This window comes from Rhinoderma darwinii, chromosome 1 (assembly GCF_050947455.1).
Source record: "Rhinoderma darwinii isolate aRhiDar2 chromosome 1, aRhiDar2.hap1, whole genome shotgun sequence".
NCBI lineage: Eukaryota > Metazoa > Chordata > Amphibia > Anura > Rhinodermatidae > Rhinoderma > Rhinoderma darwinii.
Genome location: NC_134687.1, coordinates 286,356,644 through 286,500,822, shown reverse-complemented (window position 1 = coordinate 286,500,822; position 144,179 = coordinate 286,356,644). Strand labels below are relative to the sequence as shown.

Genomic DNA, 144,179 nt, shown 5'->3' with positions numbered 1-144,179 from the left:
TAGCCAGTCGAGGAGCAGAAGGTAGACCGGTCAGCCATCTTCGAGAACCGGTCCACCACCACCCGGACCGTATTGCATCCTGCAGAGGAAGGGAGGTCTGTGACAAAGTCCATTGCTATATGCTGCCAGGGAGCATTGGGCACAGGCAGAGGTTGGAGCAGGCCAGCAGGCTTAGAGTGAGCAACTTTGTTGGAAGCACACACAGTGCAGGACGAGACAAAGTCCACAATATCCACAATATCTTTGAGCAGCGTGGACCCCCAGAAATGATGGGCAATCAGATCTCGGGTTTTACGAGCACCAGCGTGCCCTGCAAGTTAGGAGCTGTGCCCCTAGCGAAGGATTCTCCCCCTGTCTGCCAAACGCACAAAAGTCCGCCCTGGAGGGTTGTCCCTCCCACAAATCCTAGGCATTGGAGTTTTTTTGGCTTCTGAGGACACAAACGCACAACATGCCTCCAAGGCCGCAATACAGACAAAGTCTGTGTTGTTTCTCCTGGGCTGACAATTTTAGCTGGTCCACCTGTATAGACTCTTCTGGTGGAACAACTGGTGAGGGCAACAGGGATTGCTGGAAACTACTAGCCAGCCTGGGGAATCTTCTCTCCCGATGAACCTCTTGGGATCGTCAATCCGGGTGGCAAAAAGAATGATGTCATCCAGAGTAGGTGGCAGATCACTAGCGGCAAGTTCGTCTTTAATCTCGTAAGACAGTCCCTGCCAGAATGTAGCCACCAAGGCCTCGTTGTTCCAGGATAGCTCTGCCGCCAGGATGCGAAACTGAATGGCGTACTCGCCCATGGAGATGTCTCCCTGGCGAAGGGTCAGCAGAGTTGCAGCTGCTGACGAGACTCGCCCAGGTTCCTCAAATACCATGGCCTTGCCAGTAAGGAGAGATAATGAAAGCGATCCTTGCGCCATCAGACGGAAATGCTCTGGCATGTAGACTGAAGTGGATCTAGCACTGATTCAGAAATCCCCTGCAGGTACTCGCGTCTCCGTCGAAGCGAGGAGGTAGTGGCAGCGAGAATCGGGAGTCAGCACCGGTACAGACAAGAGGTGTAGTAAGAGGAACAGCTGGAGCAACAGGAACAGGTCCCTTGATGGCTGCAGCTTGTGCATCCAGTCGCTGTGCAATGGATTTCACTGCCAGGAGGAGTTGGTCTTGTCGTGACCGAAGGTCTCGCAGATCTGCCTGCATGGCTTGTGACGTCATCATGGTCTTGGGTTAGCCAGCGTGGTCTATGGCATGAGAGTACTGTAACAATCCGTGGGTATGTGGACCCACTAGGCCGCACCGCCGTAGCGGAGTGGCAGCCGGCCAAACAACAGTCCTAGTACAAGAGTACCTTCAATAGTCCAGACAGTAATGGAGGCTCAGCACAGATGAACTTACAGACACCAGACATGGTGTATATCAGCTGGCGTGAGAGGTGGCATAACACTACTCCAACCCTCTAAGGCACAGGAACAAATATAGCACAGGATACAGGATAAAGGCAGCCGGGCACGAGAACAATGCGAACAGGATAACAATAAGGGACCATTTGCTAAGACTAACATGGGTAAACACAACAACGCTCAGGCAGTAAGTGAAAGGGCAGAGCCCCTTTTATAGTCCAGGGTGATTATGGGCTAATTAGAGATTATTTTCATGTGCACGCACTGGCCCTATAAGGTCGGGCGCGAGAGAGCGCGCGTGCACCCTACGGGACCCAGTGAAGCAAGGCGAAAGTGAGTGCTGGCGTCTCCTAGGAAGGAGATGCCGGCCAGCAGACACAGAGTCATGGCCGCGGCGACCCAGGGGTGAGTAGGAACAACGGTCCGCGGTCATGGCCGTTACAGTCAGTACCACGGGCCGTGGACCACTCATGGCAAAGTCGGACATTGAATCCGCTTTTCGCCTGCTACCGGTTCACCTGGAATGCTATCATTTGCTGGGTTTCATGAGTGATGGCTCTTTCTATTATGACACCTGCCTGCCTATGGGATGTTCCATATCGTGCCATTTTTTCCAGCTTTTTCCTAGAGTGGTGGTGCGATATTAGACTGTTTGCCGTTCTATCATCCAGTACTTGGATGATTTTCTATTGGTGGCACCTGGTGGCAGCGATAAATGTGGATTCCTGATGGACACATGCTTCTTCATGGAGTGGTTCAAAGTTCTGTTATCGGCCAAGAAGACAGTGGGTCCAGTGACGGTTTTAGCATTCCTCGTATTAGAGCTGGACTCTATGTTTATGTTTTTTAGACTCCCTCAGGACAAATTAGATAAACTACTTGAGTTGATAGAAGGTTTTTGCTTGGTTTCCAAAATCACGTTCAAGCAAATGCAGGATTTGCTTGGGCACCTGGTGTTTGCGTGTAATGCCGATGGATCAGGTTTTCTCCCGGCAACTGTCATTGGCGACATGGGGGATACAACATCCAAAAAATCGCATTCGCCTGACTAGATCGCTTAAGGCTGATCTGGCCGTGTGGAGAGATTTTATTTGGGCTTATAATAGTCAGACCTGCTACCAGTCGGCTGAGCTGTCTAATCAGGATGGTTTTATTTTCACTGATGTGTCCGGATATGTGGATTTTACGGCGCTCCTGAAATGTTGTCACTAAGACCGAGGAAGGGGCTGTAACGAGGCCGGCAGAAGCGGTTTGCACCAAGGGATTTGTCTTGGGGCTACTCTAGGAAGCGAAGTCTAAGAAAACCCCCGGGGTTCACTCCCAGAGTAGTCTTCTTTGGTGACAGCTGATGTAAATAGAAGCGGTGGTTTGGAGGGCTAAAGGCCAGGGCAGGCTGCAAAGGTTCGTAGTCATTAATGTAGCTATAGGTCAGGGCATGCGGCAGAAATTTGTTATGGAAAATTTAGCTATAGGACAGGGCAGGCGGCAGGTTGGTACACAGGAATTCAATTACTAGACAGCAGAGATAAACTTGGAACACACAGGAACACAAGGGAACCAAATTGCTCTTGCAATGTGTACCAGTGAGGTAAGGCTTTTTAAAGCTAAGGGATTATTGGGAGAATGATTTTGGAGAGCGCCAGCCCTTTAAGAAAGCAAGAGTAAGTGCACATGCACTGGGACCCAATGCAGAGCGCTAGCGGCTAGAACGGCTGCCAGATGCTGAGGTAGGAGAGGACCGGCATGGGACAAAGACAGGAGGACACCAACCAGAGGTAAGTGAATGCCAGGAGCAGGAGATGCCACAGGTGTGAGTGGTGTGCGGAGAGATGGCCAGCCTCCTGGCATTCTGAAGTACTTTCCTGGAGCCTCACGTTGCTAGAATTATTCCCCAACATAGTGGCGTTGGAGCTATGGGGCAATTTTCTTCGGAACAAGCAGGTGTGTGTCTGGACTGATAATCTGGTCCACTGCATTAATAACCTTTCTTCCTCTTCCCTCCCAGTTCTTTCTCGATTACGTCATTTAGTTCTGCGCTGTTTAGAATTTAACATTTGGTTCCATGCGTGCCATGTTCCTGGTATTGACATTGTGGTTGCTGATTCCCTCGCACCTGTACCAGCTGGTGTAGGGAGTTTGATGCCTTTGGTTTGTGTGTTAGTCACTCTAGCTACTTGGAATCATCATGTAATTTGTGAAGGGAGTGGTGTGAGTTTTCTGGAGAGCCGGGAGTGAGGGCAAGTGATTCGATGTGTTAGAGGTCACCGTTTCTTCTTTGTCACACTTGAGGAAGTTGGGGGTTTCTGCTGTTGGCCCCTTTATGCTGTTACATGATTTCCCCCACCCCTTCCTTCTTACTATGAAACGTTTGGTCTGGCCCTGCTGGGCTAGTAGTGTAGCTCCTCCACCCCCTGCTAATTTAGACTATGGATAATGGTCTCTTCCCCTTTGATAAAAGAAACAGCTTACATTTGTTCAGCCTCTGTCTGGCTGCCTCCACAGGAGTTTCCCGCCCTTTACTGTATGCGATTTCTGAATTGTTTTATATGCTCTAACATTTCTTTCTTTTGTTGTAGTTCTTCTTTGATAATCCTTACAACAAGTCACAGCTGGTGGTTGTTGGTTTAGAATATTTGGGGATAGTTGAAGGCGGACTTGCCCTCTGGGAGTCCAGGGGCTGGTATACCATTTTAAGCCCGGTGACGGTTTAAAAGATTTTATATGCAAACATTAAATGGAGAATTTTAATAAAGCTGTGACATTACCCTGTCCGACAAAAAAAAATCTTAAATTGGTGTGCTGTCTCTTTATTGGCGCAATTGTGTAAGCAGGAGGGTCTTAAGGTAAGGGATATTATGATCTTTGCAGTCAGTAGCACCCTTGCGCATGAGCAAAGTCTGACATTGCAGCTAAGCCTCACGTAAAGGCTATGTCCATCTTTGCAATCAATTTCTTTTATTGTTTCAATGTATCTAGAATAAATATGAAGCAACTTTGCACATAGTCTTGTTTAAACATTTTCTGCCATTTATTTTTTTGCTTTTTAGAGTTTCTATACAGTACTGTGGATACAGAGTGGTTAGAGGAGTGGTAAGGGAATAAAAACAACCTTTGTTTAGTCTCATTTTACAGGCATACTTTGCTAAATTTGTCCCCTACTTCTTGTTAACCTACCTGTAGTAAGATGGAAGGTAGTATGACTTCAGGATCAAGCTACACAGGTTTTGTTTGCAATCTGTTACCTTGGAGACACATAGGTGTACATAGAAGCTGAATGGGAAATACATCCGTGTGAAGAAATCGACACACTCAGGGTCTCTATTCTAGAATCAAAAGCAGGTTTTTTTTCGGTAGACCTATTGGCCTTGGCTAACAGTAATTACCGGTTTGTGATTGTGGACATCCGGTCCTATGGTAGCACTGTTAATGCTGGGATCTTCAAGGCTGGGACAGCAGCTTCTTAAATACCAGCTGGGTCTCCCAGAATCATGCCTATTGGCCGGATATTTTGGGCCACGGCCCCACTTGTCATAATGGCAGCTAAGGCTTTTGGACTCAATGCATGTGAGCTATCGGCTCACCAGGGTTCGTCAGTTTGTTGAGTGTGCCTTTGGTATTCAGCCAATAAATGAAGGGTCTTCATGTCCACTATCCAGATGGATCCGCACAATGTTAACCATATTTTAAAGTCTGTGTGATTCTTCACAACGTTATACGATATAATGATTCAGCATTTGATGGTGACATGGAGCAACACATGGTAACTGGATCATTGAGGATTGATGAGACACCGCAAGGAAGAACAGGAACATCTGGACTCAATCCTGCAGATTACATTGTGAGCAGGGGCGTAACTAGGAAAGACTGGGCACCCCCCTCCCCCACAAAACAAACACCCCACCCCACATCATCTTCCACCCCACCCCCCGGCAATGAATATTTATCAGTTTTGTGTGCAATGTAAAAATACAGCTAGGCCACTAGTGTACTCTTATTAACCTTTAGTTACAGGGTTAAAAAAATTGTAACAAACAGTTTAGCACTGATATTATAACATCTGTTATCACATAATCATGTTCTTTCATAGTCATAATAACTGAGAAAAAACCTGACCCGAAACTTAAAGCACCGGGACACACCCCTGTAGATAGTGCCACACAGCCCCTATGTAGTGCCGCATAGCCCAAGGAGCACCCACTTGTAGATAGTGCCACCCCAAACAAATAAAAAAAACGTATGCTCAGCCCTGTTCCCGCGACAAATGTTCAGCTCCTCAGCAGCCTGAGACGGGACCCTTGCATAGCTTAATGATCACGTCACCACGCTGGCCTGCGCAGGGATCCTGTCCCTGCGCCTTATAGGCTGTGGGCCTAACATGGTCTGTAGCCTAGTAAACGGCAGAGCAGGGAGCTAGCTCCCTGCTCTGCAATAATGTTCATTTGTATCCTCGTCCTAAGGACGCAGATACAATTTAACGTGGCAGTCACCAGGGGTCCTTGGCTGCCCAGTGCTAGTGACGCCACCAGGAACGAGGGGGCCCGTGCCACGCAGCCCAGCACATAATGTTATGTGTCGGGCCAGGTGGCACAGGCCCCCTCATGCTGCAAGCCCCGTAGCAGCCGCTATGGCTGCTACTGCAGTAGTTAAGCCACTGGGTACCTCCAATGTTGCTGGTGTTCTCGTCCCCCACCAGAAGCTTATACCTGACAACGGAAGATTCAGCTGGCAGATCGGGCAGTACTGTTGACAAGGCAACCGTATGACGCACTAAAGCTTATCTACAATATTGACCAGCATATGGTTGCAGAAATACTGCCGGAATAGCCCAAAAAAAAAAAATTTCAAGAATGCCATGCAACATTAGAGGTACCCTTTAATCTTTTCTGGGCAGGGGCGTCTATATACAATAACTTAAAAAATAAAATACATTAATATATATATACATTTCTCGTTACAATTGCAGTATCATACATATATAAATAACACATATACACACTCATATATTCACACACACACACACACACACACACACACACACACACACACACACACACACACACACACATGTATATACACATACACATAAAATAAATATATATATATATGTATATATATATATGTATATATATATATACACTACCTGTAAAGGATCTGCCAGGCACAACTTCTGTGTATACGCCCATAGGTAATCAGTCTGCACCTGAGTCTATGTCTCTGAGACTGACTCCTTCTTCCACCACTCAGGATGGCAGGCTTAGGAGTGGGAGAGCCTATCGCAGCGTGGCCAGACGGAGCTAGCTCCCGCCCTCTGTCTATTTATACCTGCCTTTCCTGTTCCTCCTTTGCTTGTGATTCTTCCCGTGTGGTTTCCTGGCCCTTCTACAGCTTCTGACTATTTGATCCTGCTCCATACTGACCCTGGCTTACTGACTATTCACCTGCTCTGCGTTTGGTACCTCGTACTCTCCTGCTTTGACTCGGCTCGTTCACCACTCTTGTTGCTCACGGTGTTGCCGTGGGCAACTGCCCCATTCCCCTTAGCTTTGTGTACCCTTGTCTGTTTGTCTCGTGCACTTACTGAGCGTAGGGACCGTCGCCCAGTTGTACCCCGTCGCCTAGGGCGGGTCGTTGCAAGTAGGCAGGGACAGAGTGGCGGGTAGATTAGGGCTCACTTGTCCGTTTCCCTACCCCCATCATTACATAATCACAAGCCCATATACCTAGTCTACCCTGGTCCCTGACACTACTATGGACCCCCTTGAGACCCTGGCTCAGCAAATGCAGGGTCTCTCCCTACAGGTCCAGGCCCTGGCTCAGAGGGTCAACCAGCCTGACGCTACCATGGTAGTGCCCCTCACCTCACCTCTTGAACCCCACCTCAAGTTGCCTGACCGGTTCTCAGGGGACCGGAAGACTTTTCTCTCCTTTCGGGAGAGTTGTAGGCTCTACTTTCGCTTAAAGCCTCACTCCTCAGGTTCTGAGAGCCAGCGGGTGGGTATAATTATGTCCCGGCTCCAGGAAGGGCCAAAAGAGTGGGCCTTCTCCTTGGCTCCTGACGCCCCTGAACTTTCCTCCGTTGATCTGTTCTTTTCTGCTCTCGGACTCATTTATGACGAGACTGACAGGACTGCCTTTGCCGAGAGTCAGCTGGTGACCTTACGTCAGGGTAAGAGACCTGTTGAGGAGTATTGTTCTGACTTTAGGAAGTGGTGCGTAGCTTCTCGGTGGAATGACCCTGCCTTAAGGTGCCAGTTTAGGTTGGGTCTGTCGAACGCCCTGAAAGACCTGCTAGTTAGCTATCCCTCTTCTGACTCCCTAGACCAGGTTATGGCTTTAGCGGTACGACTTGACCAACGTCTCAGGGAACGACAACTTGAAAGTTTTTGTGTTTTCCCCTCTGACTCCCCCATGATGCCTCCCGAGGTCCCGTTGCTTCGCTCTTCCACGGAAGACTCGGAGGTACCTATGCAACTCGGGGCCTCCGTGTCCCCCCGACAACGTAAAGAGTTCCGCAGGAAGAATGGTCTCTGCTTCTATTGTGGGTATGACAAGCATCAAGTGAACACCTGTCCTAGGCGTAAGAATAAGCAGCCGGAAAACTTCCGCGCCTAAGTGATCATCGGGGAGGTCACTTGGGCGCACAGGTATTTCCCGTAAATATGAAACGTAATAAAATCTTGCTTCCCTTCCAGGTCTCTTTTGGTGGTAGGTCTGCCACCAGCAGTGCCTTCGTGGATTCAGGGTCTTCTGCTAATATCATGTCTGTGGAATTTGCTATGTCTCTAGCTATGCCTTTGATTGATTTGCCTAAACCTGTCCCGGTAGTGGGTATCGACTCCACTCCTCTTGCTAATGGTTATTTTACACAGCATAACCCTGTTTTTGAACTCCTTGTTGGCTCCATGTATTTGGAGCAGTGCTCTGTACTGTTGATGCAGGGCTTATCATCCGATTTGGTTTTAGGCCTTCCCTGGTTGCAGTTGCATAATCCCACGTTTGACTGGAATTCTGGGGAGCTTACCAAATGGGGTAATGAATGCTTGACGTCATGTTTTTCTGTTAATTCTATTTCTCCCCCTGAGGAGGTGAACACGCTACCTGAGTTTGTTCAGGACTTCGCTTATGTTTTCTCTAAGGAGGCCTCGGAAGTGTTACCTCCTCATAGAGAATACGATTGCGCTATCGAATTGGTACCAGGAGCTAAGCTCCCTAAGGGTAGGATATTTAATCTTTCTTGTCCCGAACGTGAAGCCATGAGAGAGTATATCCAGGAATGCCTGGCCAAGGGTTACATTCGCCCCTCTACTTCTCCGGTAGGTGCTGGCTACTTCTTCGTAGGGAAGAAGGATGGTGGTCTTAGGCCATGCATTGACTACCGTAACTTGAATAAGGTCACTGTAAGGAACCAGTATCCCCTTCCTTTGATTCCTGATCTCTTTAATCAGGTTCAGGGGGCCCAATGGTTCTCTAAGTTTGATCTTCGGGGGGCGTATAACCTTATCCGCATCAAAGAGGGGGATGAGTGGAAGACTGCGTTCAACACGCCCGAAGGTAATTTCGAATACCTCGTCATGCCCTTTGGGTTGTGTAATGCTCCCGCGGTTTTCCAGAATTTCATAAATGAGATTTTAAGAGATTACCTGGGGGTATTTCTTGTAGTGTACCTTGATGACATACTGGTGTTTTCTAAGGACCTGTCCTCCCACATTGAGCATGTCAGGAAGGTGCTCCAGGTCCTTCAGGAAAACAAACTGTTTGCGAAAACCGAAAAATGTGTGTTTGGGGTCCAGGAGATACCATTTTTGGGTCAAATCCTCACTCCTCATGAATTCCGCATGGACCCCGCCAAGGTCCAGGCTGTGGCGGAATGGGTCCAACCTGCCTCCCTGAAGGCATTACAGTGTTTCTTGGGGTTCGCTAATTATTACAGGAGATTTATTGCTAACTTCTCGGTCATCGCTAAGCCACTTACGGACCTCACTCGCAAAGGTGCTGATCTCCTCCACTGGCCTCCTGAGGCTGTCCAGGCTTTTGAGGTCCTTAAGAAGTGCTTTATCTCGGCCCCGGTGCTGGTTCAGCCCAACCAAATGGAGCCATTTATCGTGGAGGTTGACGCATCAGAGGTGGGAGTGGGGGCTGGGTACCAGGTCCCAGGGTACCAGGGTACCAGGGTACCAGGTCCCTCACCCATCTCCGTCCCTGTGCCTACTTCTCCAGGAAGTTTTCGCCCACTGAGAGTAACTATGATATTGGCAACCGTGAACTCTTAGCCATTAAATGGGCATTTGAAGAGTGGCGCCACTTCCTGGAGGGGGCTAGGCACCAGGTAACGGTCCTTACCGACCACAAGAATCTGGTTTTCCTAGAATCTGCCCGGAGGCTAAACCCGAGACAAGCTCGATTGGCGCTATTTTTTACCAGATTCAACTTTTTGGTTACCTATAGGGCTGGGTCTAAAAATATTAAGGCCGATGCACTGTCGCGTAGCTTCATGGCCAGCCCTCCTTCGGAGGAAGATCCTGCTTGTATTTTGCCTCCTGGTATAATCATTTCTTCTATTGATTCTGATTTAGTCTCTGAAATTGCGGCTCATCAAGGTTCAGCTCCCGGGAACCTTCCTGAGGACAAGCTGTTTGTTCCCCTGCAATTCCGGCTAAGGGTACTTAGGGAAAATCATGACTCCGCACTATCTGGTCATCCAGGCGTCCTGGGTACCAAACACCTCATTGCCAGAAACTATTGGTGGCCTGGGTTGCCTAAAGACGTTAAGGCCTACGTCGCCGCTTGTGTGGTTTGTGCTAGGTCCAAGACTCCCAGGTCCCGACCAGCGGGCTTACTACGTTCTTTGCCCATTCCCCAGAGACCTTGGACCCATATCTAAATGGATTTTATCACCGATTTGCCTCCATCTCAAGGCAAGTCGGTGGTGTGGGTTGTAGTAGACCGCTTCAGTAAGATGTGCCACTTTGTGCCCCTTTAAGAAACTACCCAATGCCAAGACGTTAGCTACCTTATTTGTCAAACACATCCTGCGTCTCCATGGGGTCCCTGTCAATATTGTTTCGGACAGAGGGGTACAATTTGTTTCATTGTTTTGGAGAGCCTTTTGTAAAAAGTTGGAGATTGATCTGTCCTTCTCCTCTGCCTTCCATCCTGAAACTAATGGCCAAACTGAGAGGACTAATCAATCTCTAGAACAATATTTAAGGTGTTTTATCTCTGACTGTCAATATGATTGGGTCTCATTCATTCCCCTCGCCGAATTTTCCCTTAATAACCGGGTCAGTAACTCGTCTCCCCCTTTTTCTGTAATTTTGGGTTTAATCCACGGTTCTCCTCCGTTTCACCTGGTAGTTCCAACAATCCCGAGGTAGAGGTCGTTCATCGGGAACTGTGCACAGTCTGGGCCCAGGTTCAGAAGAACCTAGAGGCGTCCCAGAGCGTACAAAAAACTCAGGCTGATAGAAGACGTTCTGCTAACCCCTTGTTTATGGTCGGGGATCTGGTGTGGTTATCGTCTAGGAACTTGCGCCTTAAGGTCCCGTCCAAGAAGTTTGCTCCCCGGTTTATTGGGCCATATAAGGTAATTGAAGTCCTCAATCCTGTCTCCTTCCGACTGGAGTTGCCCCCATCTTTTCGAATACACAACGTGTTTCATGCCTCCCTCCTTAAACGCTGCTCCCCGTCCTTGGCTCCCTCGAGGAAACCTCCTGTTCCCGTTCTCACCCCTGAGGGGGTGGAATTCGAGGTGGCCAAGATTGTGGACAGCAAGATGGTCCAAGGCTCCCTCCAGTACCTGGTCCATTGGAGAGGATACGGGCCTGAGGAGAGGACTTGGGTACCCGCCCGGGATGTTCACGCTGGGGTATTGGTCAGGAAGTTCCACCTTCGTTTCCCCAATAAACCAGGTCCACTTAGAAAGGGTCCGGTGGCCCCTCATAAAAGGGGGGGTACTGTAAAGGATCTGCCAGGCACAACTTCGGTGTATACGCCCATAGGTAATCAGTCTGCACCTGAATCTATGTCTCTGAGACTGACTCCATCTTCCTCCACTTAGGATGGCAGGCTTAGGAGTGGGAGAGCCTATCGCAGCCTGGCCAGACGGAGCAAGCTCCCGCCCTCTGTCTATTTATACCTGCCTTTCCTGTTCCTCCTTTGCTTGTGATTCTTCTCGTGTGGTTTCCTGGCCCAGCTACAGCTTCTAACTATTTGATCCTGCTCCATACTGACCCTGGCTTACTGACTACTCTCCTGCTCTGAGTTTGGTACCTCGTGCACTCCTGGTTTGACTCGGCTCGTTCACCACTCTTGTTGCTCACGGTGTTGCCGTGGGCAACTGCCCCATTTCCCTTAGCTTTGTGTACCCTTGTCTGTTTGTCTCGTGCACTTACTGAGCGTAGGGACCGCCGCCCAGTTGTACCCCGTCGCCTAGGGCGGGTCGTTGCAAGTAGGCAGGGACAGAGTGGCGGGTAGATTAGGGCTCACTTGTCCGTTTCCCTACCCCCATCATTACAACAACAGTACAGAAGGTAGAGCAAACAAACCATCCCAGGACGTGCCGCTTCAAAACAGCGCTAAGCGCGATCCGTCCGTCACTGGCTTGAATGTAATTGCAGAGAGTGACGCCGCAAATTAAACTGGCTGCCGAAGAAAGATATGGGGCTGTGCATTGTAGACTGTACTATTTGCACTGCACTGATTGGTAGTAAGAAGAATTCTTTAAATCTTTTCTATACTTCAAACATCACTTTAACAAATAAACATCAAATGTTTTCCTATTTTAAAAATGTATATATTGCGTGTTTGATGTGTAAAGCTAGTAATGAGAAAACTACGACAGCTTTGGGGGGGGGGGCGCCTTTTTATAGTTCGACTCAGGCAGCAGAGGGGCTATGTTCACCCCTGCATACTTCTTACCAAAGGTCTCTCCTGATAGTAACATCAATCAGGAAATTCAGTTATCCACCTTTTTTCCAGATCCACAAAGTGAAGAGCAGGAAAGATTACATCTTTTAGACGTAAAGAGAGCTGTTACTACTTACCTAGAGAGAACACAGGAATTCAGGGATTCCAATGTGTTATTTATTCAATTCCAAGGCAAAAATAGAGACAAAAAGGCCAGTAAATCCTCGCTGGCTAGATGGATTAAGTACACTATGTCCCAATGATATTCCTCTGAAGGTCGCCTGCTTCCAGCAAACATCAGTGCTCACCCTACTCGTTCTACTGCTACCTCATGGGCAGAAAGGAATTATGTATGTTTTGACCAGATTTGCAGAGCTGCAATATGGGCATCTTCATCAACATTTTCAAACCACTATAGACTGGACATCCCTGCCTCTAGAGATGCAGCCTTTGGCAGACATGTGCTTGAAGCAGTTGTTTCATCCCCCCCCCCCCCTTAATATTGCTTCTCAAATTCCATTTGTATTGTGCTGCCGAAGATGTTAAGGAAAGCTTAAATTGTCATACCCGTAATTTTCCTTTCCTTGAATCCGAAGGTAGCACAACTTTCCCATTTATTGGTACATATTTACACAAGTGGTTAGTGGCTCAGTCCTTCCTATATACCCTAGCTATGCTGGTTAAGTGTAATGATTAATTAATTAATTAACCACTCATGTGTTTTTTTCGTCTGTCCTAGTAGCCAGGAGGCATGACTAACCCATTTGTATTGTGCTGCCTTCGGATTCAAGGATAGGTAAATTACGGGTAAGACAATTTTAGCTGTTGTCCCTGACATTCGGCCCGTTTAAAGACTGAATCACCAATGGCGGCACCATCCATACGGCGAGATGAGTTTCTCGCCTCAGGCGGCGGCCTGCTACCTCTCCAACGGGGCGGCGGCTCCACTGAAACCAGCCGCCGCTACCCCCTCCTGCACAATAATTGTATCTGCATTTATAGGATGCAGATACAATTCCATGCATAAGGGTGCCCTGCTATTCAGCACCTTTTAACAATGCAAGTGGTGCGATGGCGTCATCGTGCCACTTGCATAGTTGAATGGTGCAGGGCAAGGCACCATGCCAATCAGCGCCGTTCAACGACACAGGCAACACGATGTCATCGTGCCGCTTGTGTCATTGAAAGGTGCTGGTTGGCAGGGCAGATTGACTTTCCCTGCCACTGAGGACCTTTCAACGGCTTCAAGTGGTGCTATGAAATCATCGCACTGCTTGCGTCGTTCACCCCCAGCACACCTGCTCAGAAGAGAGCAAGCCTGCATTGCAAGAGGACATTTTTTTCTCTTATAAGTGTGAGTGGCATTATCTACTGGGGGGCTATCTACAGGGGGTATATGTGGGGCACAATCTACAGGGGGGACTATATGTGGGGCATTATCTACAGGGGGCCTTATGTGGGGCATTATCTACAGGGGGCTATACACCGTATTCCAAATTATTATGCACATTGGATTTAAGTGTCATAAACATTTAATTATTAGTTTTTCAATTAAACTCATGGATGGTATTGTGTCTTAGGGCTCTTTGGATCAGTGTAATCAATCTCAGACACCTGTGATAATTAGTTTGCCAGGTGTGCCCAATCAAAGGAAAACTACTTAAGAAGGATGTTCCACATTATTAAGCAGGCCACAGGTTTCAAGCAATATGGAAAAGAAAAAGGATCTCTCTGCTGCCGAAAAGCGTGAACTAGTGCAATACCTTGGACAAGGTATGAAAACATTGGATATTTCAAGAAAACTTAGGCGTGATCATCGTACTGTGAAAAGATTTGTGGCTGATTCAGAGCACAGACGGGTTCGTTCAGATAAAGGCATAATGAGGAAGGTTTCTGCCAGACAAATTAATAGGATTAGGAGAGCAGCTGCTAAAATGCCATTGCAAAGCAGCAAACAGGTATTTGAAGCCGCTGGTGCCTCTGGAGTCCCGCGAACCTCAAGGTGTAGGATCCTCCAGAGGTTTGCAAGTGTGCATAAAGCTATTATTCAGCCACCCCTAAACAATGCTCATAAGCAGAAACGGTTGCAGTGGGCTCAGAAATACATGAAGACTAATTTTCAAACCGTGTTGTTTACTGATGAGTGACGTGCAACCCTGGATGGTCCAGATGGATGGAGTAGTGGATGGTTGGTGAATGGCCACCATGTCCCAACAAGGCTGCGACGTCAGCAAGGAAGTGGCAGAGTCATGTATTGGGCTGGAATCATGGGGAGAGAGCTGGTAGGCCCCTTTAGGGTCCCTGACGGTGTGAAAATGACCTCTGCAAAGTACGTAGAGTTTATGACTGACCACTTTCTTCCGTGGTACAAAAAGAAGAACCGTGCCTTCCGTAGCAAAATTATCTTCATGCATGACAATGCACCATCTCATGCTGCAAAGAATACCTCTGTGTCATTGGCTGCTACGGGCATAAAAGGAGAGAAACTCATGGTGTGGCCCCCATGTTCCCCTGACCTCAACCCTAATGAGAACCTTTGGAGCATCCTCAAGCAAAATATCTATGAGGGTGGGAGGCAGTTCACATCAAAACAGAAGCTCTGGGAGGCTATTCTGACATCCTGCAAAGATATTCAAGCAGAAACTGTCCAAATACTCACAAATTCAATGGATGCAAGAATTGTGAAGGTGATATCAAAGAAGGGGTCCTATGTTAACATGTACTGTTGATTGTTACATGACTGTTACGTTTTTTTTGATTGAAACATCTTTTGATTTTTGTAAATATGACCTCCTGATGCTGCAAATTCAACAAATTACCATTTTAGTTCTCTTTACAACCTTTAAAATGTTGTGATCTCTGTTGTGCATAATAATGTGAAACAGTGCATTTTGAGTTTTTTTACGTCTAAAAAAAAATCTGTTATCATTAGGAGATTTGTTCAATAAAATTTGCATTATACTCCAACGGTTGATGGCTTGAAGATTATACTGACTGTCATTTGCATCGACTATTTAGGAAAATCAGCGAAAAATAACATTTGCGTAATAATTTGGAACGCGGTGTATGTAGGGAACTATCTACAGGGGGCAATATGTGGGGCACTATCTAGAAGGGGGATAAATATGAAGCACTATCTACAGGGGCTACTATCTACAGGGGGACCTATGGGGGCCACTATCTACAAGGGGCTCAATGGGGGGGGCACTATCCACATGGAGCTCTATGGAGGCAGTATCTACAGGAGGCTCTATAGGGTGCACTGTATATGTGGGGCACTGTCTACAGAGGGTTCTATGTGGGGCACTTTCTACAGGGGGCTCTGTCTACAGGGGGCCCTATGTGGGGCACTGTCTACAAGGGGCTCTATATGGGGGGCTTTATGGGGGGACACTGTCTACAGGGGCCTCTATCTACAGGGGGCACTGTGTGTGGGGGGGACAGTGTATGGTGCTATTATAATCAGGGACACAGTGTATGGCGCTACGAGAAATAGAGGTGCAGAGTATGGCACTATTATTTTTTGTGTGTGGCACCATGAGAATTTGATCTTCGTTTATAGGTGCAGAAATGTTGACAAGTGAGAAGCTGAAGAAATCTGAGCGTCAAACTGCAGAGATGGGCTGTGGCTGGGAGAATCATAGAGGTCTGGACCGGATGGAGAAGAAAAGAGAAAAATAACAACTAGAATCTAAGACAACGTCACCTGTGAGTCACTTAATGTAAATGTTTATTCTGCCTCAAATCAGTACTGTAGTCACTGTATGATCTGCAGAGAAATGATGGGTGGTATATTTTTTTTAAACAGCGACTCACAGCATATCCTTAACATTGTTTGGGCCATGCTGGGAGCTGAAGTTTTCCGCCGTACAAACCTATACGGCAGGAGTTGCACTAAATTTAGCTGTATTTGTGCTTGTGCTGTATTTATGTAAAGAGCTTTGTTATGGTGATGTATACAGTGAAGGAAATAAGTATTTGATCCCTTGCTGATTTTGTAAGTTTGCCCACTGTCAAAGACATGAACAGTCTAGAATTTTTAGGCTAGGTTAATTTTACCAGTGAGAGATAGATTATATAAAAAAAAAAAACAGAAGATCACATTGTCAAAATTATATATATTTATTTGCATTGTGCACAGAGAAATAAGTATTCGATCCCCTACCAACCATTAACCCCTTAAGGACGCAGCCTAGTTTTGGCCTTAAGGCTCAGAGCCCATTTTTCAAATCTGACATATTTCACTTTATGTGGTAATAACGTCGGAATGCTTAAACCTACCCAAGCGATTCTGAGATTGTTTTCTCGTGACACATTGGGCTCCATGTTCGTGGTAAAATTTGGTCGATATATTCAGTGTTTATTGGTGAAAAATTGCAAAATGTAGAGAAAATTTTGAAAAAATTGCATTTTTCAGAATTTAAATGCATCTGCTTGTAAAACAGACGGTTATACCACCCAAAATAGTTACTAGTTCACATTTCCCATATGTCTACTTTAGATTGGCATCGTTTTTTGAACATTCTTTTATTTTTCTTGGACGTTACAAGGCTTAGAACATAAACAGCAATTTCTCATATTTTTAAGTAGTACAGTAAAAAATTGTGTAGTACCGTGTTAGCCAGAGACAATATGAAATGTTAAATACTTTTGTGTCAAAAAAGACAAAAGTATAATAGGTATGATACCTTTATTGGCTAACCATAAAAGTTCTATATGCAAGCTTTCAGAGCACAGAGGCCCCTTCTTCAGGCTGTTTACAAATGAATGACTTAGAAAAAAGCACAACATTTAGATGTTACACAAAGACAATTAGTACATGAGGTGATACATCATTAAGATAAGCCGGGGCAATAAAACTGAGGTTATAGGGGTGATGACTTAGGAGTTAAGGCATCTGGAGTCAGTCTGATGGGGGACGTGACGTGTGTCCATGTAGTGGCTCATAAATCCTGGTGTTAGATTGAGGCCTTGTGTCAATGACTGGAATTTTATCATCATCTTGAATTCCCAAATTTTTCTTTCTCTGTTGTTTTTAAAATGACCCTTCAGAATGAGTACCTTTAAATCTGCCAAACTGTGGTCTGGTCCAGAGAAGTGTTTTCCCACGGGTGTATCCACCTCCTGTTTTATTGTATGTCTGTGAAGATTCATCCTGGTTTGTAGTTTTTGTATTGTTTCTCCAATGTAGATTCCTTTATTGATGCACCTTGTACACAGGATCATGTACACTACATTGGAGGATGTACAGGAGAACGTGCCAGTGATTTTATAGTCCTGCTGCGTGTTTGGTATCTGGATGGTGTTTGATGACCAGATGTTGGTACAGGTCTTGCATTTTCTACTGTTGCAAGGAAAAGTGCCAGTCTCTGTTGGTGGTGAGAGGGCACTTCTGACCAGGAGATTCCTTAGGTTTGGTGGCTGTTTGTAGGCAAGGAAATATTCCCAGATTTACCAAAGTGGAGGTGAAATTTGCAAATTTAATTTTTCTTGCTGAATTTCAATTTTATTCATTTTTTTTTCTGTAACACAGAAGGTTTTACCAGAGAAATACTACTAAATATGTATTGTCCAGATTCTGCAGTTTTTAGAAATGTCCCACATGTGGCTCTACTGCGCTCGTGGACTAAAACACAAGCCCTAGAAGCAAAGAAGCACCTAGTGCATTTTGAGTCCTCTTTTTTATTAGAATATATTTTAGGCAGCATGCCAGGTTTGAAGAGGTGTTGAGGTGTCAAAACAGTAGGAATCCCCCAATAGTGACCCCATTTTGGAAACTACACCCCACAAGGAATTCATTTAGGGTTGTTGTTACCATTTTGACCGCACAGTTTTTTCACAGCACGTATTTGAATTGGGCTCTGAAATGAAAAAAATGTCATTTTTTCCAATAAAATGTCATTTGTGATCAAAATTTCTTATTTTCACAGGGAACAAAATACCCCATTTTGTTGCCCAATTTGTCCTGAGTGCGGCAATACCCCATTTGTGGTGATAAATTGCCGTTTGGGCCCATGGGAGGGCTCAGAAGGAAAGGAGCGCTATATGTTTGTTGGAGTCCAGATTTTGTTGGATTGGTTTTCGGGTGCCATGTCGCATTTGCAGAGCCTCAGAGGTATCAAAGCAATGGAAACGCACCAAAAGTGACCCCATTTTGGAAACTACACCCCTCAAGGAACTCATTTATGGTTGTTGTTAGCATTTTGACCACACAGTTTTTTCACAGCACCTATTTCAATTGGGCTGTGACATTAAAAAAATGACATTTTTTCCAATAAGATGTAATTTTTTACCAAAATTTCTTATTTTCACAGGGAACAAAATACTCAATTTTGTTGCCCAATTTCTCCTGAGTGCATCAATACCCCATTTGTGGCAATAAACTGCCGTTTGGGCCCATGGGAGGCCTCAGAAGGGAAGGAGCGCTGTGTGTTCTTTGGAGTACAGATTTTGCTGGTTTGGTTTTCGGGTGCCATGTCGCATTTGCAGAGCCCCAGAGGTATCAAAGCAATGGAAACCCACCAGAAGTGACCCCATTTTGGAAACTACACCCCTCAAGGAATTCATTTATGGGTAATGTGACCATTTAGACTCCATAGTTTCTTCACAGAACTTATTTGAATTGGGCTGGGAATTAAAAAAAAATATATTTTTTCCAATAATATGTCATTTTAGCTCAAAAATTCTTATTTTCACAAGAAATAAAATACTCCATTTTGTTGCCCAATTTGTCCTGAGTGCGGCAATACCCCATTTGTGGTGATAAACTGCCGTTTGGGCCCATGGGGGGGCTCAGAAGGAAAGGAGCGCTGTGTGTTCTTTGGAGTACAGATTTTGCTGGATTGGTTTTCGGGTGCCATGTCGCATTTGCAGAGCCCCAGAGGTATCAAAGCAATAGAAACCCACCACAAATGACCCCATTTTGGAAACTACACCCCTCAAGGAATTCATTTATGGGTGTTGTGACCATTTTGACCCCATAGTTTTTTCACAGAACTTATTTGAATTGGGCTGGGAATGAAAACAAAATTATTTTTTTCAAATAATATGTAGTTTTGGCTGAAAATTTCTTATTTTCACAAGAAACAAAATACCCCATTATGTTGCGCAATTTGTTCTGAGTGCCGCAATACCCCATTTGTTGTGATAAACTGCCGTTTGGGCCCATGGGAGGGCTCAGAAGGAAAGGACCACCATTTGGCCTACTGGGGATTTTCTAGTGCGAAGTCATGTATGCAGAAGCCCCTGAGGTACCAGTACAGTTGAAACCCGCAAGAAGTGACCCCGTTTTAAAAACTACACCCTTAAGGCATTCATCTAGAGGTGTAGTGAGCATTTTGACCGGAGACATACACCCCATAAACTGTAATGTGGGTTCTCCCGGGTATGGCAATACCCTACATGTGGCTGTTATCAGCTGCCTGGACACACAGCAGGGCCCAGAGGGGAAAGACGAGGGTGGATAAGCTGTGTGGAGTACATCAGGGTAAGTAAAATTGGGGTAAATTATAAACCAAGGGATGTATGATAAATTTTAAAACACTTTCATACAGAGCTCTGGTTATTCGGGACACGTGTCACATTGATATATTGTGTCATCCATTATCGCCCTCTTATAGCAGACTTTGCACCTCTTTTGACTTTTTCCCTTCTTGCCAGTTTGGGGAACTTCTCCTGGAAAGTGTTGCCCTGGTACGATGCGTGTGGCCCCGCTTCCAGAAGTACTGGGTGCCCCCCCTTCTTGGTCCCTAAAGATTAGGTTCTTGATAATCACCTCTTGAAATTCCAGGAAAGTTCCCGTCTGGCCTGCACATCGACGTAGCACGTACACATTGTACAATGCCATCTGTATGATGTGCCCGGCCAGCTTCTTATACCACACCGCATGGCACTGTAGGGCTTCAGGGCTTGATCTTACAAGTCCATCCCTCCCATGTACCTATTGTAGTCCAGGATGCAGTCTGGTTTGGGGGTGGCCTTTCCTTCATATATCCTAAACCTGTAGGTATACCCTGATGCACTCTCACAGCTTATACATCTTCACGCCATACCTTGCCCTCTTACCCGGCAGGTACTCGCGGAATTGAACCCTCCCTTTAAAATGTACCAGGGACTCATCAATAGAAATACACTTCTCGGGGGTGTATGCTTGGGAAAACCGGGCACTGGAACGGTCTAATAGGGGTCTCCGTTTATACAAACGGTCAAAACTGGGGTCATCTCGGGGTGGGCACGGCTCATTATCAGTATAATGTAAGAAGCGAAGTATTGCCTCATTTATTTATTTTTTTAGGTTCCAGTTCAGTTCTGAAGTTGCTTTGAGGGGCCCATATATTAGAAACCCCTATCAAATACCCCATTTTAGAAACTAGACCCCTCAAAGTATGCACAACAGCATTTAGAAAGTTTATGAACCCTTTAGGTGTTTCACAAAAATTTAGAGCAAAGTAGAGGTGAAATTTACATTTTTTTTTTGTCAGAAAATCCTCTTTATACCATTTTTTTTATAATACAAAAGGATTTATCAGAGAAACGCAACTCAATACTTATTGCCCAGATTCTGCAGTTTAGAGAAATATCCCACATGTGGCCCTAGTGTGATAATGGACTGAAGCACCGGCCTCCGAAGCAAAGGAGGACCTAGTGGATTTTGAGCCCTCCTTTTTATTAGGCACCATGTCCGGTTTGAAGAGGTCTTGTGGTGCCAAAACATTGGGAACCCCCCAAAAGTGACCCCAATTTGGAAACTAGACCCCTTGAGGAATCCATTGTAGTTTTCTTGGGGTGCATGCGGCTTTTTGATCAGTTTGTATTCTATTTTTAGGTGGCGTGGTGACTAAAAAACAGCAATTGTACGATTGTTTTTTTTTCCGTTTTTTTTACAGCGTTCACCGTGCGCTATAAATGACATATTCACTTTATTCTGCGGGGCGATACGATTACGGCGATACCAGATGTTTATAGTTTTTTTTTATGTCTTATGGCGTTTGCACAATAAAATACGTTTTGTAAACAATCATTCACTTTTTGTGTTACCTTATTCTAAGAGCCAGAACGTTTTTATTTTTCAATCAATAAAGCCGTGCGAGGACTTATTTTTTGCGTAACGAACTGTAGTTTCGATCAGTACCATTTTTAGGTACATGCGACTTTTTGATCTCTTTTTATTCCATTTTTTGGGAGGTGAAGTGACCAAACAATTGTGATTGTGGTACGGTTTATTATTATTTTCTTTTACGGCGTTCACCGTGCGGGATAAATAACGAAATAATTTTGTAGTTCAGGCCGTTACGGATGCGGCGATACCAATTATGTATAGTTTATTTGTTTGTTTATATATTTTTATTAATAATAAAGGACTGATAAGGGAAAAGGGGGGATTTTTACTTTTAATACTTTTAAATCTTTTATTTTCTTATTTTTACACATCTTTTTTTAACTTTTTTTTTACTTTATTACTTTGTCCCACTAGGGGACTTGAGGGCAGGAGGCCCTGATCGCTATTCTAATACACTGCACTACATGCGTAGTGCAGTGTATTAGAACTGTCAGCTACTAACTGACAGCAAGCATAGTGGGTCCTGACGTTGTCAGGACCCACTAGGCTTCCGTCTATGGCATAGCCGGACGCCATTGTTTGGTGTCCGGTTGCCATAGTCACCATCGCCGGCCGCTATCGCGTAGCAGGCCGGCGATGGCAGCTTAACCCCTAAAAAGCCGCGATCTCTATAGAACGCGGCTTTTAAGGGGTTAATCAGCGGGGACACAGCGATCGGTCCCCGCTGTAGGAGCTGTGACAGCTGCTGAACAAGACAGCAGCGTCACAGCTCCTGTATGTGTCGGGAGGACGGCCGAAACGGCCGTTACTCCCGAGACGTACTATTACGGCATGGAGCGCGAACGATACAGCTGCCATGACGTAATAGTACGTCAAGGAGCGGGAAGGGGTTAAGAGTTCAGCCTCCTCCAGACCAGTTACACGCTCCAAATCAACTTGGTGCCTGCATTAAAGACAGCTGTCTTACATGGTCACCTGTATAAAAGACTCCTGTCCACAGACTCAATTAATCAGTCTGACTCTAACCTCTACAACATGGGCAAGACCAAAGAGCTTTCTAAGGATGTCAGGGACAAGATCATAGACCTGCACAAGGCTGGAATGGGCTACAAAACCATAAGTAAGACGCTGGGTGAGAAGGAGACAACTGTTGGTGCAATAGTAAGAAAATGGAAGACATACAAAATGACTGTCAATCGACATCGATCTGGGGCTCCATGCAAAATCTCACCTCGTAGGGTATCCTTGATCCTGAGGAAGGTGAGAGCTCAGCCGAAAACTACACGGGGGGAACTTGTTAATGATCTCAAGGCAGCTGGGACCACAGTCACCAAGAAAACCATTGGTAACACATTACGCCGTAATGGATTAAAATCCTGCAGTGCCCGCAAGGTCCCCCTGCTCAAGAAGGCACATGTACAGGCCCGTCTGAAGTTTGCAAATGAACATCTGGATGATACCGAGAGTGATTGGGAGAAGGTGCTGTGGTCAGATGAGACTAAAATTGAGCTCTTTGGCATTAACTCAACTCGCCGTGTTTGGAGGAAGAGAAATGCTGCCTATGACCCAAAGAACACCGTCCCCACTGTCTAGCATGGAGGTGGAAACATTATGTTTTGGGGGTGTTTCTCTGCTAAGGGCACAGGACTACTTCACCGCATCAATGGGAGAATGGATGGAGCCATGTACCGTCAAATCCTGAGTGACAACCTCCTTCCCTCCACCAGGACATTAAAAATGGCTCGTGGCTGGGTCTTCCAGCACGACAATGACCCGAAACATACAGCCAAGGCAACAAAAGAGTGGCTCAAAAAGAAGCACATTAAGGTCATGGAGTGGCCTAGCCAGTCTCCAGACCTTAATCCCATCGAAAACTTATGGAGGGAGCTGAAGATCCGAGTTGCCAAGTGACAGCCTCGAAATCTTAATGATTTACAGATGATCTGCAAAGAGGAGTGGGCCAAAATTCCATCTAACATGTGTGCAAACCTCATCATCAACTACAAAAAACGTCTGACTGCTGTGCTTGCCAACAAGGGTTTTGCCACCAAGTATTAAGTCTTGTTTGCCAAAGGGATCAAATACTTATTTCTCTGTGCACAATTCAAATAAATATATATAATTTTGACAATGTGATTTTCTGATTTTTTATATAATCTATCTCTCACTGGTAAAATTAACCTAGCCTAAAAATTCTAGACTGTTCATGTCTTTGACAGTGGGCAAACTTACAAAATCAGCAAGGGATCAAATACTTATTTCCTTCACTGTATATGTAATGAGCTTGGTTCTGGTGCTGTAAAGGGACGTTTCCCAATTTATATATATGTATGTATATATATATATATATATATATATATATATATATATATATATATATATATATATATATATGTGTATGTATATATATATATATAATACATATAATGTCTCATGAGCCAGGGCTGTAGAAACACAGCCCTGGTCATGAATACAGTTGTAAACAAAGCAGGACAATTAGCATTGCCTTGCTTTGTTTGGAAACCATGGAGACAGGTGATAGTTTTAAATCTCCCGTGCGCACGGATGGTCTCGCGCGGGATTACGCGCAGGCACTCATGAGTCGGCTGGTGTTACAATATCACCATGCCGCCATTCGTCCCCCGCTGCGAGCGTACCGGCAGGGTTAAATAACCCTGCGTCGGTATGCTCAGCAGCTGAAGACTACCTCACCACTCCACCAACGAGGAGCAGCTGGGACCTGCCTGCCTCCCACACCACCGTCAGCTTACCTGTCCTGCGGTCTCCTTTCCTACGGACCTGCTCCGGCTCCTGCCTCTGCTCCCCTGTACCACCAAACGCTGAGTATCATAGTGTAGCCACGGCTACACTTGAAACTCTCCCTGTCTGTCCATGTTAACCCTTGCTGCCCTGAGTAGCCCTTGGTGCCCCTGAGTTCCTGTTGACCCTTGCTGCCCTGTGTTAACCCTTGCTGTCCCAGAGTAACATTTACGGTCCCTGAGTAACCCTTGCTGTCCCTGAAGTCGACCCTTGCAGTCCCTGAGTTAACCCCTTGCTGACCAGCACATCCCGTCGTATCCCTGGTTAGCCCTTGAAACATTTAACCCGTCCCACTGTTGACCCTTTTACCTGATTATTAACACTTAGTGTACAGGGACAGTTATATTAGGAGGGAGTGGGACAGAGATGGTGAGCGTGTGAGAATTACAAGTAACTTATGTGTATTGTGTTGTAACGTAACTTCTATGTATGTTTAGGTAAGTGGATGGCGGTATAATTAGGATTGTGATACTGTGTTTATACTGTACTGTGATTGGTTACTGTATTTTATATATGAGAGTGATTACTGTATGTTAATAAATATTAACTTTATTTACTATACGGCCTTATTCCCTTAAAGAGGCTCTGTCACCACATTATAAGTGGCCTATATTGTACATAATGTGATCGGCTCTGTAATGTAGATTACAGCAGTGTTTTTTATTTAGAAAAACGATCATTTTTGACGGAGTTAGGGCCTATATTCGCTTTATGCTAATGACTTTCTTAACAACTGGGCGTGTTTTACTTTTTGGCCAAGCGGGCGTTGTACAGAGGATGCTGACCCATCAGTGACCAATTAGCGTCATACACTTCTCTCCATTCATGTAATCAGCACATAGCGATATAGCTATATCGCTATGTGCAGAAACATAAACACACTATAACCTTACTGCAGTGTACTGACAATGAATATACATTACCTCCAGCCAGGACGTGATGTGTATTCAGAATCCTGTCACTTCTGTAGTGCCTGTGTGATATTGACAGCAAGTCTCGCAAGATTATGATGTTACCTGCCATTTCAAAAGAGATTACGCTTGCCTTGCTGTAAATATCACACAGAGGCTACAGAAGTGACAGGATTCTGAATACACATCACGTCCTGGCTGGAGGTAATGTATATTCATTGTCAGGACACTGCAGTAACGTTATAGTGTGTTTATGTGGCTGCACATAGTGATATAGCTATATTGCTATGTGCTGTGTAAATGAATGGAGAGAAGTGTATGACGCTGATTGGTCACTGATTGGTCAGCGTCATACACTCCTCTGTACAACGCCCACTTGGCCCAAAAGTAAAACACGCCCAGTTGTTCATTAAGAAAGTAATTAGCATAAAGCTAATATAGGTCATAACTCCGTCAAAAATGATTGTTTTTCGAAATAAAAAAACACTGCTGTAATCTACATTACAGCGGCAATCACATCATGTACAATATAGGCCACTTATAATGTGGTGACAGACCCTCTTTAAGTAGCAGCAAAAGCAATTAGATCGACGTTAGTATAAGGAAAAGGTAGGGGAACTAGGCATAACCCTAGTGACCCTGATTATAAAGGAGGTAGTAGTGGTGGGCGACACGCGTGAGTGAATCCCACCATTATACCAGCCCTTTTACAAGTGCTGTATATATGTACTGAGCTTATATACAAATCCAGAGGAAAAGAATCCTAGGAAAAAGGCAGCACTCCAAAATGATATAAAAAAAATGGTGTTTATTCACCCAGTGCGTAGGCAACGTTTCACCTTCCCATTGAAAATGCCTTCAATCCTCTGGATTTGTATATTGGTTTAATTTATGGGGATTTGGTCAAGAGCCCTTGAGGCTTAGCACCTGCTATACTTTCCATTACTGTGCAGCTCCTACATCTCGTTTGGACTATGCACTGAGCCTTGTTCTGGTGATGTATATATGTACTGAGCTTTGTTCTGGTGTTGTATTTATGTACTGAGCTTGGTTCTGGTGTTGTATTTATGTACTGAGCTTGGTTCTGTTGTATTTATCTACTAAGCTTGGTTATGGTGCTGTAAATATGTACTGAGCTTTGTTCTGGGGATGTATTTATATATTGAGCTTGTTCTGGTGCTGTATATATGTACTGAGCTTGGTGCTGTATATATGTACTGAGCATTGTTCTGGGGATGTATTTATGTATTGAGCTTTGTTCTGGTGCTGTATATATGTACTGAGCTTTGTTCTGGTGCTGTATATATGTACTGAGCTTTGGTCTGATGTTGCATTTATGCAATGAGCTTAGTTCTGGTGTATTTATGTACTGAGCTTGGTTATGGTTCTGTATATATGAATTGAGCTTGGTTCTTGTACTGTATATATGTCAGAGCCTGGTTTTGGAGCTGTAATTATATAGGATATATTTATAATAACAAAATTGCAGGGCAAATGGAATTGTTTTCAATTCATTTTATATTTAACCCCTTAGTGACCAGCCCATTTTAGGCCCTAATGACCAAGCTATTTTATTTGTTTTTCTATAGTCGCATTCAAAGAGCTATAACTTTTTTATTTTTTCGTCTACATAGCTGTATGAGGACTTGTTTTTTGCAGGATTAGTTGTACTTTTTAATAGCACCATTTTAGGGTACATATAATTTTTTTTATTAACTTTTATTAACTTTTATTGGGGGGATTATAAAAAAAACGCTGAAATTTCACCATTGTTCTATGCGTTTTTAAATCGACGCCGTTCACTGTGCGGCATAAATAACATGTTACCTTTATTCTATGGGTGGGTACGATTAAGACGATACCACATATGTAGAGGTTTTTTATGTTTTACGACTTTTGCACAATAAAAACACTTTTGAACTAAAATTATTTGCTTTTGCCTCGTCGCTTTCCAAGAGCCGTAACTTTTTTATTTTTCCATCAATGTAGTGATTTTTTGGGCTTGTTTTCTGCGGGACGAGATGTAGTTTTCATTGGTACTGTTTTGGGGTGCATGGGACTTATTGATTCCTTTTTATTATGACTTTTTTGGGAGGCAATGGAAAAAAATTGCAATTTCGCCATTGTTTTTTGCGTTTTTTTTTTACGGTGTTCACCTTGCAGTTTAAATTACATATCAACTTTATTAATGGAGTCATTACGGTCGCGGCGATACCATATATGTGTACTTTTATTTATTTTTTTACACTTTTACTAAATAAAACCACTTATTATGGAAAAAAATGGTTTTATTTATTTTTTTACTGTACTTTTTATTAATAATCTTTATTTCACATTGATGACTTCTTTTATTAGTCCCACTAGGGGACTTTACTATGTGATCTTCAGATCGCTGCTATAATGCTCTGGTATACTTCGTATACCAGAGCATTATTGCCTGTCAGTGTAAATCTGACAGGCAATCTGTTAGGACGTGCCTCTGGCGCGTCCTAACAGGCATATGTCCAGGGCAGACCTGGGGGCTTTTATGAAGCCCCCGGCTGCCATGACACCCCATCAGAGACCCGCGATTGCATTCGCGGGCCGCAGATGGGTGAGAGAGGGAGCTCACTCCCTCTGTAAACAAAGTTAAATGCCGCGGTCGCTATTGACGGCGGCATTTAACGGGTTAAACGGCCACGATCGAAGTAAACTTCGATCGCGGGTGTTGGAGACGGAGCTCAGCTGTCATTAGACAACAGAGCCCCGGCTCCAGCCTGCACGGGAGACCCGTGAAAAGGCGTCAGCCTAGCCTAAGGCCCTTTAGTGACGAACGTGAAAAGGCGTATTGTTGGTCACTAAGGGTTTAATGACAACCTATTAGGTACTTTTAACCCCTTGAACAGCCACCATGCAGTAATACATGATCTGACAATATTTGTGGCACTGGGAACTGAAGAGGCCTGTGGAGCGGTGAGTGATGTTGGTAGTTAATTCATACATAACATCTTCACATAAAAATTCTTTATTCCATATCCCCTGAAGAAGAAATAACATGAAACGCGTGTTGGAGCACTACTCTGCGTGGTTAGAGGACCAAGGATATGGGTCCTGTAATTGATTTGTGCATCTGACCTACAGTAGTGTTCAAAGAAATAGCAGTTCAACAGCATTAACTTGATAAATCAATGTTTTTGGTAGAAGTGATATTTCTACATAGAAAATAATTAACTTATAAGTGTAGTAGAAAAAAACCGAGCCAACAATTAGAACATTCTAAATAATTGAATCACTAATTGAAAGGGACTTGTTCAAAATAATAGCAATAAGGAGTTAAATTGATGGTCATTCATTCTGTGGAATAACAGCTGTCAATTTTGGCCCTTATTTAAGGTAGGAGGATGGCAAATGTTGCACATGTTGGTTATAGTGCGTTTCCTTCTCAAATACTGTGGAAAATAGGTAGCTCCAGACATTGTTCTGATGAAAAACGTATTTTGATTAAAAAGTTGATTGGAGATGAAAAAACATATAGAGAAATGCAGCAAATTATAGGCCGCTCAGCCAAAATGTTCTCAAATGCCTTGAAGTGGCAACCAAATCCTGAAAGACACGGAGGGAAGTGGAGAACTACTGTTCGAATGGATCGGAGAATAGCCAAAATGGCAAAGGCTCAGCCAATGATCACCTCCAGAAAGATCAAAGAAGATCTGAAGTTACCAGTGAGTACTGCTACAATCAGAAGACGATTAAGTGAAACCAAGTTACCAGCAAGGACTCCCCGCAAAGTCACGTTGTGGAAAAAAAGACATGTCCTGAACAGGTTAAAATTTGCCAAGGGACACATTAACTGGCCCGAAGAGAAATGGCGCAACATTTTGTGGACTGATGAAAGCAAAATTGTTCTTTTTGGGTCTATTGGCCGCAGACAGTATGTCAGACAACCCCGAGCACTGAATTCAAGCCACAGTACACTGTGAAGACTGTAAGGGTATGTTCACATGCTTAGAAAAAGATGTCTAAAAATATGGCGCTGTTTTCAAGGGAAAACAGCTCCTGATTTTCAGAAGTTTTTTAAGCCACTCGCGATTTTCGCTGCGTTTTTTACGGCGGTTTTTGGAGCTGTTTTCTATAGAGTCTATGAAAAATTGCTCCAAAAACATCTCAGGAAGTGACCTGCACTTTTTTTTCACGGACGTTTTTTTACGCGGCCTTTTTTCAAAACGGCCGCGTACAAAAACGGCCCGTTGGAACAGAACAACGTTTTTACCATTGCAATCAATGGGCAGATGTTTGGAGGCGTTCTGCTTCCGATTTTCGGCCCGAAAAAAGGCCGAAAATAGCCAGTGTGAACATACCCTAAAGCATGGTGCAGCAAAAATCATGATATGGGGATGTTTCTCATACCCTGGTGTTGGGCCTATTCATCGCATACAAGGGATCATGGATCAGTTTGAATATGAAAATACTTGAGGAGATCATGTTGCCCCATACCAAAGAAGAAATGCCCTTGTAATGGGTGTTTCAACACGACAATGACCCAAAACACAGCAGTAAGCGAACAACATCTTGGTTACAGACAAACAGGATTGAGGTAATGGAGTGGCCGGCCCAATCCCCTGACCTCAATCCCATAGAGAACTTGTGGGGTGACATAAAAAATTCAGTTTATGAGGCGAAACCCAAAAATGCAGAAGAACTGTGGAATGTCGCCCAATCCTCCTGGACTGGAATACCTGTTCAGAGGTGCCAGAAGTTGGTGGACTGCATGCAACACAGATGTCGATCAGTTTTCAGAAATAATGGTTATGCCACTAAATATTAGATCAGTAAAGTGAAATCTGAAACATTTTTTAAGTTTATGCAAAAAAATTTTTCGTTTTTAACCCCTTCCCTCTTTAGCCACTTTTGACCTTCCTGACCGAGCCTCATTTTTCAAATCTGACATGTGTCACTTTATGTGGTAATAACTCCGGAATGCTTTCACCTATCCAAGCGATTCTGAGATTGTTTTCTCGTGACACATTGGACTTTAAGTTACTGGCAAAATTTGCTCGATATGTTCAGTATTTAATTGTGAAAAACACCAAAATTTTGCGAAAAATTGCAAAAATTAGCATTTTTCTCAATTTAAATGTATCTGCTTGTAAGACAGGCAGTTATACCACACAAAATTGTTGCTAATTAACATCCCCCATATGTCTACTTTAGATTGGCATCGTTTTTTGAACATCCTTTTATTTTTCTATGACGTTACAAGGCTTAGAACTTTAGCAGCAATTTCTCACATTTTCAAGAAAATTTCAAAAGGCCATTTTTACAGGGGCCAGTTCAGTTGTGAAGTGGCTTTGAGGGCCTTATATATTAGAAACCCCCAAAAAGTCACCCCATTTTAAAAACTTCACCCCTCAAAGTATTCAAAACAGCATTTAGAAAATGTCTTAACCCTTTACACATGTCACAGGAATTAAAGCAAAGTAGAGGTGAAATTTACAAATTTCATATTTTTTTGCAGAAATAAATTTTTAGTACAATTTTTTTTATAACACAGAAGGTTTTACCAGAGAAATGCAACTCAATATTTGTTGCCCAGTTTCTGCAGTTTTAGGAAATATCCCACATGTGGCCGTAGCGTGCTACTGGACTGAAGCACCGGCCTCAGAAGCAAAGGAACACCTAGTGGATTTTGGGGCCTTATTTTTGTTAGAATAAATTTTAGGCACCATGTCAGGTTTGAAGGGCTCTTGCGGTGCCAAAACAGTCAAAATCCCCCAAAAGTGACCCCATCTGGGAAACTACACACCTCAAGGAAATTATCTAGGGGTACAGTGAGCATTTTGACCGCACAGGTTTTTTACAGAAATTATCGGAAGTAGGCCGTGAAAATTAAAATCAACATTTCTTCAAAGAAAATGTAGGTTTAGCAATTTTTTTTCTCATTTCCACAAGGACTAAAGGAGAAAAAACACCATAAAATTTGTAAAGCAATTTCTCCCGAGTAAAACAATACCCCACATGTGGTAATAAACGGTTGTTTGGAGACACGGCAGGGCTGAGAAGGGAAAGAGCGCTATTTGGCTTTTGGAGCTCAAGTTTAGAAGGAATGGTTTGCGGAGGCCATGTCACATTTACGAAGTCCCTGAGGAGACAAAACAGTGGAAACCCCCCACAAGTGACCCCATTTTGGAGACTACACCCATTGAGGAAATTATCTAGGGGTATAGTGAGCGATTTGACCCCACAGGTTTTTTGCAGAAATTATTGGAAGTAGGCCCTGAAAATAAAAATCAACATTTTTTCAAAGAAAATGTAGGTTTAGCGATTTTTTTACTCATTTCCACAAGGACTGAAGGAGAAAAAGCACCACAAAATTTGTAAAGAAATTTCTCCCGAGTAAAACAATGCCCCACATGTGGTAATAAACGGCTGTTTGGAGACACGGCTTGGCTTAGAAGGGAAAGAGCGCTATTTGGCTTTAGGAGATCACATTGAGCAGGAATGGTTTGCGGCGGCCATGTCACATTTGCAAAGCCCCTGAGGGGGAAAAACAATGAAAACGCCCAAAAAGTTACACCATTTAGGAAACTACACCTCTTCAGGAATTCATCTAGGGGCGTAGTGAGCATTTTGACACCACAGATGTTTCATAGAATTTATTAGAATTGGGCAGTGAAAATAAAAACAATCCTTTTTCTTCAATAAGACGTAGCTTTAGCGCAAATTTTTTCATTTTCGCAACAAATAAAGGAAAAAAAAAAGAACACAACATTTGTAAAGCAATTTCTACCGAGTACGGCAATACCCCATATGTGGTCATAAACTGCTGTTTGGGCACACGGCAGGGCTCAGAAGGGAAGGACCGCCATTTGGAGTGCAGATGTTGCTGGATTGGTTTCTGGGCACCTGTGGGCCCAAAACAGTGGAAACCCCCCAGAAGTGACCCAATTTTGGAAACTACACCCCTCAATGCATTTACCTAGGGGTGTAGTGAGCATGTTAACCCTGCAGGTGTTTTGTAGAAATTAGTGTGAACTCGATGTTGCAGAGTGAAAATGGGATTTTTTCCACAGATATGTGGACAATATGTGGTGCCCAGCTTGTGCCACCATAACAAGACAGCTCTCTAATTATTATGCTGGGTTTCCTGGTTTTAGAAACACCCTACATGTGGCCCTAATCTCTTGCTTGGACAGTCGACCAGGCTGAGTGACAGCGTACCATGTAAAATTGAGGCCTAATTTGGCGATTTACAAAGTATTGGTTCACAACTGCAGAGGCTCAGATGTGAAATAATAAAAATAAACCCCTGGGAAGTGACCCCATTATGGAAACTGCACCCCTCAAGGCATTTATTAAGGGGTGTAGTGAGCATTTTCACCCCACAGGTCTTTTCCATAAATGAATGCGCTGTGGATGGTGCAAATTAAAAATTTATATTTTTCCCTAGATATGCCATTCAGTGGCAAATATGTCGTGCCCAGCTTATGCCACTGGAGACACACACCCCAAAAATTGCTAAAAGGGTTCTCCCAGGTATGACGGTGCCATATATGTGGAAGGAAACTGCTGTTTGGGCACGCTGTAGGGTTGAGATGGGAGGAAATGCCATTTGGCTTTTGGAGCGTGGATTTTGCTTGGTAGTAGTTTTGTTTGGAGTCTTACTGGTGTTTCCGTTTATAATGTAGGGCATATGTAAGCCGGGCGGAGTATATAAGGGGCATAGTCAGGTGGTTTAATAATGGGGTAAAAAAAAAAACAATAAAATAATCCATAGATGTGTGTTACGCTGTGAAGCAATCCTTTCTGCACAGGCCGGTGTCGCACTGATATATGGCGTCCTTTATTATCCCCCTTTTGATCCACACTCCGCGCCTTTGTAGTTTGGGGAATTTTGCTAGGAAGTGTTGTCCTGGTATAATACGGGCACTGTCGCTTACAGCGGATATGTTTGGGCCCTCCCTTTCCTGGTTCCCTAATTTTAGGTCCTTGATAAATCGCCTCTTCAAACAGAAGAAATGTTCCCCTCGGGCACAACTGCATATTTTTTTATTTCCTGACTTATTGGAGCCATAACTAATTTTATTTTTCATAGACGTAGCGGTATGAGGGCTGGTTTGTTGCGGGACGAGCTGTAGTTATTATTGGTACCATTTTGGGGTACATGCAACTTTTTGATCACCTTTTATCCTATTTTTTGGGATGCCAGGTAAACATTAAAACGCAATTCTGGCACAGCTTTTTTCGTTTTTTTTTATACAGCGTTCACCACGCATTATAAACTACATGTTAACTTTATTCTGCGGGTCAGTATGATTCCGGCGATACCTAATTTATAGCATTTTTTTATGTTTTACAACTTTTTGCACAATAAAATTACTTTTGTAAAAAGAATGTATTTTTTCTGTCGCCAAGTTGTGAGAACCATAACTTTTTAATTTTTTTGTCAACGGAGGTGTATGAGGGCTTGTTTTTTGCGGGACGAGCTATAGTTTTTATAGGTACCATTTTTGGATATGTGCGACTTTTTGATCACTTTTTATTCTAACATTTGTAGGGCAAAGTGACTAAAAAACAGAAACTCTGGTAACGTTTTTTACGTTTTTTTTTACGCTGTTCACCGCGTGCAATAAATAATATAATATTTTGATACCTCAGGTCGTTACGGTCGCGGCGATACCAAATACATATGGTTTATTATTATTTTTCAATAATAAAGGACTTGATAAGAGTAAAAGGGGGATTGTGTTTTATTTGATTACTTGAAACTTTTATTGTTTTCAAACTTTTATTATTTGCACTTTTTTACACTTTTTTTACACTTTTTCTCAAGTCCCACTAGGGGACTTGAAGGTCCAACGGTCAGTTTTTTTTTTTTCTAATACATTGCACTACCTATGTAGTGCAATGTATTAGATCTGTCAGTCATTCACTGACAGCAAGCCGATTAGGCTTCGCCTCCCGGCGGGGCCTAAATCGGCTTCCGTAATGGCAGAGCAGGAGACCATTGTGTCTCCTGTTGCCATAACAGCAGTCGCCAGTCCTGATTGCCTGTCAGGGCTGGCGATCTGCTAGTAACCGCTACGATGCAGCAATCGCTTTCGATTGCTGCATCGAAGGGGTTAATGGCAGGGATCGGAGCTAGCACAGTACAGCTGACTTCCACCGCTGATGACGCCGGATCAGCTCCTGACCCGGCGCCATCTTGCCGGCAGCTACGGAAGCCGATCAGGCTCCGCCGGGCGGATCTTGACCGGCTTCGGTGCTAGGCAGACCGGGAGGCCAGTATTAGGCCTCCGGTTGCCATTGCAGCCACCGGAACCCCGGCAATTTCATTACTGGGGTTCCGATGAGCTGCAAACACCTTAAGTGCAGCGATCGCGTTTGAGCGCTGCATTTAAGGGGTTAATGGCGGGGATCGAAGCTAATTTCGGTCCCCGCCGTTACAGACGGATGTCAGCTGTAAGATACAGCTGAGATCCGGTGAAAATGGCACCTGCCCAGCTTCTGAGCCGGTCCCAAACATTCGGCGTACATGTACGGCAAGATGCGGGAAGTCAATGCTTTCCATGACGTACATGTACGGCAAATGTCGGGAAGGGGTTAAAGAAAAATACTGCCACTGCTATTTTATTTTATTGAGCAGCCTAATATTCCTTTTTCTTTACTTTCTGTAAAGAATTAACACAAACCAGATACATATTCTTATTATTTTGATTTGGAACTGGGTGTGTAGTATTTCCAGTGCATTTGCATTTAGGCAAAAAAAAGTTTTTATAATGATTTTGCGCTTTATTTGCTTTTTTAAACTCTACTCTACTTATTTTTTTTAACACTACTGTACATGTTGCTGCAGCATTATTAGTATAACCCTTTCTTATTGATATACTATACGATATGATCTTCGGATAAGTATTATCAGGGCCAGTCAGGGCCCCCACACATTACGAAGATCATGTGATATCTCAGAGGTCCCACCCCTTTTTCAACGCTCTCACTGCAAGAGAGCAGTACAGTGTGTGATATGGAGCTGTATTGTGCTCCATGTTGTGCAGTATTGTGTGCGGTTTATCGCGCCACATTCTACTCTAGAGGCCGTGGACAGGACTACGTCCTGAAATCAGCACCACGCCTCATCCAATAGAAATGTCCCTACTCTGGCTGGTGGTAGATGATTTATACAGGTGGTCGCTTCACGTCAGAGCGCACTGCCGGATGTTTATATTGGTCGGTCCATGGCACCGATTACACTGAGTGACTGAATTCTATTGGAAGAGGCCAGATACTGAAAATGAAATATCTATAGAAGTGGCCAGAGTACATTCCACTGAGGGGACTTGGGATAACGTCTTGTGAAGTCATCTAGAATGTGGGCAGATTCTATTTCTCAACACTTTTTCTTGTAATTTCATCATTTGGGATCCAGTCATGCAGGGGCGTAACTAGGAAACACTGAGGCCCATAGCAAACTTTTGACTGGGCCCCCCTCCCCTGGGTGCCACACACAGCCGGCCCTTGTAGATAGCAGCCCCCCCCCCCACAATAGACAGTGCTATACAATCCCCCCCCAATAGACAGTGCTATACAGCTGCCCCCCGTAGAGAGTGCTATACAGCCCCCCCTGTAGACAAGTGCTATACTTTCAAGTATCACAAAGAAGGACAATCGCTGCGGCGCGCAGAATTTTTTTTTCTTTTAAGCCACGACTCTAATCCCACCCAATCCCCGCCTATACACACCCGGTTCAGCCCACACAGTATTATGCTCCCATAGTGCCTCCCACACAGTATATTGCCCACACAGATGTCCCATACAGTACAATGCCCACACAGACGCCTATACAGTATAATGCCCACACAGATGCCCCCATACAGTATAATACCCACAGATGCCCCCATGCAGTACAATGCCCACAGATGCGCCCAGGCAGTACAATGCCCAAACAAATTCCCCCATACAGCATAATGCCCCATAGCTGCCCCCACAGTATAATGCCACCCATAGCTGACCACCACAGTATAATGCTCCCTATAGCTGCCCCCACAGTATAATGCCCCCCATAGTTGCCCCAAGCAGTATAATGCTCCCCATAGCTGCCCCCACAGTATAATGCCCCCCATAGCTGCCCGCACAGTATAATGCCCCATAGCTGCCACCATACAGTATAATGCCCCCATACAGTATACTGACCCATAGATGCCCCATACAGTATAATGCCCACACAGATGCCCTATACAGTATAATGCCCACACAGATGCCCCCATAATACCCACACAGATGCCCCCATGCAGTACAATGCCCAAACAAATTCCCCCATACAGCATAATACCCCCATAGCTGCCCCCAAAGTATGCCACCCATAGCTGACCACCACAGTATAATGCCCCCTCATAGCTGCCCCATAGAGTATAATGCCCCCATATAGTAAAATGCTCCTATAGCAGCCACCATATCAGCCCCCCTTCCCTACCTAGTATAATGCCCCATAGTGCCTAATAGAAAAATAATAACGTAATTACTTACCAATCCCCGTTCCCACGATGGGTGGGGGATCCTTCTCCTTCGGTCTGTTGTGTAAGTGACTCGGCGCAGACAGGTGCAATGATGTCACAAAATCGCGCCTGCCTGTGCCGAGCTGCTCACATAAGAAGTGAATGCTGGAGCAAGGAGCCGTCAGCTCCTTGCTCCAGTATTCAGGAAGCAGGACCAGCGTGGTCAGTGCTGTGTGGCTACGGGGGCACTGTGGGCCCTCCAGGCTTAGGGGGCCAGTCGCAAATGCGACCCCAAGAACTACGCCACTGTGTACAGTAGCCTATGGCAAAGAAGGGAGACACCTCCCTGCTCTGTCATAGTGTTCAATAGCATCTGCGTCCGAAGGACACAGACACTATTGAATGTGGCGTCGCTACCGCTGTAGCAGCCATAGCGGTGCTAGCGGAGCCTCCAGGCATGGGAGGGGGCAGTGATGGCTGACGGTACAGTCCTCCTCATGCCACGGGCCCTGGTAGTTACACCACTGCAGTCACGGTACATTTAGATACTTTAGTAATGTCATCATCTAAAGAATCTGAGCGTGATGTCATAATAATGGGTGTGACCTGTATTGTGGGTGTGTTCCGTTTGCACATAATGGCCAACATGTTATGACGTCAGGCCTATAAACTGGGGACACACATTGAGAAAGCGGACATTTTAGTGTCATCTGCCGCTTAGGCCCATTTACCACCAGGGTCACAAATCCTAAGGAAAGCAGCCATCTTAATTCCATCTGCCACTCGGGGCCCATTTACCACCTCGGCCCCAAACCCTTTGGGGTGAAAGCGGCCATCTTAATTTCATCCTCCGCTCGGGCACCGTTTATCATCTTCAACTGAGGTAAGTGCCATCCACTGATAACCTTCCCACCTCACAACTCTTCTACAGCCACCTGGACACGGAGTTTGATTTTTCTTGCAGTTGTCACCCCAACATCGTGGCCTTTACCACCTAAACCATCTGAAATTCCCAAAGGAATTCCAAAGTGTGGAGAACCAGTGATAAGTTGAACAGAACCATGATCCGATAAGACTGATGTCTTCCGCTACAACCTCATCTTCTCCTTGTGGTGAATGTTTTGTGAATTCTTTTGCTTATTTGGATTTTTTTTTCTTTGCTTCTCTAGGATCCAACTATGAAGAATATGGAAAAACATCCCACTCCCTTCTAATCCAGGACTGAGCTGTGTTACGGTGGACACCATGGCAGTCATATGCACATGTGAAGAATGACCCCCCCCCTTCTTTCACATCACCGATCATTCCATGTTAAAGGGCCATAGACAGAGAAAACCCACACAGTAATTCTTCCTGATTCTAGAATAAAAACATTTTTTTTATAACTTTTTAGTTTAAAGAGTAACTAAACATTCAACAAACTTCTGACACATCAGACGTTTTGATTGGCGAGGGCCCGAGCACAGAGACCACCACCAATCGCTAAAACAAAGCAGCAGCGCTCGTGTGAGCAGCTTAGTTTCTGTTTGGCTTTTTCCAGAAACCCGATGTAGCGTGTACAGGCTCAGACTTTCTATTGCATCGATACACAGCAACAGTGATTTCCGGAAAAAGCCGGACAAACGAAGCGGCTCACACTTCTGCCGCTTCATTTTAACAATTGGTGGAGGTCTCAGTGCCTCAACCCCACCAATCAAAACATCTGACACATCAGAAGTTTGTCAAATATTTAGTTACCCTTTATTTTTTTTCATGTTAAATTCAGGCAATCATTCAGGGCATCTGTGCACAACAGAATACTCATGAATGGTGGTTCTCGTTTATTCAAAATTGCAGCAAAAAAAATAGCTGTTATTGCTGTAGTATGGAAGAAAAATATACATGATCGGTGAATATATTTTAATAAGTGAAATAAAAGTTACGTTTACATACACCAGTGCTTAGTGGGGATTCCATATTTGTAGACCACTGGATGTAGTCTATAGGTGTTCATAAAACGTCCTAATTAATTAAACAGAGTCCCCCTGCAAGGGCATCTAAACGTGAAATCTTGTATGTTTTATTTTCACTGCGTATTTTGCATTAGTCACTGAAAAATTTAACAAAATCAGCCTGCTACACAGACCGAGCCTCATTTTTTCAAATCTAACATGTCTCACTTGTGGTTATAACTTTGTAGTGCTTTTACTTATCCAATCGATTCTGAGACGGTGTCCTTGTGACACATTGTATTTTATGTCGTTCAGTGTTTACTTGTGAAAAACCAAAATTATGAGAAAACGTGGAAAAGCTAGCGTTTTACAAGCAGATACATTTAATTTTAGAAGACCGATCGTATTACCACACAAAATAGTTACTAGTACACATTTACCATAGGTCTACTTTACGTTGGCATTGGGGGTTTTTTTTTTTAACATTCTTTTATTTTTCGAGGGTGTGACAAGGCTTATAAATTTAGCAGCAATTTCTCACATTTTCAAAAGCCTATTTAATTTTTTTTCGGGGACCAGTTCCGTTCTGAAGTGGATTTGAAGTGCCTATATATTAGAAATCTGCATAAATCAGCCATTTTAAAAACTGCACCCCCTCAAAGTATTCAAAACATTTAGAAAGTTTCCTAAGACTTTAGGTGTTGCACAGGAATGAAAGTATAAAATGTCATCATTGTTTTTGCAGCTTTAGGCCTGATTTACACGAGCGTGTGCGTTTTGCGCGCACAAAAGGCACTTGACAGCTCCGTGTGTCATCCGTGTATGATGCGCGGCTGCGTGATTTTCGCGCAGCCGCCATCATAGAGATGAGGCTAGTCGACGTCAGTCACTGTCCATGGTGCTGAAAGAGTTAACTGATCGGCAGTAACTCTTTCAGCACCCTCGACAGTGCATTCCGATCACCATATCGAGTAACCTGTTTAAAAAAAAAAAAAAAAAAAAAAAAAAGAAGAGGTTCGTACTTGCCGAGAACTTCCCGGCCGTTGCCTTGGTGACGCGTCCTTGGTGACGCACCTCTCTTGACATCTGGCCCCACCTCCCTGGATGACGCCGCAGTCCATGTGACCGCTGCAGCCTGTGCTTGGCTTGTGATTGGCTGCAGCTGTCACTTGGACTGAATTGTCATCCCGGGAGGTCAGACTGGAGGAAGAAGGCGGGAGTTATCGGTAAGTCAGAACTTTTTTTTTTATTTTTTACACGTTCACGTATATTGGAATCGGAAGTCACTGTCCAGGGTGCTGAACCAGTTTAACTCTTTCAGCACCCTGCACAGTGACTGTCTCCTGCCGGGTTCGGTCAAAACGAGTTCGGCCGAACCCGGTAAAGTTCGTTTCGCTCATGTCTAAGACACTCCGTTCGGATGTTTGTAAACAGAAAAGCACGTGGTGCTTTTCTGTTTACATTCAGTTTGACAGCTCTTGCGCGAATCACGCAGTTCGCACGGAAGTGCTTCCGTGCGGCCTTCGTGGTTTTCACGCACCCATTGACTTCAATGGGTGCGTGATGCGCGAAAAACGCACGATTATAGAACATGTCGTGAGTTTTACGCAACGCCCTGCGCAAAATTCACGCATCGTCTGCACTGCCCCATAGAGTAATATAGGTGCGTACGACACGCGTGAAAAACACGCGCGTATATTACGCTCGTGTAAATGAGGCCTTAATCTTTTTTTTTTTCTCCTGTAACAAGTGTTAACTGAGAAATACAACTCCATATTTAGAAATATCCCATATGTGGCCCTAGCGTGCCACTTAACTAACACAGACCGTATAAATGAAGGAGCACCTTGTGAAATTTGGGGCCTTCTTTTTCTGACTGTTAACAGCTGCCTCGTTTCACACATAAATGCTCCTCCTCGCATTTTGCGAGCCGTCTGAGACGCTCGTAAATCTTGAGCTGTGCTTCATTGAGTTCAATGAAGAACAGCTCAAATTACGTGGCAAAGAAGTGCCCTGCACTTCTTTGCCGAGGCAGTTTATTTACGCGTCGTCGTTTGACAGCTGTCAAACGACGACGTGTAAATTACAGGTCGTCTGCACAATAAGTCGGCAAACCCATTCAAATGGGCAGATGTTTGCCGACGTATTGTAGCCCTATTTTCAGACGTAAAACGAGGCATAATACGCCTCGTTTACGTCTGAAAATAAGTCGTGTGAACCCAGCCTAAGAATAAATATTAGATCAGGTCTTGTGGTGCCAAAACATAGGAAACACCCCCCCAAAAGTGATAATGACCCTACAGGTATTTAATAGATTTTATTAGAATAGGGCAATGAAAAATGCAATTTTTTTCAATAAGATGTAGTTTTAGCTCCCATTTACAGAATAAGGGTATGTTCACGCGGCAAACAAAAAAATGGCTGTAAAATACGGAAAAGTTTTCAAGGGAAAACAGCCTCTGATTTTCAGCCGTTTTTGGAGCGGTTTTTCTATTGAGACAATGAAAAACTGCTCCAAAAATGGTTCAAGAAGTGTCATGCACTTTTACGGGGCGTTTTTTTTATGCACCGTTTTTATAAACTGCTGCGTAAAAAACAGCCCCATGGGAACGAAACACAGTTTTTCCCCATTGAAGGCAATGGACAGACTTTGGGAGGTGTTCAGCCTCCGTATTTTTGGCAGTTTTTGGGGGGGGGATTACGGCCCGAAAAACGGCTGAAGATAGGCTGTGTGAACATACCCTAAAGGGAAAAAAGCCTCCTAACTTTGTAAAGCAATTTCTTCTGAGTACAGTAATACCCCATATGTTGTCATAAACAGCTCTTTGGTACTCCAAGTAGGTCAACTGGAGGCAGGCATTTCTATGTAGCGGATTGGTGATAACCAATGAGGATCAGATAGCATCATGCAGGACCTGGACGCTATTTCTCATTATCACTTGAGGCGACCAATATACTCTGGTCCTACAGCACTGGTACTCTCAGTAGCTAACACTATGATCGCGTAGCGCTTTTCAGCGGTGTAAACGCGGTGTGTGAGAGATTTAGGATATATTTTCACACGAAATTGTGACAAACTGTTACAGTAATTTAAACAGTAGATGTATAGTCATACTAAAAATACTTTTTTTTACATAAAACAGGAACGGCTCAGAACTATTTATCCCCGATTAGCCATCCCTTACTAACTATGCCAGATTATCCCTTATCACCTGCACTACCCCAAAACTTTATTAAAATTCTTATTTGTTTTAGAACACTAAGGCCTCATGCACACGACAGTAGCCATGTGCATGCCCGTGATTTTCGGGTCGGCCGGCCACGGAGTGTCAGCCGCAAGCCACCCACAAGTTGCAGGCTGTGCACATGGCCGCGGCCATTATTTTCAATGAGACCGGACCGCAGAACACTGCTGTAATAAGGCTTGCCCGTTCTTTCTGTGGTCCGGGCTCCGGGGCCATGCACCGACCGTCGAAACCACGGTCATGTGCATGGCCCCATAGGAATGAATGGGGCCGCAATTCTCCCGTGGATTTTCGGGGGCATTGCGGCCGCAAAAGCACGTTTGTGTGCATGGGGCCTAAAAATATTTTCTCTTTCTCTACTACCGACACTAAAGTCTATATTTATATCGAACAACTAAATATAGCTACCAAACTACCTAAAGTATAGTGTGGGTGTGATTATATATATATATATATATATATATTTATTTTTTGTGATCTATAGTAGGAGGGAAACACTTCCACAAAAAAAAAAAAGCTCCCTTATACAACCGGACATGCAAGAACAGTTTACTGGGGTATAAGAGGCACTGATGTGGGTTAAATGGTGCTTTTGTCATTCTGAAGGGACAGCGACACAATACAGGCTCTTATCTTCTCACTTTTCTGACACAAACAGATCAGAGCCTGTGACCAGCTTTTTGGCCAGATTTTCAGTAAATACCATAAAGGGCGAGTCTTTACAAGCTCACTGTAAAATTGATCTCTCGTCAGGGGATATGGGGGGGGGGGGTGCTAGGGAGTCTAGCTGTCCGAAACAGCTGATCTCCTTCACCTATCAAGGAGATCAGCTGTTTGTAGTGACCTGGAGCATTGAAAGTCACTTCATAACTGTACATTGAGGTGTGCATAGTCAGTCAAACCTTCAACATATAGTCACATCAGGGATGGAAAAGGGTTTAATAGGTGAAATGGAGAAGTGACTCCCGTAGTCTACCAAAAACGCTGCGACCAGGGATGTGCGAGACTAGCCTTACACATCACTTCAGAATTTTAGAGAATAAAAAATACACTTAGTCCCAAATTCGAAAACTTTAATAGGAAGAGAGCTTTTAACCGTAAACAAAACCATTGCATTATCCAGAAGAGAGAGACAACTTCAGAGTTACAGGGGCATCTAATATTCCAAATTATCTATTTCTGACCCTTATATGTAAAACCCTTTTCTGCACTTGTTAGTGTTTTATTAGAGCACCTGGTAGAATCTCAAGTGTTCTGGTTAGTTTCGACGGTGCCCCTTCATTAACAAGCTGATGGCACTGGGCATGTCAGACTGGTCAGTCCTTTGCTCAGAAGGAATGCATCTTGTTTTGGTTCCCGACCAAGGAAATTACGTAGCATTTCACTAGCATCCAGAGATCCACCAGGCTTCAGGATGCAGTTTCTGTAGTCCGCACCAACCTGAAAGGAATTGCAAAAAAAACAAAAAAAAATACTTTAAACCTTTTACTCACCATCTACATAGAACATGGAGTACTGATAGTTGAACATTTTTAATGTAGTCAACTACAAATCTGGCATACTATGCTGCCACCTAATTCAAAGACAATTCTTAGGCCTTATTCACACAAACGTATAATACGTCCTTGCTACGCCCGTGATTCACGCGCGTCGCACGGACCTATGTTAATGAATGGGGCCATACAGACGGTCAGTGAATTTCACGCAGCGTATGTGCGCTGCGTTAAACTCATGACGTCCTATATTTGCCCGTGTTTAGCACTGCACGCACCCATTGAAGTCAATGGGTGCGTGCAAATCGCGCTTGGAACACGGAAGCACTTCCAGGTGCCGCGCGCTACAGTAGAAAAACTATGAATGGAAACAGAAAAGCACCACGTGCTTTTCTGTTTGTAAACATAAAAACAGTGTCATCATGATGCCGGCTGAGCGAAAATCACGCAGCCGCGCACCATATGCTGATCACACATGGACCTCTTGCACGCGCAAAACGCAGCGTTTTTTGCGTTCGCAAAATGCACACACTTGTGTGAATCCGGCCTGAGTCTGTAACAGTGTTTATAATGTGATAAATTAAATATCCATAAGAAAATCTATCGATTATAATGTATTTTATAGTTTGGTAAATTTTTACCTTTTGGCTCATAATTCCTTCCTGTTTAAACCGTGTGTAAAACATGTCCATTGAATACACCTCACTCCATAAATATCCATAATATTGGGCATCATATCCTCCAGCAAGGTGTCCAAATGTTGCAGGCATATTTGTCCCTGGAATAAACATGGTTGGGTTAAAACATTAACATGCAAAAACTAGCCAGGCAATGGAAAAACACAAACAGCTGGGCGCCAGGAGCAAATATCTAGGTGCGTTGCTCAGCGGAGTCTGGCGATTTGTATTATTGGAGCTTTTTTTTTTTTGTTCTTTATTTAAAGCCGCATGCCTGAAAATGTTATGCTCCTTTACTACAATAGTGCAAAGAGAACTTTAAAACAAAAAAAAATAAATAAGAAAATAACCATGTCATGTAAATTATGTCTAATGCAGTTTTTATGCAAGCAGAAAAAAATTGCACCTATATTAGTGCTTTTGTGAATCAAGTGCCTGACTGATGACTACCAATCTATTTTGCCATGTGTTTTCTAAACAAGTAGTATGTATAATTTAATACGACGAGGTCACCAACAGTAGTTTTATCCTCTGACCTGGTGTTGCAGGAACTCCAAGAATGTCTTTACATAAGTTGCTATATTCATCCACAGGATCTACATTTCTCTGTGTGTGGAGCACTTGGTCTATTCTGGCCAAAACGATCTGCCGGAGATTCAGAAGGCCTGCAATGCATGGGAGACTTTATAACAGACATGATCATTATACAGTAATTGAAAGGGAGGTTAAGAATAAAAATAAAAAAGGACTATTAACCCAAAAAGAGACACGCATAATCCTCTCCACGGACGGCAATAAAGCAGATTGTCCTGACGGCAAAACGGAAGTCTTTGTATAGCATACTAAATTGCTGGTGCTTACAAGCCTACACACTCCAGATTTGGTAAAGTTCTTGGCACAAAATCCTAGACAAAGTAGCGCAGCATGCAGCGCTATATTATCTGAGAAAATGACGGACACCTCACAGAGGCCATTAATAGGAAAGTCAGCAGTTTTTAAAGGCCTCAAAACTGCTGAAAGCACGATAAAGAGGAGGGCATTGTGAATATAACTTTTGTCTTGGTCATGCAAGTTACATGCCCGAGAAATCGATGTTTAATTCCCCCAGCGCCACGGTCAAAAGCGCCACTGAGGGGTGCGCCTCTGCTCTGAGTGACAACTCTAAGGGTATGTTCACACGCTTACTAAAAAACGTCTGAATAAAAAAAGTCTGAAAATTTATTGTATTTTCAAAGTCGCATTTTTTACGGATGTTTTTGGAGCAGTTTTTCTAGAGTCCATGAAAAACTACTCCCAAAAAAAGAAGTATCAAGAAGTGACATGCACTTCTGAGGCCGTTTGTAAAAAAACGGCCCGTCTGAAGAGAACGCCGTTTTTCCCATTGAAATCAATGGGCAGACATTTGTCGACGTTCTGATTTTTCGGCCCGAAAATAAGCAGTGTGCACATACCCTTAGTCACCTGAGTGCCCATTAGAGCAGTTACTCAGCAGAGAGCGGAACCTGCAACCACCACTCCAGGGGAATCCCGTAGTTTGATCGGTCTCACAACTTGCATGACAGAGACAAAAAGTATGTTTTCAATGGCCTGGTGGATTCCCCAGTGCTGTCATTTTGATAGATGCAGATGTGAACAGAGCAATAAATATTAACCAGTTCAGGACCGGGCTATTTTGCGCCTTCAGGACCAGACATCGTTTAGCCATTTTTAGCACGTGTTAGTTAAATTGCTATAACTTTTTTATTTGTTGGGCTAACAACGTGATTTTTGCAACGTTTTTTTCCGTAGACAATGCAGGTTTCATTTTTTATCGTTTTTAGACACACCTTTTTTGCTATTTTAGAATTTTTATTCATAAAGTTTGAAAATAATAGTAAAAAATAAGTTTTTTTACGTTTCAGCTATTTTTTGGGGTAATAACATAGTTTTACCCTAAAATAGACCTTTTATTTGTGATCGCCATTGTCTACCGTAAATTTTAATATATTACATGTCTATATTAGGGTAATTGGGTCAGCGCTAGCGTTACAACAATGATTGGCGGGGGGGGGGACGTTTTTTTTGGGGTGGGTATTTTATGTGTATTTATTATTTAATTTTTTTTTGCACTTTATTATTTTTTTATTACTATGGTCTGTCCCCCAAAGGTCAAAAAAGACCTTTGGGGAACTTTATATATTTTTTTTCTTTCTTTTACACCATGTTTTTCCACTGTAACTGGAGCTGCATAGCAGGGAAATCAGCCCTCTCATAGTAACGATTGTCACTAATAGGGCTGTGCTGTGTCTAGTAAGATCCAGCAGCAGTCTGTCAGTAATGGCACCCGGCGATCAAGTGACCAGTCACATGATCACCGGGAGGAATAGAGACAGTGCCGTGGCCGCTGCCTCTATTCCTATACACAGCGTTCATTGAGGGCTGTGTAAAAAGACATCGGAGAAGACAGAAGCAGCTAAAGCTGCTTCTATCCTCTCCTCAGGGTCCCCGGCAGTCACTGACAGCCGGAGACCCGACATTCTGCTGCCCGATCGCGCGGGCAGCAAGTTAAAACCCGAGCCGTAAAAAGTCTATGGCTCAGGTTTTAAGGACCCTGACCGCTGGCAGTAAAAATACAGCCAGCGGTCGGGAACCAGTTAACATAAGTTCTAACGTCTGATTTACCAATATGTAGCCATTTTGCTTTTTCGGGTGAAAATACTCTAAGGCTGGGTTTCCACAGTTTATTAAACCGAAAAGAAAAATCTCGACATAATAATATTATATAAAAATATTTTTATTGTTACTTTATTAAACATCAATAAATACAAAACATACAAAATTAACCCCCTCCCAAGTATATACTATAGACATATAAAATATAATTAAAAGAATGTGTACCAGGTTCACAAAATACAGTATCAAAAATAGTTATATATAGAGAAATAATTCCTCCCAATAGAGAATCACATCCCAGGTAAGTAATAGCTTATATCATGTGTATGAGTATCAGACTGACAGGTCCCTCCAAACAGTAAAGTATAGCAACCATGCTTAAGATAATGGAGACCTAATCAGAACCAAGCTATAGGCTGTTAGAAATAGAACACAATACCTGTTGAGGACATGATACTGGTGGGATAGGACACCTGGACACCAAGCACCTCGACGCGCGTTTCGCAACCTTCGTCAGGAGGTGTAATAACTACTCTGAAGACTCAAGTTTAAATACGGTGTTAGAGGGAAGTCATAGACCAATAGTGTGCACCAAGCTGCTCACACCCCCTGACGTTCAATCATCAAGGTCATAGCACGCATCGCTGCGTGTCAAACATAATAGCGATGCACGTCAAGCCAATCAGGGAGGCAACAAATCATCTAAACCTATGGTGTGTCGCAGGCCACTCACACCCCCTGACATCTGATCTTAGAAATCATGACACGCATCGCTGCGTGTCAAGCACATTAGCGATGCGTGTCAACGGCATCGGCAAAACAAAAAAGTTTAACTGGATTGATCACGGCCAGGGAGTAGTGGATATCACAGTGCACAGAACTTAAACCTATGATGTATAGCAGGCCATTCACAGCCCCTGACATCTGGTCACGCATCGCTGCGTGTCAGGCACATTAACAATGCGTGTCAAAGGCATCAGTAAAGCAAAAAAGTTTAACTGGATAAATCCCGGCCAGGGAGTAGTGAGTATCGCATTACACATAAACAATGTTACCCAAAAACACTTAGTAAGTTAAGTAACTGAACTGAATCATTTATCATAAACAAAACAAATTCATATCACGAACATAATTCAACAGAAACCAAATGTCAATCCACATCTCCTTTGTGCCATGAATACCTGCACAATACACCTGCACACAAACAAATATATTAACAAATACCCATATAACCAATATCCAGTAGAAAAGATATACATATATATATATATACACATTTATAAAGAATATATAACAATACATGAGAGCCATACACAAATTACACATACATTAATTATAAGAACCCAATCATACTTGAAGAGCATGTATATATATCCATATATACATCCATATGTGCGTGCAACATAAATAAAGTGATTCATAATATTTTTTTTATTTTATTTTTTTAAATATGTTAATTAAAACTAATAATTATCAAAGCGAAAGCACGTGTAAGTCAGACGAGGGGCGGACAAACAGGGCACAAACCGCGCGGGGGCCCTCCGCTCTGGAAAGTACACCGAGTCCTGCCCAACGCAAGACAAACCAAGCCTTCGCCAAGATTACACCGTGAATACATAATGTGTAATGAATAATAAAAAATATAAAAAATAAAAATAAATAATATATATATATATATATATATATATATATATACACACACACACACACACACACACACACACACACACACACACATACATATATATATATATACACATACATATACACATATATAAACACACACATATGGACATACAATAAACCTAAACACATATAAAGAATATATTCAAAAACCCTATAACATATATCCAGAAAATATATATATTTAATAATCCCAACACCTATATAAAAAATATATATATAATAAATAACAATTGTGCTATTAAATATATTCAGACCAATGTCATGGTCAATATAAAAGAGTGGGTTTCCACAGTGCAGATTTTGCCTGTATTTTGTAAGCAAGAAACAGAATTGGATCCAGGAGAGCAGACCAGTTATGCCTTCCTTTATATATTTCTTTTGTTTAGGTTCCGTATCTGGTTTTGGCTTAAAACGACACAAAATCTGCACTGTGGGAAACCAGCCTAAGCCTCGGAGGAAACGCAGACAATTTTTGTTTCTTCCTCAACACATTTCAAGAGAGACATAACTTATTTTATATGTTCACATAGATTTATAGAGGTTTTGAAAGAGTGAGAAACTTAATAGTTTCAAAAAGATTTTGAATTAACCATAAAATCTATTTCTCGTTGAATTGGGGGACATAGCACAGGGATATAGGCCTCTGCCACCAAAAGGCAACACTAGGTAGAAAGGGAATTCAGCTCTGCCCAGGCAGGCCATACCTTGTACTCCTTCCCACAGACACTGGCTAATTTAGTTTGTACAGAAGCAGTAGTAAATGATAATTCCACTGTCTGGTGAGAAAACTTAGAAGCTCTGTCACCAGATTATCAAATCCCTATCTCCTATTGAATGTGATCGGCGCTGCAATGTAGATAACAGTGACGGTTTTTGGTTTTTTTAAACGATCATTTTTGGCCAAGTTATGAGCTATTTTATATTTATGCAAATGAGCCTTTCTAATGGACAACTGGGCGTGTTTTCTCTTATTTCCAACTGGGCGTGTATTGTGTTTTTAGCAACTGGGCGTGTTTACTTTTTTCACTGCACAATCACACTGTGCTGTGGATCATGCAGGACTGGAACAATGAGAAGTGCAGGACGCTGATTGGTCAGCCTCATACACTAAAAAGTAAAAAACCGCCCAGTTGTCCATTGAGAGTCATTAGCATAAATCTAAACTAGCTCATAACTTGCTCAAAAATGATCGTTTTTCAAAATAAAAACCACTGCTGCTATCTACATTCCAGCGCCGATCAGATTATGTAGGAGATAGGGCACTTATAATCTGGTGACAGAGCCTCTTTAACCAAACAGTCAGAACAATAGGCCTCCGGGTCTAGAGCGAGGAGAGAACAAAAAAATAAAATAAAAAAAAGAGGAGTGTAAGAGGGCGGGATCTGTGTCCCCAAAATTAACTCCATGACAAATCGGTTTTACAAGGTATAAAAAGGGAAAAAAAAAAAAAAATATATATTTTATCTTTGGGGTACACAACACCGTGGGAGGTCCTAAAGCAGCCTTCGAGGGTGGGAAGAAAAAAGGAAACGTACAAGCAGGTGACCTGCATAATACACAACTGCCTGCAATACCCTGCGACCCAGATTGGCATCAGCAAAGACCAAAGCATGAATTTGGTAAAACTTCGTGAAGGTGTGCCCAGAAACCCAGGTACAAGCCTTGCAGACCTGAGCAACTGTAGTTTAATTCTTTCCCATCGCTAATATGCCTAATTACGTCGGGAAAGGATTGCTCAGCAGAGACCTAGCGGCAATGCTTGCAATCAGAAAAATGTATAAATCACAAGTATTTAACCCCCTCAGATGCCGGTGTCAGATGTGACTACCAGCATCTGAGGGGTTTTTAATGCCCCTTTCACTTCGGAGTCGGTGTATTCCTATAGCAGCTGGGAGCCTTGTGAACGCTCCCAGCTCTGTTACAGGAAGAATGCTATTGAGACCTGCCTGTGGCAGGTCTCAATAACAATGCACTAATTTTGCCATAGACTGCAATACGGTGATATTGCAGTGTATCGCATAAACCAATAATCGCAGATTAAAACCCCCTGGGGGGGCTAAAATTTGGCAAACATTAGGTATTCCCGCCTCAGAATATACCCGAACTATAAAAATATTTTTCCAATACGGTGAACGCCGACATTTTTTTTTATATAAAGCGATTGAACCGTCAGACATTCCCCAAAATGGTATACAATATGACTACACCTTTCAACGTACAAAAATATGCCTTTACACAGAAATATTAAAAAAAAAAAAAAAAGGGTACTAAAAACATAAAAACTGTATACATTTGGCATCACAGTGATCTTACTAACCTGCAGAATAAAGGCAGTGTCATTTTCACCGTACAGTGAACAGCGTAAAAACAAAACCCATAAGAAAATGGTGGAACTGCTGTTTTTTCCCAATTCCATTTTCTGAATTGTCCAGCTTCCAAGTACATCACATATAATATTAAATAATACCATCAGAAAGTACAGTTTGTCCCGTAAAAACTAAGCCCTCATATTACCATCAACAAAAAAAAAAAATGTTTTTCCTCCCTGCCTTCAAAAGTCATAACCAAGAATAAAAACGAAAACTAGTCTGGTCCTGAAATGGTTGATGCCCGACCACCCAGGAGGCACCATCAGCCCTTGTGGAAATCACAGACCGGCTCCAAAACACAGTAGGGTGCCTTGGATGTTGCCAAATCCTTGTGTGGCCCTTCAGAAAGAAAATCATTTTAATAAATCGAAGCGCTGAAATGACTGACCGCCAGATAGACTAGTACTACTTATCAAAATCAAGACAATGGAAAGCCAGCTACCTCAGATGAGTCGAGGAAGGGCAAAGAGAAAATAGATCTCTTAATTGGCATAAAAGGTAGGAGACTACGTTAGTTCTGTGTCTTTAGAATCACTGGGGAGCCTTCCCTCTGGAATCTCTTGAGTACTCATCAGGAGTGGAAGTGGAGAGAAGCTCGTTGGCTGCGATGACCATGGGATCCTGTGCCCTGACCATGTAGGTCAGAACCTTGCGTTTCAGACAGGACGCAAAAAGATACAGATCCGGGTAGCCCAGTTAATTGAATACTTCTGGATGAAGAGACCACTCTCCCGGATCTATTCCTTCTTGGCTGAGGAGGTCTGTGGACCGCTGGAATATGCTGCTCCGCCCACAGCAGGATTCAAGAGCACTCCAACAAAGTCGTCCGACTCCTGGTTCCGTACCCGGATGATTAAATAAGCAATCGACAAGGAGCGGTCTGTGTGGATCTGGACCAGCTGACCCTGAAGAAGAGTCCAACAGTAGAGGACTAAGTACGTGGCCTTTAATTCCAGAAGTGTCCTATACCACGTGCAGGCCATAAATTGCACCCCACCCAAGCAGACTGCATCCGTTGAGACGACCAGCCACCAGAACAACAACTGTCAACTCCTGGAACACCCATCAGAGCAGAATAGATTTTTCCAGGAAGTCTTGAGAATTGTCGCAGCGTGAGGAATTGCCCCTGGAGTAAGCAGAAACAGAAATGCACATATGGCACGGCCTCAAAAGGTCAACACTATCCTGCCTAGCAGCTGCATACAAAAAGATAGGTGGGAAAGGTAGCCTCCTTTTGGAGGCAAGGTGGCCCCCAATTTTTTGTTGGAACACTCCCTCTTCTGTCTCTGGCACTTCTACACCTCTTATGGGATCTACTATGAGGGGTAGACTAAGCATTGTCCAAAAGAGGGGAAAGAGATCCCCTAAACTCCAAAGACTGGTATAGTGGGTCCTAGATTGCAAGCACTGAGGACAGAATGTGGTAGCGTGGCCACATGAAAACCTTATATTCGAAGCACCACACAGGCATAGTATGTAGCCATGCCCACCTGTATAGGCCGCTTTGTATAATCCTCCCAAAAAGAACTGACAGACATTGCTGTTTGTCTTCTTTCTTCCTCCTCCTCTAAGAGAAAGTGAACCCCTGGGGAAGTTGCACAAAAACCATATAGCCGAAAGACTGGTCTACCAGACCTCTGGAGCAGTCTTTCCCTGTATACCAAAGCAGGAGAAGATGGTTCCAATTGACAAGCTGAATAGCAGAGATCAAGTCCTTAGATAATTTGAAAATGGCACCAGCTCCAGCAGATCAGTCCTCTTGAAACATTCACCTGGTCCCCAAACCGGCCTTCAAGAAGACATCCCTCCAATCAACCTATGTTGTGGAGGAGGGAGGTGGGAAGTCAAAATCTAGCATTTGACAGGCAGGGCGTGCAAAAAAAAAAAAAAAAAAAAAAGTGCCAATCTCCCTAAAAAAATAAATAATCACTCACCCCTCTAGATATAGGGTCTCCATATGCTAGGACCCCAAATGGTATAGGTGGGAAGGGGAAATAAATAATTACCTGTTCACCCCCTGGAGTCTTCAGTGTACGCAGGGTCAGCTCCTCAGTAACCTTGCACGCACAGTGGGGTTACTGGCTTTGTGGATGCAAAAGGCAAAAAAAAATAAAAAATTAGGAGACCTGCGGAGAGGGATGTTTAGCGCAGAGCAGGGCCTGGCACCTGCAAGGAGTTGACTAGGCTTAGAACAGCCCAACAACCCACTTGCAGCTAAGGAGAGAATAAAAAAAAAATAATTATTTTTTTTGCAGCAGACCAGAGTATCAGGTCATGTCTGCCTCCTACAGACACTAGGCTAAAATATTAGCCAGTATCTGTGGGAGGGTATGGCCTGCCTGGGCCAAGACTCTTTCCTACCTTGTGTTGCCTCCTAACGACAGGGGCTATACCTATAATGCGGTGCTCCCCCAAATGATATTAAAGAGAAAATTCCACCAGTTTTTTTTGGTTCAGTTTTTACGAGATTCGGTGTCTGGAAAAAGGCACATACATACATGTGTACAGATCACAGGGTGCAAATGGTTGGCATGGCAGGCTGGGGGCCTGATGAAGGCCCCCAGGTCTGCTATATTTGTACTCCTATGAAGCCCTGCTTCCGGCAAGGCTTCATAGGAGACTAAGTATAACAATATACTGCAATATATACTATATACAATATACTACTAATATGAAAAAAAAAAAGTTGCATACAAAAGTTTAGAGATCACTCGATCTATATCCATCTATATAAAAAAAAAACAACATCTTTTCCCATCCCCCCCTAGCCAGAATAAGGGAGGGGGGATTGTGTGATGACACTAGAGAGTGTGCCCACCCCAAATTTGCAACATAAATCATGAGGTTGCTTTACCAGTGACCATGCTGCAATTTCAGAAACTGCTCCCTCTAGTGACCAGCACATGGAAAGGTTATAAATTAGAATCTAATTTATAATATTTCCGGACTTGTGAAAAAATTAAAAAAAAAAAAAATGTGTAAATCACTTAAATAATAACTATTTAACTAAAAAAAATAAAAACATTTCTAGCGACACATTCCCTTTAAAGACCCAACCTACTTTGGGCCTTAATCACCAGATTCTCAAAGCCCTATCTCCTATTGCATGTGATCGGCGCTGCAATGTAGATAACAGTAACGTTTTGTTTTTTTTTTCAAAACTTTCATTTTTGGCCAAGTTATGAGCTATTTTATATATATGCAAATGAGGTTTGAAATGGACAACTGGGCATTTTTTTTTTCGTTATGTCCACCTGGGCATCTATTGTGTTTTTAACTGGGCGTGTTTACGTGTATGACGCTGACCAATCAGTGACCAGTCATACACTCCTCTCCATTCATTTACACAGCAGCGATGTGCAGCCACATACACAGAGATTAACATTAATCAAGTGTCCTGATAATTAATACACATGACCTCCAGCCTGGACGTCATGTGTATTGAGAATCCTGACACTTCTGAATCTTTTCTGTGAGATTTCCAACAAGTGAAACGAAATCTCGTTTACCTCCGTAATCTCGCGAGATTACGCGTGGCTTGCTGGAATCTCACAGAAAAGATTCAGAAGTGTCAGGATTCTGAATACACATGACGTTCAGGCTGGATTGTCATGTGTATTCATCAGGACACTTGATTAACGTTAATCTCTGTGTATGATGCTGACTGGTCAGCGTCATACACGTAAAAAACACGCCCAGTTAAAAACACAATACACGTCCAGTTGGACATAACGAAAAAAAAAACGCCCAGTTGTCCATTTCAAACCTCATTTGCATATAAATATAAAATAGCTCATAACTTTGCCAAAAATGAACTTTTTTTGAAAAAAAACAAAAACGTTACTGTTATTTACGTTGCAGCGCCGATCACATGCAATAGGAGATAGGGATTTGAGAATCTGGTGACAGAGCCTCTTTAAGGCTCAGAGCCCATTTTTCAAATCTGAAATATTTCACTTTGTGGTAATACATTCGGAATGCTTTTATCTATCCAAACGATTCTGAGATGGTTCTCTCGTGACACATTGGGCTTTAGGTTAGTCGTAAAATTTGGTCGATACAGTAAGTTTGTGAAAAAAAAAAAAGCTACATTGAGAAAATTAGCATATTTTTTTTAATTTAAATGTATCTGCTTGTAAGGCAGATGGTTATACCATACAAAATATGTCCCATATGTCTACTTTATGTTGGCATCATTTTTTTGAACAGTCTTATTTTTCTAGGACGTTACAAGGCTAACGCCTCATTCACACGACAGGGTCCGAGTGTCGGCCGATAAAAATTGGCCGTTTTGCATCCGTTTTTTTCCGTCAGTTTTAAAATCGGATGAATTTCATTTAAATTTCTTGCCACACACAGCTCTCTGTAGATAATGCCACCCAGCCCCCTGCAGGTGATGCCACTCAGCCCCCTGCAGGTGATGCCACCCAGCCCCCTGCAGGTGATGCCACCCAGCCCCCTGCAGGTGATGCCACCCAGCCCCCTGCAGGTTGCACCCATCCCCTCCCCCCTTGCAGGAGAAGTCACTGACTTCAATGTCCATATATGGACAGTGTAGTCACTCACTTCTCCTGTAGCGGAATCCCCGGCCATAGAGTCGGGGATTCCGCTGCAGAAGTGAGTGACATCGCTTTGTCCATATATTGACAGTGTAGTCACGCACTTCTGTCTGTAGCGGAATCCCCAATCCCCAGCCAGGGATTGGGGATTCAGACTCCTACAGGGAGCAAAAAAAGACCCTCCTCCTCCTCACATGCACTCTGAGAAGGAGGAGAGAGCGCCCGAGCGACGGAATACATGGCCATCACTCGGGACACATTCCGGTGATGGCCGTGTATTACCCGGCCCCATAGACTTATATGGGAGCCGGGCAAACGGCCGAAAATAGGGCATGTCCCATTTTTTGACGGCCAGGTTTCCCGGGCCGTCAAAAAAATCAGTCGTGTGAATAGCCCCATTAGGGGTCTATTGTTCCTAATGCAGCCGGGTGCCGGCCGATTTATGAACGGCCGTCACCCGGCCGGGAAACCCTGTCGTGTGAATAAGGGCTAAGCACATAACCAGCAATTTCTCATTTTCAAGAAAATGTCAAGCCTTTTATTTTTTAGGTACCAGTTCAGTTCTGAAGTGGTTTTGAGGTGCCTATGTATTAGAAACCTTCATAAAACACCCCAATTTAAAAACTAGACCCCTCAAAAGTATTCAAAACTGCATTTAGAAAGGTTGTTTTTTTTAACCCTTTAGGCGTTTCACAGGAATTAAAAGCAAAGTGGAGGTGAAATTTGCAAATTAAGTAGACTAAAACACAGACCTCAGAAGCACCTAGTGCATTTTGGGGCCTTTTTTTTTTTATTAGAATATATTTTAGGTACCATGCCGGGTTTCAAGAGGTCTTGTGGTGCCAAAACAGTAAAAATCCCCCCAAAGTGACCCCATTTTGGAAACTACACCCCTCAAGGAATTCATTTATGGGTGTTGTGACCATTTATACCCCACAGTTCCACAGAACTTATTTGAATTGGGATGTGAATTTAAAAAAAATAAAATAAAATTTCCGATATGTAGTTTGCTCAAAATTTCTTATTTTTACAAGGAATAAAACACCACATTTTGTTGCCTAATTTCTCCTGAGTGCAGCAATACCCCATTTGTGCTGATAAACGGCCATTCGGGAACGTGGGAGGGCTCAGAAGGCAAGGATCATTATGTGTTCCTTGGAGTCCAGATTTTGCTGGATTGGTTTTCGGGTGCCATGTCACATTTGCAGAGCCCCTGAGGTACCAGTACAGTTGAAAGCCCCAAGAAGTGACCCCATTTTAAAAACTGCACCCCTTAAGACATTCATCTAAAAAGGTGTATTTTGACCCCACAGGTATTGTGTAAAAGATAATGCGTAGCAGATGGTGCAGAGTGAGATTTGCAATTTTCTATACATATGTGCCATTTCAGTGTCCGATCTATTGTGCCCAGCATGTGCCACCAGAGACATACACCCCATAAAATGTAATGTGGGTTCTCCCAGGAACAGCAATACCCTAAATGTGGCGGTTATCTGCTGCCTGGGCACATGGCAGGGCTCAGAAGGGAAAGATGAGGGGGATAAGCTGTGTAGAGTGCATCAGGGTAAATTAAAAATCAAGGGATGTATGATAAATTCTAAAACAATCTTTCATACAGAGCCCTGGTTTTTCGGGACACGTGACGCATTGGTATAATGTGTCCTTTCTTATCCCCCTCTTTGAGCAGACTGTACCTCTTCACTTTTTCCCTTCTTGCCAGTTTGGGGAACTTCTCCTGGAACGATGCGTGCGGCCTCGCTTCCAGAAGTACTTCCTGGTCCCTAAAGATTAGGTTCTTGATAAGCACCTCTTGAAATTCCAGGAAAGTTCCCCTCTGGCCTGTACATCGACGTAGCACGTACGCATTGTACAATGCCATCTGTATGATGTGCAGGGCCAGCTTCTTATACCACACCCTCGATGTCTGCATTGCGCTGTAGGGCTTCAGGACCTGATCTGACAAGTCCACCCGTCCCATGTACCTATTATAGTCCAGGATGCAGTCTGGTTTGGGGGTCTCTGTACTGGTACATGGGTACTTGTCCTTGTACTTGACAATATATTGCTGCTATATTGTGCCCTGCTCAGAGCCCCTCTGAGTGTTTGCCCAAGCAGAGTCTTAGGGAGGCCTCAGATTTCTTCTAGCAGTGCCGCATTCCATAGTACTTCTGGAAGAGAGGCAGTTGAAGAGTGGGACGCTGGTATAAAAATTATCCAGATAGAGGTGGTAACCCTGGTCCAGCAGTGGGTGCACCAAATCCCACACAATTTTTGCGTTCAATCCAAGTAAGGGGGGGGGGTGGCATTCTGGGGGCTGACTACTGCCGTCCTTCCCTTCATATATCCTAAATTTTATAGGTATACCCTTATGCACTGGCACAGCTTATACATCTTCACGCCATACCTTGCCCTCTCTCTTACTCGGCAGGTACTGGCGGAATTGAAGCCTCCCTTTAAAATGTACCAAGGACTCATCAACAGGAATACACTTCTCGGTGGTGTATGCTTGGGCAGACCGGGCACTGAAATGGTCTAATAGGAGTATCAGTTTATACAAACGGTCAAAACTGGGGTCGTCTCAGGGTGGGCACTGTTCATTATCAGTATAATGTAAGAAGCGAAGAATTGCCTCATAAGGCATCCTGGACATTGCCATGCGGTACATCGGGTGTGGTATAACAGGTCCTCCAGTATGTCCTAAAGGATGGCTTTTTCAGAAGCCCAATGTTCACGAGCAGTCCCCAGAACTTGCCCAACTCTGCTGCGTCTATAGGAGTCCACCTGTGGGATTGGGCACAAAATGATGTGGGGTTCTTTGTTATATACTGTTGGGCATATAAATTTGTTTGGGACACCATAAGCTCTACAAGTTCATCCGTGAAAAAGAACTTTAAAAAGTCCATCTCACTGAGCCCTGCCGTATTAAATTTTATCCCTGGGCTGCCCGTGTACTCAGGGATTTGGGGCTCGTAATGGTCTGGCGTGGTGGTCCAAATGGGGTCACTTCTCTCAGGGGTTTCAAATGTGGTGGAGGTCCTGGGGCGTCTACTAGGGGGTCCCTCTTCATCACTAGATGAGGAGGTTGATAAATAAAACAGAGTCTCGCCATCTGACAAGTCTGTGTAAGAGGCAAGAAACGCTTAGGCCTCGTCGGCAGAAAATGACCTTAGGAACATATTTTATTATTTATGTGTCACACGTGTAAAACAGACATCATTTTTTTGTTTTGTTTTTATTGAACGAGTGGACTTCCCTGACGCTATACCTAACTAGGGCAAGGGTTCCTAACAATAAACCTAGCTAGATTTTATGTGAACTTCAATGACACTAAACCAAACTACAGCAACGATTCCGACACTAAACCTAACTTATTCGGAGCTTTCCTGACGCTAAACCTAACTACCGTGACGGGTGCCTGACACGAGCTTTCCTGACGCTAGCAACTGATTTTATGTGAACTTCCCTGACGCTAAACCTAACTACGCTTTTTGATGGTTCCCTGACATTAACTAACCCTAAACTATCTGCTGACTTTTGTTTTTATTATATTTTATAAAAATAAAAAAAAATCCCCAGGGACCAAAATATGGCCCTGAAGACAAGTTGTCAGTGATAGAGATCACAGACCAAAAACGTGGGTGAAAAAGGGAAAACAAGGACAGGAGTGGAGGAGTGGATAGAAGGTGGGAAAAGTTTTAAAACTACTGCTAAACTTTTTTTCTAAACTAAACTGCACTGCCTCAACCTATCTCAAACTCCAACAGAGAACGGGTCTGGCAGGATCTGAAGTCAGAGCAGGAAATTACGTATAAGATCGCGGCTATTGGTCCGACGTCACTAACTAACCAATAGCAGCGATTGCGGTGGTGGGACCACTAAGATTGGTCCCTGCACACTGAGATGTGATAGCCTGCTGTCGGAAACAGCAGGCATCACAGCTCGATGAAATGCCGGCGGAAAACGGGAATGCATTTTACCCTGGACGTACTATTCCGGCGCTGAGCGCGAATGATGCACTTCGCGTGAGGGAATAGTAAGTCGCTGAGCGCGAAGGGGGTTAAGCCTCAAAGGAGGAGACTTTTCCATGACTATGTAGGAATGGGAGATCGCTTCCTTGATCCATCTTGAAATAGAAATCTTGCTTGACTGGTGACCTCTGTTTTTGCTGTGGAACTGAATTAACAATTGCTCCTGACATCTGAAAGATTTGGTTCGGTCTAGATATGTGAGGCTACATCTTCTGATATCCAAAGTATGAAGTTCCACCTCCTTTTCATTTTTAGGGGAACAGTAGAAAGGAGGAAGGGATATCTCTTGCGGACAGTGAAATTTGGACACTACCTTTGGAAGAAAAGATGGTAAGGGCTTTAGAATGATTCTATCTTCCAGGATGTTTAAAGGAGAAGAACTCTGCGAGCAGAGGTTATTGCTAGAAGAAAAACACAGTCTTCAGGGTTAGGAATTTCAAGGAAGCATCCTGAATTGGTTCAAAAGGATGTCTGGTAAGTGCGGTCAGTACTAAATTCAGATCCCACGGAGGGACTCTGGAAACAATTAGCGCCACCATACGAGAAGTTGCCCTGAAGAATCTCTTAACCCACGGATGGTCTGCTAGTCTCTGATACAGGAAGGCATGAAGAGCTGCACTATCTACCTTCAAGGTACTGGTTCTTAAGCCTAAGGCGAGAACGGACTGATTAAAGTCTAGGATAGTGGCTATCCTGGGTTGGAGAAAATAATCTGTTGAAGAGGTTCATTTCAGGAAGGAAAGTAAGGTTCTCCTAACTCTGTGGTAAATTTTGGAGGTGGATTTTCCTGCTCTTCAATAAGGTATCTACCACTTTCTTTGAAAGGCCCTTCTCTATCAACATGTTCTGTTCAACATCCAGGCTGTAAGATGAAGTTGGTTCACCACTGGGTGAAGGATTGGACCCTGGAACAGCAAGTCCGGACTGGGAGGTAGATGCCAGGGGGCTTCTTGAGACATCCTCAGCAAGTGTGGAAACCATAACCTCTTGGGCCAATATGGGGCTATAACCCTCGCTTTCTCCTCCAACACCTTCTTCAGTACCATGAGGATGAGAGGGAATGGAAGAAAGGCATATAGGAGTTTATCCCTCTAAGGTTGAGATAGGGGATCTACACCTGACGGATTGTCTTTGTAGGACAGGGAAAAGAACTTCATTGCCTTCCTGTTTTTCCCGTCTGCGAACAGATCCATCTCCGGCTGTCCCCATCCTCTGACAAGATCTTTGAATATATGCAGATTTAAACACCACTCCCCTGGAAACAAGGTCTGCCTCCTCAGGTAGTCTGCTACCTTACTTTGTTAGATGTATAGCAGTTAGAGACAGAACATTTTGCTCAGCCCAGATAAAGATTTTTTATTCTGATACCTGACAAAGGAGTCAGCTTCTCGTTCCTCCTAGTTTGTTTAGGTATGCTACCGTAGAGACATTGTCTGAAAATATCTGGATGTCTTTGCCCTTTAGTAGACTAAGGCTTTCAGAGGTTCCCAGGCCGCAGTTACTTCTCTTAAAGAGGCTCGGTCACCAGATTTCCAAACCCCTATCTCCTATTGCAGCTGATCGGCGCTGCAATGTAGATAACAGGAACGTTTTTATTTTTCCAAAAACTAGCATTTTTGGCCAAGTTATGAGCATTTTTATATTTATGCAAATGAGCCTTTCTTATGGACGTTTTTAATCTTATTTCCAACTGGGCGTGTATTGTGTTCGTTACATCTGGGCGTTTTTACTTGTTTTACTAGCTGGGCGTTGTGAATGGAAGCGTATGATGCTGACGAATCAGCATCATCCACTTCTCTTCATTACCACCCAGCTTCTGGCAGTGCACAGACACACAGCGTGTCCTCGCGAGATCACGCTGTGACGTCACTCACTTCCTCCCACAGGAGGAACGAGCGAGGACACGCTGTGTGTCTGTGATCTGCCAGAAGCTGGGTGGTAACGAAGAGAAGTGGATGATGCTGATTCGTCAGCATCATACGCTTCCATTCACAACGCCCAGCTAGTAAAACAAGTAAACACACCCAGATGTAACGAACACAATACACGCCCAGTTGGAAATAAGATTAAAAACACCCAGTTGTCCATAAGAAAGGCTCATTTGCATAAATATTAAAATGGTTATAACTTGGCCAAAAATGCTAGTTTTTGAAAAAGAAAAACGTTCCTGTTATCTACATTGCAGCGCCGATCACCTGCAATAGGAGATAGGTGTTTGAAAATCTGGTGACAGAGCCTCTTTAAGTTTGATGAAGCTCTTGATAGAGGTTTTCAAGAACCACGTACCATGTTTTAACCCGAATGGGCTCCCCAACCAGACTGGCATCTGTATTTATGACTACTGGGTACCTCTGTAACCACGGGACACCTCGATAAGTTTCTAGTGTCCACCACATCAGAAATCTTTGTACCCTGAAAGGAATCCTCCGCTTGTGATTTAGAGATTCCTGCTTCTTGTCCCAGCATGACAAAAGGAAGTGCTGAAGAATTCTCGAATGTCCCTGGGCCCATCTGACTGCTGGAATGGAAAAGGTTAGTAACCCAAACACTGACATTATCTCTTATAGAAGCCGATGTTCGATAACTGAAGGAAGTAACCTTCTGGAGTAGCACATCTCGCTACTCTCTTGGAAAAAGCGAAGTCTGGAGCGAAGTCTGAATCCCCAGAAATACCTTGGATTGCTCTGGTGTCAGGTCCGATTTCTCTAGGTTGATCAGCCAGCCCAGGGATGTCAAAAGCTGTTGCGTAGTCTTTAGATGACAACTTAATCTTTGATTAGATTCTGCTTATATTAATGGATAGTCCAAGTATGGGATGATAAATAACTTTCTGATGAAGATAAACCGTGAACTCCGCCATAATGTTGGTGAAGATCCTGGGGCAGACGAGAAGCCAAATGGCAGGGCCTAGAACGGAAGATGATGACACTTCAACCTTTAAGGTTAGTGCGAATCTCAGGAATCTTTGCGAGTCTGGATGTATTGGTATATGAAAGTAAGCATCCTGTAGGTCTATTGAGGCCATGAAGCAAAAGGCTCTGAGCAGATTGATGGTGGAAGGAATAGTCTCCATCTTGAACTTCGCCCTCACAGGCTTCAGAACACAACCTAGATTTGGATGCCGCGTGTCCTGCCCAGGAACGAAGCCTGATTGCAATTCTGCCAGAAGAGCGGAGAGCGGCTGTTCTAGCATTAAGCCTGACAAAATCAGGTGAAGCATCAGAAATGAAATCCACTGCCCTCTGAAGTACTTGCATGGAGGCTAAAATCTGGTCTCTTGGAGTTTTAGATCTTCGATCTACTAGTTGTTCCATCCAAATCTTTAAAGATCTTCCTGTACATATAGCAGCAATACTTTGAGGGCTGCTGTACTGGCCGCCCATGTTGGCTTAAGGATACACTGTCTTTTTAGCTATAGGGTCCTTTAATAATCCCATGTCCTCAAACAGTAGGCAAGTTAGTTTTGAAATTCTCACTACCGGGGCATCAATTTTGGGGGCTTTATCCCATTTCTCTGAATCTTCATCCGCAAATGAGTATTTAAGCTTGAAGTTTCTGGGAATAAATAGCCTTTTCTCAGGGTCTGTCTACCCTTTTTTAAATCAATTTCTTAATATTCTTTTGGACTGGAAAAACTAATCTCCTCTTAAGAGTCCAGTCCCTTAAACATTTGATCCTGTACAGACCTGGGCTCCTTGATATCCTCTATCTTCATAGTGGCCCTGAATGCTATGAGAAGCTGATCTGTGTCCTCTGCCAAAAATAAAAGGTCTTCCACTATTCTTATCTGACGAATGGTCAGTCTAATTCCCCCTTCTTCATAATGTATATCAGTCTGACCGCTCCTGTGGGAATAGACCTAGAAGTGGAAGGCATGGGAGACTGAGCGGCTCGGAGACCGCGCAGTATCATACTCCGATTTTGGAGATGGGACAGGGATTCCTCACAACCTTCTCCAAAAATCTTTGGCATAAGGCTTTATGTGTGGTAGGAAGTGATTTTTTGCAAATTCCACACTTAATATGTCTGATCTTTTGGATTCCCTCTTTACCTCAAAAGGAAAAAATAAACATAGTGGTTTTTTTTTGTCAATTATTTGAGGCTTTCCAGAGGGAGAGTGTTATATAAAAAATATATAACCACATTCTTACCAGACTAGGGGCTCCTGATGGGTCAGCAGATTGCACGGGACATCTTGGCCGAACTCAAATTCAGCAAGTAGCAGCCCTGAAAAAACTTACTACCCTGAGCTAGGGCTGGACGATTAATAGAATTAATTTGCCATTTCAAGTTGCCACGATTCTGGATTTGCCCAGAATCGTGAAATCATTACATGCCCCACCCCCATAGCAGGAGAGAAAAACAAAAGCTTAACTAAAAGACACGCTGCACAGCGCATCTACTTTAATGAATGCAGACAATGAACAGGCGCAGTGAGGGGACTGGGGTTTTCTAACTGTAACAGAGTCCAGAGATTGTTTTAGACAGAGTCCCGTTTCTCCTGGGCAGCTTCTTAACACATTCAGTTCCTGCTGCATTTCAAGGCTTAAGAAGCTACAGCTACCCTAAAGATTCTTAAGCCTTGAAATGCAGCAGGAACGGAATGGGTAAATTAAGTGGTTTTCTTTATCTTCAGTTATGTTAACCCCTTCCCGCTCCTTGACGTACTATTACGTCATGGCAGCTGTATCGTTCGCGCTCCATGCCGTAATAGTACGTCTCGGGAGTAACGGCCGTTTCGGCCGTCCTCCCGACACATACAGGAGCTGTGACGCTGCTGTCTTGTTCAGCAGCTGTCACAGCTCCTACAGCGGGGACCGATCGCTGTGTCCCCGCTGATTAACCCCTTAAAAGCTGCGTTCTATAGAGATCGCGGCTTTTTAGGGGTTAAGCTGCCATCGCCGGCCTGCTACACGATAGCGGCCGGCGATGGTGACTATGGCAACCGGACACCAAACAATGGCGTCCGGCTATGCCATAGACGGAAGCCTAGTGGGTCCTGACAACGTCAGGACCCACTATGCTTGCTGTCAGTGAGAAGCTGACAGTTCTAATACACTGCACTACGCATGTAGTGCAGTGTATTAGAATAGCGATCAGGGCCTGCTGCCCTCAAGTCCCCTAGTGGGACAAAGTAATAAAGTAAAAAAAAAGTTAAAAAAAGTTAGAAAAAGATGTGTAAAAATAAGAAAATAAAAGATTTAAAAGTAATAAGGGAAAAAGGGGGATTTTTACTTTTATCAGTCATTTATTATTAATAAAAATATATAAACAAATAAACTATACATAATTGGTATCGCCGCGTCCGTAACGGCCTGAACTACGAAATTATTTTATTATTTATCCCGCACGGTGAACGCCGTAAAATAATAATAAACCGTACCACAATCACAATTGTTTGGTCACTTCACCTCCCAAAAAATGGAATAAAAAGAGATCAAAAAGTCGCATGTACCTAAAAATGGTACTGATCGAAACTACAGTTCGTTACGCAAAAAATAAGTCCTCGCACGGCTTTATTGATTGAAAAATAAAAAAGTTCTGGCTCTTAGAATAAGGTAACACAAAAAGTGAATGATTTTTTACAAAACGTATTTTATTGTGCAAACTCCATAAGACATAAAAAAAACTATAAACATCTGGTATCGCCGTAATCGTATCACCCCGCAGAATAAAGTGAATATGTCATTTATAGCGCACGGTGAACGCTGTAAAAAAAAAAAAAAGAAAAAAAAAACAATAGTACAATTGCTGTTTTTTAGTCACCACGCCACCTAAAAATAGAATAAAAACTGATCAAAAAGCCGCATGCACCCCAAGAAAACTACAATGGATTCCTCAAGGGGTCTAGTTTCCAAATTGGGGTCACTTTTGGGGGGGTTTCCAATGTTTTGGCACCACAAGACCTGTTCAAACCGGTCATGGTGCCTAATAAAAAAAGAGGCTTCAAAATCCACTAGGTGCTCCTTTGCTTCGGAGGCCGGTGCTTCAGTCCATTACCGCACTAGGGCCACATGTGGGATATTTCTCAAAACTGCAGAATCTGGGCAATACGTATTAAGTTGCGTTCCACTGATAAATCCTTTTGTCTTATAAAAAAAAATGGTATAAAGAGGATTTTCTGACAAAAAAAAGAATGTAAATTTCACCTCTACTTTGCTCGAAATTTTTGTGAAACACCTAAAGGGTTCATAAACTTTCTATATGCTGTTGTGAATACTTTGAGGGGTCTAGTTTCTAAAATGGGGTATTTGATAGGGGTTTCTAATATATGGGCCCCTCAAAGCAACTTCAGAACTGAACTGGAACCTAAAAAAATAAATAAATGAGGCAATACTTTGCTTCTTACATTATACTGATAATGAGCCGTGCCCACCCCAAGATGACCCCAGTTTTGACCGTTTGTATAAACGGAGACCCCTATTAGACTGTTCCAGTGCCCGGTTTTCCCTAGCATTTACCCCCGAGAAGTGTATTTCTATTGATGAGTCCCTGGTACATTTTAAAGGGAGGGTTCAATTCCGCGAGTACCTGCCGGGTAAGAGGGCAAGGTATGGCGTGAAGATGTATAAGCTGTGAGAGTGCATCAGGGTATACCTACAGGTTTAGGATATATGAAGGAAAGGCCACCCCCAAACCAGACAGCATCCTGGACTACAATAGGTACATGGGAGGGATGGACTTGTAAGATCAAGCCCTGAAGCCCTACAGCGCCATGTTATGTGGTATAAGAAGCTGGCCGGGCACATCATACAGATGGCATTGTACAATGCGTACATGCTACGTCGATGTGCAGGCCAGACGGGAACTTTCCTGGAATTTCAAGAGGTGATTATCAAGAACCTAATCTTTAGGGACCAAGAAGGGGGGGCACCCAGTACTTCTGGAAGCGGGGCCACACGCATCGTACCAGGGCAACACTTTCCAGGAGAAGTTCCCCAAACTGGCAAGAAGGGAAAAAGTCAAAAGAGGTGCAAAGTCTGCTATAAGAGGGCGATAATGGATGACACAATATATCAATGTGACACGTGTCCCGAATAACCAGAGCTCTGTATGAAAGTGTTTTAAAATTTATCATACATCCCTTGGTTTATAATTTACCCCAATTTTACTTACCCTGATGTACTCCACACAGCTTATCCACCCTCGTCTTTCCCCTCTGGGCCCTGCTGTGTGTCCAGGCAGCTGATAACAGCCACATGTAGGGTATTGCCATACCCGGGAGAACCCACATTACAGTTTATGGGGTGTATGTCTCCGGTCAAAATGCTCACTACACCTCTAGATGAATGCCTTAAGGGTGTAGTTTTTAAAACGGGGTCACTTCTTGCGGGTTTCAACTGTACTGGTACCTCAGGGGCTTCTGCATACATGACTTCGCACTAGAAAATCCCCAGTAGGCCAAATGGTGGTCCTTTCCTTCTGAGCCCTCCCATGGGCCCAAACGGCAGTTTATCACAACAAATGGGGTATTGCGGCACTCAGAACAAATTGCGCAACAGAATGGGGTATTTTGTTTCTTGTGAAAATAAGAAATTTTCAGCCAAAACTACATATTATTTGAAAAAAATAATTTTGTTTTCATTCCCAGCCCAATTCAAATAAGTTCTGTGAAGAAACTATGGAGTCTAAATGGTCACATTACCCATAAATGAATTCCTTGAGGGGTGTAGTTTCCAAAATGGGGTCACTTTTGGTGGGTTTCCATTGCTTTGATACCTCTGAGGCTCTGCAAATGCGACATGGCACCCGAAAACCAATCCAACAAAATCTGGACTCCAACAAACATATAGCGCTCCTTTCCTTCTGAGCCCTCCCATGGGCCCAAACGGCAGTTTATCACCACAAATGGGGTATTGCCACACTAAGGACAAATTGGGCAACAAAATGGGGTATTTTGTTCCCTGTGAAAATAAGAAATTTTGATCACAAATGACATTTTATTGGAAAAAAAAAAATTTTTTTCATTTCAGAGCCCAATTCAAATACGTGCTGTGAAAAAACTGTGCAGTCAAAATGGTAACAACAACCCTAAATGAATTCCTTGAGGGGTGTAGTTTCCAAAATGGGGTCACTATTGGGGGATTCCTACTGTTTTGACACCTCAATACCTCTTCAAACCTGGCATGCTGCCTAAAATATATTCTAATAAAAAAAGAGGACTCAAAATGCACTAGGTGCTTCTTTGCTTCTGGGGCTTGTGTTTTATTCCACGAGCGCAGTAGGGCCACATGTGGGACATTTCTAAAAACTGCAGAATCTGGACAATACATATTTAGTAGTGTTTCTCTGGTAAAACCTTCTGTGTTACATAAAAAAAAAATGAATAAAATTGAAATTCAGCAAGAAAAATGAAATTTGCAAATTTCACCTCTACTTTGCTTTAATTCCTGTGAAATGTCTGAAGGGTTAAAAAACTTTTTAACTGCTGTTTTGAATACTTTGTGGGGTCTAGTTTTTAAAATGGGGTGTTTTATCAGGGTTTCTAATACATAGGCCCCACAAAGCCACTTCAGAACTCAAGAGGTACCTTAAAAAAAAGGCTTTTGAAATTTTCTTAAAAATATGAGAAATTGCTGTTTATGTTCTAAGCCTTGTAACGTCCAAGAAAAATAAAAGAATGTTCAAAAAACAATGCCAATCTAAAGTAGACATGTGAACTAGTAACTATTTTGGGTGGTATAACCGTCTGTTTTACAAGCAGATGCATTTAAATTCTGAAAAATGCAATTTTTTCAAAATTTTCTCTAAATTTTGCAATTTTTGACCAATAAACACTGAATATATCGACCAAATTTTACCACGAACATGAAGCCCAATGTGTCACGAGAAAACAATCTCAGAATCGCTTGGGTAGGTTTAAGCATTCCGACGTTATTACCACATAAAGTGAAATATGTCAGATTTGAAAAATGGGCTCTGAGCCTTAAGGCCAAAACTAGGCTGCGTCCTTAAGGGGTTAACGCCATAGCAGAGAGCAGTGTCAGTGGAGAAGCCTCAGTGCTGGTGACCTACAATGCAGTGGGACTTATTAGTTCTGGGTAGTACAGCTGGTAATAAACCTAAGACTTGCCACAGAAGTTATGTCTAAAGAGCAGTCATAAAGGGAAAGAGGTCACCACTGCAGTGCAACAAATTTATTATAGTTTACACCAGGCTAATTGTAACATAAGGACATGTTAAAGAGCCTATTACACTGGCTAATTCCCGTGTCCCAAGGGTCAGGAAACAACTGGAGACAGTAAGGAGGAGGGGGAATTTAAACTCCTTCCTGTTTCCTGTCCTTTTGGAGCCGGGGAATCCCTCGTGGTTGTGTAAACCGTGGGATTACATCATCATATAAGATGTTACAATACAATGGTACTCACACATTACCCACTATAAATCTCATCAATAGTTTTGAAAAAGGATGATGAGGATTATGATGAGTTGTGAGCTATAAGTCCTCATTTGCAATTTAGACGAATACATAACGGTTGTCTATAAAGCCATGTGCAGTTTGTACCTTTCAGAATAAAGACACTAAGCGGATATTGCACATGTCCAAACACTTTAATAACATTGGAATATACAGAAAGTCTGCTTTAAACGCTATAGTAGCAAAATAAACTTCGAAAATCACAGTGCATGGTGAGCATCCTTTACAACGGCAGACGTTGCCCAACTATGGTTGTTGCATGTGTTAGTTAAGTTGGAACAGGGGTAACAGTATGACCTAGTAAGGGACACCGTGTATACTGACTAAATAGTTTGTAATTATAGCTTTCAAACTAATAAAATGTATGTATGTATAAAAAAAAAAAAAAAACAACTTTTTTTTTTTAGAAATTCGCTTATCTTTCATATTCTCTGGAAACATTTATTGGTACCTTTTTATAACGGACACCTAGAAAACATGACCTTTTACCATTTTTTGAATGGGTGCATTTATCTTAAAAAAGTGCCAAAACGATTAGTTTTAACAGCACAGTTGTTACGAATTGTTTTCCTAAGTAGCAATATATGCTCTCAAGCAGATTAGGCTTCGTTCACATCTGCGTTGGGGTCCCGTTCTGACATTTCCGTCAGAACGGGACCCTGAGCAGACAGAAACCGACTGAAACCAGGTGGTTTCCATCACCATAGATTTCAATGGTGACGGAGCCAGTGCCCATGATTACAGTTTGTGTCTGTTGTGAACCGGACTCGTCGTTTTGTCGGAAGCAACAGTGTAGTCGACTACGCTATTGCTTCCGGCAAAACGATGGGTCCAGCGAACAAAAGAGACAAACGGAAACCACAGGCACCAGCTCCGTCACCATTGAAATCTATGGTGATGGGAACGGAAACAACCTGGTTTCCGTTGATGTCAGTTTGTCTGCGCTCAGGGTCCCGTTCTGACGGAAACCTCAGATGGAATGTCAGAACGGGACCCCAACGCAGAAGTGAACGAAGCCTTACCTTGACAAAATAAAGAACCCTTTTTTTATCTAAACTGTAATAGAAATTATTAAGAGGGAAAGTTTTGAATAAGCGCAGAACGGAATGCCTAAATGGCATACAATATTTCCTCATGCAATGAATACGTATTTAGCTTATATATAGCAAACTAAGATTTGGATGGAAACCCTAAAATAATCTAGGTTATCAAAACCTTTATCTATATTAACCTTGAAACAAAAGTACTTTACATCTTCTGACCAAATAATTGACCAGACAAGTTGGATATCTAGTGTTTTATAATAATTGCTACCTGTGTTTGCCAGACGTGATTTTATGAGCTTCTCCAATGTGTCATCCGGTATGGGACTCCCAGTCTTGTAATGCTTTGACATTCGCTGTAGCGATCCCCTCTCCCACACCCAATTCTCCAGCATCTGGGAAGGAGCTTCAACAAAATCTCTTTCCACGTGTGTTCCACTGAACATTGCGAAATCTGCCTGTGGCACATGTATGGCTTTAAAGTTGCAGTTTGAAAAACTCGAACATGCAAGACAAAATGAACCTGGTGGCACCTACCTCAGCACAGATCTGATGCATTACGTGTCCAAATTCATGGAAGTACGTCTCTACTTCATCATGCTGCAGAAGGGATGGCGCATCCAGAGTTGGTTTGCTGAAATTGGCAACCATTGCAGCTACAGATATCAGTCTGCTACCATCTGGTAGGAGACACCCAGGTTGTAAGCCAAAGCAAGCTGCATGGGAATATTTTCCTTCCCTGTGACAGATAACATTTTTAGAACAATATAAGGCCTTGTGTAATGGGAGTCATAAAATAAAAAAAAGAGTAATTGTGTTGCAGAGAAATAACGGAGCAAATCATGTCTTACCGAGGATACAAGTCAAGGTAGAACTTCCCCATGAGCTGTTCTGTATTTGCATCTCGTACAGAATACAAAGACACGTCCTCATGCCATACAGGAGCATCTTTTTCTAGCTCAAAAGTTAGACCCAGCAGCTCTTGGTAAATATCAAGCAGACCACAGGTCACAACTTCCATTGGAAAATACTCCTTGAGAAGGTTCTGATCTACGCTGTATGTGGTCTCCTCCACTTGGTTCATATAGTATCGCATGTCCCAAGCACTGATCTGTCCATCAAACCCAAGTCCTCTCTTTTCACATTCCTTCTTTTTCAGATCTAACATGAACGCCCTTTCCTTCACTCCCAAAGGCTTCAGTTTTAGGGATAATTCATCTAAGAACAAACATTGTGTTTAAATGCAGGCCATAATGCAGTGAAAAAGTCAAACCTTTTTTATGAATATATCCATTCATATATTAGAATTGAGCCATGATTATATTTTGGAATTTCATTAAGTTTTTTCAACAATAATTCCCTATTACACTGACAGAATTGATCACTCAAAGTGTGAGCGATCAAATGATTATTTTTTGAATAAGGGCAACCATTTTTTTTTTTTTTTAAATCAATAAAAAGATTAAATTAATTTTTTCAGGGGGGGGGGGGGCATGTGTACTGTTTTTTTAGTTACTCTAGGGGTCTTGAAGCAGCGATCCTTTGACAGCTTGTATAATGCTTTGGAATACATATTCCAAAGCATTACTGCCTGTTCGTGTATCACTGACAGGCAGACCTATTAGTTAATGCTTTTGGCAGTTGCTGATGGCAGACCTGGTGGGATTTGCTAGGCCCCCATCCGTTACGGTAACCCGTTAGCACCCCTTAATTGCTTTACAGGGTGCTTAAGAGGGAGCTTCCTCCCTCTGTCAAAACACCTTAAATGCCACAGGAGCCATTGACTGTGCCATCTAAGGCGTGAAACTGCCGAGATTCTGGCAGTTGCAGCTGGACCATGGCTGTCTATAAAGGCTGTGCTCCTGCCGCTGATCTCGTGGGTACAGTAAAAGTACCCACGAGATCCCAATGATTGATATCAGTCACAGGGCGGGAACCAGCACCCACTCGTGACCGAGGTATCAGTCATGGCTCATAAGTGCACTAGAGAAGAATTAGACTAGAAGGGAGAACTGTGCATTAGAGGGTGTGAATTTGAAGGTCCTAAACACAAAGACGATCACAAAATATTTTTCTTCTTCGGCTTCGTTCACGTATGCGTCAGGGCTTCGGAGCCCTGACGGACACAAACTGAAATCATAGGTTTCCATTAGCATTGATTTCAATGGTGACGGAACCGGTACCAATGGTTTCAGTTTGTCTCGGTTGTGCAAGGGTTCTGTCGTTTTGATGGGATGAATACCGTAGTCGACGACGGTATTCATCACGTCAAAACGAGGGAACCCTTGCACAACCGAGAAACTGAAACCATTGGCACCGGTTCCGTCACCATTGAAATCAATGCTGATGGAAACCTATGGTTTCTGTTTGTGTCAGTCAGGGCTCCGTTCCGACAGAAAGCTCAGATGGAACGGAGCCCTGACTCAGATGTGAACCAAGCCTTATATACACGTACTAGAATTTAACTCTGCGTTGCCAATCAGCACATTATGACAGCCATTAAAAGCACTGCATTGCAGAAGAATACACACTGCCTTACACAGCACTGGTATTGTGATCACTGAAATTTTCATGCATGGTTATTCTGGATTGGTGGCAATAATTTAAAAAAGGGCAAAATTGTATCATTGATTATTAACTATATTGGGAAATGTTACAACAAAGTGGCTTCAGAGGTATAGCATTTTACAGCAGGGGATTTCGCCTTATATGATTAAAATATACTCTTTTACAGAACTCTTTAAGTGGTGGGAAACATTTTCTTACCTAGAAAACCTGCCACGGTCTTGCTATTTGTTGCCATGTTCATCTCCAAAATGAAATCAGCATGAGTGGCAAACCCAAGTAAACTGCTTTTCTCTTCCCTAAGTTTCACAAGTTCTCGAAGGAGAGCATTGTTCTCCTATTGGAGTCAATTAAGAGTATTAAAGTGGCATTTTGGAAACTACAATGTCAATCAGGAAAAGGAAACATTTTCATACCTCTTTGCAACGGGAGTTAAAAGCTAACTCCAGCTTTTGCCTGGTCTCCGGGACAAAACATTTTTTCATCAGAGGGAAATAATGGGGATATTTTAAAGTTACTTTTAATTTTCCATCCTCTTTGTCCAGGGAGTTCAAGAAGTCATCAGGGAGGCCCCCTGTAAATTAGATTGAAGCTGTAAAAAGCACTTTAGAACACTTACAAAAAGCAAAAAAAATTGTCAACCTTTTTCTTAATAAATGTTGCATAAACGACATCGCCTTGGAGACCACACCCACATTTATCACGTTCCAAATTTGGCAAACAATGGAAAAGGTCGCACTGCCAGAGGATGGCAAATCAGTAGCGTAAGAACACACTGGGAAAAACAGAACACGAGAAGGACTTGGGTATTCTGGATACAAATACGCTAAGTGGCACGCAACGATTTTAGGATTTATAAAAAAAAACCTGTGAACCCAAATTTTTATTAACGATTCCATACATGAAAAGATCAATGAACACCCTCTCCCTCCCCTGCTCAAAATAACTTAGCGCACATTTTTATCAAATTGTGTGGGCCCACGTGCCACAACAAGGCGACCTCTGAGGTAGGCCCACACAATTTGATCAAAATGTGTGCCAAGAACCTCCCTATTGTAAGTAGATTTAGCAGTAATGCATATTTATTTATATTTTGTGGCTTAGGTGGCATTAGTGTTTGCAGTGTGCGGTCGTCATCTTTTGTGTGCTGTATAGATTTGAGGTCACAGGCGTTCTTGCACCTGTATACATGTGGTTTCATTTTGTTGGAAAGTGCTGTTCAAACTTGTGTTGTTTATGTGATTCATATATGCGGGGTTAGTGACTGCCACCATTTTTGATCTTGCATTCCTCCCATTCTGCCCTGGGTGATTTTAATTAGTTTAATGCTGGATCCTACCATCCCCAGGTATATATGTAGGCTTAGTCCCAGTTCTGGGTGTATGTGCAGCGTAGGTTCCCACCTCAGAGGTCGCCTTGTCGTGGCAGCTGGGCCCACACAATTTGATCAAAATGTGCGCTAAGAACCTCACTATTGTAAGTAGATTTCGCAGTAATGCATATTTATTTATATTTAGTGGCTTAGGTGGCATTAGTGTTTGAGGTGTGCTGTTGCCATTTTTTGTGTCATACAAGATACGTGTCTGCTTGTCTCAGACCTCTACATACTCCACACATCAAGCAAATGTCCCAAAGGGCGCCTCAGTATATATAATCATCATATCCCCCTCCATACATATATTCCATCCAATACACACTGGTATGTGAAAGGTACAGTACATAAATCCAAAACATAATATACATAGTGATATCATAGGAGGGCCAGAGACCAGCAGAAACTTTCACGAGCCCCACTCTATAAATCTGAACTCGTAAGTTCTCTTAGAGATTCAGGACCAGAGCAATTGTAGCAAGGTCAGGCGTATCCAACCAGGGAGCCCAGAGTTCTTCATAACGCTTAGATTTGCCCCTTCTCAAATATACACGTTTTTCCAGACGAAGTAAAGTATTGACCCTAGATTTAAGCTCTATGATCTAGGGGGAAGAGAATATATATATCAACAGTATATCCCAGGATACAAATAATCGGCTCCAAAGCAATAGTACACTTGTACACCTGTCAAATAAGATCCACCACCTGTCTCCAAAAAACCCTAATCCTAGGACAGCTTCACATAACATGTATTAGGTCAGCTCCAGTCTCCGCACACCTATAGCAACACGAGTCTCCTTTATATCCCATCTTATAAAGAAGTAAAAGGGTCCTATATACCCTATGAAAGATAAAGTTGTGGTAGTCGATACATTTCACTCAGGGACGTGTTAGGGACCGATTCTAAGATTTCCTGCAAAATCTCCTCACCAATCTGACCTAAGTCACACTCCCATCTTGAACCTCATATCAAGAGGCCTAGCTTTGAGAGTGGGATCTAAAAGGGATATATACAGCAAAGAAATTATGCCTTTAGCGTTTCCTGGCTGAGCCAAAACATTAACCCCTTAATGACCAGCCTATTTTAGACCTTAATGACCAGGCTATTTTTTACGTTTTTCCATCGGCTCATTCGAAGAGCTATAACATTTTTATTTTTGCGTCGACATAGCTGTATAAGGTCTTGTTTTTTGCGGGACAAGTTGTACTTTTTAATAGCACCATTTTTAGGTACATATTTATGGATTAACTTTTATTAACTTTTTTTTGGGGGGGGGGGGAAATAGAAAAAAAACGGCAATTACGCCACTCTTTTTTGCGTCCTAAATCTACGCCGTTTACCGTGTGGTATAAATAACACAATAAGTTTATTCAGCGGGTTGTTACGATTGCAACGATACCAAATTTGTATAGTTTTTGTATGTTTTATTAGTTTTACACAGGAAAAACGCTTTTTTTTCAAAATTATTTGTTTTTGTGTCTCCATATTTGAAGAGCCGTAACGTTTTTATTTTTTCTTGTATGAGGGCTTTTTTTTTTGCGGGAAGACTTGTAGTTTTTATTGGTACCATTTTGGAGTAGATGCAACATTTTGTTCACTTTTTAATCACATTTTTTTAAAGTCAGGATTCACAGAAAACAGCAATTTTTCCGTGTTTTTTTATATAATTTTTTACGGCGTTCACCGTGCGGGTTAAGTAATGCAATAGCTTTATAGTCAGGGTCGTTACGGACGCGGCAATACCAAATGTGTGTAACTGTTTAACTTTATTTTGTTTTTTTAATAGTAAAGCAGTTTGTAAGGGGAAAAAGTGGGTTTTTCATTTTTTATTTACTTCATTAAATTTTTTTTTTTACTTTTTTACTAGTCCCACTAGGGGACTTCACTATGCGATCCTCCGATCGCTATTATAATACACTGCAATACATTTTGGTATTGCAGTGTATTACTGCCTGTCCGTTTAAAACGGACAGGCATCTGCTAGGTCATGCCTGCGGCATGATCTAGCAGGCAAACCACTCCGATGCGGTGCACGCTATCGAGCCCCGCATCTGAGGGGTTAAACGGGTGAGATAGATATTAATATCGATCTCACCGGCAAAGCAGGGACGCTCCAAGCCCTCAGCTGCCTCTGGCAGCTGAGAGCAGGGAGATTTGACAGCTCCCTGCTCTGTTTACTTATTCCGATGCCGTGACGTAAAAAGTCTATGGCATCGGAATAAGGCCCGTTAGTGACCGACGTAAAAAGACTATGGGCCGGTCACTAACGGGTTAAGAAAAGAAGAATGAGAAGCCGGGGTTATTGGGGTCAATCTATCCTGTTCATAAGCGTGTCGAAGGTTTCGTTCACATCTGCGCTAGGTTTCCATTACCATTTTAATGGCGACGGATCCGGTGCCAATGGTTTCAGTTTGTCTCAGTTGCGCAAGGGTACGTCGTTTTGGCACAATCAATAGTATAGTAGACTACGCTATCGATACCGTCCGAACGACGGAGCCCTTGCACAACAGACAAACTGAATCAATTGGCAACGGATCCGTCACAATTGAAATCAATGGTTATGGAAACTATGGTTTCCATTTGTGTCTGTCAGGGCTCCGTTCCGACGGAAAGCTCTGACGGAACGGAGCCCTAGCGCAGATGTGAACGAAGCCCAAGTTGCAAGTACTTAAAGAAACTAGACTGAGGGGATTAAACTCAGATTTAAGGTCTTCGAATGTGCGAACCACACCCTCAGAAAAAAGGTGTCTGAGGACTAAGGCCTTTACGCTGCCAATCCTCAAACCCTTCTAGTTTATCAAATTCTTTATAAGAGTTGTTTCCCCATATGGGGGTGTAAGGTGTATACCCCACTATCCCCACCATTGCTTTGGCTCTATCTCATACCTTTATAAATCATAGCTAGTGTAGGAAAGTCCATCCTTAGTTCTCACAGCCAGCCAGATTCTAGAATTAAAAAATAGCTGTTTCTCACCAGTCACAACGCTAATTAATTTCCCCATCAGAGTAGACCGTGTCTCCGCTCCCCACCCTATGGCTGTGATCCCAATTTAATATTGCACTTCTATAAATCCCTTGTGAGACCACATATCAAATATAGGATTTCAAGCTGAGCTTCTATTCTGTTAGATCGGATGTCTCTCTTGCAATGAGAGGCTTGAAAATTGGGAAGGTTCTGCTTGGTGGAGAACTTATGAACATTTATAAATATATGTGTGGTCAAATACAAAAGAACTGGAAAATTAGTTATTAATTCAATGAACTGTACAAAGGACAATGTGATTCCGACAGACATCGGAAGAGGTTATTTACAGTTCGTGATCAGGCTGTGGAATGCCCTACCCAAAGAGGCAGCAATGGCAGATACTAGGGTTGCACGATGCATCGAAATTCAATGCCGTGCACCCTCAAACGGTTCAATACCGTTAATTCATGTATTTCGATACCAAGTTGTACAGCCACATTGCCTGGTATCATCAGTGCATATCCGGCCGCATGACATCATGAGGACCGCACACGCACACTTGTCAGGAGCGGGGCAATGGCTGCATTACACAGCCGCAGCCCCGCTCTAATGGTGGAGATCAGAGAAACCGCTCATCACCGATATTCCCTTGAATGCTGCGATCAATTATGACAGCAGCAATCCAGGGGAAAATGAGAAGTGGGATAACCATTTGATCACGCCACAGGGAATCCCTGTGACGCGATCTAGGGACATACCATATATGGGCAGACAGCCCAAGGTCCGTTGAAGGACCCCAGGGCTGTCTCACCATGTTTCTTGTTGTTAGGGCATACTTAGGCATGTCCTGACAACTGCCTATGTACGATCAGTGTATAGATATATGCCAGTACATTAAAGATTAAAAATAGAAAAAAGAAAATACATTAAAATAAAAGTCTCAATACATAAAATATACACATTCGACATAGTCGCGACTAATACACTGCACAACAAATTTATAGCGTCATTTGTGGTGTATGCTCTAAAAAAAAAAAAAAAAAAAAAACCCCCATCAAGACGGCTTTCTTTCACTTATTAACTTGAGGCACATGGTATTATGAATTTCCATGTGCCTCACATTAATAGTAATGAACCCGATCATGTAACTCACATTAACCCAATGTTGTGCATTATGACTAAGAAACATGGAGGGTTAATTACTATTAATGTGAGGCATACGGAGGTTCAAAATTCATCACACCACGTGCTTCACATTAGAAGACGGAAGGACTTTTTTTGGGCTTTTTTTCGTTGTTGGCAAAGTATCGTTTTTGGTATCGAGAATCACAATCACAAAAAAGTAGATGCTTATCTAATAACAAAATGGCATTGAGGGTTATAAATAACTAAACAACGACTGATGCATAATTGATCTTAGAAAGTTTGAACTTTATGGACATGTGTAATTTTTACAACCTATGTAACTATATGGCTGGGTTCACACGACCATGTTACGTCCGTAATGGACGGAACGTATTTCGGCCGCTAATCCCGGACCGAACACACTGCAGGGAGCCGGGCTCCTAGCATCATAGTTATGTACGATGCTAGGAGTCCCTGCCTCGCTGCAGGACAACTGTCCCGTACTGAAAACATGATTACAGTACGGGACAGTTGTCCTGCAGCGAGGCAGGGTCTCCTAGAATCGTACATAACTATGATGCTAGGAGCCCGGCTCCCTGCACTGTGATCGGTCCGGGAATTGTGGCCGAAATACGTTCCGTCCATTACGGACGTAACATGGTCGTGTGAACCCAGCCTATGAGAGGTGCATTTTGCTCCACTTATTATAATCTCCACTGTTTTATCAATAAGGTAGATTTGAAGTAGATGTATACAGCCTCTTTCTTCCACTGAGTAGTTAGAGCATTTGTCACCACCTTTTTGCTGCCCAAGATCGTGACAGACGTTGAATTCAACGTTATAAGTTGTGTAGGAGAGGTGCAATCTTTGTAAAACTTGCACTTTAAATTGATACTGCGCTACAAGTAAGGGCAGGTTTATTCAGGAGTTGCCGATCACCCCACCTTTCCTCCGTTGAAAAACAGTTTTCTCCCTATAAACAGTAATAGCAAGAAAACGGTAAGTCAGCAGGGTGGGAATATTAGCGCCTCATGAATACACCAGTGTCGAGAAGTCGGGGATAGTGGCACCTCATGAATACACCAAACACGTTCTCAAAACACGATGCGAGCACTACACCAATTAAAATTTAAGTTTTACAAAGAGTACAACTCACCTACATAACACTGAATTCAGAGTCTGTCATTATCTTGACAATTTCTTTAACATTGCATGGTCTGAAATATGTTCATTATGCATTTCTGCCGAATTGGTTATGCACGCAGACTTACCTAGTTCCTCCCTAGAGAACGTTAAGAACGTAATATCTTCATTCAAATTTTTGCTGAAATCAATGGAAAGTGTGCTAATCCTTTTCTTAATGTCCTTAATTTTCTGTAAAACATTTAAAGTTGTTAAAGTATAACATTTAGCAGCCGGGAAAGAACACCTTGTCAAAACAAGTACAGTAAATCCATGGTGAGGACACATTAAACCACATACTAGGTAAGCATGTCACCATTAATTCTACTTTTAGTATCTTAAGGTATGTTCCCACACACTGGATCTGATGCAGAAAATCTGCAGCAGAAACGCAAGGAAAATGTGGTCACAGAAATATGCACCAAATATGGTGTTTTACCTGCTCATATTGCTGCGGAAATGCTGTGGTTTTTCCGCAGCGGTTTTACCTGCGGCTTTAGAATTGAACGTGGACTACAGCAAAACAAGTCTGTTGCCGAATTTATGCTCCCCATTGAAGTTATGGACCAAATATACAGCATCTCCGCACAGAACCCGCAACATAAATGGACATGCTGCAGAACCGGGGGAGTCTTTGTTCTATGGCCTGACAGTTTTACGAAGCTGCTGTGTGACCGCTTCCATCACATATAAATATGCCTGAATTATTGGGCGGGGCTACAGAGTTGATCAAAGTGAAACAAATTTATGACATTGGAAACACCACGATGTCCAACAGGACATGCAAACTATACATCTGTTTCATACTGCACAGGAAAGAACAGGGCACCCACACTGATAAATCCCCCAATAGTTTCATATGATTATTGGATTGGTTTCTGCTGCCACATGTTAATAAGATACTATTGGTGAAGTACAAGAGCAAATAAGCTGTACAGTCTGAATACTCATGGCCAAGATAGAACACACAAGGTTCTGATTTGTAGGGAGGTTCTTTTCCTTTAAATGCATAATTATTTACGGAATACACCCCTAGATTGCGTAACTGGACAAAAAATAAAAACCCTCACCTGCTGCTTCTCCGGAGAGAGGTTTAGACCGTTCCTCTGAAAAAGTTTTATCATTCTTTCCAAGAACCTCTTTGCCTCTGGTTTCAAAACGTCAGAAGATAACATGGTCTGTAAAAAAGCATTGACACATCATATGTATACATTACTGGGTAGATAACAAATCCCTAACAAACTCCCTACAGGTACGGAAGAAAATACATAACCACACTTAGAGGATCGGTCACTAGTTTAGTAATGCCCAGTCTGCTAGCTAATCTAATAGGCGCTGTCACACGGATAATGCTAGTGAAAATTGTGTCCCAAAACCATTATTTTAACCCCTTAATGACCAAGCGATTTGTTGAGTTTTTCCATCGTCGCATTCCAAGAGCTATAACTTTTATTTGTCCATCCACATAGCTGTAGATGGTCTTGTTTTTTGCAGGACAAGTTGTGCTTTTTTAATAGCACCATTTTGGGGTACATATAATTTATCGATTAACGTTTATGAACTTATTTTGGGGGGGGGGGGGGGAATAGAAAAAGACAGCAATTTCGCCACACTTTTTTGCATCCTAAATTGACGCCGTATACTGTGCGGTATAAACAACAATACTTTTCCGCCGATGCAGCTGTATGGGGGCTTTTTTTTTGCGGGTCGACTTGTAGAATTTATTGGTGTCATTTTGGAGTAGATGCGACTTTTTGATCACTTTTTATCAAATTCTTTTAAGTCAGGATTCACAGAAAACTTTTTAGATTGCTTTTTATTTTATTTTTTACGGCGTTTGTCAAGTTAAATAATGTAATAGCTTTATAGTTGGGGTCGTTACGGACGCGGCGATACCAAATACTTGTAACTTTGCTTTATTATTTAAAAAAAAAAAAAAGTAATTTGTAAGGGGAAAAAGTAGGTTTCATTTTTTTTTTGCAGTTTATTTATTCATTAAACTTTTTTTTTTTTTTTTTTAACCAGTCCCACCAGTCCAATCGCTATTATAATACACTGCAATACTTCTGCATTACAGTGTATTACTGCCTGTCCGTGTACGGCCTGTGTTAGGCCCCTGGCTGCCGTAGAAGATACCAACACCCTGCACACAGAATGACGGTGGGGTGAGAGGGAGCTCCCTCCAAAACCACTCAGATGCAGTGCTCGCTATTGAGCGCTGCATCTGAAGGGTTAAACGAGTGAGATCGACCATCTCACAGCCTCTGACCAGGGTTGCAATCAGTCCGTAAATTTTCGGATAGTCCACCAAAACGGGCATTTTTTTCGGCCGTCCGTAGCATCCGGCCAAACAAAAAAAAAAACACACTCTCTGGGATTTATCTTCGGAACTTTGAACTGCGCATACAATGAAACGTACATGCACAATGCAAAGGAAGAATAGGCCACGGCCGGGCATATTTTCAAATTCCACGGGATCTGAAAATACGCAGGGCGATGCCAAGTGAGGTCTGTGACGGCCCAGGAGTGGGCCAATCATATCACCTGACGTCACATCAGCGTCAGGAGGTCAAGTGACTGGACTGGTCCACTCCCGGGCCGTCACTGACCCAAGTCAGAAGTGCATTCGCCGCATGACCTCATCTCCTCCTATGGCGAGTCATATCAGGCAGGGTAGCAGTAGGCTACCACTACCGCTCTGTTTGCAGTGTGACACTAAGAGAAAGGGGGGGCTGTAAGTGGCGCTATCTACAAAGGGGGTATGGTGACTGAGGGGCACTTTTATGGTATCATTATTGCCATCTGGGGCACTGTGGACTACGAGTTTGTATAGAGGATGGGGTAAAGGTGGGGTGGGTGCTGGAGAAGCGAGAAACCAACACGTCTGCGTGTCAAATTTTGCAGAGACGAGTCGTGGCTGGAATAAGTCGTCACAGTGGTCTGGGCCAGATGGAAGAAAAAAAAAAAGGGAAAGTGAACGACTAATCAGAGAAATCACCACCTATGTTAGTGTGGCAATGCTACAAGTGGAGCGGTGATTGGTGAGTCACTCCTAGCACATTGCACAGGCAAGGAGTCCATAAAAATTTTGGTCTGTCCGTGATTTTTAGCTCAGTTGTCCAGAAATTTCTGAAGTGGAGGTTGGCAACCCTAAGGCTATGTTCACACGCTTAACAAAACACACCTGAAAATACAGAGCTGTTTAAGAGAAACAGCCTCAGATTTTCAGCCACTTTTTAAGCAACTTGCTTTTTTTACGGACGTTTTTGGAGCGGTCTTCTAGCGAGTCAATGAAAAGTGGCTCCAGAAGTGACATGCACTTCTTTTAACAAGGCATTTTTTTTTTTACACGGCCGTTTTTTTAAAACAGCCGCGTAAAAAACACCTCGTGGGAACGGAACGCAGTTTTTCCCATTTAAATAAATGGGCGGGTGTTTGGAGGCGTTCAGTCCCTGCATTTTTTGCAGTTTTTCGGGGCGTTTATGGCCTGAAAACCTGCTGAAAATAGGTTGTGTGAGCATACCCTAACTCGGACGCTGACCTCTCAGCCTGAAGCTGCTTCACACAGACTAAAGCTGGAGGGAAGCCCCTTATCTCAGGCTGTGGTTCTTGTGTAATATAAAAGAGGATTCAAATCTTTTATACGATACCTGGATTGCAGTTCTTGCTGTGAAACAACCGGAGAGAGAGATCGCCAGTTGAAAACACAGTCGGGAATGGAAGCTGTATACTATATGATCAGGCTGTGTTGCTGGGCAGGGAAGGGGGAGATGTTGTATGACCATTGGACAGCGTCATACAGAAAACATTACAGCGCCCAGAGTGAAAAGAGTCACCTCCTATTTGGCTATTAGATCCACATATTTAGAAAAATGCTCAACTTTGTTTGAAAGAAAAAAAAATTGCACTGTAGTGATCCGCATCATAACGCCTATTAGATTAGTTAGGAGATAGGGAATTAATAAACCAGTGACAGATCCTCGAACGTCTTTTTCACGATCTTTTCTAGTTTGGCGACTAATCAGTTATGTAATGCTATCTTCCATGTAAATTGATGACAAGATTCTATGGCAGAACTTAAGATTGGCATGTCATACGGGGAACGTCACTACCTTGCTATGCCAACTGACATAGAATTCCACTATAATTTATTAAATCATAATGAATTGGTCAGGCGGCTGTGACGCCGTCCACTTTTAGGAGGCCACACGCCCTTCCACAGATGTTTAAATCACTAATAACCAAAGCCTTTTTTAATCTCTCAACACGTCATCATGATTTATGGAATTTAGACTAATAAACGAGTCAGTACATCATAGGTTAACGTACGTAGCTAAATCCACCATTGTGTTACACAACTGACAAATAAAGATAACCTCTATTGTGGCAAAACACCTCCATAAAGGTGGTTCTGAGTAAGAGGAGAATGCCACAGCAGTTAGATTAAATGATGCGATTGAATTTGTATAAGCAGTCACCAATTTAATTCGCCACTTTATTGTCAGGGTGGCGATGCTGAAAGGTTCTTGCTGGTCACGTTAATTCGCCTCCGGCACGGGTAAATAATACTAGGACTCTATTCATGCATCGATTGGTTAACCAAACTAATGTAGTATTCAATTGCGTACTGTACCGGAGGTGTGCCAAGAGTGCCGTTTTGGCAAACCTTTGACCGGTTTGTAGTGGGCTCTTTTTTCCTCCATTTTGCTCAACTGAAAAGTACTACACTGCAGCGATATTTAGATAAGAAAAAAAAAAAATGCATGTGTTAAATGAAAGATCAATGGGCAGATATCCAACTGTGTGCTATACAGTTGCATATGTTTTTGAAAGAAAAGGTATCTCAACTGAATGGGTTAATGTTCCTTTACGGTCAAGAAGAATATGTCCTATGACAAACGGAGTGATGCAGTAGTTTTATTGTAAGGCAGTTCCACTCCAATGGTAAAATAGGGTAATCTTTATTTTCAGTTTGCCATTACAAAATCAGGTAGCGGCATTTAAAACTGTTTTCCCATAACCCATGTCCGTATGCCTTATTAGGGCACACGTCAGAGGGAGTCTACCGCCCAGGACACCCCTCGGAGCAAAGACGCACTTGTAAGGGTATGTTCACACTGCTTCTTTTCGGCCGTCTTTCGGGCCGTAAACGGAGGATAAACGGCTGAAAAATCGGAAGCAGAATGCCTACAAACATCTGCCCATTGTTTGCAACGAGAAAACTGCGTTCTGTTCCGGCGGGCTGCTTTTTTACGTGGCCGTTTTGAAAAGCAGCTGCGTAAAAAAAAGTCCACAAAAAAGTTCATGTCACTTCTTGAGCCGTTTTTCATTGACTATTGAAAAACAGCTCCAAAAAAAGTCTGTAAAAAAAAGCAGTGAAAATCGCGAGTTGCTAAAAAAACATCTGAAAATACGGAGCTGTTTTCAAGATAAAACCGCCCCTGATTTAGACGTTTTTTGAGTTTGCGTGTGAATAGCAGGAAACTGGTGAGGTTATGTGCCATCATAAGGTCTAACCTGTAAGCGCTCAAGTCTCCTATACACATCTTCCCTCATACTTTTCTCTACATCAAACTCAGACAAGCTCTTATCAGCTTCGGTACTTGCTGTTCGGACATCTTTATCGGAAGACACATGTTGAAGGAAATCCAGCATGTTTCTCTCAACTGTAAAAAGAAAAAACAAAAAAACATATTACAGGTGATGTCAGGACACAGAGCAAGATGACAGCAGCAAAAACAGAGAGCCATAACCTATGGAACGCACATTAATCCTTTTAGCAAAGATACAATGCCGGAAATTTCCCCGTGTTACAATAGTGTGCAGTGAGCAGTCAGCTGTTTAATAAGAAAAGCCTGAGCTCAGCATTTGTATAAAGCGATTGGGAGCGGAGATATAAAACTCAGCGCGCAGGAACATTCTACAACCGTGTTTTCTCCCAATTTAATATTACATTGTTCGCATCCTGTAGGACATTAAAGAGGCTCTGTCACCACATTATAAGGTGTAATTCTGTGCCGTGACCACCTAAGGCTCTGTCACCACATTATAAGTGCCCTGTCTCCTACATAAGGAGATCGGCGCTATAATGTAGGTGACAGTAATGCTTTTTATTTAAAAAAACAATCTATTTTTACCACTTTATTAGCGTTTTTAGATTTATGCTAATGAGTTGCTTAATGCCTAAGTGGGCGTGTTTTTACTTTAGACCAAGTGGGCGTTGTACAGAGGAGTGTATGACGCTGACCAATCAGCATCATGCACTCCTCTCCATTCATTTACTCAGCGCATAGGAATCCTGCTAGATCCTTATGTGCTGTCTTATACTAACACATTAACAATACTGAAGTGTTTAGACAGTGAATAGACATTCCACGGGATGTCTATTCACAATCCCTGCACTTCGTTAATGTGTCTGTGGTATTTACAGCAGAGCAAGCGTGATCTCGCTGTAAATGACAGGTTACAACGAGATCACGCTTCCTCGGCTGTAACTACCATAGAAACAGTAACGAAGTGCAGAGATTGTGAATAGACATCCCGTGGAATGTCTATTCACTGTCTAAACACTTCAGTATTGTTAATGTGTTCGTATAAGATAGCACATAAGGATCTAGCAGGATCCCTATGCGCTGAATAAATGAATGGAGAGGAGTGCATGATGCTGATAGGTCAGCGCCATACACTCCTCTGTACAACGCCCACTTGGTCTAAAGTAAAAATACGCTCACTTGGAATTAAGCAACTCATTAGCATAAATCTAAAAACGCTAAAAGTGGTAAAAATAGATAGTTCTTTTTTTTTTTAAAAAAAAGCACTGCTGTCACCTACATTATAGCGCCCATCTCCTTATGTAGGAGACAGGGCACTTATAATGTGGTTACAGAGCCTCTTTAAATAGGGCTAGAAGAAGGTCACGGCACAGAATTACACCTTCGCACTAAAAGCATTTTAACTATGTAATATAAAATATGTCAATATGATTCCCCTGAGAACAGAGGCCATGTCCGCAGTACTGTGCCGTGCACACACGTATATGGACACAATGGGCACAAAGAGAGGAGTACTACCAGGGTGCTGCATGGACACAGACCGCACAATCCAGCAGCTGCAACCCCAAGTGAGAGGACTTCATGTGCTCAGATAGAAGAGAACAACTTCTATGGAGCTCTAGATGCACCTTTCTGAAGGTAGAAAAAGAGAACATAAAAAAAAAAAAACAACACACCTTTAAGGCTTTGTTCACATCTGCGCCAGCTTTTCGGCAGAACGGGACCCTGACCGACAAACTGAAACCAAAGGTTTCCGTTTCCTTTGATTTCAAAGGTTTCCATTTGTCTCCGTTGTGCAAGGGTTCCGTCGTTTTGACAGAATCAATAGCGTAGTCGGCTACGTTATGGATTCCGTCAATACACTTGCACAACCGAGAGGTCAATGGTGATAGAAACGGTAACCTTTGGTTTCCGTTTGTGTCAGACAGGGTCACGTGGGAATGAGAACCTGGTGCAGATGTGAACGAAGCCTAAGACGGTCTACAGTAAACATCCCAAATATAGACTTGAGATTGCTGTAAATAGCAGCCAATAGATTGATAACCAGGTCGGAGAGCAAATACGAGGCGTTTTAGTTCCCCGCAGCAACCTCGCCCTAGGTTCTCACAGTGGGGATGGTCTGGCTAGCAATGTCTTAGGGCATTCCTAATAATTCAATAAGTGAAGGTACTCAGATCTGGAGGCACTCCCTAAAAATTCAGTTCTAGCAAGAAGATAAATTCCAATTGTGATTTTCCACACACAGGTGTCTGTCCAATAATCTGGTCACGCATGGCACTGGATTAGCAATGAGAATTAGCACGGTACGTGGATTGGATAGCAGCTTACCTGCATACTCCACTTCTACATCAGCCAGCGCTTTCAGGGAGTTTTCATAGCTGACACAATGGCTGTCGAGGCTTCCCACCGTGTCATATACACGCTTGGTTTTCTCGATCAGCTTGCAGGCCATTGAGCGGATTTGTTCTGGAGTAAGATTCCACCGGAGACGGTTCTCTTCATTCTTGGGAGGCAGCTCCATCATATGCCCTATGAATAGAGAAGAACTATTGTGAATGATCAGTGGCATAGACATAGCAGACATGACTATTACATACTGTATAGCAGCAACTCCTAAACTTTTTACCACAGAGGAAGCTGCTAATAGGAGGATTTCAGAACTGCACATATGAGCTACCTACCCCATAACCACTACTTTACATCACACAGGCCTCAGAAATCCCACTGAAGAACACTAGTCCGGCTGATAACAGCGAACAATAGAGTGCTTAAACTACAAGAAAGACAGTCTTTAGGCATTATAGCCCTTTAACACCCTGTTCTAACCTATTAAAATGGAGTAACCGGACTCACTGGGTTCCTGCAGTTTTCCTATTCACCAGAGCGGCTGAGGCAGGCGATATAATAAATGAACTAGACACACTATGGATAACGCCCCCTATACCTCAGAGGAGCCCCTTCCCAAGCCTTTTCCCCCCTCAGCTGATAACCTGCACACCGCCCACGGATCTACCGCCGGTACCTGTTGGCGCCATGTTATACGTCTGTCAAAGAACACTCCAGAACAGCCGTGACGCGCGGTGCCGTGTGGGCGGTGCGATGTCACGTGTTTCTCACTCTCTGGGGAGGGTAGAATTGGGAGTCGTCTTTATAGTTTCTGTATAATTATACTTTTATTAGTGTGATTACAATGTGATTGGTAGACTGCCTACTGTAAACAGCGCAAACACCAGCACCTTATGTGCAGGAGCCGCAAATGTACGTCACTTCCTGCGCTGACTTCACCACAGCAGCAACTTCCGTATCCGCTTCCAGGGACGGTGGTCGCATGTGTAGTGTTGGTAAGACGGAGTCTTATTGCTTGGTTAGGGGGTTCGTATTCCTAATGAAGTGACACGGGGGCTTCTGACACGTCCATTGCTGCGCCTGCGTGTGGGACAGGAACATGTGGCATGTGTGTATCTGGAGGGGGTTCTGTCACTAGCAGGTGACATCGTGTCCTCCCGCTAGAAGATATGGCCACACGTATGCATGTAGATGGGTCTGGAGCTTTTCAGAACTGCACCTAGATGACCATAATCTGTCAGTAATCTTATTGAGGAACGCTGCAGTCAGCCGCTCCCAACCATAAAATGGCAGATAACAGGGAGCAATAGGAATCGCACAGCCTAAGACTTCATGCACACAACTGAGTGTTCGCGTCCGCAACTTATCTGCAAAAGCTCAGGACAAGTAATGTCATGGTCCGGGTTTGCGGGTTCACGCTACTAGTGAAATATGTTTTTGTTGTTGTGGATCTGCGAACCCCGATGAGACACGGATGCGCAAGGAAGGTTTTTTGCAGTCTAATGGACCACAACGGATCCATGGTTTTGTGGCCCCGCAAAAACAATACTGTCATGTGCATGATCCCTTCGATGTGACTGACTAAGGCCCCATGCACACGAACGTGCTTTTGTAGCCGCAATTCCCCCAAAAATCCACGGGAGAATCGCGGCCCCATTTGTTTCTATGGGCCCATGTACACGACTGTGGTTTCCACGGTCCGTGCATGGCCCCAGAGCCCGGACCGCAGAAAGAACAGACATGTCTTATTACGGCCGTGTTCTGTGGTCCGGGCTCATTGAAAATAATGGACGCAGCCGTGTGCACAGCCCGCGATTTGTGGGCGGCTCGCGGGTGACACTCGCCGGCCGACCCGAAAATCACGGTCGTGTGTAGGAGGTCTGAGGTATGTGATGCTAAAATGAGTCTTTGGGAGGCAGATCTTTCCAGCTTTGGTGTCGGTCATCCCCAGGAGTGCTTGATATTCCATTGCTTTTTATTTCTGAATTGATCACTCTGAATGTGAAATTTATCCAAATCCCTAGAAACAGAATGCCCCCGAGTCGTCTTCCAATTCTATTGTTTCTTAAAGGGGTTTTCCAGCTTCTGACAACTGATGACGTATCCACCTATCCATTCATTTCAACGAGCCTGGACCGCAAGATGCGGCCGTAATAAGACATGTCCGTTCTTTTTGCGGTCCAGGCTCCTGGGCAATGCACGGACCATGGAAACCACAGTCGTGTGCATGGGCCCATTGAAATTAATTGGGCCGCGATTCCCCCGCAAAAATAAGTTTGTGTGCGTGGGCCCGAAGTCTAGCTGAATCCCTATAGTGAAAAGTTACACACTGTTCTAATATACGTAATCAATTCCTCATAGTTTTCATGATCTTTGTCTGCTGTCATGAAGGAGAACATTCTTGTTTTCATCCAGATACTCAAAATTACAGACCTGATCGTTCTCACAACTGCGGCTCTGTTCACATCTGCACCAGGAATTATTTTTTCCTGTTCCGTCATAGGAGCAGAAAAACGGAATGCAATGCTGTGACGGACTCATCACATGAGAGGACACAAACTGCGCCTGACGGACCCTATTGACTTTAATGGGTCCGATCGGGTTTTTGGCATGGTGTCCATATTTTTGACGGGACCTGTGACTGAAGCCTCTACTTGATCATCCAATGCAGGTGTGAATACAGCCTGAGCAGTGGATACAATTGTATCCGTCAACAAATAGACTGGATACTTTGTGTTGAAAGTAAATCACAAGTTTTTTTTAAATGAGCTTTTGATTAATACAGTGATTAAAGGGGTTGTCTATATGCCCTATGAAAGGGGTATTTCCTAAATCATCACCTAACCACAGGATAGATGATACTTTTCTGATCTTTGAAGGCTACACCATTAAGACCCCCACCGATTGTGAGAACGTGGATCCCGAACACCCAGATCCTGGGTGCTGCTGCTCCATTCAAAGTCTATGGGAATGACGAAAACAGACGAGTACATCGCTCGGCTGTTTGTCACTCATAGACAGTGAATGGAACAGCGGGCGCATGCGTGGCTACCACTCTGTTCAAGCTCCTCGTCACTGCAGGGGGTGCAGTGAAGAGGATCTGGGGGTCTGGAACCCTCGTTCTCCTGATCGGTGGGCGATCACAAAAATATGACCTATCCCGTGGATAGGTGATAATTTTATACATTTGAGAAAACCCCTTTAAGGCATTCGGATAAAATTTAGATGGCTCTGCCTGAGTGGAGGGCCACTGATTAACCACCATGTAATACAACTGCTACTGGCCACATCATTTTCTGCAACATTAGCCGTTTGCCAAGGGGCTCTCAGAACGGTGGCTCTCAGAACGGTGGCTCTCAGAACTAAAGGATTGTCTGTGATGAGACAACCCCTTTAGGCTTTATTCACATAAAACCGGAAAACCCCTTTAATGGGATAGACCGCAGCATCTTTTTTTACTGCAGATTTATTTATTTTTTTAAACAAGTTTGTGTATATTTTCACCCATGCTTATATTTGCAAAATGCCTGAACAATGTCTTTATGTACTTGCAGGTACTGCTCTTGTGAGGAAAGGTGTTTACATATATCATGGCAGATAAGAAGCATTTGGCATTTTCCATCATCCAATACTTGCAGGACCAGCTTCACAATGGTGGACTTTCCTCTGATGCCCAGGAGAGTCTGGAAGGTATTGTATTTAGCATTCATGCGGTCTGTCATATTAGTCTCCTTACTAAAGACTATGGGTATATACACTCACACGTAGCAGTTAAGGTGCCGTTAGAACCGGCATCAAAAACATAACTAGAAAACGGCATTATTTTTTTACTGCTTATTTGGTGTGTTTTTCGATGCGGTTTCGGTTAAAAACGGTATCGAAAACACACCAAATCTTGGTAAGAGTGCATGTGGTCTTTCAGATTAGTTTTTGATGCAGGTTTTTATCTGTCTGAAATCTTAATGAAAATCAGATCAAACCTGTTTCTGGCTGTAAGTGTCCGTTCACACGTTGCAATTAACGCATGCGTAAACCGCATGTGTTTTTACCGCAACCGCATAGAGAAGCGCATTAAATTGCAGTAAAAACTCATCCGATTTTGAGTTGCGGTTCTAACGTGTAAATAGATCCTTAGGCTGGAATCACACTTGCAGTTGTTGATGCAGTTTTTTTTGTTCCGATTCAGGAAGGGACCCAACAGGAAGGAAAAGTATAAGTCCTTCATTTATACTTCCCATTGCTTTTAAATCCACCCCTGGTTTAGGCTGGATTCACACAGTGCAGGCAAAACATTATTTTTTTTGCTGTGACCCCGTCAAAACCACAGCGTTTTGCCACAGTCGCCACAAAAAACGCCTTTTGACTGCACCATGAGAACCAAGCCATAGGCTAAAAAAACTTCATGTGTGATTCTAGCCTTAGGGTCCATTCACATGTTGAGATAGAGTTAGAACCGCATCTGAAAACCGCATGCGGTTCTACTGCGATTTGGTGCGTTTTTCAATGCATCATATTGAGGTAAAATCGCATGTGATTTTCGGATGCGTTTTTTGATGCGGTTCTAATCGTACCTCAATCATAATGTGTGAATGTACCCTTAGGCCTTATTCACACAGTGGAGTTTTCGTTACGTTTTTGAAGCCACAGCAAGAAGTGGATTGTAAAGGGAGGGGAAGTATATTGGAAAGATTCTACTTCGTTTTTACTTATTTTTTTAATCCAGTCCTGACTGCTTCAAAAAACTGCAACAAAGAAACTGCACTGTATGTATATACGCTTAAGCATGTGTCTGCTGCAGGAGTTTTATCACCAATGCTATATTATAGGAGTTGGCCGCTTTGTCTGTTAACAAATGTGTGGGAAAGATGAATATATGCAACTTACTGATACCTACTTTGTAGAACGTCTGCGCCGTTTCCTCTATTTGCGGAGTCATGCCCCCTGGTTAGCTTAGGCTTCTTTCACACTAGTGTTAGTATACGTTTATCTCTCTTCCGTCAGAGGAAGAGAGGATCGAAAGATTAAACGGAAAGCAACGGTTCCTTCAGAATTACCTTTGATTTCAATGGTAATTCTTTTGTTTTAGTTTCTTTCCGTTTGTCTCCGTTCGCTAGGTTTCCGTTGTTTGTTTTTTTCACGGAAACAAAGGATCTGCAGACTGCATTTTTGCTTCCGTGAAAAAACACCAGAAACTTAGCGAACGGACAGATGAAACGAAAGAATTCCCATTGAAATCAATGGTAATTTTAACGCAATCGTCGCTTTCCGTTTAATATTTCGATCCTCTCTTCCTCTGACAGGAGAGCGGTAAACATATATTAACGGTAGTGTGAACTTAGCCTAAGCCTCTTGTCCCGAGCGCCCTCTGCTCCTGTCTAGAAAATTCCCGCAGATGGAGGGTAATGTGATGCGACACGTCCATCAGCCTGCTCCAGTGGAACAGACTGCGTCCCTGCTAGTTTCCTGGTCATCCAGGACCTGTGCAGGTGCAGATGAAAGTATTGTACGAAGTATAAACTGAGAAGAGCAAATCTACTTTTCTCATTTTAAGGGCTTATTCACACGAACGTGATATACGTCCGTGCTACGCGTGTGATTTTCACGTGCGTCACACGGACCTATGTTAATGAATGGGGCCGTTCAGACTGTCAGTGAATTTCACGCAGCGTGTGTCCGCTGCGTGAAACTCATGACATGTCCTATATTTGGTCATGTTTCGCGCTGCATGCACCCATTGAAGTCAGTGGGTGCGTGCAAATCGTGCTCGGAAGCACTTCTGGGTGCCGCGCGTGATTCGCGCAACAGTAGTAAAATGAATGAATACAGAAAAGCACCACATGCTTTTCTGTTTACAAACATAAAAACAGAGTGTCATAATGATGGCGGCTGCACGAAAATCACATAGCCGCGCATCATATGCTGCTGACACGGAGCTTTTGCGCGCGCAAAACGCACACACTCGTGTGAATCCGGCCTAAACTTGATCACAGGATTCAATGTCACCAGGCTGTTGCGGAGCTGTGCATGCCCTTGAAGGGAAACATCCACCCCAGTATTTAGAGGAAATTAATTGTAAAATGTTTGGTATAACGTATACGCATGTAGTGACCGCTTGATTTAGGAGCAGTTTTCTTTGTGCCAAGTGCCCTTAGATTTAAGCTATGCAATCTTCGCTATGAACAATAATGTTAGGTCATGGCAATTTGCAACCATCTCCCTTCTCATGTACAATATGTTAACCCCTTCAGGACACAGCCTGTTTTGGCCTTGTGGACGCAGGCGATTTTTTTTCAAATCTAACGTGTTAGTTTATATGATAATAACTTTGGAATGCTTTTACCTATCCAAGCGATTCCGCGATTTATTTTTTTTTGTGACATATTGTACTTTACGTCAGTGAAAAAATTTGGTCGCTAAATTCAGTATTTATTTGTGAAAAACAACAAAATTTCGAGAAAATTTGCAAAAAATAGCATTTTTCTAAATTTGAATGTATCTGCTTGTCAGACAGATAGTTATACCACACAAAATAGTGACTAGTTAACATTTCCCATATGTCTACTTTGTTTGCATCGTTTTTTGAACGTCCTTTATTTTTCAGGACGTTACAAGGCTTATAAGTTTAGCAACAATTTCTCACATTTTCAAGAAATTTCCAAAACCTATTTTTTCATGGACCACTTCGGTCCTGAAGTGGCTTTGAGGGCCTTTATATATTAGAAACTACCCATAAATCGACCCATTTTAAAAACTGCACCCCTCAAAGTATTCAAAACCGCATTAAGAAAGTTTCTTAAGCGTTTAGGCGTTTCACAGGAATTAAGGCAAAGTAGAGGTGTAATTTATAAATGTAATTATTTTTTTTTTTGCAGAAATTCATTTGTAATAAAAAAAAATCTGTAACAAAAAAGGTTTTACATGAGAAACGCAACTCAATATTTATTGCCCACATTCTGCAGTTTTTATAAATATTCCACATGTGGCCCTAGTGTGATAATGGACTGAAACACCGGCCTCAGAAGCAAAGGGGCACCTAGTGGATTTTGGGGCCTCTTTTTTTATTACAATATATTTTAGACTCCCATGTCAGGTTTGAAGGGCTCTTGTGGTGCCAAAACAGTGGAAACCCCCAAAAAGTTACCCCATTTTTTAAACCACACCCCTCAAGGAATTGATCTAGTTGTATAGTGAGCATTTTAACCCCACAGGATTTTTCCTGAATTTATTGGAATTAGTCTGTGAAGATGAAAATCTACATTTCTTCTGAAGAAATATAGACATTTTTGCAAGGAATAAAGGAGAAAAAACACCCCAACATTTGTAAAGAAATTTCTCCTGATTACGGCAATACCCCATATGTGGTCATAAACTTATATTTGAACAGACGACAGCCCTCAGAAGGGAAGGAGCGACACTTGGCACCGAAAACCATTATAGCAAAATTTGAGCTCCAAAAGCCATGTCGCATTTGCAACGCCCTGGAGGGACCAAAACAGCGGAAACCCCCCAAAAGTGACCCCATTCACTATCCGAATCCAAGAGAGCATTCAGCGGTATATAACTTGCGTGCCATTTTTTTTTTTTACGTATTTTTATTTATTTTTACTTATTTTTTGTAACAATTTTAATAAAAGTAACAAAGAAAAAGTCCACTAATTAATTGATCAATAAATTTATAAACGACCCTAACAATTAGTATCTAGAATTAATAGAACTGTAAAATATAGGAAGAAATAATTTTATCTAAATGTGTGTATATATTAGAACGAATCAATTGTTGAACAACTAATAATTAATAACTTTATGAACGACACTAACAATCAATTATTTGATATGTAGAATTAATGAAATAAATAATTTCTATGAATATTTGTATATGTATATATTACATGTGCGTATATCTGTACCACATTATAGATATATATGTAATTCATTAAATCACAACTAAATTATGACAACCCTAATAAATAATACATTTATGAACAACCCTGACAATGAATCAATGTATTTAGAATTTACAGACGTGTAAAATATATGGAGATTTATGTAAGTATATGTGTGTATATACCTATCACATGTACGTATTTTACTTTCTACAGTTGCAATACAGTGCCTGGAAACAGCATTTGACGTTTCTATGGAAGATCAAAGCTTGGCTGTATTGCAAACACTGCCAGAGTTATTTGCTGCAGCTACACTACAGGTAAAGTGTTGTTTGTTTTTGGTTTTTTTTAAATGTAGATATGCAATAGCAAAGCTGATATCCATGTCCATGAACAAATCCTAAATTCTTTCATGAGAAAAAACATGCAGTGCATGGCATGCGCCAAATGTATTGTATTTTTGCCGCTTTGTCTACATGGACGGTTTTTAAGTGAGACCTATTTACAATTATTGAGGTAAATTATTAGTGTATGCCAACCATGAGCTAATTAAAATGGGTTTTCCAGGCTTTAAAAAAAAACGAAATAAATAAAATGTGGCGTTTAGCTGGTTCTGTGGTCTCCTGCCAATCTTTGTTACAACGCTTCAACAATGACATGTTGTCCAGACGTGACTGCGGCAGCCATTCACTGGTGATATTATCGTCATATGATCTAGAAGTCTTGAGACAGCCCCTTTCAACATCACCGCAGTGTATTTGTAGTAGCCTAGAAACTGGGTGCATATTTTTTGTTTTGCACCCAAAAACTGATTGACTATATTGTACATACATACACTAATATGAGGTATTAATAATGCAATTGTTTGCCTCTAATGACTTTAAATTCATCCACATACCCACCTGAGTTCACAGGTTTATGACACTAGATGGCATAAGTACATTGTTCTTCAGTTACAGATGGTTGTCGGGGTTTAGTACAACGGGGAGAATTCTTTGAGTTGTCCTATAGGACGTCTTCAGTGGTTTGTCAGGATTTATGTTATGTGATCAGTCGGAATGATGTCACTTCATAACAGTTACTGGGTGAATGACCAATTTGACCACAATCCAGTACTTAAAGGCAATGTAGACCATTTGAACTCCAATTTTTTTTAAATTTTTTTATTTTTTATTTTTTGGGGTTTATTAAACCATGTTTTAGATAAAATTATTTTTTTTTGTACTTTTTTTTTTTTTTTTTTTTTTTAAATACAGCTTCTATGTATCCTGCATACATAGAAGCAGTATCTTGCCATAAAAGCCGACTTTTATGTGGTCAGCTGGATTACAGGGTGTACATAGCCTTTAAAAGAGTTGTCTAGTTTAGAAAACACATTTTAATATACCCTATTCGGAAATTCTGAGTAAGTAGAGGAGGGGTCCTCTGTTAAGGGTCCTCATCTCTTGGCCAGAGTGGTGAGCAATTATATAGAGCAACTCTCGATCTGGAGGACCTGTCATGTCCTGCGTTACACAGACAACCCATTGATTTGAATTGGCACTGATCGCTGGGGGTCCCAGCAGGAGGGGATACTTTGTGATCTGCTTATTGTCAAGCGACCTTTCTATTTTACGTAGGGATTGTCTTAAGCCTTACTGTACATATAAACTAATCATTATGGATGAAACCAAAGTATTAAGATTTTTGTTCATTTTTTATTTGTTTAAGGAACCTTCACCAACGACCTCTAATTGTGCTTCTCCATCAGATGAGGATGTAGTAGAAGCCGAGAGACTGAAAACAGAAGGTGAAATACATTAGGAATAATTACTATTATAGTTATTTTTTGTGGGGATCTTTTTAACCCCTTTCCGTCATTTGAAGTACATCATACAGTGAAGGAAATAAGTATTTGATCCCTTGCTGATTTTGTAAGTTTGCCCACTGTCAAAGACATGAACAGTCTAGAATTTTTAGACACAACCCCCAAATATAAAAGTTTAGTGTACAGATACAGTACCAGAACTAAGCTCAGTACATAAATACAGCATCAGAACCAGGCTCAGTACATAAATACAACACTAGAACAAAGCTCAGTACATAAATACACAGCACCAGAACCAAGCTCTCTACATATATACATCCCCAGAACCAAGCTCATTACATATATACAACACCAGAGCAAAGCTCAGTACCTAAATACAGCACCAGAACCAAGCTCAGTACATACAGTGAAGGAAATAAGTATTTGATCCCTTGCTGATTTTGTAAGTATGCCCACTGTCAAAGACATGAACAGTCTAGAATTTTTAGGCTAGGTTAATTTTGCCAGTGAGAGAGAGATTATATTTAAAAAAAAAAAAAACAATCACATTGTCAAAATTATATATATTTATTTGCATTGTGCACAGAGAAATAAGTATTTGATCCCTTTGGCAAACAAGACTTAATACTTGGTGGCAAAACCCTTGTTGGCAAGCACAGCAGTCAGACGTTTCTTGTAGTTGATGATGAGGTTTGCACACATGTTAGATGGAATTTTGGCCCACTCCTCTTTGCAGATCATCTGTAAATCATTAAGATTTCGAGGCTGTTGCTTGGCAACTCGGATCTTCAGCTCCCTCCATAAGTTTTCGATGGGATTAAGGTCTGGAGACTGGCTAGGCCACTCCATGACCTTAATGTGCTTCTTTTCTTGACAGTGGGGACGGTGTTCTTTGGGTCATAGGCAGCATCTCTCTTCCTCCAAACACGGCGAGTTGAGTTAATGCCAAAGAGCTCAATTTTAGTCTCATCTGACCACAGCACCTTCTCCCAATCACTCAGAATCATCCAGATGTTCATTTGCAAACTTCAGACGGGCCTGTACATGTGCCTTCTTGAGCAGGGGGACCTTGCGGCCACTGCAGGATTTTAATCCATTACGGCGTAATGTGTTACCAATGGTTTTCTTGGTGACTGTGGTGCCAGCTGCCTTGAGATCATTGACAAGTCCCCCCCCGTGTAGTTTTCGGCTGAGCTCTCACCTTCCTCAGGATCAAGGATACCCCACGAGGTGAGATTTTGCATGGGGGAGCCCCAGATCGATGTCGATTGACAGTCATTTTGTATGTCTTCCATTTTCTTACTATTGCACCAACAGTTGTCTCCTTCTCACCCAGAGTCTTACTTATGGTTTTGTAGCCCATTCCAGCCTTGTGCAGGTCTATGATCTTGTCACTGACATCCTTAGAAAGCTCTTTGGTCTTGCCCATGTTGTAGAGGTTAGAGTCAGACTGATTAATTGAGTCTGTGGACAGGAGTCTTTTATACAGGTGACCATTTAAGACAGCTGTCTTTAATGCAGGCACCAAGTTGATTTGGAGCGTGTAACTGGTCTGGAGGAGGCTGAACTCTTAATGGTTGGTAGGGGATCAAATACTTATTTCTCTCTGCACAATGCAAATAAATATATATAATTTGGACTATGTGATTTTCTGTTTTTTTTTAATATAATCTATCTCTCACTGGTAAAATTAACCTAGCCTAAAAATTCTAGACTGTTCATGTCTTTGACAGTGGGCAAACTTACAAAATCAGCAAGGGATCAAATACTTATTTCCTTCACTGTAGTTGGAAAGGGGCAGTATGGAGCAGGCTTACGAGCTGAGCCTGCTCCATACATAGCGGGTGTCTGCTGTATATTACAGCTAGCACCTCGCTCTAACGTCCTGGATCGGAGATTACTCCCACACGACTGTTTAACTGCTCAGATGCTCTGGTCAACAGCGAATGTGGCATCTAAGCCGTTAGACCTAATGGGAGGTGCCGATTGGGTTGTGCAGTCGCGGTGCTGAGGGGTGGTCTTGCCAGCCGGGGGCCTTAAACTTTAATGTACTGGCATATATCTATATGACCGTACATTAGCCTGTGTACTGATAGTACATAGGCAGTTGTTAGGACATACCGAAGTATGCCCTAACAGGAAATATGGTCAGACAGCCCTGGCTATGGTATGTCCATCGATAGCGTCACAGGGATTCCCTGTGACACAATCGAAAGGGTTTCCCCCCTTCTCATTTTCCCCTTTAATGCTGCGGTCAGATTTGATTGCAGCATTCAGGGGAATAGCGGTGGAGATGAGAGGTTTCTCTGGTCACCGCCGTTAGAGCGGGGCTGCGGCTGCATAATACAGCCATTGCCCTGCTCCTGACAATTGTGCGCGTGGTCAGCATGAGGTAATGCGGCCGGCGCTGCACTAATGTGCAGCTGTGTCAAAACCTGGTGTTTTGGTGTGTGTCCACCACGTTCTGTTTCCGTGCCGGCGCTCTTTAGTGCAGCCCTGGTCGCATCACATCATGCTGACCGCGCGCGCACAGTTGTCAGAAGGGCAATGGCTGTACTACACATGTATTGCACAGCCGCAGCCCCGCTCTAACTACATTCATGTATTACAATACCGAGGTGTGCGGCCGCACAGCTTCGTATTGAAATACATCAATTAACGGTATTAAACCGTTTGAGGGTGCACGGCATCTAAATAGTATCGATATTTCGATGCATCGTGCAACCCTACTGCACACGTAGCAAATTTATTGTGGATTTTCCATCTAGATTTGCTTGCAGAAAATTTGCAGCGGAAGCCTTTTTAGCAGGCAAGTGGATGAGATTGAAAAAATTTCATCTACATGGTGCAAACCATTTTCCACACGGAAATCAAAGCATTCTGCGGATTTTCAAATCTGCAGCACAATCATACTGTTCTGGATGTTCACTTCGAATTTCACCCTTTTTGATATAGAAAGGTAGAAATCCGCACCAAAATACGCACATAACAAAATATGGATTTGATGCGGATTTGGTGCTGAAAAATCTGACACATATCTGCCACGTGTGTGGATACCCTTAGTTTAGAACATGTGAGGTCCAGGTCCCTGGGAAATTGCCAAACATTTGAAACCCTGAAAATAATTGTGTTTTTTTTTGGTCATGAAATATAATATTTGATAATGATTAAGTTCGTGTTTCTGATATTTAGTGTTACATGTTTTATATTTAATTTATTTTTCTCATTTGTGGGGAGAGTTTTTAATTGGGTAGGGTGGAGGGAGATGAGGAATGAATTTATCATTGTGTTATATTTTGTCCTCTTTATTTCCAGACGTCGTCTGCTATATGTACAGTTGAAGTCATAAATTTACATACACGTTAGCTACATCATTAAAACTCCTGACCTTTAATCCTAGTACACATTCCCTCTCTTAGGTTAGTTAGGATCACTATTGTATTCTGGCATTTCACATTCTGGAAATATAACTAGAGACAATGATTTATTTCAGCATTTATTTCTTTCATCACTTTTCCAGTGGCTCAGAAGTTCATCTGCGTGTGGTTGGAATTAGGTAGCTTTGCCTTTAAATTGTCCAACTTGGGTCACACAAGCTGCTCACAATAAGTTGCTGGAATTTTGGCCCATTCCTCCTGACAGAACTGGTGTAACTGAGTCCGGTTTGTAGGCCTCCTTCCTAGCACATGCTTCCTCAGTTGTGCCTATACTTTTTTTTATTATGGGATTGAGGTCATGGCTTTGTGATAGCCACTCCATTACCTTCACTTTGTTGTCCTTAAGCCATTTTTCCACTACTTTTGAAGTATGTTTGGGGTCCCATTTTCGCCCAAGCTTTAACTTCCTGGCTGATGTCTTGAGATGTTTCTTTAACCCCTTCCCGACATATGACCTACAGTTACGTCATAGCCGGGTAGGGGAAGTATGGAGCGGGCTCACGGAGTGAACCCGCTTCATACGATGCTGGTGTCGGCCGACACTTCAGAGTAACGAGCGGCATCGCGCTCGAGAGCGATCCCGCTCGTTTAACACGTTAAATGATGTGGTCAATAGCGACCGCAGCATTTAAATCGTTAGAAAGAGGGGGGTTCTAACAGCTCATCGCGCACCCCGCAACACAATCGCGGGGGGGGGGGGAGCGATGGTTGCTATGGCTGCCTGGGGCCTCCGGCATTCATATTGCAGTATATCGTGCAAGCGATCTAACGATCTGATCAGGACAAAGTCAGGACCCACTATGCTTGCTGTCAGCGAGTAGCTGACAGCTCTAATACGCTGAACTACGCATGTAGTGCAGTGTATTAGAATAGCGATCAGGGCCTCCTGCCTTCAAGTACCCTAGAGGGACAGAAAAACCAAAAGTTGTATAAAAATAAAAGTTAAAATCACCCTTTTTCCCTCATCAGTCCTTTTATTATTACAAATATAAATAAACTATACATAATTGGTTTCACCATGTCCGTAACGGCCTGAACTACAAAACCATTTGGTTATTTATCCCGCGCGGTGAACGCCATAAAATAATAATAAACCATACCAGAATCACTTCGCCTCCCAAAAAATAGAATAAAAAGAGATCAAAAAGTCGCATTTACCCAAAAATGGCTCTGATCGAAAGTACAGTTCGTTTCCCTTGTACTGGTACCTCCGAAGCTCTGCAAATGTGACATGGTGCCCAGAAACCAAGCCGGCAAAATCTACATGCCAAATAGCGCTCCTGCCTTTCTGAGCCCTGCCGTTTGTCCAACCAGCAGTTTGTGACCACATATGGGGTATTGCTGTAATCGGGAGAAATTGCTTTTAAAATGTTGGGGTGCTTTTTCTCCTTTTTATTCCTTGTAAAAATCAAAAATGTAATTCAATTGCACAGCCTAATTCCACAAAATGCAGTAAAAAACCTGTGGGGTCTAAATGCTCACTATACCCCTCGATAAATTCCTTGAGAGGTGTAGTTTGCCAAATGTGGTCACTTTTGGGGGTTTTCCACTGTTTTTGCACCACGAGACCTCTTCAGGCCTGACATGGTGCCTAAAATATATTCTAATAAAAAGGAGGCCCCAAAATCCACTATGTGCTCCTTTTGCTTCTGAGGCCGGGGTTTGTCTATTACCACACTAGAGCCACACGTGGGATATTTCTAAAAACTGCAGAATCTGGCCAATAAATATTGAGTTGCATTTCTCAGGTAAAACCTTCTGCGTTACAGAAAAAAAAGGAATAAAGATGATTTTCTGACAAAAAAATTTTTTGTATTTGTAAATGTCACCTCTACTTTGCTTAGCCCTAAAGGGCTAGGAAACTTTCTGAATGCGGTTCTGAATACTTTGAGGGGTCTGGTTTTTAAAATGGGGTGTTTTATGGGGGTTTCTAATATATAAGATACTGAAAACCACTTCACACCTGAACTGGTACCTAAAAAAAAAAAAAGGCTTTTAAAATATTATTCAAAATGAGAAATTGCTCCTTTTGTTCTAAGTTTGTAACGTCCTAGAAAAATAAAAGAATGTTCAAAAAAACAACGCAAACATAAAGTAGACATATGGGAAATGTTAACTAGTAAGTATTTTGTGTGGTATTACTATCGGTCTTACAAGCAGATACATTTAAATTCAGAAAAATGCAAATTTTTCAACATTTTCTCTAAATTTTTGGCACTGAATAAATCGACCAAATTTTACCACTAACTTTAAGTACAATGTGTCACGAGAAAACCATCTCCGAATCGCCTAGACAGGTATGAAGTATTCCGAAGTTATTAACACACACGCACGCACACACACTGACACTTCGCTAACGTTCGTGTGTCATTTACAGCACAGCACATCGAGGACACACTGGTCTGTCATTTACAGCGTCATTTACGCTTGTGCTGTAAATGACACAAACGTTAGCGAAGTGTCAGGATTCTAAATAGACATCACGTCCTGGTTGGCAGTGATGTCTATTAAGTCTCAGTACACTTCAGTAATGTTAGTGTGTATGTGGCTTCACATACTGATCTATATCACTATATGCTGTATAAATGAATGGAGTGAAGTGTATGACGCTGATTGGTCAGCGTCATAAACTTCTCTCCACGACGCCCACTTGGTCAAAAACGCCCAGTTGGTCATTGAGAAACTCATTAGCATAAAGCTAAAATAGGTCATAACTCCGTCAAAAATGATAGTTTTTCTAAATAAATAAAAAACTGCTGTAATCTACATTACAGCGCCGATCACATTATGTACAAGATAGGCCACTTATAATGTGGTGACAGAGCCTCTTTAAGGCTGAGCTCATTTTTCAAATCTGACATATTTCACTTTATGTGGTAATAACGTCGGAATGCTTAAACCTATCCAAGCGATTCTGAGATTGTTTTCTAGTGAGACATTGGGCTTTATGTTCGTGGTAAAATTTGGTCGATGTATTCAGTGTTTATTTGTGAATAAACCGCCGCTCCCACACTGCGCCGCTCCCACACAGTCCAAATGGAAGGTCTTTGGCAGTGCGACATCCGGCGCCATTTTCATGTGGACCGGAAGCCGCGGCCGGACAGTAAGATGACTACTTCCGGTTGCGCCTTCCGTCCATATGTTCCGAAGCAAGGACTAGGAGCGGAGGCAGCGACGGCTGCAGGAGCAGGTAAGTCATGTTTGTGTATGTTCGTGTTATAACCACTGTATCTAATCCTCCTACGCTGTGCATTCGCTCAAAAAATGGCGGCACACAGTGTAGGAGGTTTGAACGTTCGACCCACCCCCTCCTTTCTCCTGGCACTAGCCAGGATAAAGGAGGGGGCATTGTTTGAGCACACTAGAACGAGTGTGTCTTTTCCAATTTTGCAGCATAAAGCAATGAGGTTGCTTTACCACAGTGACAATGCTGCAATTTTGGGAATTGCTCCCTCTAGTGACCAGCACATGGAAATGTTATAAATTAGAATCTAATTTATAATATTTCCTGACTTGTGAAAAAATTTAAAAAATTATAACAATGTGTAATCATTTATATACTAACTGTTTAACTAAAAAAAAAATAATAATTTCTAGCGACACATTCCCTTTAAAGCAAAGTGGAGGTAAAATTTGCAAATTTCATTTTTCTTGCTAAATTTAAATTTTATTCCATTTTTTTTCTGTAACACAGAAGGTTTTACCAGAGAAACACTACTAAATATGTAATGTCCAGATTCTGCAGTTTTTAGAAATGTCCCACATGTGGCTCTACTGTGCTCGTGGACTAAAACACAAGCCCCAGAATCAAAGAAGGACCTAGTGCATTTTGGGGCCTCTTTTTTTTTTTTTTATTAGAATATAATTTAAGCAACATACCAGGTTTGAAGAGGTGTTGAGGTGCCAAAAAAGTAGGAATCCCCCAAAAGTGACCCCATTTTGGAAACTGCACCCCTCAAGGAATGGATTTATGGTTGCTGTTAACATTTTGACCCCACAGTTTTTTCACAGTGCGTATTTGAATTGGGCTGTGAAATTAAAAAAATTTCATTTTTTCCAATAAGATGTCATTTTTTTATCAAAATTTCTTATTTTCACAGGGAACAAAATACCCCATTTTGTTGCCCAATTTGTCCTGAGTGCGGCAATACCCCATTTGTGGTGATAAACTGTTGTTTGGGTCCATAGAGGGCTCAGGAGGAAAGGACCACCATTTGGCCTACTGGGGATTTTCTGGTGCAAAGTCATGTATGCAGAAGCCCCTGAGGTACCAGTACAGTTGAAACCCCCGAGAAGTGACCCCGTTTTAAAAACTGCACCCCTTAAGGCATTCATCTAGAGGTGTAGTGAGCATTTTGACCCCACCGGTATTGTGTAAAAGATAATGCGTAGCAGATGGTGCAGAGTGAGATTTGCCATTTTCTATACATATGTGCCATTTCAGTGTCAGATATATTGTGCCCAGCATGCGCCACCGGAGATATACACCCCATAAACTGTAATGTGGGTTCTCCCGGGTACGGCAATACCCTACATGTGGCTGTTAACAGCTGCCTGGGCACACAGCAGGGCCCAGAGGGGAAAGATGAGGGGGATAAGCTGTGCGGAGGGCATCAGGGTAATTAAAACTGGGGTAGATTGAAAATCAAGGGATGTATGAAATTTTAAAACCCTTTCATACAGCGCCCTGGTTTTTCGGGACATGTGTCACATTGGTATATTGTGTCCTTCCTTATCCCCCTCTTCTAGCAGACTCTGCACCTCTTTTCACTTTTTCCCTTATTGCCAGTTTGGGGAACTTCTCCTGGAAAGTGTTGCCCTGGTACTATGCGTGTGGCCTCATTTCCAGAAGTACTGGGTGCCCCGCCTTCTTTGTCCCTAAAAATAGTTTCTTGATAACCACTTCTTGAAATTCCAGGAAAGTTCCCCTCTGGCCTGCACATCGATGTAGCACGTACACATTGTACAATGCCATCTGTATGATGTGCACGGCCAGCTTCTTATACCACACCGCATGGCGCTGTAGGGCTTCAGGACTTGATCTGACAAGTCCACCCCTCCCATGTACCTATTGTAGTCCAGGATGCAGTCTGGTTTGGGGGTCTCTGTACTGGTATCTCTTACAGGTACATGGGTACTTAGTCTTAGGGAGGCCTCTCAGGTTTCTTCTAGCAGTGCCGCATGCCGCAGGACTTCTGGAAGCGAGGCGCTTGAAGAGTGGGACGCTGGTATAAAAATTATCCAGGTAGAGGTGGTAACCCTGGTCCAGCAGTGGGTGCACCAAATCCCACACAATTGCGTCAATTCACAGTAAGGGGGGGGCATTCTTGGGGCTTAAAAACTGGGGGAATACTGGTGTCCTTCCCTTCATATGACCTAAGTTTGTAAGTATACCCTGATGCACTCTTGCACAGCTTATACATCTTCTCGCCATACCTTGCCCTTTTACTCGGCAGGTACTGGCGGAATTGAAGCCTCCCTTTAAAAAGGACCAAGGACTCCTCAATAGAAATACCATTCTCGGGGGTGTATCCTTGGGCAAACCGGGCACTGAAATGGCCTAATAGGGGTCTCCGTTTATACAAACGGTCAAAACTGGGGTCATCTCGGGGTGGGAACTGCTCATTATCAGTATAATGTAAGAAGCGAAGTATTGCCTCATAACGCATCCTGGACATGGCCATGCGTACATCGGGGTGTGGTATAAGAAAAAGCCTCTTCTTTTTTTTTTTTTTTTTTTTTTTTAAGGCTCCAGTTCTGAAGTGGCTTTGAGGGGCTTATATATTCGAAACCCCTATGAAACACCCCATTTTAGAAACTAGACCCCTAAAAGTATTCAAAACCGCATTTAGAAAGTTTATTAACCCTTTAGGTGTTTCACAGGAATTTTTATTTTTTTGTCAGAAAATCCTTTTCATTCAATTTTTTTCTGTAAAACAATGTTTCACCAGAGAAACACAACTCAATATTTATTGCCAAGATTCTCCAGTTTTAAGAAATATCCCACATGTGGCCCTAGTGCGGTAATGGACTGAAGCACCGGCCTCCTAAGCAAAGGACCACCTAGTGGATTTTGAGCCCTCCTTTTTATTAGGCACCATGTCCGGTTTGAAGAGGTCTTGTGGTGCCAAAACAGTGGAAACCCCCCAAAAGTGACCCTTTTTTGGAAACTAGACCCCTTGAGGAATCCATTGTAGTTTTATTGGGGTGCATGCGGCTTTTTGATCAGTTTTTGTTCTATTTTTAAGAGGCGTGGTGACTAAAAAACAGCAATTCTACTTGTTTTTTATTCTATTTTTTTTCTACACCGTTCACAGTGCGCTATAAATGACATATTCACTTTATTCTGTGGGTCGGTGTGATTACGGCGATACCAGATGTTTATAGTTTTTTTATGTCTTACGGCGTTTGCACAATAAAATACTTTTTATTAAAAATCCTTTACTTTTTGTGTTACCTTATTCTATGAGCCATAACGTTTTGTTTTTTTCCCATCAAGAAAGCCGTGCGAGGACTTGTTTTTTGCGTAACGAACTGTAGTTTAGATCATTACCATTTTTAGGTACATGCGACTTTTTGATCTCTATTTATTCCATTTTTTGTGAAGTGACCAAAAAATTGTGATTCTGGTATGGTTTATTATTATTTTATTTTAAGGCGTTCACCGTGCGGGATAAATAACTAAATACTTTTGTAGTTCAGGCCGTTACGGACGCGGCGATACCAATTATGTATAGTTTATTTGTTTATTTTTATTAATAAAGGACTGATAAGTAAAAAAGGGGGATTTTTACTTTTTGTTACTTTTAAAACTTTTATTTTCTTTTTTTTTTTTTTTACACAACATATTTTTTTTTACTTTATTACTTTGTCCCACTAGGAAACTTGAGAGCAGAGGCCCTGATCGCTATTCTAATACACTACATGCATAGTGCAGTGTATTAGAACTGTCAGCTACTCACTGACAGCAAGCATAGTTGGTCTTGACTTAGTCAGGACCCACTAGGCTTCCGCAGATGGCATAGCCGGTTGCCATTGTTAGGTGTCCGGTTGCCATAGCCACCATCGCCAGCTGCTATCGTGTAGCGGGCCGACGATGGTAGCTTAACCCCTAAGAAGCCGCGATCACTATTGAATGCGGCTTCCAAGGAGTTAATCAGCGGGGACACAGCGATCGGTCCCCGCTGAAGGTGCTGCGGCAACTGCTGTACGAGACAGCAGCTGTCACAGCTCCTGTATGTGTCGGGAAAATGGCCGTTACTCCCGCGACGTACTATTCCGGTTCTGAGTGCAAACGATGCACTTAGCACGACGGAATAGTACGTCGCTGAGCGTGAAGGGGTTAAAATACTGCCACAGGTGCACCACCAAATAATTAAAATTATGTCAAGTAGCCTATCAGAAGTTTCTAAAGCCATGACCTCTAGTATCATTCTGACATTTCACTTACATAAAATATAGTAGTGATCCTAACTGATCTGAAAGAGTGCAAGTGTACTAGAATTACATGTCTGGAATTGGGAAGAACGGAGTTTCAATGAATTCTGCTAAGGCTAAATTCACACTACCGTTAATATACGTTTACCTCTCTTCCTTCAGAGGAAGAGCGGATCGAAATATTAAACGCAAAGCAACGGTTCTGTTAGAATTACCATTGGATTCAATGGTAATTCTTTTGTTTCAGTTTCTTTCCGTTCGCTAGGTTTCCGTTTTTTGGACAGAAACAAAAGTGCAGTCTGCAGAACTTTTATTTTAGGCCAACAACGCTAAAACATGCTTCATGCTCCAATATAATAATTTATATGTATAATTGATCTAAGTAAGTAGGCATGCTACAGATACTATCTGTATTGATGTTTATTCATATGACTCATACACATAACAGTCATTGTTGTGGTTTAGGCAATGAGCAGATGAAGTTCGAAAACTTTGAGAGTGCTATCTCTTTCTACACTAAAGCCATCGATATGAACTCAAGAAATGCAGTGTATTTCTGCAACCGGTACGTGCGAACGGTGTGAAATGTACATTTATTTTTTATTACTATATGTTAAAAGAATAACCGGTACACCGTATTATGCCTAGTGATGACCTGAGGGGGGGGGGGGGGTGTTTTTTTTAAAATCCCTAAATCATGCACTGTTCCCCTTAGCCCTGCACTTGCATGCACTAGTGTATCCACAAGCTACAGTGTTTCTGTAACTCCCATTCACTTGTATGCCATAAACAGCAGCTTTAGTTTTTAGTCATTGTGTAAATGTGGGTGGAATGGTCAGTCTGTATGAGAGGCCCTAGTTTATATTAATATGCCCTTGTTACGGTTTTGGTAAAAAAAATAATATTATTTAGCCGTAAATTGTACAATTGTTATCATTTTTATGGAATTGTTAAAGGGTAACTAAACCTTCAACAAACTTCTGACAGGTCATAGTGACCTGTCCAGAAGTCTTGATCGGTGGGGGTCTGAGCACTGAGACCCCCAACGATCGCTAAAACAAAGCCGCAGAAGCTTTCTGGTGAGCGCTGAGCCGCTTGGTTTCTGATCGGTTTTTCGAAAAAAGCAGATCAGAAACAAAGCGTCACAGTGCTTCTGCCGCTTAGTTTCAGCAATCGGTGCGGTGGGGGGCTCAGTGCTCTCACCCCCCACCAATCAAAACTTCTGACATGTCACTATCACCTGTCAGAAGTTTGCTGAAGGTTTAGTTATACTTTAACCAGTTTTATTCTTAAATTCCGTAGGGCAGCAGCATATAGTAAAATAGGAAACTATGCTGGAGCAGTTCGGGACTGTGAAGAAGCTATTTTAATCGACCCCAGTTACAGCAAAGCCTATGGAAGAATGGGGTAAGTTATCTAGCAAAGTTCACAAACTGGAATTTTCTCCTTGTTCTGGCCTCTACAGTATATTAGACCAAAGGCCAGAGGATCTAATCATAATGAATGGCATGTTTATCACTTCTGCTCAAACTGTATCTCACTCACTTTTTTTAAACCCTGTGATTGTGGGTTTCCATAGAAGCTAAAAAAACAAAAAACTTCTGTATAAAAGGGGTTGTCTCAACTGGAGTTCTGGCCCAGCAATCACCGGATATATACCGACTTTAAAACCATCTGCTTAATTTGTAGGTCACCCTCATGTCGCCAAAACAGCACTGGCCCTTCGAGGCATGGACTCAACAAGTCCTCTGAAGGTATCCAGTGGAATCTGGAAAAGATCTTCGCAGCAGATCTTTTAAGGCCCTGTTCACACAGTTGTTTGCCGCAGAAACCGCGGCAAAAAACGGCCGAAATTGCCTCCCATTGTTTTCAATGGGCGGTGGAGGCTCGCAGGGAAAAAGAAGCAACATGCCCTATCTTGAGTTGTTTTCCGCCTCACAAATCCCATTGAAAGCAATGGGAGAGGGGGAAAAGCGTTTTTTTTACTCGTTTTATGGCAAAACGCTCACGGTTTTCTTCTTTGCCTGTTGAAGACGTAAAAAAAATGCGGCCTGTGGTGCGAAACAACCTAAAAAAAAAAACTGAGCTGATTTTTCCTGGCAGAATTTTCTGCCTGCAAAAAAAACTCAGTGAACAGAGCCTTAGTCCTGTATGTTGCAAGGTGAGGCCTCCATGGATCAGACTTGTTTTTCTAGCACAATCCCGCAGATGCTCGATCAGACTGAGATCAGTGTGTTTATTTGGCTTCCAAATTTCCCAGAACTAACTCTTTAAGACCTTAAGCCATTCCTGAACGATTTTTGCAGTGTGGCAGGGCGCATTATCCTGTTTAAAGAGGCCACCACTATTCGGGAATGTCGTTGCCATGAAGGGGTGTCCTTGGTCTGCAACAATGTTTAGATATTTGGCACGTATCAAAGTAACATCCACGTCGATGCAAGGACTCAATGTTTCCCAGGAGCACATTGCCTAGAGCATCACACAGCCTCTGCCGGCTTGCCTTTTTCCTATAGTGCATACTGGTCCAATCTTTTCCTCAGGTAAAGGACACATAAGCCCCCGGCCATCAACATGATGTAAAGAAAAACATGAATTCTCAGACCCGGCCACCTTCTTCCATTGCCCCATAGTGCAGTTCTGATGCTCACGTGCCCATTGTAGGCGCTTTTGGTGGTGGACTACAGTCAGCATGGGCACACTAACCGTTCTGTGACTATGCAGCTCCAAACACAGCAAGCTGTGATGCACAGTGTGACACCTGACACCTTTCTATCAAAGCCAGCATTAACTTTCTCAGCAATCTGTGCCACCGTAGCTCTTCTGTGGCATCGGACCAGTCTGGTTAGCCTTCACTACCCACGTGCTACTATAAGCCTTGGTCCACCATGACCCTGCCGCCAATTCACTGGTTGTCCTTGCTTGGACCGGTTTTAATCATTGCATACCGGGAACACCTCAGAAGACCTGCGGTTTTGGACATGCTCTGACCCAGTCATCTAGCCATCACAATTTTGCCCTTGTCAAAGTGGCTCAGATCCTATGGCTATGTTCACATGGGTTAGATTTCACACAGATTACGCATGAAATTTGATTTCCATTGATTTCAGTGGGAAATCTGCGTATCTGTACAAATGTGATGAAAATATTCCATGCAGATTTAATATCTGAATTAAGTGACACACCGGTAGCTTTCCACACATGGATTTGCGCCACATCAAATTTGCGTGTAAAGCCACTGATTTCTGATGTAGATTTCCTTGGAATCTTGTTTTAGATTTAGTTCCAAATAGTGTGAACATAGCCTAAAACTTGCCCATTTTATTGTCGTTTCCAACACATTAACTTCAAGAACTGACTGTTCACTTGCTGCCTAATATATCCTACGCATTGACCAACAATCAGTGTTCACTTCACCTGTCAGTGGGTTTAAAGTTCTGGCTGATCAGTGTAAGGAATAACATGATTGGCCATGTAATATGTGACTGCACGTACCAGGACATATAGACAAGGGTTATCCGAATAGAACAACCGCTTTCGCGCCCGTTTAGTTGTGTGCTAATAGAATGGTATTGTATCCCATCACTGCCATCCAGTGGGATCTTAGTCTATTTATTTCTGGAAAATGTATTGTCAAATGTCCCTGGTCATCACATCCGGAGTCTGAAAGCTTGCGTGATGGAAACCATAAATGATTACACTTGTGTATTTTATACTTGTCTAGTTGCAGACCCTTAGCTCTTGGTCTATGACTCTTGTATCTTTCCTATTTTCATTTCTCTTACTCCAGATTGGCTCTATCAAGTTTGAATAAGCACGCCGAAGCTGTGGGGTTCTACAAGAGAGCTTTGGAGTTAGATCCAGACAATGACACTTACAAATCAAACCTTAAAATTGCTGAACAGAAAATGAAAGAAATGCCCAGTCCAGTAAGTTTCTGTGCTTTTTTTTCTTTTTGGGGCTATATATTTTATCTATTGGAAAACTGAATTTTTTATGTCTTCCAGGTGGGGGCTCCTGGAAGCTTGGATCTAGCCGGGCTGCTGAACAACCCTGGCTTCATGAGCATGGTAAGACCACTAAAGTGGCTCTGTTTAGATCATCAGAATGCTGATGTGATTCTACATGGTATCCGTGCTGTTCTATTGTAAGATTTATTTAGACTATTTTAAATACTAACCAAAGCTGATGGCAAATTCAGATCGGTTTTAATTTGTTACCACTTGACCACATTAAGGGTCTTTTCACATCTGCGTTAGGATTTTCCGTTCTGCTCAGTCATGTAGGAAAACAAAAAAACAGGAAGCGGCTGATCCGTCGGACTCTGTGATGGTTTATGTCTTTTACCTGAAAAATAGCGGAGCTTCCGATGCAGTTGTGAACACCGCCTAATCAGATCATGATAGAACCTAAAAAAAATAACCATGGCAGTTGTGGTGCACTTATCCATAGAAATAAAAGGAATCCTTCATGTGAAGTGTGTTTATTTTCCTTTCTCCAAACCTCCTGAATGGGGTGCCAATAGATGGGCACTCAACACGGGTGTCGATCCCTTTCACAAAAAGACTGACTATTACACCTTCTGGAATATCTAGCATGGTGTCTGCTAATAATCACCTTCCCGACTTTTGTTAACCCCTTCCCGCACCTTGACGTTAATGCACGTTGAGGTGAGCAGTAAGTTCGCGCACCTTGATGTGCAGTTACGTCTGTGCTTTGACAGTTAATCGCGGCGCTTCATTGCAGTGGCGGTTAACTGTGCAGGGTGTCTGCCCTACATTCCCCGTTGCCGATCAGCGGCCCATCGCCGCTGATTTCGTCAGTTAACCCCTTAATTGCGGCGTTCGATCTTGAACGCCACAATTAAGGTGTTTAGCGCCGATCGGCAGCCCCCACGTGAAATCACGGGGGCTGGCGATGGTACCCATGGCAACCGGACGCCAGACAATGGCTTCCGGACTGCCATGTACAGAAGCCCATGAGGACCATCCGGAGGGTGGTCGTCGTAGGCTTCCTGTCAGTGTGACCGTTACGTCACAATGACAGTTAGACTACATTACACTACGTAGGTAGTGTAGTGTAATGTACTCTAGCAGCGATCAAAGCTGCAAGTCTAAGCGTTCCCTAGTGGGACAAGTGAAAAAAGTAAAAAAAAAAAGAATAAAAATGTTTTAATAAAAGTTATAAGAACTGCTTTTTTCCCCTATAATAAGTCTTTATTATAGGAAAAAAAATGAACACGTAAAAAAAAGTACACATTTGGTATCACCGCGTTCGTAACGACCCCAACTATAAAACTGTAATATTATTTTTCCCGCACGGTGAACGCCGCAAAAAAAATAAGCGAAAAACAATGCGAGAAACACTATTTTTTGGTCACAACCCGTCCCGCAAAAAAGAAGCCCTTACACAGCTTTTTTGACTGAAAAATAAAAAAGTTATGGCTCTCAGAATATGGTGACACAGAAAATAAATTATTTTCTAAATAAGTGATTTTATTGCGCAAACGCTGCAAAACATAAAAAAACCTATATACATATGGTATCGCCGTAATCGTACCGACCCGCAGAATAAAATATAATGGTCATTTATAGCCCAGGGTAAACGCCGTAAAAAATAAATAAAAATCATTGTCAGAATTGATGGTTTTTGGTCACCTGGCTTGACGAAAAATGGAATAAAAAGCGATCAACAAAATCGCATGTACCCCAAAATGGTACCAATGAAAATTACAGATTGTCCCGCAACAAATATAAGCCCTCGCGCAGCCCCGGTGGTGAAAGAAAAAAAAAAGTTCCGGCTCCCAGATTATGGCGATGCAAAATGTGCAGAGCGTTCCAAAAGCGGATAGGATCTGGTGCCATTTATAAGTGCGACACTGGCCTAATATCTGCAGATTATTATTTATTTACCCCATTACTCTACCCTCTTATTATGCCCTGATGTACTCTGCCCAGCCTACATATGCCCCCACATTATAAACTGAAATACCAGCCAAATGCCAAACAGAACTACTACCAAGCAAAATCTGTGCTCCAAAAGCCAAATGCCGCTGCCTCCCTTCTGAGCCCTACAGCGTGCCCAAACAGCAGTTTACGTCCACCGATATGGCATCGCCATACCCGGGAGAACCAGGTTAATATTTTATGAGGTATTTGTGGCACAAACTGGGCACAATATATAGTGCACTAAAATGGCACATCAGGGGAAAATTTTAATTTTCACTTTGCACCATCCGCTGCGCATTAAACCCTTCGCGCACCATGACTTAATAGCATGTCGTGGTGTGTGGGGGGTGATATATGGAGCGTCTCACGCGCTGAACCCGCGCCATACGCTGCGGGTGTCAGCTGTGTATTACAGCTGATACCCGGGACTAACGGACAGAAACAGCGATCACGCTGTTACAGGAGCCTGTAAAAATTACACTATACTGCAATACATTAGTATTGCAGTGTATTCTACCAGTGATCTAATGATTGCTGGTTCAAGTCTCCCAGGGGGACTAATAAAATATGTAAAAACAAAAGTAAATGGTTTGTTATTAGTGGAAAAAAAATAATAAATATTTAAAGTCCAAAAAGAAACACTTTTCAATTTTTTTTTAAAGTAATGTAAAAAATACACAAAATTGGTATCGCTGCGTCCGTAAAAGTCCAAGCTATTACAATATACCATTATTGAACTCGCGCGGTTAACGCCGTGAAAAATAAAGAATTTTAAATGGCAAAATCGCAGTTTTTTAGTCACCCTGGCTCTACCAAAAAATGTAATAAGAAGTGCTCAAAAAGTCTTATGTACCAAAAAATGGTACCAATAAAAACTACAGCTCGTCCCACAAAAAATATGCCCTCACACCACTCTATTGACGGAAAAATAAAAAAGTTGTGGCTCTCGGAAAGCGGGGAAGAAAAAGCAAAACGGATCAGTTCGGAAAGGGTTAATTACTTTCTACTGAAAAAAACATTTATGACCACATGTGAGGTATAGCCGTACTCGGGAGAAATTGCTTTACAAATGTTGGCGTGCATTTTCTCCTTTATCCTTTGTGAAATTGAAAAAATTCAACGTTTTAGTGGAAATAATGTTGATATTAATTTTCAAGGCCTAATTCTAATAAATTCTGCAAAAGACGTGTGGGGCCTAACTGCTCACTATACACCACTTAAGGAATCTATCTAGGGGTAGTTTCCCAAATGGGGTTACGTAATCAGGAGAAATTGTTTTACAAATGTTGGGGTGCTTTTTCTCCTTTTATTCCTTGTAAAAATTAAAAATGTCTAAGTTCTTACAGTAAAAAAGTAGATTTTTACCTTTACAGACGAAGTCCAATGAATCCAGCAAAACAACTGTGGGGTCAAAATGCTAACTTTACCCCTAGAAAAATTCTTTGTGGAGTGTAGTTAGTTTCCAAAATGGGGTCACTATTGGGGGGTTTCCACGGTTCTCATCCCTCCAGTGCATTGCAAGCCCGACACGGCACTGAAAACTATTCCAGCAAAATCCAAATGGTGCTCCTTCTCTTCTGGGGCCTGCTGTGGGTCCAAACAGCAGTTTATTACCACATATGGGGTATTGCTATAATTGGAAGAAATTGCTTTACATATGTTGGGGTGTTTTCCTACTTTTATTCCTTGTAAAAATTTTAAAATTTCTATGTTTTTTCACAAAAAAAAGTAGATTTTCATCTTCACATACTAATTCAAATAAATTTAGCAAAAAAAACTGTGGGTTCAAAATGCTAACTGTACCCATAGATAAATTCCTTGAGGGGTATAGTTTCCAAAATGGGGTCGCTTTTGGGGGGGGGGGGGTCTTTACTGTTTTGGGTACAAGACCTATTCAAACCTGACATGGTGCATAAAATATATTCTAAAAAAAGGAGGCCCCAAAATCCACTAGGTGCTCCTTTGCTTCTGAGGCCGGTGTTTCAGTCCATTACCGCACTAGGACCACATGTGGGATATTTCTAAAAACTGCAGAATCTGCGCAATAAAATATTGCGTTGCATTTCTTGGGTAATACCTTCTGTAGTACAGAAAAAATGTATTACGAATGAATTTTTTTTTTTTTAAAAAATGAAATTTGTACATTTCACCTCTACTTTGCTTTAATTTCTGTGAAACGCCTAAAGGGTTAAAACACTTTCTGAATGCTGTTTTGAATACTTTGAGGGGTGCAGTTTTCAAAATGGGGTGATTTATGGGGACTTTCTAATATGTAAGGCCCTCAAAGCCACTTCAGAACTGAACTGGTCCCTGAAAAAATTGGCTTTTGAAATTTTCTTGAAAATATGAGAAATTGCTGCTAAAGTTCTAAGCCTTGTAACGTCCTAGAAAAATAAAAGGATGTTCAAAAAACAATGCAAATATAAAGTAGACATATGGGAAATATAAACTAGTTAGTATTTTGTGTGGTATTACTATCTGTCTTACAAGCAAATACATTTAAATTTAGAAAAATGCTAATTTTCTCTAAATCTTGGTGTTTTTTACAAATAAATATTGAATTTATCGACCAAATTTTTTCCCTAACATAAAGTACAATATGTCACGAGAAAACAATCTCAGAATCACTTGGATAGGTAAAAGCATTCCGGAGTTATTACCACATAAAGTGACACGTCAGATTTGAAAAATCTGCTTCGTCCTGAAGGCCAAAACAGGCTCAGTCCTGAAGGGGTTAATATGCTCTTCAACATCATTATGGAAATGTTTATATCTGCTGTACTATGCTCAATAAAAGTCAATTGATATTGCTTGGCCAAAAAAAAAAAAGCAACATCGAAGATCAATATGTTAGAAATTACTGCAAATTCTCTGATTAATATATGCCTTACGGTGTTTTTTGTTTTGTTCACAGGCATCAAACCTCATGAATAACCCTCAAGTACAACAATTGTAAGTTTTTGCACTCATTTTTATGAGTGTGTGTGTGTGTGTGTGTGTGTGTGTGTGTGTGTATGTGTGTATATATATATATATATATATATATATATCTATATATATATCGTATTTGCCTTGTATTTCTGCAAGTGCCGGTAATATTGTAAAATCCACCGGCTTTCATTGTAAAATCCAAGGCAAATACAACACGTGACTGCACCCTTAAAGCATGTAATTGATTATTTCATTCATTCTGCTCAGGCAGTAAGGAATTAAAGATCAGTGACCATTCAATTTAAAAAAAGAATAATTAGTATCTGCTTAAAAATTTGCAATATGAGAGCCATATGGAGCATCTTTTAAAGTGTTACGGTCGAATATATAAACCTATGGGTGAGAATAGTACACAAAGAGAAATATATTCCAGGCCCTTATGAATACTGAAAATAATGTAACTGGCTTTGAACACTATGTGCATCAAATAGGGATTTGAATAGATCTACAACTGTGGGGTTCTAATTATTGCAGTAAATAGGAGAGGGATGGATGGTTTATAAGGATTAATCTGAATAACTTACCTGGCAGGCAAGGTATGTTAGAAGCAAGAGAGGAAGAGGTTTTTGAAATGGACATGAAGAAAAGAGTAGTTTTTCTTCGTCTTATTGGGACACTGACCGTGGATATATGCTGTGGCCACTAGGAGGCGTGACACTTAAAGAGGCTCTGTCACCAGATTTTGCAACCCCTATCTGCTATTGCAGCAGATTGGCGCTGCAATGTAGATTACAGTAACGTTTTTATTTTTAAAAAACGAGCATTTTTGGCCAAGTTATGGCCATTTTTGTATTTATGCAAATGAGGCTTGCAAAAGTCCAAGTCGGCGTGTTTAAAGTAAAAGTCCAAGTGGGCATGTATTATGTGCGTACATCGGGGCGTTTTTACTACTTTTACTAGCTGGGCGTTCTGACGAGAAGTATCATCCACTTCTCTTCAGAACGCCCAGCTTCTGGCAGTGCAGACACAGCCGTGTTCTCGAGTGACCACGCTGTGTCGTCACTCACAGGTCCTGCATCGTGTCGGACGAGCGAGGACACATCGGCACCAGAGGCTACAGTTGATTCTGCAGCAGCATCAGCGTTTGCAGGTAAGTCGATGTAGCTACTTACCTGCAAATGCTGATGCTGCTGCAGAATCAACTGTAGCCTCTGGTGCCGATGTGTCCTCGCTCGTCCGACACGATGCAGGACCTGGGGCAGGAAGTGAGTGACGTCACAGCGTGATCTCTCGAGAACACGCTGTGTCTGCACTGCCAGAAGCTGGGCATTCTGAAGAGAAGTGGATGATACTTCTCGTCAGAACGCCCAGCTAGTAAAAGTAGTAAACACGCCCAGATGTACGCACATAATACACGCCCAGATGTACGCACATAATACACGCCCACTTGGACTTTTGCAAGCCTCATTTGCATAAATACAAAAATGGTCATAACTTGGCCAAAAATGCTCGTTTTTAAAAAATAAAAACGTTACTGTAATCTACATTGCAGCGCCGATCTGCTACAATAGCAGATAGGGGTTGCAAAATCTGGTGACATACTGCCTCTTTAAGGCACTGAGCCAGTCTGTCTTAGCTTAGTGTCCAGGGCAGACCCCCCCCCCCCCCCTGCTGTTACAGCAGGCCGTCTTTGCTTTTTTTTTATGTTAGTTTATTCTTTTTTTCTCTTCCTTTTTCCCAGAGGAGTAACAGGGGCGATGCTGTCCCCCCTACTTTCCACAACATCTGACGTGTACTCAGTGTTTCAACGCACTCTTGTCCCCCTGCCATGCTGAAGGCAAGAGGAACAAAAACGCGAGTTCATGTTTCGCCCACCAGCCTAAGGGTGGTTCTCCTTTGCTCCCCACCAGTGTCTCACCGCAGCTGGCACACGGAGGGAACTTCTCTGCTGGTACTACATTCTGGGAATTAACTGGATTAACCGCCTAATGCTGACGCCCAACCGCAATGGGTTAATTTCCCTCTCCAGGGTCGTCTGTAGCCTCTCCAATGTCATCTAGTCTGAGATGGGCATCTTGGTCCACATTGCTGGCCAACATTCTGGGGATACTCCACGTCGTTGTCGTCATTTTCGTGGCAGGCCTCCTAAACGTGTCAGATCTGCTTGGTCTCACCTACCCTCTATATCAACTGCATCATAATTTCCTCCAGGAAACCTATCTGCCGCCTCTTCCCCCTCACCCAGGAACCCTTGTTTAAGGGTGAACTCTCGGATTTCAATTCGGAGCTGGGTGAACTCTCGGATTTCAATTCGGAGCTGGATGACTAGCAATCTTCCAAGTTGGCCTCTACAGTGGAGTGTCTCATCACTGTGGTCAGAGACACATTGCATCTTACAGATGCAGGGCCATCTTTCCCTGTGGAGAAGATCACCTTCCTTTGCCACAGGCAGTCGCATAAACCTTTCCACTCCCCTCTCAGTGAAATAGTACATGTTCGCTAATGGTAGTTTAAAGAGGTGGTCTCAAAGGAATGGAAAATCCTGATAAGAATTTGCCCAGACCTCTGGCCTGTATCCTGTATCTAATGTATCTGGCAGTCCGGGCCAAATCCAGACAGACAATGTCACGGCAGTCACCTACCTTAATCACCAAGGTGGGACACAGAGTTTGGCAGTGATGGTTGAAGCATCCAAGTTTCTGGAAGGAGCATAGATTCACCCTGCTCTCTTGGCAAGCCACAATCCCGGGGTTGAGCATTGGGTTGCGGTTTATCTCCCTCGCAAATGGGTCGACCCAGGTGAGTGGGCCCTTCGTCAAGAAGTGTTCGATCAAATCTATTCCAGATGGGGCAATTGACTCAATTGCCCCACCTGGAATAGCCCCCGATTCAACTCCAGGTCTTAGGATCCCGAGGCGTATGCAGTCGACACTCTATGGGATCACTTCAGCCTGATTTGCGTGTTTTCCCAGCTCCTCAGGAGGATCAAGACTGAGGGCATTCCGACCATCCTCGTCGCTCAGAACTGGATGCGCCGCTGTTGGCATGCTGTCATGGTGGCTCTAATAGCTGACTTTCCTTGGTGCTTACCTCTTCGGCACGATCTGCTCTCGCAGGGGCCTCTCTTCCACTGAGATTAGTCACTATGTTTTTTTTTTGTTTTTGTTATTTTTAAATGTATGTATTTTTATTTTCCCAAACATTACAGACAAGTGAAGAAAAATTCAGCAATTCAACATGTCCCATGGCAATAGCATCTCTGAACACTAATATCATTATGTTGCATAGAATATAATCTTCCGTTTGTATAAGTTACTTACAGTCACTGTTTTAATAGTGTGGATGTGAAAGCCGCAGCACTTATCGCAGTGGGTGATCCAAACCACATTAAAGGCCCGGAAGCCTTCTTCGACCCACTTTTATCCCCGTACTGGAAGACCTATCTGCAGTGGTGTGAGAATCATCTTCCTCACTTGGTTTTCTCCCTTCTGAGGCTCCTGATGTTCCTCTAGGAGAGGTTGGATCGTAGGCTTGCCCTCAGCTCTGTTAAGGTGCAGGTGTCCGTGCTGTCTGTCTTTTTTTTTTTTTTTTTATTTCCAACAGACCTCTGGCATTCAATCCGATGTCCAGACTTTTTTGCAGGGAGTAACAAACGCAGGGCCCTGGTATCGGCCACCAACTTTGTTTTGTCATCTGACTTCTGCAATGCAGTTGGCCCCTATTGAACCTCTTCGTGAGATTTTGTTGCGTCTGCTCACATGGAAGGTGGGGTTCCTTGTGGCAATAACCTCCATTTAGAGTGTTTCAGAGCTGACGGTCCTATCATGTTGTCCTTCGTATTTGAATTTCGATCAAGGCAAGGAGTTGCTCCGCACAGTGCCCTCTTTCCTGCCGAAGGTGGTCTCCTGCTTTCAGGATATAGTTTTACTGTCCTAGTGCTGATCTCTGGCGCATCTTAATCCCTCTTCATAATTTGGATGTTGTTCGTGCCTTGCAGGTCTCCCAAATCTGTCACTTCCCCATTTTGCCACTCTGACCCCCTGTTCGTGGTCCCGGAGGGTACAAGGAAGGGCTTGGAGGCTTCTAATGTTACAATCGCTCAATGGCTGCAGTTGGCTATTTGCGAGGTCTACCAGCTCAAAAGGAAATAACCCCTGTTCCTGGACTACAACCTACTCCACTTGGGCGGTTGGTACTTGCTGGGCTGAGCGCCATCAGTCTTCGGCTTTACTACTCTGCTACCTGGTCGTCTTTTCATATGTTCACCAAGTTTTTACAGGATGCGTCTGCAGATACCCACAACCAAGGGAAACATCTGTGGAGTAGTTGTTTATGTCCATTTCGGTTTCCACTCATGTGGACTGCTATGGGATGTCCCATGGTCTGTGTTCTCTTCCCCCCCCCCCCCACCCCCAATAGAATGAATGAGAAAATAAGATTTCTGAGCACTTACCGTAAAATCCTTTTCTCGTCCAGTCCATTGAGGGACACCGCTCCAACCCTTCTTTTCTTATGAAGTTTATAAGTTTGTCCGTCGGATTTGGTTTTCTTCTATGGGTCTGATATTGTTTTATTGCCTTGCATTCTGCTACTGCTTCTGTAAAGACCGACTAACTTAGTGCTGGTAGGAGGGGTATATACTGTAGGAATGGCCAACAATTTTATTTTTTTTATTCTTGGTGTTACGCCTCCTAGTGGCAACAGCATATACCCATGGTTTGTGTCCGCAATGGACTGGACGAGAAAATTCTATTTTACGGTGAGTAAAATCCTTTTTATATATTACAGGGGGTTGCAGAATATAACTAAAATGGCAGAACCAAACAGAATAGCCGTTCCCTAGAGGTAATGCTTACTTTATTTTTTCAAAGTGGTGGCTGTTTGGCTCCATTAGGGCACAGCTATAATCCGGGACAGCAACTTAAACTGGCCATACACATTATATAAGTTGGCTGATTCCATCGACAATCTAATGTGTATGGGGGTTTCTAACCAAACGTGTGTCAAGTCCAGATAGTGTTTTGCAGGGACCTACGTGTTTTTGCCATGCTGTCCAGTACATGAAAAGGTATAATATTTTTTTATTTTTTTTTCAGAATGTCCGGTATGATTTCTGGCCCTGGCAATCCGATGGCTGGAGCAGCAGCTGCAGCAAACACACCTCCAACTGACCTGGCCAGTCTTATACAAGCGTATGTACAGCTTTTCAGTTTATTTATGATTAAGTCCTCTTTTTTTTTTTTTTTGCTTTTAGATTGTGCTTATTTTTATCCAGAATGATCCTTTTCTTTTATATTGGTTTTGCTGTAACAGCCCATTGGTGCCACCGTGACACAATTACAGCATGCTGATCGGTTTATCATGGCAGCCGGGGGCCTAACCAAGGCCCCCAGTTCCATAGGCGTCTGACTATTAGGCCAATCCGAAGGCTGTGTATCACTGAACGGCAGTAATGTTCCGGAATATGAAGTATTACAACAAGGCATTATATAAAGTCTTGGCCAAAAGTTTTGAGATTGTGAAAACCCAAATTTGTGTGTCAGTTTGCTGCTTCAGTTTTTATGGTGGCAATTTGCATAAACTCTAGCTTGTTATGTGATCAGATGCATTGCGATGACATTCCTTGCCATGAAAATTAACTTAATCACAAAAACCCCATTTCCACTGCATTTCTGCCCTGCCACAAAATGATCTGCTAACATCATTTCAGTGATCTTCTCGTTCGCTCAGGAGAAAGTGTTAACGAGGACAGGGCAGCTGATATCACTCTGTCATGCTGATTGAATTATAAGAGCAGACTGGTTGCTTTAATAGCGGGATGGTGCTTTAAATTATCGTTTTCTTCTGTTAACCATGGTTACCTCCAAGGAAACACGTGCAGTCATCATTACTTTGCATCAAAAGGGCTGTACAGGCAAGGACTTGTAAGATTGTCCTTAAATCAACCATTTATCGGATCATCAAGAAATTCAAGGAGAGACGTTCAATTGCTGTAAATAAGTCTTCAGGGCGCCCAAGAAAATGCAGCAAGTGCCGGTACCGTCTCCTAAAGAGGATTCAGCTATGGGATCGGTTCAACACCCATGCAGAGCTTGTTCAGGAATAGCAGGAGGCAGGTGTCCGTGCATCTGCACGTACAGTGAGGCGAAGGCTTTTGGTGCCTGGCCTGGTGTCAAGAAGGGCAGCAAAGAAGCCACTTCTCTCCAAGAAAAACCTCAAGGACAGACTGACATTCTGCAGGAAGTACAGTAATTAGCCCAATCCCTGTACTTCCTGCAGAATGTCAGTCTGTCCTCTGCAGAGGACTGAGATAAAGTTATTCTCTCTGATTAAGCCCCCTTCAGACTGTTTGGGACATTTGGAAGAATGATTGTCCGGAGAAGAAAGGGGCTGAGTCATGTGTCATGCCAACAGTAAAGCATCCCGAGACCATTCATGTGTGGGGTTGCTTTTCATGCAAGGGAGTGGGCTCACTCACAATTTTGCCTAAGTACACTTCCCTGAATAAAGATTGGTATCTAAACGTCCTTTAAGAGCAATTTCTCCCAACGATCCAGGAGCAATTTTGTGGTGAACAATGCTTTTTCCTGCATGATGGAGCACCATGTCACAAAGTAAAAGTGATAACTAAGTGGCTCGGTGAACAAAACATTGACATTTTGGGTCCATGGCCAGGAAACTCCCCAGATCTCGATCCCATTGAGAACCTGTGGTCTATCCTCAAAAAGCGGGTGGACAAACAAAAACACAAGGCAAGAATGGGTTGCCATCAGTCAGGATTTGTCCCTGAAGCTGATATCTAGCATGCAAGAGCGATTTGAAGAAGTCTTGAAAAAGAAGGGTAAATATCGAGTCTTTGCATAAACGTAATGTATTTGTTTGTCAATAAAAGTTAAAAAATTTATGAAAGGCTTATAATTGTACTTCAGTATTCCATAGAAACATCGGAATAAAAGATCTAAAAACACTGAAGCAAAGATTAGGTGAACCAAAAATTTGTGTCCGTCTCAAAACGTTTTGATCAGGACTGTAAGCAATCAAATTATCACAGCTTTAACCCCTTAAGGACGCAGCCACTTTTGGACCAAATGACACAGCCTCATTTTTTAAATCTGACACGTCACTTTGTGGTAACTCCAGAATGCTTTTACCTATCCAAGCGATTCTGAGATTTTCCCATGACATATTGTAATTTGTTAGTAAAAAAAATTTGGTCTATTTTTTTTTTTATTATTTTTTTTTATTCAATATTTTTTTGTGAAAAACACAGAAATTTTGCAAAAATTAGCATTTTTCTAAATTCACATGTATCTGCTTGTCAGACAGATAGTTATACCACACAAAATAGTGACTAGTTAACATTTACCAAATGTCTACTTTGTTTGCATAATTTTTTGAACATCCTTTTATTTTTCTAGAACGTTACAAGGCTTATAAGTTTAGCAGCAATTTCTCACATTTTCAAGAAAATTTCAAAAGCCTATTTTTTTAGGGAACAGTTCAGATCTGAAGTAGCTTTGAGGGCCTTATATATTAGGAACCCCCACAAATCACCCCATTTTAAAAACTGCACCCCTTAAAGTATTCAAAACAGCATTTAGAAAGTTTCTTAACCCTTTATGCGTTTCACAGGAATTAAAGCAGAGTGGAAGGGAAATTTGCACACACAACTGAATATTTATTGCCCTGATTCTGCAGTTTTTAGAAATATCCCACATGTGGCCCTAGTGTGCTACGGGCTTGAAACAAAGGCCCCAGAAGCAAAGGAGCACCTAGTGGATTTTTCGGCCTTCCTTTTCTTAAATTATATTTCAGGCACCATGTCAGGTTAGAAGAGCTCTTGTGGTGCAAAAACAAAGGAAACCCCACAAAAGTGACTCCATTTTTTAGACAAGATGACCAAAAATAAAATGCTGTCATTGGTTTTTTAATTATTCAAGTTTTTACGGTGTTGACCGTGCGGTAAAAATGTGATATTTTTATAGATCAGGCCGTTCCGAACGCGGCGATACCTATTATGTATATATTTATTTTTTTTCATGTGTTTTTTTCTAATCCTAAAGGAGTTGACCTGGGAAACAGGGAGATTGTTGTTAGTATTAGTTAAAACTTTTATTTAATTTTCTTTCTGTTTTTTTTTTCTTCCACTGACCTGGGGATTTGAAGATCTGATCTTCTGATCCCCGGTTATGTAATGCAGTGTATTGTAACTGTCATTCCTCATCTGACAGTTAGCCTATTAGGTCCTCGGGCTGGACCTAATAGGTTACCGTACCTGGGCAAGCAGGAAGCCTAGCAACGGCTTCCTGGTTGCCATTACAACCATCGCCACCCGCGATCCATCGCGGGGAGGGCCAGGGGGTACAGAGTGAGCCCCCTCCCTCTTCAACCACTTCAATGCGGCGGACGCTATTGACAGCCGCATTAAAGGGGTTAAACGGAGGTGATCGGCGGTAACTGACGTCGCCACCATTGCAGCACACCAATAAAACACACAGGTAAACACCTAGATGGTCAGGGACTGAACAGCACTAATGGCAGAACAGTTCTTTATTAACCGATTGGGAACCGCCCAGTGTATATATAGGACGTGGGCTTGAGCTTGCAGCTAGAGCAATTGGGCATCTGAATGTCGAGTGCCCGGCAGTCAGAGACTGCCAGGGACCCTAGAGAGAAGACAGAAGTGGTTTTCACCGCTTATGTCTTCTCTGTACTCGCATACCAAGTGATCCACTAGCGCTGTGTATAGAATAGAGGCAGCAGCTATTGGTCCTGTTGATCATGTAACTGGTAACCTGATCGTCAGGGTGACCCTAGTAGGAGGCTGCTCTGCTGCTGGGTCTAACAAGACCCAGCATAGCCCTAACGGTGACAATAGTCACTATAAGGAGAAGTTCACAAATAGCGGATTTGAACAAATCTCATCCGCACGCTGAGAAGCGGAAAAAAACACTTTTTTAATCTGCAGCATGTGAATTGTATTTGCATAGTTGCTGTTTCTTTGTTGCGGGTTTTCCCAATTCAAGGTAAAATTTGCAACAAATAGCAAAGGTAGCATTTTTGAGACGGAAAAGCTGTGATTTCGCCGCAAAAAAACACAACTCCGAAAAAAAAAAATCTTACTCTGCTTTTGTCCAGGCAGGCCTCCTGGGATGATGTTTCATCCCACGTGACCGCTGCAGCCTGTTTATTTCTCTTTTTTCCGCAGCGGACATTCTAGCCGAAAAACTGCACAACAATATTTGGTGCGGTTTTTCAGACGGAATTTCCTCCAGGTCCCTGGGCAGATACTGTGTACTCTTACGCAGCATATCTGCCCTGTATGAACTTACCCTTACAGTGCTGATTTTTCGTCTGTAAGTGGGGCTGCTGTGGGGTTAAACACGTTGGATTTCAGCAGCACTAAGCTGTATGATCAGCAGCTGTCAGTCATCATGCAGGAGGGCGAAGGACTTGCCTCAGTTATGGATGGAATTTGGAACAATAATTGGGAGAGATTAACCCTTTCAAGACAGAGCTCATTTTGGCCTTCAGGACCAGCCCCATTTTTGCAAATCTGACGTGTCAATTTATGTGGTAATAACTCTGGAATGCTTTTGCCTATTGTTTTCTCGTGACATATTGTACTTTATGTTAGTGGAAAAATTTGGTCAATAAATTCATTGCTTATTTGTGAAAAACAGCAAAATTTTTAGAGAAAATTTGCAAAAATTATGATTTTTCTAATTTTAAATGTATCTGCTTGTAAAACAGATAGTAATACCACACAAAATAGTTACTATTTCACATATTCCATATATCTACTTTATATTTGCATTGTTTTTTTAACATTTTATTTTTCTAGGACGTTACAAGGCTTACGTGTTTCCCCGATAGTAAGACACCCCCGATTGTAAGACGTATCGGGGGTTTCAGGGGGGTCGGCTAATATAAGCCGTACCCCGAAAGTAAGACATATGTCTTACTTTCGGGGAAACACGGGGGTATTGCCGCCTCCTGCTTAAAATACGGTAATGCACACAGTATTAACTCCTTAACGCCGAAGGACGGATATATCCGTCCTCAGCAGCTGCTAGTTCGCTATCCGTCCTGTGATGGCGCGGGTACTGAGACTGTACCCACGCGATCAGCGGCAGGAGCACGGCTGTTATACACAGCCTGGCTCCTGCTGCAACTACCGGAATCGAAGCGCGCGCCGATTCCGGCAGTTTAACCCATTAAATGCCGCTGTCAATAGTGACAGCGGCATTTAATGTGTTTGACAGAGGGGGGAGCTCCCTCTGTCACCCGATCGGCGCCCCCGCAAACAAATCGCGGGTCGCAGTCGGGTTTCCATGACAGCCGGGGGTCTAACAAAGACCCCCAGGTCTGCCTTCAGCATCTGCCTGTTAGGCGATGCCGGAGGCATGACCTAATAGGTTGCCTGTCAGTTTTACACTGACAGGCAATAATGCTTCGGTATACTAAGTATACCAAAGCATTATATATGCGATCGGCACATCGCATAGTGAAGTCCCCTGGTGGGACTAGAAAAAAAAATGTAAAACAGTTAAATAAAGTTTGTGAAAAAAAAAATAATAATAATTCGACAATTTTTTTCCAATATAAGACATACCCCGAAAGTAAGACATAGTGGGGCTTTTGGGGATAAAAAGAAAGTAAGACACTGTCTTACTTTCGGGGAAACACGGTAGTACTTTAGCAGCAATTTGTCACATTTTCAAGAAAATTTCAAAAGGCTATTTTTACAGGAACCAGTTCAGTTCTAAAGCGGCTTTGAGGGCCTTATGTACTAGAAACCCCCATAAATCACCCCATATTTAAAAACTGCACCCCTTAAAGTATTCAAAACAGCATTCAGAAAGTTTCTTAACCCTTTAGGCGTTTCACAGGAATTAAAGCAATGTAGAGGGGAAATTGACAAAAATTTTTTGCTGCAATTCATTTGTAATACATTTTTTTCTGTAACACAGAAGGTTTTACCAGAGAAATTCAACTCCATATTTATTTCCCAGATTCTGCAGTTTTTAGAAATATCCCACATGTGGCCCTAGTGTGATAATGGACTGAAATACCGGCCTCAGAAGCAAAGGAGCACCTAGTGGATTTTGTGGCGGCCTTTTTTTTAGAATATTTTTTAGGCACCATGTTGGGTTTGAAGAGGTAGTGCCAAAACAGTGGAAATCCCCCAAAAGTGACACGGTTTTGGAAACTGCACACCTCAAGGAATTTATCTAGGGGTATAGTTAGCATCTTGACCCCACAGGTCTTCTGCTATATTTATTGGAGTTTGCCTGTGAAAGTGAAAATCTACTTTTTTCTGAAAAAATATGAAATAAAATAATATTTGCAAGGAATAAAGAATAAAAAGCACCCCAAAACTTGTAATGCTACTTCTCCCGATTACAGCAATACCCCCATATGTGGTACTAAACTACTGTTTGGACCCACGGCAGAGCTCAGAAAGGAAGGAGCGCCATTTGGATTTTGAAGCGCAGATTGTGCTGGATAGGTTTTCAGTGCCAGGTCGCGTTTGCAACGCCCTGGAGGGAGCAAAACGGTGGAAACCCCCCAAAAGTGACCCCATTTTGAAGACTACACCCCTCAAGGAATTTTGTGACCCCACAGTTTTTTTGCTGAATTTAGTGGAATTAGGCCGTGAAAATGAAAATCTACTTTTTTCTGAAAAAACATAGAAATGTTTAATTTTTACAATGAATAAAGGAGAAAAATCACCCAAAAATTTGTAAAGCAATTTGTCCTGATTACAGCAATACGCCATATGTGGTAATAAACTGCTGTTTGCACCCACGGCAAGACTCCGAAGGGAAGGAACAATATTAGGCTTTTGGAGCTCAAATTTAGCTGGAATGGTTTTCGGGTGTCATGTCACATTTGCAAAGCCCCTGTGGTACCAAAACAGTGGAAACCTCCCAAAAGTCCCTTTAGGGGACTGGAACGAGTGATCATTAGGTCGATGGTACAATACACTGCAATACTAATGTATTGCAGTATAATATCATTTTTACAGACGTGATCGCTGTTCCTGTCCATTAGTCCCGGGTGTCGGCTGTAATACACAGCTGACACCTGCAGAATATGGAGCGGGCGCAGCGCATGAGCCCGCTCCATATATAACCCCCCGCACCACGACATGCTATTAAGTCGTGGTGCGCGAAGGCGTTAATGCGCAGCGGATGGTGCAAAGTGAAAATTAACATTTTCCACTGATATTCCATTTTAATGCACAATATGTTGTGCCCAGTTTGTGCCACTGAAGACAAATACCTCGTACAATGTTGAGCGGGTTCTCCCGGATATAAAATATATATGTGGACGTAAGCTGGTGTTTGGGCACGCTGTGGGGCTCAGAAGGGAGGGAACGCCATTTGGCTTTTGGAGCGCAGATTTTGCTTGGTAACTTTTCTGTTTGGGGTTTTGCTGGTATTTCAGTTTCTGATGTGGGGGTATGTGTAAATTGGGCAGAGTACATCAGGACATAAGAGGGTATAATAATTTGGTAAATAATAATCCGCAGATATGTGGCCAATGTCGCACTGATAAATGGCGCCCGATCTTATCCGCTTTTGGACATTGCACAATTTCTGTCGCTATATTCTGAGAGCCAGAACTTTTTTTTATTTTTTCTTCACCGGAGCCGTGCGAGGGCTTATTTGTTGCGGGACAAGCTACAGTTTTCAATGGTACCATTTTAGGGTACATGTGATTTTTTTTTTTTTTTAACACTTTTTATTCGATTTTTTTTTTTTTTTTTTTTTTTTTTTTTGGCATGCAAAGTAACAAAAAAACAAATTCTGACAATGTTTTTTGTCTTTTTTTTTTTTTTTTACACTTTTCACCATGCGCTATAAATGACATTTTACTTTATTCTGCGGGTCGATACGATTACGGCGATACCAGATGTATATAGGTTTTTATGTTTTGTGGCGTTTGCGCAATAAAATCTCTTTTCGATAAAATTATTTTGTCACCATATTCTGAGAGCCATAACTTTTTTATTTTTCAGTCAAAAAAGCTGTGTAAGGGCTTGTTTTTTGCGGGACGGGTTGTAGTTTTTATTGGTACTATGTTAGGGTACATGCGACTTTTTGATCTTTTTTTATTCTATATTTTTGGAGGGTTGATGACCAAAAAAATAGTGATTCTGACATTGTTTTTTAATTATTTTTTTTGCGCTGTTCACCGTGCAGGAAAAATAATATAGTTTTATAATTTGGGTCGTTGTGAACGCCGTCATACCAAATATGTGTCATTTTTTTTCCTACAATAAGACTTATTATAGGAAAAAAAAGCATTTTTTGTTTTTGTAACTTATAACTTATTTTTACACTTTTATAAAACATTTTTATTTTTTATTTTTTTACTTGAAGACTGGCAGCACTGATGGCTGCTATAATACATTACACTACCTAGGTAGTGTAACGTATTATAAACTGTCAGTGTGACGCTGAGAGTCACACTGACAGGAAGCTTATGAGGACCGTCCTCCGGCTGGTTCTCATAGGCTGCTGTGCATGGCAGACCCGGGGGCCGTTGTATGGCCCCCGGTTTTGCCTTATAACCGACTGCAGCACCAAACAACAAACTTTCCCTGCGATCACATGACCGGGACCTGAACCAATTAGGTCCCGGTCATGTCTCCGGGACTAGAGGCAGGGGATAACAGCGCGATCCGGGTGTCAGCGCTACTCTGAGACACCCGGATCGCACTTTTAACACCCACGTCGGTGCTGCACAGAGCCCAGCAAGCGCCGACGTGAATTTACAGTGGGCGGTCGGGAAGCGGTTAAGAAACAGAACTCTCAAACCAAGTAAGTTACAGAGATGCTATATACCTTATTGGAAGCTGGTATATACTGGCTAGTATTTGATTTCACAAAGCATGTACCCGGCCTTTAAAGGCACGATGTTCTAGATATGGTTGGGTATCTCACCAACAAGCTAAAAACCATATTGTGGTCTGGACTTTACACAAACACATTATCACTGTTCGAGTTTTGACTCCATAATATTATGTTGGTGGTTTCATTTATTGTAATAAACTGTTTGATAATTGTGAACCAAAGTAATATGTAATTGATTTAGGTCATTTGAATAAAGTGTTTAATAATATCTTTGACATTAGGAAAAAAACATGTATCAAACAACAAAACCAGGCATAGGTTTAGGTGGCGGGGGCTTTTCTTGAAATGGTTTGTTTCAAGTAGGCAAAACCTGCCTGTATACCCTGGAGTCTGCAGCAAAGAGCGGCAATGTATTACCGTATATTGTCCCCCACTGACTTGAATTGGCAGCTTTGTGTAATAGTACATGTTCGCTGATGGGAAAATGTGGCCACCTGAATCTTTCTCCGAAAGAACAGTTGATAGCTGGGGGATTACAGCAGTCGGACACACGGAGTGGACTATATCACATTGGTAATATGTATCGTTGATGGTCCTTATTCATTCCCTACACGTTCAATATTAGGGACTGAGAAATGAAGCTTAAAGGGGTTTTGCGGGGACCAAAAATTATTAGCAGTGTAATCACTGCAGTATGTGAGTACACTCGCTAATATAAATAAAATCTCAGAATCAGCACGGCAAGTATAGCGCTGCTGGGGGAACGGAAGTATAGCTGCACAGCCTTCTTTGATGACAATACGACTCTTCGTCACATGACCAGCCCCACTGTAATCTATGTACAAGCAGGAGCCGTAGTATAGCGGGATCAGTCACGTGTATTTGCAACTTTCTAAATACTTTTTATTTGAAAAAAAATACTTTTGTATTAATTTTGACAATTTGAGATACAGCTGCTTTGTGTTCTGTATAAAGTAGCTGTATCTTGCGCTGAGTCCTAAATCTGTCAGGTCTGCAGCACTGCGTGTCTCAGATGTAATTGAGGATCCACCTGTAATCAAAGTTCATATCTTAAATGTGAACGGTAACTGCTCGATCTTGAGACACGCAGGACCCGCTGACACTGAACCCGTTAGTGCCGCTGACCGGATGGATTTAGGACTCAGCATAAGATACAGCTGCTCTCTATACAAAATACAAAGCTGCTCTATCTCAAAATGTAAAAATATTTTTTAATACAAAGTAATTCAAAAGTTGCACCAATCACACTGATAGGCAATTTTATAAAATAAAAAAAAAATCAACTGTGTACGTAGCCTTTTAATAGCTCATGGATATATTCTAGTTGACATTTATTAATTTTCTTTTTTGTTATCCTTTTTAGAGGGCAACAGTTTGCTCAACAAATGCAGCAACAAAATCCAGAACTAATAGAACAGTTGCGCAGTCAGATCAGAAGCCGAACTCCAAGTGCAAGCAATGAAGATCAGCATCAATGATCTGCACCAGCATGTGAAGGGCAACTTTATATATATATTTGAAGAAAATTTACAGGAAGTACCAAGTGATCACACCAGGGGTGGTCTTCCTTTTTTACATTTGTGCGAACAGTGACTGTTGCTATACTTGCTGGAGATTATTTTTTTTTTTTACCGTTACCTCATCACCATCCCTAGAAGGATCCAATAAGTATAACGTAGCACAAAGGGCTGCCTCAGTAAAAAAAACATTTGGGTCTTTTTGTTCCTGTTGAAGGGTTACGATACAGTACATTGGTGTTTCCCTTTCTTCCCTGACCCATCCTTGTCTGCTTATAATTTATACAGGGGTTGCGGTGTTGGTTAGAACCATTTACCCATTTGAAATTTACTGACTGTTACAAATTACTCTGATTCTGTCCCAGGTGCACAAATATATTGCTAGCGAAAGTAAAACATTTTGGTTTTGGACTTGCATCAAAAAAAGTTTGTAATTCCTTACCAAAACCGGGTTCCTGAGTGTTGTCCTGGGATGAGTTGCACAATACACATGCAAAAAGATCACTGTTTCCCGGTCTTCAAACACCCTCCACTATCTCAAGCCCTGTCTGGAACTGTATTTCTAGGTTCTGGAACTTGTAATACATTTGGTGTGGAGTATTGCATAGAAAAATTCTGACAGGCAAATGTTTTCCATGCCGAATGCATTTTAATAAAGAATGAGTGCAGAAGTGAAATCCATGCTTCTTAATATTATTTTTATGAATGACCTCCTACAGTGGTGGACCACTCTGAAATGTATTTTTTCAAAGGATCACATTTTATTTCCATAAATCAGTAAATAGAAGATCAGGTTGAGTCTAACTATTTAGCATCTTTGTCTAAATCTGTTTTAGATGTGTGATTTTATTGCATTATAATTATTATTATGATAGTACAAGGGAATGTTAAAGAGAAAAGATAATAAAGGTGTTAATTTTGTTCTTTGTGTGATAAATGTACACAGTTAGTAAATCTAAATGTCTATATCATTCCATTAGGCTGAGTTCACACGTGGCGGATACACGGAGTAATAGCATGCAGCCCTTCCGCAGGGAATACCGGGTGAAAATGCGCACCAAACTATGGTGCAGTTTTCCGCCCGCATTGTCCGCTGCGAAAAACTGCAGCACTAAAGCCGGCCGGTCTATTGGGATGACATCTCATCCGAGGAGACCGCTGCAGCGGCGGTTACATGAGATGATGCGTCATCCCAGGAGGATGAAATACAGACTCCTAGGTAAGTTTATGTATTTATTTTTTCTGAGGTCCGTTTTTTGCGGCGGGATCGCTGCGAATCTGCCGCAAAAAAACGGAACAACTGCTATTTGATGCAGGATTTACATCCCCATTGAATTCCATGCAGAAATACTGCAACATATAAGCAGCGGTTACGTAGCGACAATTGACATGCTGCAGAATTAATTTCTGAATCACACTAAAAGAGCCTGGACAGTTCATTAAACTCCGATGTATTAATGACAGTGAGCAGACCTTTCTCTAACAGTTGTTCAACCTCAAAGAATGCCTTCTGGAGAGAGGCTATTACGAAGAGTCACTACACGGTGCCTTTAATAGGGCATTGGAAAAGGATAGGTCTGATTTGTTGCATAAACAATAAATGGATGGTGAATAAACGTAAGTGGGAGCAGAGATTCTCCCTGCAATTTAGCCCCCTTGAATCAGTAACCGGGTCGACTATCAATAAAAACTGGCACATTGGAGAAAGGGATCCTGAACTCCGAAATATAGCTATTAACAAACCATGTATCCGTTTTAGACGCAGCAAGAACATCAAAGACGCGCTAGTCAGCAGTATGATAAAAAGCGATAACGAGACTTGGTTGGAAAGATCTGCCCCGAATGGGAATTATAAATGTGGCCAATGCAGACGTTGTCTATTTTTCTCCTTAAAACCAAATCGTTGAAAATAGGAGGCATAGACATAATGGTACGGCAATTCATAAATTGCAAATCCACATTTGTAGTTCTCTTTTGCCCATGTGGATATTTCTATATTGGCAAAATGATACGATGTATACATGTTAGGTTTCGTGAACACTGCTGTTCTATTGTATCAGGTGAAGGAGCACCGTGGTTAATAGAACACGTAAGGAACATACAGAGGTGTGTATGTCAGATGTTTTTACATTTGCAGAGATAGAAAAAGATTACCTTATGCTGGAAGGGATCGTAATAGATTCCTACTTCAGAGAGAAGCTGGGTGTATTATTAGAAGTAATGCGCTAGGCAATCTTGGATTTAATGATCGCAATGATTCAAGTGTGTTTTTTTTTTTTATGATTCTGTTTTTTTAAGTTTTGTATTTTGTGTGTGTGTGTGTGTGTGTGTGTGTGTGTGTGTGTGTATGTGTATGTTTCCATGGCAACCTGCGTGACAGACGTGTATATAAGGAACGTGTGCACTTGTGTACATGAAACAGCTGTTGCCTGTCACTGTCTCCATCCTCCCCCAAAACTTTTCTACGAATAATAAAGAAAAGAAATACGTCAAAATTGGGTGAGTGCGGCTCCTTTTCTTTCCTACCTGTTGCTATATTTATGGACTTATCTGTTGGAGCTGAGCATCTCCCTTGACTTATACCTTGTTACCTATTGCGCCTCCTAGGCAGTGATCTGCCGGACACCTAGAGAACTGATCACAGCAGTGCCGACTTATTTTCTCCTACGTTGCCGCTTTATAATAAAGTTTCTAAAACTCCCTAAGTTGCTGTGTTCTAACACATCAACTTTAAATACCACCATCACTTACCCCTGCACTTCATTTCCGGGCCCTGTGCTTCTTGAACAGCCTCGTAAACCGTGGATGGTGCGTTTCGCATAGTGGTAAGTGATGGGAGTATTTACAGTTGCCTTTGTCTGAACGCATCAACTTAGGGCGTTTTAAGGAATTTCATTAGAAATGCCCGACCCTTTTTATGCAGGGACACAGTGGGTTTTTGTAAAACTGGGAACCCCCCAACCCGCTTAACTCTGAGTTAGCTAATAGTTTGTTTGAAAAAGGAATTTCTAAAAGTTCACAAATTCGTCTTAAAAAAAAATAAAATATATATATATACTGATATCGTACATACATAAGTATTGCTAGAGGTTACGATAACGGAGTTACATGATCGACTTAGATGTCAGTACTTCCCATAAAGAATATAACGGACAAAGAAAAGAATGATCATGGCCTGTTTTATTCAATAATGCCAAAGTCCACGAGTTCTACCTTCATCAGGCAAGTCATAACTTTTTAAAGTTTTTCCAATTTGCCTGGAGCCTTGGTAGGCAACCAGTATATCTCTGACAGGTTCTGAGTAGATCACTTACGTAGTAGTTAAAAAATAAGGGCACTTCAGTCTACAAGTTAAATCGGTAATTGTTAGTGTATGTGCACACACACTAATTACGTCCGTAATTGACGGATGTATTTCGGCCGCAAGTCCCGGACCGAACACAGTGCAGGGAGCCGGACTCCTAGCATCATAGTTATGTACGATGCTAGGAGTCCCTGCCTCGCTGCAGGACAACTGTCCCGTACTGTAATCATGTTTTCAGTACGGGACAGTAGTTCCACGGAGAGGCAGGGACTCCTAGCATCGTACATAAGTATGATGCTAGGAGCCCGGCTCCCTGCACTGTGTTCGGTCCACTACTTGCGGCCGAAATACGTCCGTCAATTACGGACGTAATTAGTGTGTGTGCACATACCCTTACTACCATAGTCCAAAGGAAAGCTGTTTTTGTCTGTTACCATACTGACTGACCCGTTCTTTCCTCCTATAATCAAATTAGTTCTGTCAAAAATATGCTGTTACTGGGTTTTTTTTTGCAAAAGAAAAGACTTACAATGTGATTTAAACACGTGTTTGTGGAAAATCACAATCGTCATGTGACAATGGCCTAAATAGGGTCGCTTCTATTCTGTTTGAAAATACATTTATATCACCGGAGATCTTAAGAACAGTCTATTACAGTAGATCTCTGCCCCACCAAGTTTGCCTGCCCCTGCTACAGAGCAAAATATGGTGTTTCAAAGAAGCTTTTAGGTTGCAGTCACAGGTGACGTACTTGTATTGTATTTCCGCAGCGTAAAAATAGACTGCGAAAGACTTTACAAGGTTCTGCTCTTTTTGGTCCCCACTTAACAACCCTGCGGATCAGATACATGAAACAGAAAAACTGGTGTATTGCCTCAAGTTATGCAAAAGGTAAAGCAGCTGACTTTTTGGAAATTCCCTCCTCATGTTTTTCATTTTCACAAACGGTGCAACACGTATCGATGCCAAAAATTAAGCCACTAGGGATTAGGAAAATTCATCCTTTTTATTGTCAATGGATAACATATTCATTGACGATTCTCACTAATACCTACTGGCTTAATTATTGGCGTTGATACATGTTGCACCGTTTCTGCATATGAGAAAGGTGAGTGAATTTTAAAAAAAATCACCCGCTTTATCTTTTAGATCACTCGCAATAATATACACCCTCCGCCAGAGGAGTGGCCTAACAGATGCCTGTGAATTTTAGACTGGCAGGCAATAATACACTGCAATACAAAAGTTTTGCAGTGTATTATAAAAACGAATCAAATGATTGCATAGTAAAGTCCCCCAGCGGGGACTAAAAAAAAAAAACCCCTTCTCACAAAATGACGGGTCTGGTTCGTCGGCGTAACAAGCCGCTTCCCACAATCCGACGTACCAGACTCGTCATGAAGATGAAACCGACACAGGAGCTCTGCTCGCTTCATCTTCAGCAGATGTCAGCTGTAATATACAGCTGACATCTCGCTGCACCAGCGGCGATGGCAGTTACTGCCGATTGCCGCCGTTTAACCACTTCAGTGCGGCGGTCAATGGCGTCCGCCGGATTGAAGTGGTTGACAGAGGGAAAAAGGCCCCCTCCGTACACCACCACCACCCCCCCCCCCTGAGAGATATGGCGGATTGCGATGGTTGCTATGGCAACCAGGAAGCCTAGCAAAGGCTTCCTGGTTGCTAGGTACGGAAGCCCAATAGGCTTAACTGTCAGTTGGAAAATGACCGTTTCAATACACTACACTACAATAAGTAGTGCAGTGTATTGTAAAGGGGATCAGAAGACCAGATCTTCAAGTCCCCAGGTTAGTGTTTATGAAAAATAAATAAATAAAAGTTTTAAGTAATAAAAACAATAATCACCCTGTTTCCCTGATCAAGTTCTCTATAATTAGAAAGAAATTTTAAAAAAAAACCGATACATTTTACATAATCTGCATCGCCGCGTTCGGAACGGCCTGAACTATAAAAATATCACTTATTTTATTTTTACCGCACAATGAACACCGTAAAAATAAAAGACAATTATTTTCTGGTCACCTTGTCTCAGAAAAAATGTAATAAAAACTGATCAAAAAGTCGCAAGTACCACAAAACTACAGTTTGCTACGCAAAAAAGAAACCCACAGCGATATCGACTGAAAAATAAAAAAGTTATGGCGGTCAGAATATGATGACACTAAAACATGATTTATTTTAGAAAAGAGTATTTTTATTGTGGGAACGTAGTGAAACGTAAAAAAAACGATATAAATTTGGTGTTGCTGTAATCGTATCGACCCGCAGAACAAAGTTAACATCTTGTTTATACTGCACGGTGAACACTGTATAAAAGAAAAACAAAACGGTGCTAGAATTGCTGTTCTTTGGTTTCCTCGTCTCCCAAAAAATAGAAGAAATAGTAATAAAAAATATTGCATGTACCCCAAAATGGAACCAATAAAAATTACAGCCCGTTCCACAAAACACAACCCCTTACAAAGCTCCGTCAACGGAAAAATAACACGTTATGACTCTCAGAATTCAATGATGCTAAATGACAGCCCAGACTAATATTTGAGGTCCAGTCGTTTTTCACTAAATACCCCACATCGTCATTTGCTGGACCCCATAGGTGGACCCTGTAGATGCAGCGGAAATGTTTTTATTGCCTTGTACTGCTTATAAGGCTAGTGAAGAAGTCAAATATAAGGCAATACTGGAGCGCAGATATTTTGTATAGTACCCAATAAACCCAGCCTGTGCATAAAGGATTGGTTCAAAGCGTACCACACCAATCCATGGATTATTCATTCACCCCATTATTACCTCATCCTATTATGCCCTGATGCACTCCGCCCAGCTTATATATACCCTGATGTACTCCGCACAGATTACATATACCCTGATGTACTCCGCCCAGCTTACATATACCCTGATGTACTCCGCCCAGCTTACATATACCCTGATGTACTCCGCCCAGTTTACATATACCCTAATGTACTCCGCCCAGTTTACATATACCCTGTTGTACTCCGCACAGCTTACATATACCCTGATGCACTCCGCCCAGCTTATATATACCCTGATGCACTCCGCCCAGCTTATATATACTCTGATGCACTCCGCCCAGCTTACATATACCCTGATGCACTCCACACAGGTTACATATACCCTGATGTACTTCGCCCAGCTTACATACACCCTGATGTACTCCGCCCAGCTTATACTAGTCCTTCTCAATGAATTAGAATATCATCAAAAAGTTAATTTATTTCATTAATTCAATTCAAAAGGGATCTATTGCTAGCATTTTTTGTTTTAATGTTGATGATTATGGTAACAGTTAATGAAAACCCAAAATTTATTGTCTCAGAAAATGTGAATATTATATAAGTCCAATTTAAAAAATTATTTTTAATACCGAAATGTTGGCCTACTGAAAAGTATGTACAGTCTATGCCCTCAATACTTGGTCGGGGCTCCTTTTGCATGAATTACTGCCTCAATGCGGCATGGCATGGAGGCGATTAGCCTGTGGCGCTACTGAGGTGTTATGGAAGCCCAGGTTGCTTTGATAGCGGCCTTCAGCTCATCTGCATTGTTGGGTCTGGTGTCTCATCTTCCTCTTGACAATACCCCATAGATTCTCTATGGGTTTAGGTCAGGTGAGTTTTCTGGCCAATCAAGCGCAGTGATACTGTGGTTATTAAACCAGGTATTGGTACTTTTGCCAGTGTGGACAGGTGCCAAGTCCTGCTGAAAAATAAAATCCGCATCTCCATGAAGCTTGTCAGCAGAGGGAAGAATGAAGTGCCAAAAATTTCCTGCCCTGGGTATCACACAACCCCCCCTGTAGATAGTGCCTCCCTGTATATTCCGCCACACAGCGCCCCCTATAGATAGCACAATACAGCCCCCCTGTAGATAGCGCCATACACAACCCCCTGTAAATAACGCCTTACAGCCCCCTGTAGATAACGCCATACAGCCCCCCCCTGTAGATAACGCCATACAGCACCAAACCCCCCCTGTAGATAATGCCAAACAGCCCCAAGCCCCCCCCTGTAGATAACACCATACAGCCCCCCCTGTAGATAATGGCATACAGCCCCAAACCCCCCTGTAGATAACGCTATACAGCCCCCCCTGTAGATAACGCCATACAGCCCCCAACCCCCCCCCCCCCCCCAAAAAAAAACGGCCTATAGTTTGTTCTACAAAAGAGATGTATCCCCTATAGGGGATACATGTGTGATCGCTGGCAGCAATAAGGAGAAGTGGGGACCGAAAGTCCCCCGAAGTTCTCCATGACGAACCTCGGACTTCCGGGGTCTGCGCAGTTCAATAGAAATGAAAGGAGTCCTGGTCACGCATGTGCAACCGGTGCACAATTAATTTCTATGGAGCTGCCGACAGACCCCGGAAGTCCGAGGTTTGTCATGGAGAACTTCGTGGGACTTTCGGTCCCCCGTACTCCTTATTGCTGTAAATTTTGTAAAATCTCCACTCCAAAAACCAAATTGCGCTCCTTCCATTTATAGAGCCTTGCTGTGTGTCCAAATAGCAGTTTATGACCACTTGTGGGGTATTGCCGTACTCGGGAGAAATTGCTTTACAAATGTTGGGCAGATTTTTCTCCTTTATCCCTTGTGAAAATGAAAAAATTCACATTTTTAGTGGAAAAAATTTGATATTCATTTTTACGGCCTAATTCCAATATATTCTGCAAAAGACCTGTGGGGTCTAAATGTTCACTATACCACACTAAATAGATTCCTTAAGGTGTGTAGTTTCACAATTGGGGGGCCCTTACAGTTTTGGTCCCGCAGGGGCTTTTGAAATGTGACGTGTCACCTGAAAACCATTCCAGCTAAATTTGAGATCCAAATGGTGCTCCTTCCCTTCTGAGCCGTGCCGTGGGTGTATGACCATTTGTGGGGTATTGCCGTAATCGAGAGAAATTGCTTTTCAAATGTTGGGGTGCTTTTCTCCTTTATTCCTTGTGAATATAGAAAATGTCCACGTTTTATCAGAAAAAATTTCGCTTATCAATTTCATGGCCTAAATTCACTACATTCTGCAAAAAAAACCTGTGTTGTCAAAATGCTCCCTATACCCCTAGATAAATTCCTTCAGGGGTGTAGTTTGCCAAATGGGGTCACTTTTATTGGTTTCCACTGATTTGGTCCCGCAGGGGCTGTGCAAATGTGACATGGCGCCGCAAACCATTCCAGCAAAATGTAACCTCTAAAAGCCAAATGGTTCCCATTCCCTTCTAAGCCCTGCCATGGGTTCACACAGCTTGCCACGTATGAGGTATTGCTGTGCTCAGAAGAGGTTGCTTTACAAATTTTGGGGTACTTTTTCTCCTTTATTTATTGTGAAAATTGAAAAATCTGAACTAAAACTACATTTTATTAGAAAAAAACTTAGATTTTAATTTTCACGGCCTCATTCCACTAAATTCAGGAAAAAAACCTGTGTAGTCAAAATACTCACTATACCCCTAGATAAATTCCTTGAGGGGTGTAGTTTGCCAAATTGTGTCTTTTTGGGAGTGTTTCCACTGTTTTGGCCCCACAAGACCTCTTCAAACCTGACATGGTGCCTAAAATATATTCTAATAAAAAGAAGGCCCCAAAATCCTCTAGGTACTCCTTTGCTTCTGAGGCCTGTGTTTCAGTTCATTACCACACTAGGGCCACATGTGGAATATTTCTAGAAACTGCATATTCTGGCCAATAAATACTGAGTTGCGTTTCTCTGGTAAATCCTTCTGTGTTACAGAAAAAAAAGGATGAAATATGAATTTCTGCAAAAAAAAATTATTTAATTTGTACATTTCACCCCTACTTTGCTTTAATTCTTGTGAAACACCTAAAGGGTTAAGAAACGTTCTTAATGCTGTTTTGAATACTTTGAGGGGTGCAGTCTTTAAACTGGGGTGATTTATGGGGGTTTGTATTGTATGGGCCCCTCAAAGCCACTTCACAACTGAACTAGTCCCTGAAAAAATAGCCTTTTGAAATTTTTTTGAATATGTGAGAAATTGCTGCTAAAGTTCTAAGCCTTGTAACCAGTGGCGTAACTACCGCCGTAGCAGCCGTAGCGTCTGCTACGGGGCCCGCGGCATGAGGGGGCCCGTGTCGCCCGCCGACACGGGCCACCACCATGGCCGGAGGCTCCGCTAGCAGCCGCTATGGCTGCTACAGCGGGACGCCACTGAACAGTACGGCAGAGCAGGGAGGTATCTCCCCGCTCTGCCATTAAACAAAAGACATGTATCCCCTATCCACAGGATAGGGGATACATGTGTGATCGCTGGCACTGATAGGGAGAACGGGGGACTGAAAGTCCCCTGAAGTTCTCCATCACAAACCTCGGACTTCCGGGGTCTGTGTCGGCAGCTCCGGAGAAATGAATGGAGCGCCGGTCCCGCTCGTGCGCATGCGTGACCAGCGCTCCTTTCATTTTTATTGAGCTGCGCAGACGCTGGAAGTCAGAGGTTAGTCATGGAGAACTTCAGGGGGACTTTCACAAGTATCCCCTATCCTGCGGATAGGGGATATATGTCTTTTATTAGGACACACTGTATCCCCTATCCTGTGGATAGGGGATATATGTCTTTTATTAGGACACACTGTAGGTCGAATTTTTTTGGGAGGGGGGACGCTGTATGGCGTTCCCTACAGGGGGGGACGACGCTGTATGGCGTTCCCTACAGGGGGGAGGACGCTGTATGGCGTTCCCTACAGGGGGGAGACGCTGTATGGCGTTCCCTACAGGGGGGAGACGCTGTATGGCGTTCCCTACAGGGGGGACGGACGCTGTATGGCGTTCCCTACAGGGGGGACGGACGCTGTATGGCGTTCCCTACAGGGGGGACGCTGTATGGCGTTCCCTACAGGGGGGGGGCTGTATGGCGTTCCCTACAGATCCCCCCTGTAGGTAACGCTATACAGCCCCCCTGTAGATAGCGCCATACAGTCCCCCTGTAGATAACGCCATACAGACCCCTCTGTAGATAGCGCCATACAGTCCCCCCTGTAGATAACGCCATACAGACCCCCTGTAGGGAACGCCATACAGTCCCCCCTCTAGATAACGCCATACAGCCCCCTCTGTAGATAGCGTCATACAGCCCCCCTGTAGATAGCGCCATACAGCCCCCCAGTAGATAGCGCCATACAGCCCCCCAGTAGATAGCGCCATACAGCCCCCCTGTAGATAGCGCCATACAGCCCCCCTGTAGATAGCGACATACAGCACCCCCTGTAGATAGCGCCATACAGCCCCCCCCTGTAGGGAACGCCATACAGTCCCCCCCTGTAGGGAACGCCATACAGTCCCCCCCTGTAGGGAACGCCATACAGTCCCCCCTGTAGGGAACGCCATACAGTCCCCCCTGTAGGGAACGCCATACAGTCCCCCCCTGTAGGGAATGCCATACAGTCCCCCCCTGTAGGGAACGCCATACAGTCCCCCCCCTGTAGGGAACGCCATACAGTCCCCCCCTGTAGGGAACGCCATACACCCCCCCCTGTAGATAGCGCCATACAGCCCCCTCTGTAGATATCTACAAAGGGGGCTGTATGGCGTTATCTACAGGAGGGCTGTATGGCGTTATCAAAAGGGGGGGTTTGTAAAAAAGGCACTATCTACAAGGGGGGGGGGGTTGTGTGACACCCAGGGGAGGGGGGGCCCCAGTCCAAAGTTTGCTATGGGGCCCAGTCTTTACTAGTTACGCCCCTGTTTGTAACGTCCTAGAAAAATAAAAGAGCGTTAAAAAAAATGATGCAAATATAAAGTAGACATATGGAATATGTGAAATAGTAACTATTTTGTGTGGTATTACTATCTGTTTTACAAGCAGATACATTTAAATTTAGAAAAGTGCTAATTTTTGCAAATTTTCTGGTGTTTTTCACAAATAAATATTGCATTTATTGACCAAATTTTTTCACTAACATAAAATACAATATGTCAGGAGTAAGCAATCTCAGAATCGCTTGGATAGGTAAAAGCATTTCACAGTTATTACCACATAAAGTGACACGTCAGATTTGAAAAAATCTGCTTAGTCTTTAACCCCTTCAGGACTGAGCCTGTGTTGGCCTTGTGGACGCAGTCAATTTTTTCAAATCTGACGTGTCACTTTATATGGTAATAACTTGGGAATACTTTTACCTATCCAAGCGATTCTGAGACTGTTTTCTGGTGACATATTGTACTGTATGTTAGTGGAAAAATTTGATCAATAAATTCAGTATTTGTTTGTAAAAATCACCAAACTTTGGAGAAAATTTGCAAAAATTAGCATTTTTCTAAATTTGAATGTATCTGCTTGTAAGACAAATTGTAATACCACACACAATAGTTACTAATTAACATTTCCCATATGTCTACTTTAGATTGGCATCATTTTTTGAACATCCTTTTATTTTTCTAGGACGATACAAGGCTTAGAACTTTAGCAGCAATTTCTCACATTTTCAAGAAAATTTCCAAAACCTATTTTTATGGGTACCAGTTCAGTTCTGAAGTGGCTTTGAGGGCCTTATATATTAGAACCCCCATAAGTCACCCAATTTTAAAAACTGCACCCCCTCAAGGTATTCAATACATCATTTAGAAAGTTTCTTAACCCTTTAGGTGTTTCACAGGAATTAAAGCAATGTAGAGGGGAAATTTACAAATTTCCTTTGTTTGTCGGAAAATCCATTTTAATCCAGTTTTTGCTGTAACAGAAAAGGTTTTACCAGAGAAACGCAACTCAATATATATTGCCCAGATACTGCAGTTTTTAGAAATATCCCACATGTGGCTCTAGTGTGGTAATAGACTGAATCACCTCAGAAGCAAAGGAGCACCTAGAGGATTTTGGGGCCTCCTTTTTATTAGAATATATTTTAGGCACCATGTCAACTTTGAAGAGGTGTTGTGGGGCCAAAACAGTGGAAACACCCATGAAAAGACACCATTTGGCAAACAACACCCCTCAAGGAATTAATCAAGGGGTATAGTGAGCATTTTAACCCCACAGGTTTTTTGCTGAATTTAGTGGAATTGGTCTGTAAAAATAAAAATCTAATTTTTTTCCAATCTAAATTTTTACAAGGAATAAAAAAGAAAAAGTGCCCCAAGATTTGTAAAGCAATTTCTCCTGATTATGGCAATACCCCATATGTGGTAATAAATTGCTGTTTGGACACACGGCAGGGCTCAGAAGGGAAGGAGCACTATTTGGCTTTTGGAGCTCAAGTTTACTCAATAGGT

General features: G+C 42.6%; 2 protein-coding genes across 6 annotated transcripts; one reads left to right on the top strand and one right to left on the bottom strand.

Annotated features, from left to right (window-relative positions):
- Positions 1 to 42,794: 42,794 nt before the first annotated feature.
- Positions 42,795 to 87,741, bottom strand: THOP1 (thimet oligopeptidase 1). Of its 4 annotated transcripts, none has more exons than XM_075825290.1 (13): positions 87,662 to 87,741; positions 86,754 to 86,954; positions 84,391 to 84,539; positions 79,944 to 80,051; positions 78,963 to 79,065; positions 72,645 to 72,802; positions 72,430 to 72,565; positions 70,515 to 70,881; positions 70,201 to 70,402; positions 69,935 to 70,121; positions 44,445 to 44,573; positions 43,873 to 44,009; positions 42,795 to 43,178 (listed from the first exon to the last, which is right to left on the bottom strand). In XM_075825290.1, exons 2-13 carry the CDS (start codon positions 86,947 to 86,949, stop codon positions 43,020 to 43,022), a joined length of 2,031 nt encoding a protein of 676 aa, XP_075681405.1. In that variant the 5' UTR covers positions 86,950 to 86,954; positions 87,662 to 87,741; the 3' UTR covers positions 42,795 to 43,019. The 4 variants fall into 4 exon arrangements, with proteins under 4 accessions (XP_075681405.1, XP_075681403.1, XP_075681406.1 ...); XM_075825288.1 differs by lacking the exon at positions 87,662 to 87,741 and adding an exon at positions 87,448 to 87,649; XM_075825291.1 differs by lacking the exon at positions 87,662 to 87,741 and adding an exon at positions 87,416 to 87,436.
- SGTA (small glutamine rich tetratricopeptide repeat co-chaperone alpha) lies at positions 87,536 to 132,291 on the top strand. 2 transcript variants are annotated; one of them, XM_075825293.1, is made up of 11 exons: positions 87,536 to 87,766; positions 90,326 to 90,461; positions 94,871 to 94,974; positions 96,365 to 96,443; positions 107,801 to 107,900; positions 108,638 to 108,742; positions 111,123 to 111,261; positions 111,340 to 111,402; positions 116,195 to 116,232; positions 121,000 to 121,056; positions 121,308 to 121,390. In XM_075825293.1, the coding sequence occupies exons 2-10, from the start codon at positions 90,362 to 90,364 to the stop codon at positions 121,052 to 121,054; spliced, it is 783 nt and encodes a 260-aa protein (XP_075681408.1). In that variant the 5' UTR covers positions 87,536 to 87,766; positions 90,326 to 90,361; the 3' UTR covers positions 121,055 to 121,056; positions 121,308 to 121,390. The 2 variants fall into 2 exon arrangements, with proteins under 2 accessions (XP_075681408.1, XP_075681407.1); XM_075825292.1 differs by lacking the exon at positions 121,000 to 121,056 and adding an exon at positions 131,461 to 132,291 and having other exon boundaries at positions 87,540 to 87,766; positions 121,308 to 121,403.
- Positions 132,292 to 144,179: the final 11,888 nt, after the last annotated feature.

What these genes read in the sequence shown, in the direction of transcription:
- THOP1 (XM_075825288.1), bottom strand. An exon ending in TTAACTCCCGTTGCAAAGAG is followed by an intron (nt 72,566 to 72,644) that starts GTATGAAAATGT and finishes TGACTCCAATAG; the next exon opens with GAGAACAATGCTCTCCTTCG. An exon ending in TGGAGTTCCTGCAACACCAG is followed by an intron (nt 44,010 to 44,444) that starts GTCAGAGGATAA and finishes TGTTTATTCCAG; the next exon opens with GGACAAATATGCCTGCAACA.
- SGTA (XM_075825292.1), top strand. Translation starts at nt 90,362, where the DNA reads ATGGCAGATAAGAAGCATTTGGCATTTTCCATCATCCAATACTTGCAG. An exon ending in TTGCTGCAGCTACACTACAG is followed by an intron (nt 94,975 to 96,364) that starts GTAAAGTGTTGT and finishes TATTTGTTTAAG; the next exon opens with GAACCTTCACCAACGACCTC. An exon ending in AAAGCCTATGGAAGAATGGG is followed by an intron (nt 108,743 to 111,122) that starts GTAAGTTATCTA and finishes CTCTTACTCCAG; the next exon opens with ATTGGCTCTATCAAGTTTGA.